Here is a 144,179-nt window from a genome sequence, read left to right on the forward strand (position 1 = left end):
CCCTCAGTCTTGGCCGAATAAATGCCAACACCGACCGGTTGAATCCTCGGTCCGGCCCAGAATCAGCTCGGCCTCGGACTTCGGCAAAAGCTCCATCAGCCTTGGATATTCGCCAACTTGCCCGACCAAGTTTGTGGCGTCTCCGATATTCGCCGACTCACCCCAACCGAGCTCGAGGTGCCTACTTCAATAGTGCGCCCCGACCCTCGAGTTCGGGGCACTCCACCAAGCACACTTCAGGACACAGGGAGCTGAACTACCCTCAACGCCCGTCTAGCTGACCTCACCAAACGCATGACGCGACCTCTCAACGGGCTCGGCCTCACCAACAACCACGCCCACGTCCTTCTACGTGATCGTACATTACAACACCACCGGCCATGCTTCGACAGCTGGCCCTCGACAGTCAAAAGACTGCACCATGACTACTCTAGGCATACTATGCTGTGGCTGTCAACATCCTACTATTTTCGAGAACGGACAGTACTATACGCCACCAACTAGCCTTAGCTGCGCGCCATTCGGCTCAGAGCCACGCCCCCTCTCATGATGAGGGCGAACAGTGCCTCTACCACCTGGGCCTCTCTACCGGGACTATAGATAGCCTAGTCAGGTAACTTCTAAGGAACTTTTTTGGCTAGACCAAATTTACCACATTCTAACTTGATCATCGGAGGGCCCTCACCGGAAACACCGGTGAGGCTTTCTGCAAGTCCGTTGCCGCCGTTGCGTAGGAGGTGGCCCTCGTCTTCTTCTTCTAACCATCGGCGGCTCCCTCGACTCCTCCGGTGTGGTCACCCTCGGGCCAAATTTGAACCACAACATCATTGTTGCATGCTATTTTATAAATCATCCAGCACTGAATGTTTCTCCCTTTATATTTAGCCTATCACATATCACCATAGCTGATTTAGCTAAAAAAAGTTATATAATTGCTGCTTTTCAAAAAGACTGACTACAATGTATATGACTACAGCTAAGATTTTAGATATTATATAAGTTTTGCAATAATTTTAGTGGTGCTAATATATCTTTTTCATAAAATTATTTAAGATTTATTTGACATATTATGCTATTGATATAGGTAAGCTCAAGTCATGCAATGACTAACAAATCTTATTATTAAGGAACCGTTTCGTTCCGTGATAAATTTGGTTCTCAAAAATCTATTTTTGAAAATCTAAATTGTTTATCTTCTTAATTATATTTTATATACAAACTTACTATATGTAAAAGATATGGTGCAATCTCACAAAAAAAATTAAAAGTTAGATTTCTAATTTCTTGTAAAAGATTTTTCTTAGACTTTGATTTTCTTGTTACATTATTTCTCTTAAATGTACTTCTCAAATGATATTACAAATTACTAAATTTTTAAAAATACCTTTTTTCTTGAAATGTTGTATGAGGACTTTTTTTTTAGCAACAATAAATACACGTTTAGACAACTTCTCAAAATCCGCTAATGTCTAGATTCTTTTCAAAGAAGTTTAGCATGGTTTGAATCTCTTAAGGAGAAATTAAAAAATTAAGAAGCAGCTATAGTTAGTGCTAATCAGCCAAATATTCAAGATATTACCAAAACATATTGGAGAAAATACCAAAGCATATTCTTAGAATCTATTATCATATATCTTTTATTAAGGGATTACCGAAGCATATTCTTGAGATATTCGTGGAATCTCCAAGATCATGTAGAATTCCTAGAGCATATTCTTAGGATCTATTGTTTTACATTTTCATCCTTATATCTATTACCATTGTTAGCAATTGTATAGAAGCACAATAAAAGAATATCTAAACCTCCTCTCCAAAGTAGGTTGCGTGGGAATTTCTTCACAAACTCTCTTTTTTTTTTTTTCTGCTTGGTATCAAAGTCTCTCTTGCAATTTCTCAAGCACCTCTTTGCAATTTCTATCCTTTTATTTCTTTCATTCTTATCGAAACTAGCATTTTAAATGGCATCATCTTCAAGTCTTCACATCTTTATGCCAAAGACTCTTCTCTTAGTTGCCGTCCAACTTAAATGCATCCAACCTCTCTTCACCGCCAACCAATTGTGCGATCTCGTTGATGGATCGATTCTTCCTCCATCACTAATGATTATTGTCACATCAGACGATGGTAAAACTGAGAAAACTATATCAAATCCTACATAAAATTGATTTTTACTTTGTTCGAAAATGTGTGGCTTATCATCAACTTTATGTTCGATTCATCTCTTTCTCCAATCAACTAGCTGATAATTTTACAAACGGGCTCTTCTAATGCTTCCAACTACATACTCCAAGCTTTCGGTGTTACCCACTCTAGTTTGCTAAAAGGTGTTGACCGTACAAATTTTTAAGAAATCTCCAAGATCATGCAGCCAAATATTCAAGAGATTAGTCAGATCATCAAAGCATATTCAAGGAATTACCAAAGTATATTCCTGAAATCTATTATCGTATAACTTCCATTAGGAGATTATCAAAATATATTCTTGGGATATTCATGGAAAATTAGGTAGGATTCCTAGAGTATTTTCTTGAAATCTATTGTTATACATTTCTATCTTTGTTTCTATTACCATTGCAAGCAAATGCATAGAAACACTATAAAAGAATACACAAACTTTTTTCCTCATTAAAATAGGTTGAGAGAGAGAATTTCTTCACAACTCCAGTTTTATTTTCTATAGTTAGGAATTGAAAAGTTGAGAAGTATAACCATTTTATATTGTACCAGGATCAAAAATCTTAGACTACCACAAAGGTGACTCTTTGATCTCTACATGACTCTTAATTAGTTTACTTAAGTTCTAAGTACATAGAAAATTAATTAGTGACTATGAACACTTAACCCAAAATACATTGGAAACTAAACCATCATCTTCTAGGTTCTTCCACTTGATTCTTTAGCTTCCAGATACATGGGAGACTAATCCATAATTCTTCAGCTTCCCGAAAATTACAAATTATTTTTTCAACAGTGTGCAAATGTGCTCATACTTCTGCATTCGTATGCAGCTCTACTAATGTGCCTGAAGTATAAATGTAGTTCCAATTCAAATGGAATAGATTAAAAATTATGTGACAGCATGGATCGGGATTATAAATCCTCCTGTTTTCATCTATTGAACAGTATTTTAAGTGCTTGGAAAGTCTGCTTAAAATTGTCGAGTAGCAAATATTTCTCTAACAAGATATGATTATGAGTTATTAAATAATAAGATGAAAATAATTCACTATTTTAGAGACAATACTCCATAAGGCACCCAGCAAATCCTTAATTTGGATTATGGGATCTGATTCTTTCGTCAAGCCATGCTTTCTTCCATCTCTACCTAGAGTTGAGGACCATGCCTTCTTCCTATCAGGGCTCTTTCTAAGTTTAGGGCCGTTTCTTGATTGCATGAAATTAGACAATAGGACCAACTAGCTAAGTCTCCCACCTTGCTTATGACTTTTAAAGTTGTATCAATTGTCTTCTTTTTACCTTTTCTTTTCGAGGGTGGGGGGCAGGGTTGATGATAAACTGCAAAACACACACTACAAAAAATACACTTTCGGCAACCACTTTCGGCGACTAAATGAATAGTGGTCGCTGCAAATAAAGCTATTTGCGACCAACATCCTTGTTAGTTACTGAATGATTGTCCTACACCGACTAAATGCATATTTGGTCGCGGAAAATCAAAACCAAGTTGGCGGGGTGGAGGTAAAACGTTTGATGACTAAAGTTTGGTCGCTGAAAATAAGGCTATCTGTGACCAACATTCTTGTTAGTTACAGAATAATTATCCTACACCGACTAAATACATATTTAGTCATGGAAAAGCAAAACCAAATTGGCGCTTCGCGCAGGCTGGAGATAAAATTTTTGGCGACTATATTTTGGTCCCTAAAGATTCCCCTCCAGCAACTAAAAAAAATTTAGTCGCAAAAAGTATGCATGTAGGGGACGTGAGAAACCAAACAAACCCTAATTCCCTATTCCTCTATTCTGCTTTTACTCTTTTTTTTGGGTAAATTCTGCTTTAACTTTGCCTTCACCCGTCGCCTTCACCCATCGCGTTCGCCCGTTCTCCCATCGCCTCTCCATTCGCCCGTTCGCCCGTCGCCTCTTCGTTCGCCCGTTCGCCCGTTCGCCCGGCGTCGGCGTTTCAAGGTATGTGTACTCCTCCATTATTTGATTTAGCAGAGGCCGGGAGGGAGAGGGAGAGGAAGAGGAAGAGGTGGGGGTCCTCCGTTGTTTGATTTAGCAGAGGCCGGAAGGGAGAGGGAGAGGGAGAGGGAGAGGGAGAGGTGGGGGTCGTTGGGGGGCTTCTCGTCCTTCGCCGCCGCCGCAGCCGCCGCAGCCACCATAGCCACCGCGGAGGGCTTCTCCTCCTTCGCCGCCACCGCAGCCACCGCAGGGCTTCTCCTCCTTCGCTGCCACCGCAGCCACCGCAGGGCTTCTCATCCTTCGCCGCCGCCGCCGCCGCCGCCGCCGCCGGGCTTCACCAGGTCCATTCCGGTCAGGCCGGCAGGGAGAGAGAGCGAGGAGGCGAAGGGGATTTGGGGCGAGGGCCTTTTCTTGGGCCGGCAGGAAAAGAGAGCAAGGAGGGATTTGGGGACAATAGTTTTGTTTTGGTGGAGAGAAAGAGAGGGGAGGGATTTGGTTGGCTTTCATCCCTTCACTTTTTTGGTTTTGGTCTTGGTTTTCCTTCCCTCACATTACTCCTGATCCAGCTGGGCCATCGGGAAGAAAGACAGGGGGATTGGAGATGGACTTCTTAGAGGGTGGAGATTCTTTTAATTGTTTGGGTTGAATGGTTGCCGTGCTATGATGTAGCTTGGGTATCGAAGGAGAGATGGGAGATGGAAGATGGTGGGATAGGATTTCTTTTAAATTAATTATTTTTCCATGCTTCTATTCAAGGATTATATTAAACTGAAGGGGCTTCTTGTCTATCTTTGTTAGATTCATGCATCTTTGTTGAAATAGTATACTTGACAGCTATCTATTTTCATATCATTTTTTTAACTATTTTATACTTATTAAAATTTATTATTATTATTATAATAAAAAAAAAGAAAAGGCCTCATTCACTGAATTTGTCTTAGGCCCCCAAATGTATTGGGCCGCCCTTGGTTTTCTGCTGCAAGTTTTTTTTTACAGGGTACAAAAATAAATCTATAAACTAATCAATCTAACTTGATGAAGTACTTTGTAGGTCAGTCAAAATGGACAAGAGTTGGATGACAATAAAAAATAGAATGAAGAGTAAAGAATATAGAGAAGGGGTGAAGTCCTTTATTGAATTTGTGGTGGCAAATTTAGGCTCAGCAAATGATATTTGGGGTCCTTGTGTCGAGTGCATGAATGATAAAAAATAAAGCATTCAAGTTGTCAAGATTCATTTGATGTTGAAAGGAATCTCGCCTTCTTACAAGACTTGGGTGCAACATGGAGAATCTGTTCACGTGCATCAATCTTGTATTTCAAATGATGCTAACTGTGACAATGGTGGAGATGTTGAGGATAGAATGGCTGGGGATGGCACCGATGATAGGGACGAATTGTCTAATATGCTGGAAGCTGTTTACATGGGTGCTTTCATGAATGATGTGTAAGAGGTTTTGAATTTGAAATTTAAAACGGTTGTGAACCGTTTCTCCCCATTTAAACTCATTTAAAGCCATCCTAAATGCAATACAAACGTTGGGCTCCAACGTTGATCCAGATGGGAGAGAGAGGAGAGCTCTCTCACACTCATTAATTCCTTCTCTTCACATCCGTTAGAGGGCTTTTTTCCTTCTACGGTTTTCCTTGCTTTTTCGGATTTTTTTTTTTTGGCTTTCAAGTGGAGAGGGGAGAAGACAAGAGGGGTTATCTTGTGGTTGGCCTCCTCTTCGCCGATCACTCTTTATCTTTTGGCTTTGAATCAGTTTTGTACGAGCATACAGAAAAATCCCTGCGGAGTTCAAGAGATTTTGTAGTACTGTGCACGTCTATAAAATCAACGGTCCGTTGTATCTTGGGAAGGGATCGCTAGAATCCGGTGCATATAAGGAGGCGAATCTCTTTCAAAGACAGTGACTACACGCCTCGGACCGATCTACAGGTATTATCTATTTTATTTTGGATCTAAAGAAAACGACATCAAAGAGGTACGCATTGGAATCAGTTGTTTCAGTGATATTAAATTATTTAAGTTTTATTTGAGTTCTTTGAGTTGATTATTACAACATTTTTGAAAGAGATTTGTTTCCGAAACACAAAGATGGACAAAGTTAAGAACTCATTAAACGATATCCTGAAACCCGAGTCATTCGATGGAAAGAATTTTGTTAGATGGCAAACAAAGATGGAGTCTTGGTTGGACACATTAGATTTATTTTATGTGGTTTCAAACAATCCTTCAACTAAGGACCCAATGGATCATGAACCCGGCAGATCAGCTGCTAAATACAAATTTGATAAAGATGATCGTTTGTGTAAGAGTTTGATACTTAGTTCACTAAATGATAACTTGTACGACATCTACTCTAGAGCTGAGGGTACAGCTAAAACATTGTGGGATGAACTTGAGTCAAAATATGGTAAAGAAACTGAATCAGAAGAAAAGTTCATCATAGGAGAATATTTTTCTTACAAAATGGTAGATCACAAATCAGTAATTGATCAAGCACATGAAGTCCAGAATATAGTGGCGAAGATCATCGCAATGGGAATTTCTATAGATGAGAGAATTCAGGCGGCAGCCCTTATAGAAAAGCTTCCATCTTCCTGGACAAATTTTAAAGTCTCTTTGAAGCATAAGAGACACACCCTCTCTTTGGATCAAGTACTAGTGTCCCTTCAAATAGAAGAAAAACACAGGAATAACCATAAACAGGACTTGGGTATTGACTCAGAAGTTAATGCAAAAGCAAACTTAGTAGAAACGAAGAAAACTAACTTCTGGAGAAATAAACCCAAGAAACACTTTGAGAAGCCAAAACCAAAGATTCAAAAGGAACAGAGCAAGAGAACATGTTATGTCTGTGGAAAACCAGGACACTTTGCCAAACAGTGTAGACATAGAAAGGACAAGGTCAAGGGGCAAGGTGACAAAGTGACTCCTCAGGCAAACATGATAACCAGTTCTGGCTCTGCTGGAACCGAGGACAGGAGGTTAAAGGGAGAACTGTGACCATGGGCAACTCCAGTGTTGCACAAGTGATTGGAGAAGGAGAAGTAAAATTGAAATTCACATCTGAAAAATTATTACTCTCCACAACGTGCAACATGTGCCAGATGTTCGCAAGAATCTTGTTAGTGGTTTTCTTTTGAGTTAATTAGGATTTAAATTAGTGTTTGAATCAAATAAGGTTGTAATTACCAAAGGTGGGACATTTGTAGGGAGGGGTTATGTTGCTGATGGGTTATTTAAATTGAGTGTATTACCATGCAACAATATGAATAAAAATGTTTCTTCTTCACTTGTTATGCATATTGACTCTTTAGAGATGTGGCATAGTAGACTTGGACACGTGAATAACAATACTCTCAAAAGAATGATGAATTTAGATTTAATTCCTAAATATAATTTAGAGAAGAACAAAAAATGTGAAATTTGTGTTCAAGCTAAACAACCTAGGAAACCATTTAAATCAACAAGTAGAAGTTCTAACCTACTGGATTTAATACATAGTGACATTTGCGAAATGAGCGGTATTTTGACGAGAGGAGGAAAAAGATACTTTATTACCTTTATAGATGACATGTCAAAATACTGCTATGTATATTTAATAAAAACTAAGGATGAAGCCTTAGAAAAATTTAAAATTTATAAATCAGAGGTTGAAAATCAAACTCAGAAAACAATAAAAAAGACTCAGGTCAGATAGAGGAGGAGAATATAGTTCAATAGAATTTGGAAAATTCTGTGAGGAACATGGGATTATACATGAGACTACTGCCCCTTATTCTCCTCAGTCAAATGGAGTTGCTGAAAGAAAAAATAGAACTTTTCTTGACATGATTAACTCAATGCTTACTAGTTCTGGTCTTTCCAACAATTTGTGGGGTGAAGCTCTAATTTCAGCATGTAAAATACTTAATCGTATACCATTTAAAGATAACCAGAAAACACCATATGAGTTATGGTGGGGTAGAAAACCTAGTCTAAAATATTTTAAAGTTTGGGGTTGCCTTGCAAAAGTTAAAATTAACTCTAGCAAGATGACTAAACTGTCTCCTAAGACTTTCGATGCAGCTTTCATAGGATACGCGGAAAATAGTAACGCATACCGATTCTTAGTAGTACGATCAGATGTACCTGACATTACACCGAACACTATTAAAGAATCGAATGATGCAGTATTTTTTGAGAATGTGTTTCCTATGAAAGAAAAGAGAAAGTTAGAAATAGGAGAATCCTCTAAATCACAAAATGATAACACTGAAATAGAACCCCAAGTTGAACTTAGAAGGAGCAAGAGACCTAGAATAGAGAAAAACCTAGGAGATGACTTCTACACATTCCTTGTTGAAGATGAACCTTTGACTTATGCTGAAGCAATGAAATCTAGTGATGCACCTCTATGGGAGGAAGCCATTAAAAGTGAGATGGAATCAATCCTTTCACACAATACATGGGTGTTAACCGACTTACCTCCAGGGTCTAGACCACTAGGATGCAAATGGGTCTTTAAAAGGAAACAAAATCCTGATGGATCCATTGAAAAATACAAAGCTAGATTAGTTGCTAAAGGTTTTAGTCAAAGAGAAGGAATGGACTATTTTGACACTTATTCTCCAGTCACTAGGATAACTACAATTCGAGTGCTTATAGCATTGGCAGCATCATATAAACTTGAAATCCATCAGATGGATGTAAAAACTGCCTTTCTTAATGGCGAGTTAGATGAAGAAATTTATATGGAGTAGCCAGAAGGTTTTGTAGTTTCTGGTCAAGAGAATAAAGTGTGTAAGCTAGTCAAATCCTTATATGGATTAAAACAAGCTCCTAGACAATGGCATGAAAAGTTTGACCAAGTCATTTTATCATATGGCTTTAATATTTGTGACTTCGATAAATGTGTATATTGGAAAATATTTGATAGGTCTATTATTATCCTATATTTATACGTAGATGACATTTTAATTTTTGGTAGTGAACATGTCACAATTTTTGAAGTAAAGAAATACTTAAGTGATAATTTTGACATGAAAGATCTAGGGTTAGCTAAAGTAATCTTAGGAATCAAAATTAGAAGGACACAAAATGAGATTGTTCTAAGTCAATCTCACTATGTTGAAAAAGTGTTAAAAAAAATTTGGGTACGAAAATTACAAGCCAGTTAGCACCCCATATGATCCTAGCATAAAATTAAAGAAAAATAGTGGGGATAGTGTTTCCTAATTAAGGTATTCTCAATTAATTGGAAGTCTTATGTATTTATCTAACTGTACAAGACCAGATATCTCCTATGCTGTAGGAAGACTAAGTAGATACACTAGTAATCCCGATAAAACACATTGGAATGCAATAGAAAGGCTTCTTAAATATTTGAAGGGTACCATTAACTACGGGATATACTATTCTGGTTTTCCTACTGTACTAGAAGGGTATAGTGATGCTAACTGGATTTCTGATTCCGAAGACACAAAGGCCACTAGTGGATTTGTCTTTACACTAGGTGGTGGTGCAGTCGCTTGGAAATCTTCCAAGCAGACCTTGATTACTAGATCCACCATGGAGGCTGAGATGGTTGCCTTAGAGTTAGCTGGTGGAGAAGCAGATTGGCTTAGGGGTCTGTTATCAGATATCCCCATGATGGATAAGCCTATTCCTGCTATTCTAATTAACTGTGATAATCAGGCGACTATAGCAAAAGTGAAAAGTAAAAATCACAACTCGAAGTCGTCTAGGCATATTGAGCTTCGATATAAAATTTTAAGGAAGCTCACCTCTACTGGAGTTATAACTTTAAGTTATATTAAATCAGTGGAGAACTTGGCAGATCATCTGACCAAGGGCTTGTCGAGAGGACAAGTTCAATATGCTTCGAGGGGGATGGGTTTAAAGCCTATTTTTGAGTCACCGTCAGCGGCAACCCAACCTATCTGACTGGAGATCCCAAGATGTAGGTTCAATGGGACAAACAAGCTAACTAAGTGGTTGGTAGGAGCACCAGATTTAAAGTGAACTCAGTTCACTACCCATCTCTATGGAGCAGGTGCTCAACTGCACTAGACAGGAGGATGGCGTAATGCCTTAATGATATCAAGGCTATTATAGCAAGGTATAGAGTTGCAGTATACCCTTGGAGATATCACCGATGTGAGTGTGACTGTGGGGCCGCAGTCAAATAGAGAATTAAGGCTTGTTCTCTAAGAGACACTCTCAAAACAAGATACCTGCGCACGGCCGTAATGCGCTACCCCGATGGAACTCATATGCAGGGTCAACTCTTAGTTGTTCAGTATTTTAAAATCTATATATAAAGTCCAAGTTCAAGACTTTGTTCACTTCGGACCGGTGTGGATGGCAAAATACCAACTAGATGAAGGTTCAAGTCCGAAAGACACCTTTCATCGAAAGCTAAGTGTACTGAATGCTCGTACTTTGAATTTTTCAAAATTTTGACATTTTCAAAATTATCTCAATTTTTTTTTTTTCCAAAATTTCAAAATGGTGGGGAATGTAAGAGGTTTTGAATTTGAAATTTAAAACGGTTGTGAACCGTTTCTCCCCATTTAAACTCATTTAAAGCCATCCTAAATGCAATACAAACGTTGGGCTCCAACGTTGATCCAGATGGGAGAGAGAGGAGAGCTCTCTCACACTCATTAATTCCTTCTCTTCACATCCGTTAGAGGGCTTTTTTCCTTCTACGGTTTTCCTTGCTTTTTCGGATTTTTTTTTTTTTTGGCTTTCAAGTGGTGAGGGGAGAAGACAAGAGGGGTTATCTTGTGGTTGGCCTCCTCTTCGCCGATCACTCTTTATCTTTTGGCTTTGAATCAGTTTTGTACGAGCATACAGAAAAATTCCTGCGGAGTTCAAGAGATTTTGTAGTACTGTGCACGTCTACAAAATCAACGGTCCGTTGTATCTTGGGAAGGGATCGCCAGAATCCGGTGCATATAAGGAGGCGAATCTCTTTCAAAGACAGTGACTACACGCCTCGGACCGATCTACAGGTATTATCTATTTTATTTTGGATCTAAAGAAAACGACATCAAAGAGGTACGCATTGGAATCAGTTGTTTCAGTGATATTAAATTATTTAAGTTTTATTTGAGTTCTTTGAGTTGATTACTACAACATGATGATATTAATGAATTGCCTAATAACTTGGGGAGGGAGGATGCACAGAATTTTGATAAGTTGTTCGATGATGCTCAACGACCCGTTTATCCTGGTTGCAAAACTTTTACAGTATTATCATTCATTATTAAGATGCTTCATATTAAGGTGTACAACTAGTGGAGCAATTCCTCTTTTGACATGAACATGAAGGTATACAAGGAAATTCTACCGGAGTGTGATAAGTCTGTTCCACGGACCCTTTATGAAGTCAAAAATTTTTTACGAGATTTGGGTTTGGGATATGTGCTAATTCATGCATGCAAATATGATTGTGCTCTTTTTTAGAAGGAGAATGCGAACCTGTAGAAATGCCCTACATGTGATGAGCCTAGATATAAGCTGAATGATGGTAACGGTAAAAAGATCCCTCATAAAATTTTGCGGTACTTTCCCCTGATACCGAGATTGAAGCGCTTATTTTTGTCCCTAAAAATAGCTGTAGATATGAGATGGCACAAGGAGAAGCGAGTGGATGACGAAACATCAAGACATCCAACTGATGGGGAGGAATGGAAGAACTCTGATCGGCAACATCCTGAGTTTTCCAAGGATCCGCGGAATGTAAGGTTAGGGCTAGCCACCGATGGTCTCAATCCTTTTGAAAATATGAGCACATCGTACAGTATGTGGCCCGTTATCGTGATGCCTTATAATCCTCCACCTTGGAAGTGTATGAAAGAGCAATTTTGTATGCTGTCATTGCTTATTCCCGGAAAAACGGCTCCCAGTAAAGAAATAGATGTTTACTTGAGGCCATTAATTGATGAGTTGAAAGAGCTTTGGAAGGATGGCGTGCAAACTTATGATGCCTCTAGTGGAAGTACATTTAGAATGCGTGCTGCTCTCATGTGGACCATTAATGACTTTTCTGCATATGGTAACATGTCTGGATGGCCAACAAAAGGTTATTTGGCTTGTCCTATTTGTAACGAAGATGCTTCATCAGAACGTTTGAGGAGTAAGATTGGCTATATGGGTGCGAGGCGTTTCTTGCCTGAGAACCACATATGGCGAAAGAGCAAGCTCTTTAATGGTAAAAGTGAGGACAGGTCAAGGCTACGAGAGTTCACGGGAGAAGAGATCTTGGAGCAAATTAATTCAGGGACATACAAGCCGTTGGGCAAGCATCCAAGCATTAATAAGAAAAGAAAAAGGGGCAAAGATGATGACACGATTTGGGCCAAGAAAAGTATTTTGTTTGATCTCCCTTATTGGAAAACACTCAAGCTGCGTCACAACTTGGATGTCATGCACATAGAAAAGAACATTGCAGAAAATATTGTTGGGACATTACTGGGCGTAGATGGGAAATGCAAGGATACAGAAAAAGCACGCATGGATTTGGCAGATATGGGTATACGGAAGGAGTTACATCTAAAAAAGCAGGCGAACGGATCTTATGAGAAGCCTCCAGCATTGTACACATTGTCCCCGCAAGAGAAACAAGGGTTTTGTGATTTTTTAAAATCAATTAAGTTTCCAGATGGCTATGCGGCAAACATCTCTAGCTGTGTAAGTACTCAAGGTGGTAAATTATCGGGTCTAAAAAGTCATGACTATCATATTCTTTTGCAACGCCTTCTTCCAATTGGAATGCGTGGGTTCCTCAACAAAGAACTTAATACTGCATTATTTCAATTAGGCAATTTCTTTGAGCAATTGTGCTCCAAGGCATTACAAATAGCTGATTTGAAAAAATTAGAGGACCAAATTGTTCTTATTCTTTGCAAGCTTGAGAAGATTTTCTCTCCTGCCTTCTTTGATGTCATGGTTCATCTAGCTATTCACTTGCCTCGCGAGGCTATTCTTGGAGGGCCAATGCAATATCGATGGATGTAACCAATTGAAAGGTAATTGTTTGCAACCGTATAGTAGGAATAGTAATCATGTATATTATTGTACAAGTAAGAATTTTTCTATTAGCATTGAGCTATAATTTATCGTAGGTTACTCGGAGTTCTAAAAGGATTTGTTGCCAACCGAGCTCACCCAGAAGGTTCTATCGCTGAGGCTTATATTTCTAAAGAGAGTACAACATTTTGCTCAATGTACCTCGATGGAATCGAAATAGTGTTTAACAGAGAAGAAAGGAATGATGACGGTGGTGATCATGGCATGGGGTTTGCAGGCTTCACTCAAAGTGCCCGACCATTTGGGTTAATCCGAAGGGGACCTGATGTGCCGATCAATGAACTCGAGATGGCTGAATGGTTTGTCTTATACAATAGTTTAGAAGTGGATCAATATCGAGAGTATGTTTTTTTAACTTGCTTATTAAGGTTCAGCTATTATATATTTAGTTGTTTTAGACTTATATGTTACTTATACGTTACGGAATGTCGAATAGGGAACACAAGAACTACATACAAGGTGAGAGTGAAGTTGACATCACAAACAGGCAACGTAAAGAATTTTCCAAGTGGTTCAAAGATCGCGTAAGCAAAATTAATTAACATGTAGGCACCTTGAGTTATCCTTGTATTTGAAAGTGAAGTAACATATTATGTCACTTTTTTGTTATAGATGACTCAACTTTGAAACCAGCGATCACCGGAAGCTACTGATGAATTATGGTCATTGGCCAACGGTCCTCGTCCGATAGTCAACATATATTCAGGGTGCTTTTGTAATGGTGTCCGATTCCATACCATCGAACGTGACAACCGCCGTAAAAGCCAGAATAGTGGGTTAGTTGTTGAAGGGGACCACGAAGGGAAACCGATTGACTTCTATGGTTACTTGTGCAAAGTTTGGGAATTAACATTTATGTTCGGACAACGAGTCGTCTTGTTCCAATGCGAATAGTTCAACACTGGAAGTAAAAAAACTTTCTGCATTGATGCGCATTGCACTAGCATTGATACAAGAAGTCGGTGGTACAAAGATGATTCTTTTGTACTACCGAGTCAAGTGCAGCAAGTATTCTATATTAATGACACTGCAGAGAGACGAGGCAATTGGAAAGTTGTCCAAAGATTCAAGCATCGAGGTATATGGGATGTGCCACAGATGAGTGATTTAGAACCCAATGATGTTGAAGAAACCATTGTTCTCAATCATGCGTTCCAACAAGATGAAACCAATGACGTTGAACCAATTTCCATTGAAGAGCCAACCACAATGGATTTGCGCAGATATGATATTGATGCTGAAATTATTCAAGAGGAGGTCATTTTGCAGTGCCGTGGGCGAGATCAAGCCGGGGGGAGTGTCGATGAAGTAATGGAGGAGCCTAGTGATGAAGAAGAAGACATTGATAGTGACAGTGATACATATATAGATTTAGAGCCATGATATATTTCTCTAATGATCTATCTATAGAAAAGTTGAACATTTTTATCTTACATGCTTCTATTTTTTATGTTAATGAAAATGATCCATTTTTATCTTACATGCTTCTATTTTTTATGGAGAGTGTGATTTACTTTTTACTTCATTTTTCTTTATGGCTGAATGTAATGTATTTGTCTCGTTTTTATTGTGAAAGATGCACAAAGTAGATACAAAATTTGTGAAGCCTGGGTGCTTGTCCCAGAAGCTGACGGGATACGAAAGGCAAAGACAAAAAAGGATTGAAATAAACTCAATGAGATTAGAGGCTCTTGGCATACCGGGCATGTCCAAGGCATTGTTTGGTTCAAATCAGAATGGTAATGAAGGACCGAACAAGATTAGCAATGGCGATGATGATGAAGAGTATCTGCCATCTGATAATGAAGGACTGAATTCTTCTAGAGATGTTGAACTTGTGCCCGTGATGGCTGCCCAACCTACTCTGCTCCCCACCTTTTCTACCCAACAAACCCATGAGCTTTCAAGTCCACCTATTATTGCCAACAGCGTGGGTGAGAAAACTCATCTTTCTGAATCTTGTTATTGCTAAGATATTCTTGGTAAAATGATGGCATTTCAGTGGTTTTGTGTTTTTTTTTTTTGCGTTCTCTTTCTTTATCACTAGCAGGTTTGTCTTATGGCCTAAAGTATTTAAGTATTTTAGCAGGTTTATCATCAAAGCGCGTGCGGGGTAAGACAGTTGGGAAAAAAATTGATAAGCTCATTGCCCAGAATGGCGGAGAAAAGCTCTCTGTTCCAGTACTTGATGAGTGGAATGCTTTATGTGGTATTAATGCCCCAAAGGTAGCCAATCTGTTTGGGGTGTATATTAGGAGAATGTATCCAATTAAGGGCATACCGACATGGCGGCATATAGACGAGGCTACTCAATCTGCTATCATATAATCTGTCCTTGTAATTATTTATTGCACAATATTTTTTTAGGTACTTGTAATAGTTGCATTGATCATACTACATAATGATTTTACTTATGTTTTTAGGACAAGTTCAAAATCTCGGATGATTATCATGGCAATCTAGTAGCTCAGCAAGCTGTCCACAGAAAATGCTACAATATTCACAGAAATTGGAGGCACAATATGAAATTGCATTACAAGCATCTTAAGAACGTTTTACATGTGAACCCTTATAGTCATCCATACGAACATGTGACTCATGAGGATTGGCGCCACTTAATTGACGATGTGTGGAAAAGCAAAGAACACAAGGTAACTTACATATTTAGTGCTTCAGAGTTTATAAGTAAAATATTTGATCATAATGTTTTCTTTAGATTTTTAATTTGTATTTTTTTGAAGGTGAGATCAAAAGCTGGCAAAAAGAATAGGAAAAAGCTTGAGTACAATCATTGTTCAGGATCTCGGTCATTTGTTGCAACAATGACTATACAGGTAATATGTTTTTGAGTATGTACTGGTTATATTTTTAGTGAACTGCCTGTGAAACAGTCTATGGGATAGTTTTGGCTATTGTAAAATAGACAATTTGCTGCAAGTAGATTTTTTATTCTAGTTTATTGCAAATATATTTTTGGAATCCTTTTATGCAAGTAGATCTGTCAGTTATTTTAGTTTTCTTATTATGTGGTGGCTATATGCTAATCTAAATTATACTTTGCAGTCGGAGTTTAATGGTTCTGAAAATCTTGAATTTTCAGAATTCTATAAGAAAACGCATACGAAGAAGAACAAAGAGTGGATTAATCCTTTTGCAAGGTTATATACATTTAATTCTGTTGTTACCTTTGCATTGACAGTCAAAGATGTTAAGCTTGCGAGAAGAATCTTCCCAATCCGGTGTGCAATTAACATCAGAGGAGATGTCTAGGCAGGCACTTGGAAAAAGGAAGAGATACATTCTTGGATTTGGGGATGGGCCGAAGCCCTCTTCATCTTCTTCCACACCTAGTCGTGTGTCACAAGACCATGTTGGGGAGTTGCAGAAACTTAAAGCTGAGATGGAGGAGATGAAGATGGAGCGTGAGATAGAGCGTGAGGAGCTGCGGAGGCAATTGGAGCAGGAGAGGAGAGAGCGAGAGGAGGAAAAGAAAGAGCGAGAGGAAAAACAGAAGCAAATTGCACATCTTACAAGTTTGATGACAGAGTTCTTAAAGGGAAAGACTCAAATACACAAGTCATCTATCCATCATGATGGGGCCATGTGTTCAACTGGTGGTACAAATACTCGTTGGTATGTATTCTCATTTATATTACGTAAGTTATTTAGAGATTTGAACCAAATTAAACAAAATGTCATTATGAACTTATACTTGAATTTTAGTTTATTATTGATGGGGACATCAGAGCCCTTCATCCAGATGATCCTGAGCCCCCGGATTGAGCCAGACTCGTTTATTTGCATATTTATTTTATTATTTTATTTTTGGGCTTATTTGCATTCTAGGGTTTATTTGTGGTTTATTTTATTTCTGGGCTTATTTGCATTTTAGGGCTTATTTGTGTTATTTGTGGGTTCATTAGGATTTATTTCTATGTAAGGGGGGTTTATGCAAATTGTGTATTTGGGCCCTATATATAGGGAACTATTTTCATGATTAGGGTTTAATGAATGATTAAGAATTTCTTTTTCCCCAGATCTTATTCTTCCTCCTCCTCCCCTTCTCTTCTTCCTGTGTCTCTAGAACCTCTTCTTCCTTCTTCCTCTCTTGTTCTTCCTTCTCCTCCTCTTTTTCCGCATTTGTGCGGCATCAACTTGGTATCAGAGCAAGGCTGGTTTTGCCCCTGCTGCCAAAGCCCCGATCCCTCCCGGCTACTTCTTCCCAACCGAGAGGAAAAAAAAAAAGAATCTCTCTCCCTCTCGGTTCAAACCAGAGGAAAAAGGAAACCCCTTTCCACCGCCCTAGTCATCCACTCCACCAAAATCCCACCTGAGACATCATCTGTCTCTTCCCCTCGGTGCTCACCAGAAGAACACACACACACTTAAAAAAAAAAAAAAGGAAGGAAAAGAGAGAAGGTCCCTCCCTCCCTCTCGGTTCTCATCAGAGAAAAAAAAAAAAAAACAAAAAAAAAACAAAGAGGGGAAGACCCCTGTTCGTCGGCCCCGTCCCGCCGGCCGCCAAGCCCGCGGCCACCACTCCCACGCTCCACCGCCGCTGCATCACGCCACCACCAGGCCGAGCGCCGCCCCCTCCGAAGTGTCGCCGCGCGCCCCGAGCACTCCGCCACCATCGGGCACCCTGTTGCCGCCCGCGGAAGCCTGAGACCGACCACCTGCGTCGTGTCCGCAGAGGGGACCGCCGCCGTGGAGTCCCACGGTTGGTCGCCGTCGGTCGCCGCAAGCCCGCAGCCGCTGCCGCGATCTCCGCCCCGCCTCGCAGCCACCGCCACGAAATCCGGCGCATCCCTAACGAATCCGTCGGAGATTGAAGACGGCCAGCGTAGCGGGTAAGATTCAAACCCGATAACCCGAAACCCGGGTCCAAAAAGGCCCGCACGTGACCGCATGTGCGTACAAAAAAAAAAAAAAAAAAAAAACCTGCTTACCTCTGCTCCTGACGAAGGGGAAACCCTAGGGGTTTCCGCCGCCATCGCCACCGACGCCGTCTTCGCCGAGCCGCCGTTCGTCCACGGTGCCTCCCCACCGTCTGAGTGCAACCGCCGTTGCCCGTCGCCGCCTCGTCGCCGAGCGCCGCCGCCGAGCGCCCCTCCGGCTCCGCCACCTCGTCCGAGCACCCCGAGCCGTCGCCGCTCGACCTCCGGTGACCGAGCTGTCGTCGTCTCCGCCGTCCGAGTTCCACCGCCTGAGTGCCTCCCCGCCGTCGAGCCCTCGCCTCTCGCCGCCCGAGCCCTTCTTCTTCACCCCAACATCCTAGATCCTGATCTTATGATCTGGAACACCGCCTGAGTGCCTCCCGCCGCCCGAGCCCTCGTCCGAGCCTCCTCCGAGCGCCGTCTCCTCCGAGCGGGTCACCTGCAGCGTCCCTTCGCCGAGCTCCATCCGGCCTTCTCTTCTCACCCGAGACTAGGAGACATCCTAGCGGTGCCATCACGCCACACCCGAGCTCCACCAGCCTGACCTTAGCCCGAGGTCAGCAGGCCGCAAGCCCAGCTCCCCCACCCGGCCCGCGCGCCAACCTTCCTTGAGCGCGGCCCAGGTCCAGGCAGTTTCAGAACGGGCTTGGTCCAGGCCCGTGTGCCGTTTGCTGAAGCGCGGCCCAAGGCCCTTGGCTGCAGGCCCTGTTTCAGGCCCGATCCAGAGTGTTCTTCAGCCCATTTCGACAGCCCAGGAATCTTTGTGCTGTAGATCCAGGTCTACAACTCCAGCTAGCTCTGCCCAGCGCCAACTTTGTGTTCGAGACTTCACAACGGACGCTTCCGGTTGACTGCATCCGCCACAGGTGATAGGTTTCTACTTTTTCTGGCTTGTTCATTTAATTATGTTCTAGTTCTCTTGCATGATAGCCACATTTTGAAAACTTATATTGCTGTTATAATTCAGAACATTGAACCTCTCACTTCCGAACCCGTCCTATTACCCTTTAAATCTTGACATTAAATTAGCACACCCTAGTAACAGGACGTTTCTCAATATTATTCGATCATATTGATTTAGGATCAGAACAACTGTACTACTTGATTGCAATCTAATTTCTTAAATTGAATAATCTTAATCCTTAATTCTGAATAACCGAAGTAAAAATCAGCAACATTTAAATTTAAGCTATTATTGTGAAGACTTGCTGATTTCTGAAATCATAATAGATTGCATTAGTAGGTTGTCCTGCATCAAATTTGGTCCTACATCATAGTTATTAGGGTTTCATTAGTGACACTGCATTTCACATCATCACCTAGTGTCATCATTGCATGCCAACCTGTAGTGATATGGAGTACTATCTCAATCAACCTAAAACCCCTGTAGCTACCATGAATTCTGACATTTTGAGGTCTATCCTAGAACAGATCGTTGCCATACGGGCTGGATACAAGGAATTCAGACAAGAGATCCGTGAGCTCGTGCAAAATTCTAGGACCCCTAAATCTCCAACCCCTGTTACAGCCCAACCTAAAATCGGTTTGGTCGCACCACCTGTAGTCCTTCCCCACTCTCCTAGGCACCAAACCCAATACTTTAGGTGTCAACAATTCGGCCACATAGCGCCCCAATGTTCCACTAAGACCTACCCGATTACTGAACCAAAAGTTAGGAACCAAGAGGCCGAATATGTCGAAGAAGTCTATGAACCAAATATAGAAGACTATGAAGAAGACCTTGAAGACGAACCTACAGAATTAGACTTTGTCCAAAATGATTCCCAAAGGGAGACTAGTGATCTAAGTACAACCAAGCCACTTCACATTACGACTGTGGAAGAGGTAGTGACAGATATTGAGAGCCAATCATCTGAATTGGCACTTGTAGCTAAAGTTACCCATGCGGAGTCCAACCTTGAACATTCCCCGGTAGTAGTTTCCCTTCTAGAGGAGTTTCCTGATGCACTCCCTGATGATCTTCCGGATGCACTTTCTCCAATGCATGATATCCAACGCGCAATCGATCTAGTTTCCGGAGCATCTCTGCCCAACCTTCTACATCATAGGCTCAGACCGAATGCATATGCTAGGACCTGGAATTTAATGTTACCGACAGTTGAGTTTGCATGTAATAGTTCGGTTAACAAGTCCATAGGTATGAGTCCATTCGAAGTAGTGCATGATTACAAACTTAGGCAACCCATAGACCTATTTTTCATGTCTCATCAGTATAGAGTCTTTGAGTCTGCACAATCAATTGTATCACATCCACATTCATTGCATCGAGAAATCAGCAACTGTAGTCACTTTAATAATTTAAAATATAAATTCCTTGCTGATTTACACGGACGTTATAAAGAGTTAAGTGAAAAAGATTACGTCATGATAAGAATTAGGCTTGAACGATTTTCTTCAGATACGTTTAAGAAATTGCAAACTTGTAGTGCAGAACCGTTCAAAATCTTAAAGAAAATCAGTTCGAATGCATATGTTGTGGATCTTCCTGATGACTATGGGATTAGTGCAACATTTAATATTGAAGATTTAGTCCCATACAACAAGATAATATTCCTGCCTTCTGACCCCTTTATTGATATACCTGCCTATGTTGGATACCCTGCCCTATTACCTGCTGTTGAGCCACCACCTCCCAAATTTCATGCACGTAGAGAACAAATAGAACATATATTGGATGAGCAGGTTATTTCAAGCAGGAACGGTGGTTACCAACGTTACCTTGTTCGGTGGAAAGGTCGACCAAAGTCTGATGTGACGTAGATTTCCAAAGCACAGTTGCAGCGCATTGACCCCGATCTTCTGGAGCAGTACGACAGCCGGCCAGACCTGTACTCGACGGGGTCGAGTTTTTCTCACCCGGGAGGAGTTGATGGGGACATCAGAGCCCTTCATCCAGATGATCCTGAGCCCCCGGATTGAGCCAGACTCGTTTATTTGCATATTTATTTTATTATTTTATTTTTGGGCTTATTTGCATTCTAGGGTTTATTTGTGGTTTATTTTATTTCTGGGCTTATTTGCATTTTAGGGCTTATTTGTGTTATTTGTGGGTTCATTAGGATTTATTTCTGTGTAAGGGGGGTTTATGCAAATTGTGTATTTGGGCCCTATATATAGGGAACTATTTTCATGATTAGGGTTTAATGAATGATTAAGAATTTCTTTTCCCCCAGATCTTATTCTTCCTCCTCCTCCTCCCCTTCTCTTCTTCCTGTGTCTCTAGAACCTCTTCTTCCTTCTTCCTCTCTTGTTCTTCCTTCTCCTCCTCTTTTTCCGCATTTGTGCGGCATCAATTATTATTCATATGTGGTTATTGATTGTGTATTCTTTTTTGCTTTCTCAGATACATGGTGGAGTTATGAGCATGTGAAATCTAGTTTCTGGTACATGGATAGCTTTTGTTCAGATGTCATGATGGAGTTGTCTACAAGCAGAATCCAGTTTTTGGTATAATAATATTTTTGTCTACATGATGGTTGTTTGGATGAATAGCAACATCAGATATTTTGGAATTTTTAATTTACATTTTGATGTGTTTGGTGATGATTATCACCTTAACATATGGTATGGATGAAACATTTTGATGTATGGTTAATTGGTATGCTTGACTTTAGACTTATAGATGATGATATTTATAATGAATGATTATGGATTCTCCAACATTGTGTATACTTCTATTTGGATGAGCAAATGTATTGTGCAATATGGATATTGGATAGGCTGTGTTGTTTGTACAGGATTTGGAACGAGCCCAAAAATAAATATTAAGCTTATAATTTGAATTGTTAATTAAATATAGGTTAATACTTTCTGCCACCAAAAAATGTTTGTTACCAATGCATTCCAATACATTCTGCGACCAAACTATTGGTGGGGGAAGATAGACATTCAGTGACCATTTTTTTGGTAGCGGAAGACAAACCTTCCACGACCAACTATTTGGTCGGCATTGAAACTAGCGACAACAGATTTGGTCGCTGATAATTTTCTTTGGCAACCAAACGTTGGTCGTTGTTGGTGTACCTTAGGTGACCACACAATATTGATCACCAAAGCCTTTCAGTGACTAGGGTTCGGCGACGAAGGGTATGCTAGTCGCGAAAAGGTTTCAGCGACCAAATATGGTTATTCGGCGACTAGAATTTTAGTCGCTGAAAGTGTATTTTCTTGTAGTAGTCCATGCCTCCATGTGCCAACCCATGGAGAAATGGAGAATCATCCATATAAATTTAACACCATACACACGAACAAAAAAGGAGAGAACGTGATATCTTTAACCTCAAGAAGCAATCCTTGAACATGCAGCCAGCTACTCTTAAAGCCCCTCACGAGATTCCAGTTGACCACTGAAAAGCTCTTTCTTGGAGGGGGATACCATGATCTCCACCCACAATCACTAGGGAAAGAGGAAACCAAATAGTAGATCTAGATAAAGAAGGGAAGGAAGACAATAAGGGGACGTTTGGTAAGCCCAACAGGATCACTACGGTGGTCTAAGATCTCCGGTGATCCGAATGCTGGAGTGATTTGATCTCCAGTAATCTAAGATCAATGTGTTTGGTAGGCCATGGTCTAGTGATTAAAAATTTCCGGATATCTATGAGTAACTTGTTTGGTATGGTACGGAAATCCAAGATCACTGACCATATAATATTTTATTAATCATATAAATTATATTTATTACTCCTATAAATTATTAATCTTATAAAAATATGTTATTTTTTATTTTAGAATTAATATTTTTATTTTATACTTATAATAGATTTTTTAATACTAATAATTATTTTGATTAGGAAAATAAGGTAAATAAGAGTAATATATTAAATATTTCATTATATAAATATAAAATATAATAATATAGTTCTACTATAACGTAAACTTACCCTTCAATAATAATAGGATAATAATATGATTAGTAATATATTATTAATATAATATATAATATCAACATAATATTATATATATATATAACATTGACATAATATATTGATGGTATATTGATATATCAATTTTTTTGCTAAATTGAGGGGTATTTTTTTTCTTTAACTTTCAACTTAGTATCACTGCTCTAGGGTGATCTTGGATTTCCAACCTCAATGATAGATATCCCATCACCGAGTTGGGCTGTGATTTGAGGAGTGAAGATGATTTAGGATCACCGCCATGTAGGATCACCGTGGTACAACCAAACGCGGTGATTTTATCATCTCCACCCATATCATTCTTGATCCTGGGATGATCACCCCATACCAAACGCCCCCTAATGCCTTACCTTACGTATGTAGATAGCTGATTTCAAAACGTTGAGTCTTGAGCTCTAGATGAAATGAAGTTAATTAATAGTAAATTGTACAATAGCCTAGAGTGACTATGGCTATCTGAACTGAAGGAGTTCCTGAACACTCGCGATACCACTATAACTCTTTTCAGTCGATTTTTGGCAACTCCACCAAAGCTGCACTTTGCTTGCTGAATCCTCAATCTTGTCACTGGGAAGTAAAGCCATTTGCATTCTTTGCAAGCACCACTTCTGACAAACATAGGAAGTTCGACCGCCGGGAATCGCCTTTAGAGGTTAAATCAGCCATCTTAAAATATCTAAATGCCAAGCAATCCAAATGGCTACCAATCTTAAAATAAGCCATCTTAATAAAATTTCTAAATGCCTGGCAATCTTAAAATCAGCTATGACATTTCTTTCCTGCTGGCAAATCCAAAACAAAGTAGCATCAGCAGTATTTATTTGGCACTGCTTGACAGAATACACTACAGAAAAACCAACCTATCCCGGCGCTTTTTGCGACCTTTAACGATGCTTATAAGCGTCGGCTAAAGTCCCACCGACACCACGCGAAGCGTCGTCAAAGCATCGGCGATACCGGAATAGCAAAACTTTTTACCGACGCAAGACGAAAGCGTCGGCGAAAATTGGGATTTGCCGACGCTTATAAAGCATTGGCGATAACCCAACGGACAAATTCCTCACGGCTGTCCTCATGATTTTTCCCGACGCTTTAAAGCATCGACAATTGCTGACGCTAAAAAGCGTCAGGAAATCCCGATTTCGCCGACGCTAATGTAAGCATTTAAAGCGTCGGTATAGGCATGCCAGAGCTGTGCCACGACGTCTTTTACCGATGCTTAAAAGCGTCAGGAATTGTATTTTTTTAAAAAATAAAAATACGAATAAGCGTCGTCTTAATTAGCCCAAGTCTACGACGACGCTAATAAGCGTTGAATATTGCCAACGCTTTTAAAATGCGTCAGCTATTTCTGACGCTATACGGAAAATTGCTGGCGCTTGTAAAAAGCGTCGACAAAAAAGCGTCGCTAAAACCCTTTTTTCCTGTAGTGATACTTTGGCGCTTCTTTACGTAAGAAAACATGTTGTTTATTGGTTTCGCAATGCCTCTTGCCATATAAATTCAAGAATTTAGAGGTTACGAACTATAAGAACTTCTGCCTTGCCTATTATCATCAGGTCCTTGGATCTCAAGTCTTGGCATTCAGAATATCGTTTAGAATTTAGGTACATGCCATATCAACCTTTGCAGTAAATGTCATAATTGTTCACAAAGAAAAATATAAAACTCATTTATAAAGCAAAGATGAGAAGCAGCATTGACACACCATGCTTGATGCCAGAAAGCAATAACCTAGATTACTCATCTGATCAGTTGAACACACTCTACAATCAGCTACACATTGTTCTTCTCATAGAGATGAGTTCTGAAGGGGGCGCAATTTGAGTATAACCGAGGTTTGTAATTTCATCAAACACTCCCCGCTTCTGATTGTGATCCAACTTGGGCAATCTCAATGACACGATCAATGAGCGGGGTGCCCCTTCTCCTGAGATTCCACGGCCGGTGATGGATGAGGCCGTCGATGGAAGGGACGGGATGCTGCGGTGGGCCGGTGTCGGCGGAGGAAGCCATGGATGTTTCAATAATAATTCTATTCTAGCTACGTGACAACCATTTCCAAAACTGTTATCAACCAAGCCAACTCTAGATCTAGGGATGCATGTTGGGCCAGGCCAGTCCAGATCTCCAATTATGGGTTTGGGTTGAGCTTATGCATAAATTTTGTGGATAATCAATGTACATACTATATTGTAGGCCCGGCCCGTCCCGGCCCAGCATGAAGTTTATATAGTGTGTACCATGCCCTTGCTGGCACCAGGTGCATAATATACAGCACCAAATTTTAACATATAATCTAAAGAAGGGTTAGTCATAATTCTAGGAATTATTCTTTCATGCTAGCACTTAAAGTAAATCAATCGTCTGATCTTTTTATATTATTATTTAATTTTGAAAGAACAAATGTTCGACAAAAGAGAGTTCCATTCTGATTCATTATCCAAATTCCAAAATTCCAATGCTTCTCAACTCCTAAATGGAGGCATAAGTTCCTTTGCAGCACTTTCAGCTATGCTTGAGTGCTTCACTTAATCACAAAAGATAAAAAAAAGGGTTAAGTGAGGAGCGAAAAAATTGTTAGATGGATCATATCCATCGTGGATCTAGAATGAGGGGAAACCGATGATTTCATCCTAGATCTATGGTAAATCTGGTCCACCAAATAATTTTTCTTCGAGCGAGGCTCTTAGATTATGTAGTAGAGATTAGGAGAGTGTTATGTTGGGAATATGATCAATAGAGTGGAGATATTTGTGGAAGTATAGAGTTTGCAATGTTGTTGTGCACTTGTATGGAACAAGTGATGGATGACAAGGCCACCAAGAGTCTAGGAGAAGAAGGGAAAGATGATTGGAAGCAAGTGACTCTGAAAGGAGTTCAAGCTTACCCATTAAAACTTTTGATGATTTATGCTAACAGAATGAAAAGTTGCAGAACCATTTTGAAAAGATACTGAGAGGCTTTTGCATCAAGGTAGTGGGTTTATCACCAAAAGCTGACTCCACTAACACTTTTTGGCCTAAAGGACATGCTCCTTTCTTAATAGGGATACCAATGACTTAGTCCATCTAAATGTAGCACTCTGGTGGCTGGTTTTGTGATAGCTATGAGTCCGCTTCACCCTCTCTTCGTCATCTCTTTTTGTTTTTAATTTTCTTGAATATAGTCATGCTAGAACGGTATGATCTCTTTATTCTCCATTCTGTTGAATGAAACAGTACTGATACTTGTGTTGAAGAGACCTGCAACTCACTTTCCCAAGGTGTGGAAAGGGCCCCATGTCATGACAACCCATAGACTTTGGTACATGAAATCTTCCATGGGGTGGTGTGGTAACTGTGGAAATAAAGGGGCAGGGCCTTTGAGACATTGTTTCTTCTTTTACTAACATTCAAGGAGGGTGATGCATGCTTAGGAAACTAAGGAAAAAGAACTGAGTGGCCTTGGGTCTGACATTTTCCACATGGTTTGGCAAATGGCCAGGGACCTGCCTCTTCCTTTTCCACCAAGCATGTTTAATGCTGGAATTGAATTTGGATGCCTGGTTGGGTCTCTTTCTTTCTTTAGAGGGTATCTGATTCCAAAGCTGTCAAAAGACTAGTGGTTGCTAGCCCATGATTAAGATAAAACTGGGTCAATGGGGCCATGACCTTTAGCTCTAGTTTCAAGGAAACCCAACACTATGACAATGGTTTTTGGATAAGCCCTGGCCCATTAGCCTTTGGATTAGGGGACCCTCAGCTAATTGGCTGCATCAGAGAACCACTTTGATATAACATATTACAACCTAACGCTATGTGTGGGGTACAAGTGGTTCAATTTTCCAAAGTTTCCGTAGTGGCCTTCTTGACTCACTGCCGTATATTAGTTCGGGTAGGGACGTTCCAACTTCAAAGTACCACTTCAATATAACATGAAGGTCCTTTATATCAAATATTTGGCCCTTTTGATGGCTCTTGTACTTTAAGGTTCTTTTTAGCCTTTTTTTTTTCCAGTGATGAACATTAGTTCAAGTATTCTTTTAAATTAATATATCAAAGTATGTTCAGTTTACGTTGGTTGATAAAGATTTTTGAAGTTAGATTAATATTCTAGCATGTGACTATCTAAAGAGGAAGAATTGTTTGATAAATGGACTTGATCTTGTCGCTTGATGAGATGTAACATGAGAGGTGAACATGCTTAATTGGTTCAAGGGGGAAAGTTAATTAAGCATAGTTCTCTATTGGTTAGTCACATCAATTCATTAAATATTTTTTTTAATAGTCACGACCATCTTTATTGAGGGATATTTGGAGACTCAAATGGAGTATCGCTTCATGGGCAGTTAAATGTGTTTTTAGAGAGGCTAATGGAATGGCTGATTGGATACCTTCCTTCTCTATATTACTTGGTTACCTCCGAAAATATTTTGATGGCTAATGCAACTGATTGTAGGGGCTCTGTAAAGTCGCCAGGTTAATAACAACAACAAAAAAAAGAAAAAAACCCTAACCATCATTCCTCTAATCGAACTACCATCTCCCTTCACTTTCTTTTGAGGAAAACAATATATCTTCACTTAATTACATGCAAAGTTTACCCATCAAATATACATTTGGAAAATTATAAATTTATATAGTTGATTTACTACCTCACAAATTTCTTTGTTTGGGAAGGTATTCTTCTTCGCTTTTGCTAAACAAACAATAAAGGGTAAAATAAAGGCATCTATTCTTAGGACTTGGAATTATAGAAACTCTAATTATATATAATCAAGCAAGATTCTAATGGATGCTTCTAACCATCCTTAGATTTGACTATACTTAAGCTTCAATATTTTTTTTGAGGGAAATTAAGCATTAATAATTATATGTGAACCACCACTTACGCAGCTGAAAGCTCTAACAAACCATGACCAGTTCCCAGGTTTTGTTTGCATGTACTTTATGATTAAATGAATCATTTTGAGTCATTGTCTTGCATTTAGGATCACACTCAGAGAGAGAAATTCAAGACTTAATGTGATGCAACCATGCCTATAATTCCATTTAAGTCAGTCTCATCTAAAGAGGCCAAAGAGGGTTTTGAATGAAAGCAGCTCAGAAACATTATCTTTTATTGTCCACATACATATAGTTTCTGAAGATATTCAAATCATCTTCTTCTTTACTTGAATCTTATCTCTATTTTCATCAACAACTTGAGAATCGCTTTGTGCAAAGGATAATGACTGATCCATAGATGTGGATGGCGAGAAAAATAATTGCAGGCTAAAGTCAAAGATCTAGATATTTTTCTTATGCCGGTGGAAGGTCAGTTCTGTCAAGGTCCTTACGATTAGAAAACAGTAATGGATAATGGAATCAACCTTTGGAGAAAAACTTGCTTCTCTCCATATACCCAGGAAACTTTTGTCTGTTCTTCTGGTATATCCATCACAATAACAAACAAATGATATGGCTTACAATTGCTTTATTGTGTAGCTCGAACATCTTTTTCATGGACGCCAATCAACAAAACTGCATACAAATCACATAGGACACGTCTCATTCATTGATGCAATAACCTATACAAGTAATGAAGACATGAATGGGGTTGCAACTTGCTTTCCCATTCTTTAATTTTATAATAAACTGTAACATGTTGCCACAAAATCTCAGACCGAAGTAGGAGCACAGCTCGGCTAACCCTGAGGTCGGCAGAAACCGAGCTGCACGGGGCATCCATGGTGCAGGGGAGTGGATCTCCTTCATAAATGGCCTGCAAGAAGTCTCTTGCTGGAGAGTTTCCAAGAGGAGATCCTCCGATGCCTAAGTCAGAATGAAGAGGCAACGGTATAGAAGTAAGATATTTCAACAGAGTAGTGTTCTCTTGGTGAACATAACATACCTGAGGTCTTTCGGACCGCTCCTTTATATAAGGCAGTTCATTTTTTCGTTACTTGAATTAATACGACATGCGTTAATGGCTAGCCGTACGTTTATGACGTGGGTATCATTCTATATGGAAGGCGTATGACACTGATTGCATGCCGACTGTAGCACTGCCGAATCCACCAGTGGCCCGGGCTATCAATTCTTGTCAGCATGTGCCGGTTGGCTCCTCGGCTGACCGGCTCCTCGGTTGGGGCCGAAGTCACTCACCTTGGTTTATACCGAGGTTAAGGAGGTCGGTCTGATCCGAGGTCGAGATATCTAATATTTTCTTCATCATAATTTATTCTGTTTTTAGATTATAACATAATCTATATTGTCTCCACCATCAAAATTTCAAACTGCTCAGATTTAGACAATATCCAAGTGTTTGCCTCGTTCGCTTCTATTAAAAGTAAGTATAACTATTTTAAATCTTCAAAGCCATTAAAACACCAGCATCAACAAATTCAGAGGAAGAGTTGATCAAACCCCAGTATTATATTCCCTTTGGATTCAAGGCTCCATTTAGTTAGAACCTGCAGCAGAAGCAAGTGGTAAAAGCAATCATATGAAGTCAATAGTCCAAGTAAAAAAATAAAGGCGAGTAGTAATGAAAGAATCGAGATGGGAAATCTCCGAAGGGCTATGCCTAGGCCTTGAATTAATGCACCCAATAATTCAACAAGACAAGGCTACAAGATCGCAGTGATGACAACTTGGATTGGTTTTGGATCTTGTGTAGGTCTTGGATTTTGGAATTACCAATGCATCTCTCACGCCTCTGAATCAATGCTTTCCTTAGATTCTTATCAGTCTGGTCTTCGTAGGTAAATGCCATCAACATAGAGACAACCCATCAAAGGCTATACACAAGCTCTATTCCATATATCTCTCACAATATTTTATAATTAGATTGGATGTCATGGGATGTCGTGGCATCCAAAAATAGATGTTGGGGGCCATAACACATATAATTTAATTAGGATTCATACCCTTCCCTTAAATCCGGACCAACTTGGGATTCACGAGATTAATGAGAGGTTATTATAAAACTGAGGAAGCGTACCTGCAAGAACGGGCAGTCGCCTGAACAATCGCTGGTTGGTCCATTTGGTTACTGAATTGCAGCCTTGCAAGCCACATATTAAAATTGGTCATGTGACTGCATCAATAGATAAAATTCTAGAGTCCTATTTGATCAAGACAAATCTTCTCACTTACCAAATGCCTATCTTGCATGAATAAGTGTGTAGTTTAGGAGGATAACCATGGGAGAGAAATAAAAATGAAAATGCTTTGGGGTAGCAACTCAATACTCCACTATAATATATGTAGCATGGGTGATTTTTTGTATGTAGCATTACTCAAATGAATGACACATAAGAGGTAAAAAAATATTTATATAATTCTAGGAAATCTACAACCTTAAAAATATAAATAAATATAAAAATTTTCAAATTTTCTTATCGCAATATAGGAAAGCAACAACATAGAAATAGCAACCGTAAGAACTCTGAACAAAATCAACCAAGTGATATCAGTGATGACAACCCTATGGTCCTTCCATGTATCCTTGTGATGTCAGGAAAATATGTGAAGATTTTAAAACAGTTAATGAACTATTAAAGATTTCTGCAATACCATACGACATGTCATTAGAATCTGATGGATGAAAAATAATATCATTAAGTAGAAATATTTTAATATAAGGAAAACTATGCGACGGTAGTTTTTGCCATCATCTTGAGCACTAACTTATGTTTCTGAAATACATGCAATGTATTACTTAGAGAGGATTTCTAAAATTTAGGTTTTCGTAATCATAGTACCTTAATTTCAGATTCAGAAATTATGATTTTACCATCACTGTATCTGCAAGGATTTTTGTGCACCTGTGTGTGATAGAGAATACATAATCTTTATATGAATAGTGTTTTGGTTGTATATCGAATTTTACACAGGCGCACAAGCACGCATGTACACACGTATATACATATAGTATATATTGAGAACGAGAATGAGAGGAAACTCAACGGAGCTTTGGTGAGGGCAATATTCAAAGCCAAGTCAATGGTATCAATAATCAGTGACTTTATCAATTAAGTCAATATGTATTGGATTCAATATATCATTGCTCACTTAACAGCTTTCTGCAGTTTAATACAGCAAGAGAGATATTTAGGCCTGGCTACACAAATATAGCCACTGACTTTGGTGTAATTGCGAGTAGCAAGGGAAAGAGAGAACATGAAAAATGATAAAATCTTATAACCCCAATTTTTGTCCAATGTAATAAGAGATCTTAGTAAGAAGAATGGAAGATATACATAAATGGATGTATTTATATATATTTAGTTGGTAGCATGGCCTCGCGTCCTAATTAAATCTGATAGCAAGAATATTTTTACTTAAAACTAATGCACCTATTTTAGAAGCCTCCCAAAAATTGGAACCTTCACCAACTTGCTCAACACTTCCTTGCTCCAAATGCTATTGAGGTATCCACTTCTTTGCTTGCACACCTGCACAAGCTCTTAATTCCTATTGCTGCAGCCAAGCCCTAAACTATGCTTTGATGTGTAGGATCAGGATAATATCTTGCATGGTTCGGAAGGACCCAACTAGAAATATATGGACTTAATTGAGACATAAAAGTGAGATCTAATAATTTTGCAATAAATTATACCTATTGTGTGAGGACTCGTACGTGCGTGTGTTTAATCTCACATCGGTTATTCGCTGGATAGATCTTGGATACTTATACAGGATTAAAAAATCCAAATAATACATTCCGGCTAGTCATTTTGGGTAAGGTCTTGGGTTGTTACAAATGGTATTAGAGCGGATCGACCCATAACTTATGTGAATTAGGGGACACTGCAGCACGGATCTATTAGAGCCGACAACGGATCAATCGTAGTATTTGTGATTAGATTTAAATGGATTTGAACCCTTAGCCTGACAAGGACGTCAAATCTTGAATGGGGAGAGTATGTGAGGACTCGTGCGAATGTGTGTTTAGTTCCACATTGGTTATTCGCTGGGTAGATCTTGGGTACTTATATAGGATCAAGAAACCCAAATAATACCTTTCGATTAGCTATTTTAGGTGAGATCCTGGGTTGTTACATATTGGAAGTTCATCAAAGTAGCGGTTGTCGCATCAATTAGATTTTGATTCCCCTGAATGACTATTGCACATCTTGATTATATTGTTTAGTCAACTATGAGACTGTGCACCTTTCTTAAAAAGCTATAGGATGATGTAATTTGCTACCATTGTGTAACATGTTGAAGCATCCAAGCACCCATAAAGTATGGAACCAAAAAAAGCCATCTTCAATCATATTAGATCAATGTCACATCTTGAATTAAATGATGAAAGCAGCTTTTCATGTAGAAAGGAGTAATAGTTATGAACTCCAACAGTAACTCAAGTATGGGTATTGGCATATTGTCGCATTGGTGGACTTATGCTCCAACTTATCTATAGGAGAAAAAAAGCTTCATCCCTTCCAAAATTTAAGAAAAATCCTAAAAAAAATTATAAAAAAAATCAAGCATACCATGGCATCAATTTCAAACTAACTGGATTCTTTTTAACAGTTTATTCCCTATTAAAAAATTAGTTTTCCATATTATGAAATTCTTAATAGTTTCCTTTCTAAGCTATTTTCTCTCCATGTTTGAAACTATTATGATTTAAATTTTTGTTTTTCTCCTTATTAGTCTTTGTGTCCCACCGTTCCATTGCAGGAGAAAATGGTTCCTAAATTAATGAACGAGCTCGTTGGGTGCCCAAGCCACATGCATGGGATGGAAATCCGACCTCCATTGGTGTCTATCTCAACTCTTAACCTTCAATTTTAGGCTTACTACTCCTTTAATTCCTGAGGGTTGTTGACATTGGATCATAATTCATGCACCTAAAAATAAAGTCTCATAGTATGGGATTTTCCAGCTTTGCTTGATCCCCATGTAATTTTTACCATAACTTGTCTTCCTTTCATGATTGCTCTAAGTCTGCTAACTTTCAAACTCCCTATGAATATAATTGGTTATATATGGAAAGATAAAAGAGAGATTTGGATGGCTGTGAGGGCTTCTTTCAAAAAGATAAGGGAGATGAGAAAATCAGGGATCTTCAACAATGCCATGTAGTGAAGCTTGGTAGGCCGTCGCCATGAAAATCCTCGACTGGAAGTGCATCCAATTCCTCAAGATCAACAGATATTGATTTTATTACTATTAGAGGCCTTTTTTTGGAAGAAACTTTTCTTTCATTTTAGTTTCTATTCTCAAGATTCTCCTCAAAGTTCAATTGTGAGGAGAGAGAGATGTTGACATGGAGAAAGAAATGAAGGGAGAGCATCGAATTGGAGTTTGTGATTTGGAGGATCCTTGTTTTTGATAGCTAGTGATTGGAGAGATTTGGATTATCTGTTGGTACATGTTCCTTAAGTCTTTATAATTTTTAGGGTAAATTAAGCTTTTGGTCCCCCAAATTTAGATCGAAAATATATCCCTAAATTTCAAAAAGCTCAAATTTTATCCCTATTTTTTTCAACTATTTTAATACGGTTCTTCTCTCACTAGACGTCCCCATTGAAATTTTCTAGTGATTACGTAGCCAATTATATAGCTAAAACCATTTAGATAAGTGGTTACATAGATGATTGGTGATGATATGATATAATAGATAAAAAAATTTATTTTAATGACGCGTCATATAGGTGATGATGTAGTATATAGGTGATAATGTAGCACATAGGTGATAATGTGACACGTGTTTGTGAAATTTTCTGCCTAAAAGTATCCAATTATCAAACACCACATCATCTCCCATATACTATAAATTATGTTTTTGGTCCTCTGAGTTTCATAGATATTCTTACATGGGTGATGACGTAACACTCGGCGACTAGATACTTTTGGATAGAAAATTTCATAATATATACCATATCATCACCTATATGTCATGTCATCACTTATATGCCACATCATCAAAATAAAAATTTTCATTGTTTCTGCTGCATCATCACCTATTAATCACATATCTAAGCAATTTCCGCTATATAATCGACCATGTAATTATCAGTTAATGCCAACAAAGATTTTTGAAGAGAGAAAGTGGCTAAAATCAGAGGAAAGAACCATATTAAAATAGTTAAGAAAAAATAGAAACCAAATTTAGGCTTTTTGCAATTTAAAAATTTATAAAAAAATGGACCTAAATGTTGGAGGACCAAAAGTATAATTAGCCCTAATTTTTATTTTCTTCTCTTGCTTATTAATGAGACTGTATTGTTTCTAATATAAACCGATTATAATTTTTTTCTCACAAATCCTAAAAATTAGTTTGTATATCACATATTTCATAAAGTATACTATTTTTATATGATATTTAAATCATATTTTATTTTTAATCTTTTATATTATATATTTTTCCTCTTCTGTACCACAGGGGTATTTTGCTTGTATTCCATCAGTCAAATTGGAGCAAATATAAGATTTTATGAGCCTTGCTGGCACTCTTTTTTTACCTTTTTGAGTAAATTAATCATGAGGCCAAAATTTATCTATTAAATCGGGTTAACCCTCTTCTAGTTAGTTCAATGGGATGCTCAAAATATAACCTATCCCATGCATGCATCCACTACCTTAAGTACAATAGCAACAATTGAAGCAGCAGTAACAACAACAACAACAAAACAACAATAGCTATGCTCCTAAAAAGAAGGCAAACTATATTAAAGCACATTTTGAGCAAACAATGGGTACTCCTAAACTTCATCTTATTAAAGAAACATGAACTAAAGAAACATATTTGTGAGATCCTTTAAAAAAAAAAAAAACTTATCCTGGAACACACAAGAATCAAGCCTAGACATTAGCAGCCAGTCCCAAAACAAAACTAGACCCCTTCAAAATATTAGGTTTTGCAGGATCTAATAGAATGGGTAGACAAGAACTTGGGCTAGTCTTTTCTCCTTGTTGGCATCTGTTGGTGAATTAGATACCAGCAAACAGTGCCAGGTAGCAATTAGCTCCATAGCCCCTCAAAACAGCATTCTTCTTCTACAACCAAGTAAATCCAACTACATATGGACACCATATTGTTGTCCTTCATAGTGTTGCAAGCATGCCCAAGAACATGCTTGGACAATAAAAAGAAACATCCCCTTAATCTCTCCATTAAGCAATCAACTGTTCTTGTAAGTATGATACCAAAAAGAAACATGTTGCATGAAACCACGTATTAACACCCGATCGTTATCTCTCGATGAATCGTAACCAATTGTTGCCTTTCGAGTGCTGTACATCTACAGAACATCCCCATGGAGGTGTACATCCACTCTTTCGCATGATTTTGGTGATGTTAGATGGTTAATCTGGACTCAAAGCATCATCTTTGCCATTGGGTGTTTCTGTAAAAATTTTTAGTTTTCATGTCCATGCATTAGCATAAAGCACTAGAACACATCCCTAATATCCAAAAGGGAGATCAACATATGACTTCTTAGGTTCGAGTATAATTCGCCGTCACAACGATATCATGCTAATTTCCATCAAAAAAAATAATAATAATATCATGCTAATCTGAGTCTTCTGAAGAAAAAAAAAAAGATTAAATTCTCGAGCTAGGGTTAGCTAAGAACATTTTTTTTTTCTAAACATGTTGAAGCAATGAAGTTCAAGCATGAGTTACAGTACCGAGGTCTTCTCAATTTCATCACCAGCCATTCATATCAAATCCGATGGCTGCGATGGCCCAACAAGATCCGAAATTCCAGTGAGCCTAAGCATACTTATTACACTTAAAACCCACACTAATCTCTCCCAAGGAGCAGCTGGGGCCTTCCAAAGTAGCCCCTTCTCTCTCTCTCTCTCTCTCTCTCTCTCTCTCTCTCTCTCTAACCGCTGGAGCGAGAGAGCTACGCCCGAATCCACTCCCGTAGCCCTTCTCTATATTTTGGGGTGGCGGGGAGCAGCCTCCCGGATCCCTCCTCATCGTTTTTCCTCGATCCGGCGGTTAAGTTTCCCGGGGATTTAGACGGGGGTTAACCGCGGAAATGCGTTCTCCTTGCCTCGAATCGAAACGAACACACTTAAACCTCTCTGTTTAGATTCCAAGAACTCAGCACCAACGTACTCTAATGGGGGACTCCGATTGCTCCGTTTCGCTCTCCAACCTCATCTGCCAGGAGGATGGAACAAGTCTTCTCCTTGGCGATGATGGTGAAGAGGCAAGGAGCGATGTGGTAACGGTTTATAATGACGGCTGTATTCTCTCGGAAACGGAGGAGGATGACTACATCGAGATGCTGGTCTCCGAAGAAAGTGGCTGCTTTCATAGCAGAACCCATGATGAATCCTGTGAAGATTGGCTGAAATGCGCTCGCTCTGATGCCATCCGATGGATTCTTAAAGTTGGTATCTATCTGTTCGAATTTATTCACCCCTTCTATCCAGAATCTCTTATCTTCTAATTGCATCTGTTTCTTGCTGTCTTGGGCTTTGTAGCAGACTACGGTTTACTTTGGCTTCTGCTCGAAGACAGCCTACATGGCTGTGACTTATCTCGATCGGTTTCTTATCCGCCGAACGATTGATGATGTAATGATTTGTCTCAGTTTCTGATTCTTTGTGTTGCTTTGTGCGCTTTTAGTTCTGTTTAGTGAATGGTTTTGGTGGATTGATCAGAAGCGGAAGACTTGGGCAGTTCAATTACTGTCGGTGGCTTGTTTGTCCCTGGCGGCGAAGATGGAGGAATGCAAGGTGCCGGCGTTGTCGGAGTTCCGATTGGAAGAATATGATTTTAATAGCAATGCGATACAGAGGATGGAGTTTCTTGTTTTGAATACTTTGGAATGGAGGTTGAGTTCAGCGACTCCATTTGCATATTTAGGTTATTTCGCGTCCAAGTTACAAGAACAAAAATCGAATAATTTCATGGCAAAAGCCACTGGATTTGTTTTTGCAGCCACCAGAGGTTGGTCACCATCGATTTATTAAATTCAAACTCTGGGGGCTGCTCTGTTCTATTTTAGTTTATAGGTCAAAGACTAATATACTCTCTCTCTTGTCTCTCTTTTATTTTCAATGGACACAGTGATAAATTTAGTGGATTATCGCCCATCAGTCATAGCAGCAGCAGCAGTTCTAGCCGCATTTGATGAAAGATTAACCCAAAAGTTGGTGGAGTTTGAGATGAGAACAATCTCTCTATGTGGATCATTGCAAACCGTAAGTTTTGATATTTGCTTGAAATTTATGTTGATTTAATGTCTCCATGGGGACAGGAGAAAAAGGAAGTGATGAGTAAATGCATTATTATTATCCTCTGCAGGAGCATGTGTTATCCTGCTATAGACTGATGATTCAGGAGTCCCACAAGGAGGCGCTGAAACCATCAAGGAATTTATTTTCCTCGGATCTATCGGCAGCCAATTGTGTGGGCACCAACAGCTCCTCTGTTGATGCAAATGACACCACCTCTTTCACAGCGAGAAGCAGCAAGAGGAGAAGGTTAGAATCGCCGCATGCAGAGTAGAAATCAGAGACCCAGGCACTGGTTTTTAGTTTGACAGTCAATGGGGCATGATTTGATTCTCTAGTTAAGGCAGATTTGTAGTTTTGGATGATTGACTTAGCTCGAAGAAGGTTTGGCTTTGAGGTTCTGAGAACGTCTTTCCCACACAAGTTGGTGTAAAAAGAAGGGAAAGACAAGAAAAAGAAAGGCAAAAGTAACTGCTCGAAGTGAAAAAAAAAAAAAAAAGTCTGACTGAAGTTTAAAAAAAGCTAGGAGGAGATCAACCCCAACAGGCTACAGAGGAGTGGTTTTTGGTTCATAGTGTTGCAAGTAATCCTTTTGGTTTATAGCCCTTGTTATTCATTCATGAATACTTAAACAGTATTCATTGGAATTCCTTCTTTGTATTTGTTTCTCCCTAATGTGTGATGTGGTGAGACCCATGAGGCCAGTGGAGAGAGTCTTGTAAACTGTAGTCTACAATGAGAGAGAGCTGGTATGATCAGATGCACTTGGGATGCATGCTGGCCAGCTGGAAGTTTGTAAAAAGGTGGGTGAAACCGTGATTGGATTTGGTTGTGTCTTGGGAATGAGATGGTACTGTCTCTATTGTTTTGCTTTGTGTTGTGCCATTAATCAGAACCTAGCTTTGCTTGTGGTATCCAAGTAACTGTTCAGGAATGTGGATTGAAGTATTTGTCTCTTTTATGATTCATGGCATCCCTCATGATGTTTCAGCAAAAGATAATCTGTATCGAGATCAAATTTCTCCTTTTTTTTTTTAAACTCCCACACAAAGAGTAAAAGAACGATGGTGAAAGCCATACAAAGTTTCTGACAAAAAACGAAAGCAAAACATACAAAGCCTTACTGAAAAAAGAAAGCCATGCAAAAAGGACTCAACTTTATAGCATTACGAGATATAGATGCCTCTCTCCATGGCTAAAAAATAGTCCACTAGTACCACCCTTCAAAACATTGAACATATTATCCATATGATGATTGATTACTATTGGTTACTAGTTTACATCTTTTTTTATAAATAGTCCATCTAGGGTTTGGTCCGCTATCCTAGGGTGGCAATGCTTAACCCATCTAACTTGATTCAACTTACTGTAAGTCAGATTAGATTATCTATTCAATAAAGTGATCGAATCTGGATTTGAATTTTTGATTTGTTTAATAAACAAGTTAGGTCTAGATTGATAAATTTTTGACTTATCCTCTGCCTGATCCAACCCGATTGCCAACCCTAACTTAACCATCTCAGCCTTACCTTAGGTTTCATCGTACGAAAGCACTGGATGATGGGTGATGAAAAAAGCCGAAGGACGACTTCCGAGAATCTCCCACCTGCTGCCTAGTTTCTTTTTTATCTGAGGTTTATTGACCAGTACAGCATGTGGGTGTGCTGTTTTTTTTTTTTTACTTACTTCAATAAGGACACTGAATCTCTGTGAGTCTTCCATGCCTCAAAGTTCGTGTGGGTCCTTGTCCCTCACCACTGTCTGATCTTTGATCAGATAGCTGGGAATGAGATGGACTTGTTTAATCCCTATGGGATCCCTTTTTTCCATGCAGTCAAAAGCAAAACTCAAGACGTAAAATGGTTGGATTCAATGGAGTACCACCCTGGTAGTGAGTGGTACCTCTCTTGCTGGTTGGCTGGCTCTGGCACAGCAGCAGGGAAAAGAGATAATAAAAACAAGAAGAAGAAGAAGAAGAAGAAGAAGAAGAAGGAGAAGAAGAGGTGCCTAGCCTGTGGCAGCTGGAATTTATGCATGAAGCGTGCGGCTCTAAACAAAAGTCTACTTCAAATGCTGGCCTGCCCATCACTGCAGACCAAGGACAGTAAATAAACAACCGAATCTAACAAGGCTCAAAAGGAAAAAGTGTTACAATGCCTCACTTTTAGGGCTGTGGTGAATGATGAACTGTTGTTATATAATGATAATAATAATTCAGCAAAGCTGGAGATGTTATTGCATCATTGCTAAGATTGTTTGTGATGGTTGCTTGCTAATATATATAGGGGTTCTGAGTGCTATTCAAATAGTTAGCAATCTGGTGTTTCATGAGCGTGTCAAATATAATGAGATTGATCATCATTTCACTCAGCATCATTACATTGCTCGGGTGCTCTCTATGCCATCTATCTCTTCTATACACCAGTGTTCTGACGACTTCATCAATTGCACACCAAGCAAAGATTGTCTTTCCTCCCTAGCAAACTCTCGAATGATCCATGATGAGTTTGAGGGAGGTATTAGAACATGCATGCATGGCTTCAGTATTTGTTTGGTGGTATGTCACCATGGTGGTGGCTATAAATCTTGTGTATGTAGATCATAAGTTATAGCTTGAAATGAATTGCACTGTTAATCTTAAACTTATGGCTCATGTTCTCTAACCTAACATAGTATCAGGGTCAAAGGTCATGAATTCAATTCTATCCAAAGGTCTCGATTTGTTCCCGGTTGAGTCATTCTTAACCCGTTCATATCTTTAGTCATTTTTTTACTCATTGTTAACCTCTTTCCTGATAGCTAAAGCTAGCACGTCATGGTGCCAGTTACTGATACTCCTCTGGAACAGTAGCAGAAAGAGAAGAAGAGGAGGAAAAGAATTTCATTTCATTTCAGTCATCCCAGAATGGAATACAGGGGAGATGCTTATATAGACTGAAAGATGAATCTTCCGGAAGAAAGATCTGTTACAGTTTGTTAAGGGAAACTGATTCAGTTGTTGAATTCCCATGTGAGGAAGATGCTAGAAGGTGTGATGCTTGCTGTGCAGCAGAGGTTGATTTGGATGAGTGCATCTATGAGGCTGGTGACAAACCGGAGGGTTGTAACATCCCCCTGCAAGCTGAAGATTGGTTGGCCAATTTCAGCTTGGAGCAGAGTGCACGATGACGTTGGACAGATAATGACTTTGTAAAGATATCTGCCGGTTGATCATCGGAAGCAATGTGTGACATTCGAAGCTCGCCGGAGTGCACTTTTTCCCGAACGAAGTGATAATCCACTTCGATATGTTTAGTTCTGGCATGAAATATAGGATTTGAGGCAAGGGCGAGAGCAGATATATGGTCACAGTGTATTGGTGTTGGTAGGGATGAAGAGATCTGAAATTCAGAAAGCAAGCGGCGAAGCCAAATGACTTCGGAGGCAGTCACGGCCAGTGCTCTATACTCTGCCTCTGTGGACGATCGAGCTACTGTTGGTTGCTTCTTGGCGAGCCAGGAGATGAGATTAGGGCCTAGATAAACACAGTAGCCAGTGGTCGACTGTCGATCCGTTGAATCTCCTGCCCGGTCAGAGTCAGAGAATGCAGCAAGCTGAAGAGACCCTGGTTGAAAAAACAGAGTTTGTGCTGTTGTTCCCTTGATGTATCGAAGAACTCTCTTAAGTAGTTGAAAGTGAACCTCAAGTGGATTGTGCATAAACTGACACAGGTAATTGACTGCAAAAGATAGATCTGGCCGTGTAACAGTTAGATATTGTAGTGACCCTGCGAGGCTTCTGTAAAGTTCTGGATTAGAGAATGGAGCTGAGTCGAGTGAGGTGACTAAGCTTTTCAGGGGAAGAGGTGAAGCAACTGGTTTGCAATCCGCCATCCCTGCCTTGTTGAGAATTTCGAGAGCATAGGAATGCTGACTGAGAGTGATGCTAGATGCTGTAATGGAGGCCTAGATTCCGAGAAAATGAGACAGCATACCTAGATCTTTCATCTGAAATCTACCTTGCAATTGGAAGAACAACTGTGACATAGCTTCAGGGCAGTTCCCAGTGAGTAGAATATCATCTACATAGATTAAAATGTAGATGGAGATGTTATTCCTATGGAACAGAAATAATGATGGGTCGGCCACACTTGCAGTGAAGCCCTGTTGAAGTAGGAAGCCAGTGAAGGTGGCAAACCATTGCCTAGGTGCTTGCTTAAGACCATAGATTGCTTTGTGAAGTTTGCAGACATAATCGGGATGAAGGGAATCAATAAATCCCTAAGGTTGTTCCATGTAAACAGATTCTTGTAAATCCCCATGTAGAAAGGCATTGGACACATCCAGTTGCCTTATTTTCCACTGCTTTGTGATGGCTATGGCAAGTAGCAGCCTGATCGTTTGAAACTTAGCAACAGGACTGAATGTCTCTGTGTAATCAACTCCAAATTGTTGCTTGAAGCCCTGAGCCATAAGACGTGCTTTATACCTAGCCAGTGATCCATCTGAGTTTCGTTTAAGTATGTATGTCCAGCGACATCCCAGAACTTGTTGGGAAGAAGGTCGTGGAACAAGCTCCCATGTGTGCTGATGGAGCAGTGCATCAAACTCAACAGACATGGCTTTTCTCCACTCTATATTAGTGACAGCTTTGGTGTAACAAGTGGGTTCAGATGAGTCGGACGATGTACTCAGAAGGGAGAAGATTCGTTTTGGCTTTAAGGAGCCGGTTTGCTGTCTGGTAACCATTGGGTGATGGATGGCTGGCAGTGTAGTGGGAGGAGGAGAGGAGGACGGTGGAGAGGGTAGTAATGGGGGAGAATTGACAGGAGATGGATTGACTGGAGTGGCCGATTGTGTGGAATGAGAGAAGGTAAGAGTAGGAGACAAAGATGAAGGAACTAAGCAGGAAATGGGTAGCAGTGGAGGCTGAGTTGAGGTGATAGATTTGGCTAAGAAAAAAGGAAAACAGCTCTCATCAAAGCATACATGTCTAGAGATGATAATGTTGCCAGTTGTTGGGTTGTAACACCGGTACGCTTTATGTTGAGAGGAGTAGCCCACAAAGACGCAAGGAGCTGACCGAGGGGAGAGTTTGCTGGAAGCTTGAGGGCGGAGCCAGGAAAAACAGTGGCAACCAAAAATTTTAAGGGAGTTGTAGTCTGGGGAACGATGGTAAAGAGCTTCAAAAGGTGATATATGTCCAAGAGATGGTGTAGGTAGCCTGTTTATAAGAAAGGTTGCAGTGAGTAAGGCATCTACCCAAAATTTATCAAGTAGAGATGAGTGAAGGAGAAGACATCGAAGAGTTTTAAGAAGATGTCTATGTTTTCTTTCAGCTAACCTGTTCTGTTCAGGAGTATAAGGAGTTGAAAATTGATGAACGATCCCAAGTGAAGAAAAAAGGGATCTGAATTTGCTGTTTGCAAACTCACCTCCTCCATCAGACCTAAACAGTTTAATTGAATGAGGGAGTTGTTTTTCTACAAGAGTCTTGAATGTAAGAAAGGTATTATATACATCTGATTTAAAAGCAATAGGATAAACCCAGGAGAAGCATGTGAAATCATCCACAAACAGAACATAAAAACGAAAACCATTATCATTGCTGAGAGGAGATGGGCCTCAGACGTCAACATGAACAAGTTCCAGTGGATGGTTTGTGGATACAGAGTGGGAACTGAAAGGAAGACGGTGACTCTTAGCTCTGCAGCATGATTCGCAAAGACTGGAAGAGGTGGAAGGCTTGGAAAGTGGAAGACGTCTTGACAAATGAGTGAGCATTGCATCAACTGGGTGTCCCAAGCGATGATGCCATAGAGTGCGAGAGGTAGTAGTTGATGCTAAGTAGGCTTGAGGGGAAGAACACAGCTGAACGAATGTGAAAGGGATTTTGTATAGTCCCTCAGAGCATCATCCTTAAAAGAGAATCTGATTGGTTGTCTTGTCCTTGATAACACAACCATGGGAGTCAAATGTAAGAATACAGTTGTTATCAGAGGCTAACTTATGAACAGAGAGCAGGTTATGAGAGATGTGGGGAGTATGTAGCAATGTGGAAAGATGAAATATGTGAGAGGGAGAGTGAAGAGTACCAGAACCTGTATGACTGATAGAGGTGGAGGAGCCATCGCCCAGAGTGACAGATTCTGAACCGGAGTATGCATGGAGTCGAGTGATGAACCAGGGAGGAGTCCGGTGTCATATGTATGGAGGCGCCACTGTCCATGATCCATTCACCCGGGGACGATCTGGAGGATGATTGAGCTAAATTGGCCCGAGGACGAGAATTTGGCTGTGGAAGACTCTGATAGCTGGTATCCAGTCGAAACCAGCATCAAACTGCAGAATGTCCCCTCTTATGGCAGATCTGACATTCAACAGGAGTTCTGTATCTTTAGCCTGTCCAGAATTGACCCATCCTCCTTGTCGAGCTCGACCGCGTCCCCGATTTGCATAAGAGAACCGTCCACTACCTCATCCTCTGATAGCCATTAAGGCGAAGGAGGAATCAACTGCAGAGGTTTGTTTTTCCTTTGTGTTCATGATGATTTCTTCACTGCACAGGAGAGCATATAGCTCATCCAGTGAAATGGACGAGGACCGGACTCGAATTGCAGTGGCAAATGAGTCGTAAGAGGGAGGTAAACCATTGAGGATGTGAAGAATGATATCTTCTACCTCAGGATTGGATCCAGCCGTTGCCAGTGCATCAACTCTAGAGCGAACTTCATTCAAGAATTGTTGCATTGACAAGTTGTTTTTTCTGATGTTGTGAAGTTCGTTTTTCCATTGAATTATATGAGTTCTGGTAGCTGAATTCAACCTGTTGTCTAGAGTGGACCATATTTGATGACAGTGATCAAGGTTGATCACAAAAGGCAGTAATGGCGAGGAAATGGTAGAATTTAGTGCAGAAGATAGGAATTGGTCTGTAAACGACCAAACATCATATTCCGCCGAGTTGGAAGGAGACGGAATTGATGTTCCAAGCAAAAACCCAAGAAATCCACTTGCCTTGAAGATTCGAATGATCTGGGAACGCTATGTGAGGTAGTTGTCAGCTGCTAGCTGGATTGGAACCAGTGATTGAATCCTGGTAATGAGAAACCTAAGATTTGGAGAGATGGCTGGGTTGGAAAAGCTTTGGGCTGCTTCGTCGGATCTATTTATGGATCCTGGAGACGCCATTTCGTCATCAAGAAGGGTGGGAAGAACTACTTCAAGCTCAATTGATTCTGAGGTCATGAACTCTCTGCAAGGAAGAATGGAAGGAACTTGACCGTCACAGGTTCAGGGACCTGCTCTGATACCATGATAGAATAAGGAAACTGAGAAGTTCACAGCTGAAACATTAGTGAACAGTAACTAGCACGACATGGTGCCAGTTACTGATACTCCTCTGGAACAGTAGCAGAAAGAGAAGAGGAGGAAAAGAATTTCATTTCATTTCAGTCATCCCAGAATGGAATACAGGGGAGATGCTTATATAGACTGAAAGATGAATCTTCCGGAAGGAAGATCTGTTACAGTTTGTTAAGGGAAACTGATTCAGTTGTTGAATTCCCATGTGAGGAAGATGCTAGAAGGTGTGATGCTTGCTGTGCAGCAGAGGTTGATTTGGATGAGTGCATCTGTGAGGCTGGTGACAAACCGGAGGGTTGTAACAGTTCTAAGGCAAAGGTTGGCTTTCTCTTCCACAACAGTATAACATCAAAGCACAATTTTTAAAATAGTTTAAAAAATATTATAAACACATCATTTTAATTTTTCGCGATTTGCACTTATGTCTCAAAAATTTTATTTTTTAAAAAATAGACCGTAAAAGTTACGAATTAGTTGCAATGCAGGGTTGAGAAAATGTATTTTGGCGAGAACTGAAGAAGATCATATGGCGAGAAAATGTTCCTTTTTCTCGTGAAGCCCTCCAAAGTGTATCAGCAACAGCTTTAACACCTGGGTTCTCAAGGATTAGCTTGGATGGTGCAGTAGTATCATAGATGGTTGTCTTTAAACTGGGTGAGATAAAAGAAGTGCTCTTGCACATTGAAAGGGGGAAAATGTCAGGAAAAAAATACATGCAGCAGGCAATTTCAATTTCCATGTCTAACTCGGCCCTGCAACAAAATCTCAACTTCACCTTACCGGATCCAAGATTGCGAAGCCTAATCTCAACTATTTGAGCTCTGATTTTTATTGGTTCCTTTTTAACCAAACATTTATATCAAACATTACATCTGGCATCGCCATTTCCTATGATCGGAATCAGTCCTGGTGCTTCTTGTCTCTGACATTTCATACCATGGTGCCTGACAAGCACTCAGTTTTCATATTATAATGAATCATACAATGAACCAGTTTGATTTGCTTCAATTTGCAATTTGCTTCTGAACTAACAAATTAGTCAACTTCCTGCGCTTCTCTTTCTACTCCAGTATACTCAATTCTCATCTTTTTGTAACGCCACAACAAATCTGCCTTGACATGAAGCACAAACTAAGTCAATGTGTGCCAAAGACATGGCACCACCAAATAAAACATGGTGAATGCCGAATCATGCAAATCAGAATTATCTCTTATTGGTTCATCTCTCAGCTATGACCCTGAAGCGTGAGGACATATGTAAGCATAGAAGTTGAAGTGGTGTGAGGTCAAGCAAATTGTTATACAAAGAGAACAGGGGAATGGAAGTGAGAAAGCACGATAATGAACAGGAGGTCAATTAACAGGATTCTGTCTTTGGTTTCTTTCCAAGCACATACACAATCAGAGAGCAAATCAAGAAAATGCACCAAGAAAAAACAAGGCCTTTTACAAGTTTGAAATTCATCACTTAACAATAGAAAAGAATGTATCTTTTATGGAAATTTGAGCCTTCTTTTTTGAATGGCTGCTCAAAAACCTAGGATTGTTAGCTCTCTAGGCCTAAGTCCAGTACAAAATGAATTCCGATGACATGGTATTTCATAAGAAATCGTTAAGACAAGCTCCAAAATATGAGCAGATTATTTTCTTTGTTTTCATGGCCTTTCTACATGGCTTGCTTCATAATCATCTCTACTACCCCAGTCATGGAAAAGGCCATAGAGCTAGTTATCTGAAAAGGCCTTGAAAGCATGAAAACACTTCGCAGGCACCAGTTTTTTGTCATTGTCGATCTTTCACTTGGATCCCACAGGAATCGTTTTGATGGCAGCAGCAATAGGCATGCCAAGAAAACCGATGAACACAGTAAAAAGCCACTGCTTGAATGTAAGTGGAGTTGTGCTGGCAAAATCCCCAAGGAATTGAACGATAACAAATTGGAAGATAATGGTGCTAGTAATGACAGCCAAAAACACATAGTTCTCCAAGATGCCATGAAACACATCTATTTTCTCCATCTCTCTAGAGCTAATCTCATTGAAAACCTGCACAAGAAGCTCTAGAAATCAGTGTAGTTTAAGTGTCTTTGTTTAATCCATCAAGAACCACTTGCCAGCCATTACTAGCTAAATGCATGTACTGATATAATAATATGAATATATTCTTTAAGTTAATGGCAAACATATAAGATGATGCACATAGTATCTTCCAGTCAGGTCAACAACTCAGCTATTCTCATGTCCATCCAGACCGTGTTTAAGTTTCCAGTAATGTAATTATGATGAGGTATATTATTTAGGGCAAAAGCTAAAGGAATAGTTTATCAAATAGACTTTAAGATTCATTATCTAGTCTAAGGTGAATACCGTATTAAATGTGTTTATTTGGTCCATCCAAACCGTGTTCAAGTTTCAAGTGATGTAATTATGATGAGGTATATTTTTTAGGGTAATAGCAAAAAAGAATAGTTTATCAAATAGACTTTAAGATTCATAATCTAGTCTAAGGTGAATAATGTATCAATTTGTGTTTATTTGGTTTAAACACTGTTACATGGAACTTTGATAAGAGAAAATAAATTCTATGTTGGATTTCATGAGCAAGGTTCTAAGCATATGGATCATATCTTTTGCTCACTATTCAACATAATTTGGAGAAACTGATAGACCTAAAACCAAAAAGATGAGAAAAGTTCCAAAGAAAAACCGCAGATGTCATGATTTACCTGACAAAAGACAAAGGAATTGAAAATAAGCGTATTAAGAATAAGATCAGAATCAGGGCCCTCAAGTTGAAATAGCCCTTTTCCTTCTGTCTGGAGATACCATATTACGATAAATTGATAGAAGGCTTGTCCCAGGATATTTCTCCACATTATGTTGCTGATAAAATTTCCATTCCTTCCTACAGGAGCTCTTTTCATCAAGCCCTCATTAGGTGGCTCAGTTGCTAATGCAAGAGCTCCAAGTGTATCCATAATCATGTTGACCCAAAGCAGTTGAACGGCGGTTAAAGGAGCATTTCCTATAACGAGATATAGCAAGATCAAAAATAACTATGAGGATTAATTCAAAGCATGTGAATACTCAATAACTTTTTAACAGAGGTATTATCTACCTGTTAGGCAGGCTGAGGAGAAATTAACAACGAGAGCGACCACATTAACAGTCAACTGGAACTGCACAAACTTTTGAATATTTATGTACACAGAACGTCCCCATCTTGCCACAGTTACAATGGTTGAAAAGTTGTCATCAAGAATAATGACATCAGCACTCTCTTTTGCCACCTGCATATGAGAATACGGTTGAAAACATGTGGATGACAAGGCTCAGTAGAATCCTCCTAAACAAGTGCACTAAAAGATGCGAGAATTTACTGCATAAATGAGAATTTTGCTTCATTAGTAGCAAAGCTAATTACTGAAAAAGTTGAACCACTGGAAAGCAAATTTTATACATGAAGGGACAATATTCAATATTCATGAGGAACATTTTCAAAGCATCAGCAGTATCATGCCCCTAGTTCAAGCCATGGTTTGAAAATGGCGAGTGCTAAAATAATTGAAAGGCATGTAAGGATGCAAAAGTGAGTTCCTAGCATGTAATAGATAATTTACAAGGTATATGTGATTCAAAGAAGACAATTATGTAAATAATAGCCGAATAACTGGCGCATTTTCACTCTTCTGGCTGTAACAGATAAAGAAGCTTCCATGCGGGATATATAACAGCAAAACCAAAAAGGGAGGAAAAATACCTCAGTTCCTGCAATACCCATAGCAAGTCCAATATCTGCCTCGTGAAGTGCTGGAGCATCATTTGTGCCATCACCAGTCACAGCAACAACTTCATTAAGTATGGTGCGCAGGTGTTTTACCAAGGTATGTTTGTCTAATGGTGAAGATCTAGCCATTACCTGGTAAATTAAAATATTAGAAAGTCGATGAGGACTAATTAACTAACAAAAAATATAGTATATAGATTATTATGCAAATAAAAGAAACTGAAACCTGAAGTTTTGGAATCAAATCATTCATTTCCTCTGGAGTCTTATTTCTGAACTCTGGACCTTCAATAGCTATTCCGTCAGCAGTAAGAATACCACATTCCCGAGCAATCGCCTTTGCTGTGTTTATGTTATCTCCGGTAACCATTCTCACAGTTATTCCAGCAGACCTGCAGATTGCAACTGACTCCTTCACGCCTGGACGGACAGGATCTTTAATACCCACAATTCCAATACAAGTATAACCTTTAACTGGAATTTGATCCTCAGCTGAAAAATTATTTGCAATTTCTGTACAGGCAAGGCACAATGTACGAAGAGCTTCACTGGCAAAACTTTCGATTATATTATTGAGATGACGGACTGCTGCTTCATCAAGGGGAACAGCATTACCTGCAGGATCTAAAACTTTATCACAAGCAGCCAATATAATTTCTGAAGCACCTTTAGAATGGGCACGGAGTTCTCCTCTAGGAAGTTGGATAACCACCCCCATTCTCTTCTTTGTGGAATTGAAAGGTTCCACTTTTACCAGTTTAGTTTCTTGGCGCACTGCCTGAAAATCTCCTCCAAGTGATAAGGCAAACTCCAACAAAGCAGTCTCAGTTGGTGTTCCAAGAATTTCGAGCTTCCCATCTTGGTTGATCACAACTTCTCCACCGGTGTTATTGAAAATAGACTGCAGAAGAATTTTCACTACAACATCTGGAAGTTGGGAGCCCATACTGCTCACCATCTCAGGATTTCTTACTTCTTTAATATCTCCACAAATACAAGCCTTCACAACAGTCATGTGATTGGTTGTCAGTGTACCTGTCTTATCACTGCAGATGGATGTTGCTGAGCCCATAGTTTCACAAGCAGCAAGATGCCGCACCAGTGCTTTATCATTCATCATCTTCTTCATGGCAAAAGCAAGGCTCAAGGTCACAGCTAAGGGCAGCCCTTCAGGAACTGCGACAACAACTATCGTCACAGCAATGGCAAAAAAGTCCAACAACTCCAATGCATCATCTCCTGACCAGCTCAAGTATGAACCATCTAGAATTTTGTGGCTAATTAGGCCCTTTGCAAGCACTGCAAATGTCACAACTGCAAAGAAAAGACCAATTTTCCCAATGATAGTTGCCACTCCATTCAGTTTGACCTGCAATGGAGTTTCATCATCTCCTCCTTCACTAAGCGTGGCCATCAGCTTACCCCATTGGGTTCTCATACCAACAGTTGTTACCAACATTATACATGATCCATCTTGGACCTTAGTTCCAGACAAAAGAAAAGGATTTTCTTTATTTACAACGACAGGTTCGCTCTCTCCTGTTAAACTGGATTCATCAATCAATACAGAGAATCCAGAGACAAACAAACCATCAGCAGGGACTTGATCTCCAATTGATAAATGCACAATGTCACCTGGAAGAAGATCGTATATCGACATCTTCTGTCTGAATCCATCCCGTGTAACTTGTATGGATATCTTCTTCTTCTCCTTATCCAAATCCTTGAACTGTAAAGATTGCCGGTAATCACTTGTTGCAGTGACAAAGACAACTAGAAGAATGCTTGCAGCAATACCAAGGCCATCATGGGCACCTTTTGGCCATCCTTCTGTGGAAATGCCAACAATTAGAGATACAAAGGCACAGACAGCAAGAATAATAAGAGTCATGTCCTGAAGTGCTTCCCATACAAATACCCAAAAACTTCGAACTGGGATTTCAGTAAATTTATTTATTCCATAAATCTCTTGCCTGCATTTCAGCCTATCCTCAGAAGCAACAAGTCCATTAGTTGTTGATGTACAAAGCTTATTTGCAATACCATCTATACCACCATGCACTTTTAATTTCTTCACATCATGGCCTTCAACAATTGAACCCAATTCATCAGCACAAATTTGAAAGCCTGCTGCCTTGACTTCTTCAGGTACAGTGTACTCACTATGTAATGTGATACCTAAACACATTTGCCGATGTCAAACTTACAGAGACTTCTATATGAAGCTAAGAAAATATGACACAGTCAGCTTGAAGACTAGAACTTGAGAGAAATTGCAATTTACCATGTATAAACTGAAGTGCCGCTTTTGAAACCAAAACAGCGACCCGCAACTTCTCCTGAACAACACCATATTTCTATGTCAGTATATGCCAAAGGTAAGAACTACCACTAATTCATACAATAACAAGTGTGCTAGGCTGCTAGTGATCTACTCGGAAAGTAGCATCATAGTAGTTACTCGAGATAGATCCCTTGTGGATACTGACAGTGAATGGTGCAGGAGTAAAGCATATCCTGTGCTAATTAGGGCTAATGACGCTGCAATTTTTGAATAAAGATGGATGATGGGAATTAGGGTTTGAGTTTTATTGATTTTTTACATCTGAAGTTGAAGTCAGGTCCTTTGAGTGCTGGGAGAAACAAATTAAATATATTTGGCTTCATATCAAGACTTCAAAGGGTTGAAAATATGGTAAATGTTAACCAAAAATAATGGTTTAATGTGATTGAGAGTTTAACCAGAAAATTTTAATGGTTTAAAGGGATTGAGAGTTTAACCAGAAAATTTGAGGTATCAAAAAATATAACCAAGGTAAAAGATCATGAGAAGTAAAACTAAAGTATTTGTGAATCATTTTAGTTTCACACAACTTATATAAAACTCTAAAACTAATCCTAGAATCAACCATAATAGAAGAGGCATTTTGGTAACCAAAATTCATAGAATACAGATGAGATGCTCTGATTGCTTGCTAAACCTTTATTGCAACGATATAACTTCTTTTATCAGCAGGGGTATGCATGCTGACCTTTTTTCCATTCGCAGTATCAAATGAATGCATAAAAGGAATGTTGGAATCCTTTCTGGTTCAGCTTTCACATTGGGAGGTTCATTAGCCTTCAAACACTTGAGAGTAGCATGACAACTCAACATTCCAAATTATATCGTACCTTTTGAGTTCATGATCATACTCATACTCCCATGACATAAAGATGGTAAATTTGTTGCTTTTGTGTGAATTACATGATATATGAAGAAACTAGGTGACAATATCCTCCTCACATCACGATAATGATGTAAAAGGTCCTAAGTTCAGCAAGCAATTTTGACTTGAACATGTACAACAACTTGATCTGCAAGTGCTTGCAAGCTTCTTCTCCTCGTTCTGAATAATTCATCCCATCTAAGTAGTTAAGCTCTCATGTTGCTAATTTCTTGTTCAAGTTAATAAACACTTCAACATATGTTTATCTCCAAGTTTATTATTGAAGTTCTTATCACTTCCTGTGGCCATGACCAAAGCCCAAACCTAAGCTTTTAAATCAAAACTAAAGCAGGAATAGAACTTACATGTGCAATTAAAGTATAAAATGTTTAATTATTTGGCTAAGATGAAGGCCAAGGGATGGTTCTACAGATTCTATAATTTGGATGCTAAAAATTTGTGAATTTCTGATTTCCGGATAAGTACAGTAATAATGAGCATGAAAGCTGTTGTCAGAAATTTGGAAATATAGCGTAAAACATAATGGCATAGTTAGAAACAAAGTATGTTGTACCGGTACCTGTAGGTGTACCGGTCGCCTACCGGACCGGTACAGTACCAATTTGGACTGGTTTATACCGGTACCGAATTGGCTAACAGCAAACAGCACGCACGGCACGCTGTGGCCACTCTTGCCACTCGGTGGCATTTAATGCCACTGTGGCATTGTGGCAAATGCTGCAAAGTGGCATTAAAGCCACTCTATGGGATTAAATGCCACTCTTTGGCGAACCGGATGCCACAGAGTAGCATTAAATGCGATTCTGTGGCGCACTGTGAAATGCCACTCTGTAGCATCCAGTTCGCAGGCTGAACCGGACGGAACCGATCCACGCTCTTGTACCGGCCGGCTCAGGCCAATACGGGCTCTGTACCACTCGATTTTGGCCTCATTGAGGCCGAAACCATTTTTCACTACGGAACCGGACCGGTCCGATATGGGCTGAACCAGCTGATACAGGCCGGTTCAGCATACCATGGTTAGAAAGATGTGCTACATCATAATGAAGAGTTACAAGCACCATAGATAAATTGCCTGTCTCAATTTGAAGAGAGGCATTCCGTACCTCTTGCTATTTGATTAACAGGTTTTGATCAAATTCTCTAGACACATTCCAAAAGGATGAGTTTTAAGTTGTATGAGAAAGTACCATCATGCATTTATCTAGGGTATGTTGATGAGAAATCTATACGTACTACTGAAAATAAGAACTTTGCTAAGATAATTTTCTTTCTTGATGAGCAAAATGTGAAAAACTCAAAGAAGTCTAACGAAAACCACATGATGAACTATCAAGTGCAGTTAAGGATCTTCACAAGTTGTGCAGAAAAATGATTGGCAAGGAGTGCAGGAAGAAGGAATGAAGCACATGATGTAGGTGAACCAACATTGAGAATACGTAGCTTGAGGAACTATTTGTTGGAGAAAACTCACTTATAGATCAGTCAAGGATATCTTAGAGACAATTTAAGCTTTTTGTAGCTACTTTCCTATTAAATAACCAGCTCACAGATGCATCTGAACTAGAAAGCCCCAAGTAAGCCAGGCTGATGAACAAAAAAAATATACCAAAAAAAAAACACATGAAAGAAGGAGATAGAGACTAACATGGAAATCACAAAACATAACCTGGTTAAATAGTCGGATGGTAAGAAAGTTCTTACTAGAAGGTAACTTAAATTGTTGAATGAACAAAAGAGCTTGCTACGAAGTAATAGAATATGACTTTCTGACCTATAATGAGAGTGCCAACTTGTTGAGTACTATCAAGCTTGACCAAAGCATGTATGGCAAAATTGAACAACTGTGGGAAGTTTGGAGGAAAATATATAATGAATCGTCCAAAAAATTTCAAATCAAAGGCGCCCTAATTATCTGAAAGTCAGAACCAAGTGAATATAGTATTCATGGTATGGTAGATTCTATACAAACCTACAGCAAACACTGAGAAATGGTCCAATAGTTTTGACTTCATGCTGTTGGTAAAGAGAAATTTGTTAGTCGTTATAATACATTAGTTATAAAGAGAAATATGTTGGTCATTATAATACATCTGTTAAATTTCCCAACGGATTTCCTTGGTCACTTGTTTATAAGACACTTAGAGTTCGAATTGTTCAATATGAACAATGCAAAATCCATCAGATGTCATCTTATTTATCATTGCAAGTCCCTTTTTCTTTTCCTTTATGAGGTGTAGAAACCCAACCACTCTAAGAACAATACAACTCACTGCATCAGCCTGTAACATGGGAACCAGCTCAGGATGTCAGGATGTAAGCCCTTGAACCACTGGAAACTGAATACCAAGTCGGTGTCAAATAAACTAATTCAAGTAAAGGAAAAGGTGTTCCCCGAAATCATAAGCCGCTGTGGTTACAAGACTGGAAATGGCACACGTTTCAGTTTTATTAGTAGATTTTTCACCAATTTGGTAAGGAACATTTGACAACGACGAGATTTTTTTGATATCTAACAGATCCTTTTAGGTGTCCAAATCAAACTGGTAATACACATACAGATATGGCTGAAGATGTTAAGTGGGAAACATTTACTTTGGTTTTTCATCTTTTTCTGCAGGATAGATCTGTCTTGGGAGTGCAATTGCAAACTGTCAAGCATGTTTTTAAGCTTGCAAGAAGAATTTGTGGAGGAGATCTTTAACTTGGTTTGCTATGAGGATAATATTTCATCATGATAATCAAAGCATTCACTTGTGCAAGAGTTTACATTTTCACCTGTTGATTGCAACACCTTAATATAGAAAGTAACATACAGACCCAGGGGGAGAGGCATAAATGGGAATGCAGGGCCTTAGAATTGTTCAGTACAATAGGATGAGAGAGAGAAAAGAAAACTAGGGAAGAGATAGAATGCAAGGTAAAATGAGTTAGGAAAAAGACAGCAAGGCAACATTTGGTCGAAGGGATAACTTTCGGAGGGCTATTCCTTCTAATGTTAAAGGGATAGGCTATTCCTTGGAATAGCAATTCCTTGCTTTTGGCTGAAGAGATAATTCGTAAGTAAGTGCATCAGTTTTCACAATGATATGTATTTTATAAAAGGACAAAATCGCTCCATCTCATACGACTCCCAACCTTCCAAAATGAGAGACTACTTCAATCTGCCAATTTGTTCTCATTGTCTTGATGCATTCATGGAACAATGTAACCATAAATGGGATCGAGTTCCAAACCAGTATCTAAGATTGAACTATTAATTCTCCCAACAATATCTAGCAAATGAAGTACTAAACATTTCATGGCAAATTCACCAACCTAACCAACCAAAACCAGACAAATTCAGCACAGGGCACGGGCAGGATTCGAACCTTGTTGGTTTTCTTCATGGCGGCCGCCTCGTAGCGCTTCGAGAGGTTGGCGGTGAAGCGGAACCGGCGCTTCGGGTTCTTGACAACGCCGCAGAGCTTCCGCCATCGCTCGAGGGTCTCGGCCGACGAGTTCTTGGACTTCACCCCACCAAAGTTCTGGTTCAGATAGCTCTCCATTTCTGCTCTCCCTTCCCAAAATCCAATCTTTCTTGCCCCCCTCTACCTCCGGGGCCTTGTTAGGCTCTTGTAGACGGCTTGGAAGAGCTCTCTCTCTTTTCAAGAGGGTTCCAAGAAAGATAGGCAAAGCGCGTGGAATGGCAGCAAAATGGCTTCTTGGCAGAAACTTCCATGCGGATGCTTCAATTTGCTGTCGCTCAAGGAGTTGATGGGAAGCGGAAAATGAGAAGCCTCACGGCATGTGGTTGGAAAGAGGAGAGAAAAGGAGGAAACTTTGGAACGGCGAGAGCCGAGGAGAGAGAGGAAGGAGGAAGGAGGAATGGGATCCGAAATAAGTTGAGAGGAAGGATTGGTGGCAAAGTTTCCTTGGGTTTTGGGAACAGACCGGAAAATTTGGGGTTCAAAACTGACCGTTAGGAGGAAGAAGGTAAAAAAAAAAAAAAAAGCAAGAAAAAGGACATGCATTATTTTTAGCTTCCAGCGATAGTGTCTGCAAACTTTCTCGGTCTTTGCAAATCGTCCTTTAATTGCCGTGAGAGCGTGTGGCTTTTTTCCCGCATGCTTCCATTGCCCCTTCTTAGTGAGTCCTTTTTACACCATGACCATGTCGTGTAGGCCTTCCCGTCATCCCATGGAAGTAGTGGGATTGGTTTCCTTTTATTTTTTTTGTACGAGTTGTAAGTGAATCGAAAGTAACAGGCAATTATACTATTGTATATTGTGTTGCCGTCGGATCAAGGCCGGAATACAGTTAGGATAACTTTGAGATCGGTAGGAATCGAAATGAACCGGCTGACTGAGATGTGGATAGCTGATCTTCTTCGAGAATGGTTTACAAAAAATCTATTTGCCGGAGAGTTTCCGACGGAGAACCCTCTGATACGTAAGTTAGGATAGAAAAAAAGCAATATGAAAAGAAAAGATTTCAGCATAGTTGAATGATATTGCATACCTGAGATCCTTCGGGTTGTCCCTTTATATGTAGAATAGCCAATAGTACGAATACGGTGTAGGCATCATTCTATGTGGGCAGCATGCGGCATTTACTGTGCATCGAATGCAGAGCTGCCATAATTGTAAGTGGCTGAAACTGTTAGTTCCTATCGGCTCTTGCTGATTGGCTCCTCAGCTGATCGGCTCCTCAGCTAATTGGCTCCTCAGTTGGGGCCAACATTGTTTACCTCGATTTATACTGAGGTCAAGAATGTCGGTTTGGTTAGAGATTGAGGTGCCCAATATTTTCACCATCATTTTGGACTCATGGGAGCAAGATATTTTATATTGGTTTAGCCAAAGACGCTAGTTCACAATGCCTTTTATATCAACCAAACCTCTCTCATTGAAAAACTAGGAATTTTGAATGCGATTCTTGAATGGTATATCTCTAAAATACTGGATCTAAATACCTATAGCATATATGAGTCCCACCTTTCTCTTTAAAAAAAAAAAAAATAGAAACAAAAAAAGTCTATCATATCCCTATAGCATATATGAGTCCCACCTTTCTCTTTTTCGATATTAATAGGCTAAACATGACAACACTCCTAAATCTCCATAATCTGGATAAAGGCAGGAATCGATCCTAAACACTACATTTGTACATTCGTTAAGATACTTACAAGACTCCTAAATCTCCATAATCTGGGTAAAGGCAGGAAATGATCGTAAACACTACATATGTACAATAGTTAAGATACTTGCAAGCAGGTTAGCTTGCACCTTCAAATCAAGTATATTGTTGTTTGCCAACCAAAATCGTCTGCGTTATTGATAACTGGATTATGAACAGATTAGAATAGAATTAGGACTAATTAATGCTAGTCATATATGTACAAGTAGGGCTTTATATAGGCGGTGAGATCGCTAACAGTTGTAGCTGAAACAATTTTAGTTTTTATTCAGATTGAGTGCACAGCAAATCAGCAATTATAAATGCTTCCAAACGAAAGTTTAAATTCTAGGATTTAATTTAACAGTTCATATTTCTACATAATAATAGCCTGCTTTAAAGTGGTTAAAATAACAGTTCAAGCAAAGGTATAGCCAACATTCATAAAGGAGACAACATCCTCAACAAAGACTCTGTGAGAGATTCAGTTATGAAAGTATAACCTATTACAGTTACATGTTGCTACCTCTTTATTCTTCGTTACAACTCTATTTCTTTCCACTTTCTGGCTTATCTGAGGATTTTTGAAGTATAAGATATTTTCTTATCATAAATTAAAGTATGGTAACAAATCCAATAGCAAGAGCACTTTGCCAGCCGTTGTCACGCATTTAAACTTCCACATTAAAGTATAAAAGTCGTTTACTAAATTTGCCAGTGTTTGGATGATCTTTTCTAGTGTTGCTTTAAAATATAAATTAAAAAAAAAAATTAGTGGTTAAGCTTCCCTTATTGATGCTATAAAGTAGTGTCAAAAGATCACCAAACTTGATGTAGATCATTTTGGCTATACTATAGGTTGGGTTGAACAGGATTCAAAAGCAAAATCCGCTATATCAAAAAGACGAACCACAAGCCAAATTTCTAAAGGCCATAACTTGATCATACAATATCCGATTAAGATGATCTTTTGTTTTGAAATCGGATAACTTTTTGAAACCTATGACATAGTGTTATCCTTAAAAAGAGTTGTGCCTACAATGATCAAGCTTAAATTCCATTATTTGGATCCTAAAATGGGTCAACCAAACCGAAAGTTTGCTTTTTGGGAAAAACTTTAACCGGATTTAACTCTCAATCCTAAAAGAATTTGGCAAAATGACAGAAAAAAAAGTTCATGTAAGAATCGGGATCTATCTCCTATAGAATTTTAATTTTTTTCCAATTTATTTTTACTATGTATGTCCATTTAGGAAAGTGAGTTTATTTTTCTAAACTTCTTTTAAGAGATTCGAGTTAAGCAGGTTGAGAAAAAATTTTCTTCCTCCCAATGGGATAAAAAATTTAGCTATCTCTTTATGACTAAAAAAATATTAATTGATAATCAAATATAAAATTATTGGTAAGTTTTAAATAAAAGTAAATAATACCAACCTAAACATACATTTTCATCCAAAAGCTTTTTAATATAATTTAAGATAATAAACATTCTTAAGCTAACAAACTCTACTTTTAGATAATACATACTGCTATGTTTGAAAATTTTAATGAAGAACCAAACAAAAAATATTTATATATAATTGAGGCTACTTGAATGAACAAATAGGAATAAATAGCCGTTGGGGTTCCAGGTTTAATTGTTGCTCCAAGCACAGTCTATTGAAGTATTAATTGGGTCGGGTTTGGATTCGAGCAACAAATATATACACTGGATTCTGGTCGGGTGGGAATCGAGCCTAGGTATCCATTGAGCATCAAACAATGTAGATAGAGACTTAATCAATTCATGTTTTTTTTTTTTTCAATGAAACATCCAATACATGGTAGGAAGATGAAATTATGAACAACTCCACCCTGTGCAACCTTCGTCCAACCCTTAGAAACCAATATATTATCAGAAATACGTGGCGTTCTCCCTCCCTCTCCTCCCTAACGGATCATTGTATGGGAAAATAGGGAGGGAGGAGTGTGGGACCCAGAGGACGAGGTATCTGCGTCCAGATGTGTCTCGGTCACAACAATTATCCTGGAGCACCAAAGAGCCAATGGTATCTAATGTGCATGCAAGTTGGCACTTGAAGCTTATCATGAAGGAGATGGGAGAAAATAGAAGAAGGACCACCACGCATTTACTAGAAAGGCTTTCTGTAGTTCCTGGGATTCTCTTTCTTTTGAGATAGTATTACTTATGGATTAATTGAAGTTTTTTTTTTTTTTTTTTGGTCTTAGGCGATTCAGCTCTCATCTCATCCTAAAGAAAAAATCACATTCTTTCATAGCACATAAAAAAGAAAAAGAAAAGAAGAGAAAAAAACATTTTAGGAAGGTGGAAGAAGAAGAAGAGGATACCTTTCTCTTGGTTTGCTGCACTAGAGGAGAAGTCCATGGTTTTCGATTGTTGTGAAGCGGAAACCTACAGTATGCAACACCAAAAGAAAAGATGCATTAGATTTCTTGAAGGTTGACACATGGAAGAAGATTTGGGGAAGAAGAAGAAGAAAACACCTTCCTCTTGATAATTTGTTGTCGAGGAGAAGCTGGAACTCTCTTCTGCTATTCTTTATTTGTTGCTGTGTGAGACTTAAATCAGCTGGAGGGGAAAGAAATTTTTTTTAAAAAAAAAAGTACAGTAAAAAGAAAATAAAAAAGGATAAGAAGGGTCCACTTTTTCACCCAAAAATCTTTTTTGCTTGCCGTGGATGAGAAACTCAGAGCTTTTCCTCCCCTCTTGTGATGTGGTGGAGAAACTTAACATCCATAATTTCTCTCGGTTTATTGTATTGGAGGAGAAACAGAATGCTTTATTGTAACTTCGACTGCCATGGAGGAGAAACCGCATCTTTCCTTTTCTTGTTGTTTCTTGTGGAAGAGAAACCCGTCTCTACCTCCTCTCCGTTTTCTATGAAGGAATAGTTTAAACGTCACCGAACAATACATGCTATTTTCCTTCTATAAGATTTAGAAGTGTTAGGAAAGATAAATTGAGGAGAGAACATGGTCAGGATATGTTGATTTAATGGAGAGCACACACGGTCATGAGATGAAGACCACCATCCTATGGATGGGGAAGATCCTGCATGTAGGTGAAGTTGTCAAGATGGTTGCGGAGATTATTTTTTTTGGTGAAATTGATTTATTATATCAATCCAAAAAATACATTTATGAGCATGAGAAAATAAAATATATAAAAATTAAGAAAGGATATATATCCTAAACATTCAAAATGTGGATTCCATATAATTAACAGCATATATGATGTCATCCAGTAGCATTGATAGCTTCTCTACAAACAAATTTTATAATAAAAGAATGAAGAGCTACTACTATTCTCCAACAATCTTGATGCAAAAGATGGTTAATGATGCCTGAAGTAGTCTAACCAGAAAGCTACCTAATAACTATCAAGAAGTCTCATTCTAGTATAATGTGTGAAGCTTTTAATATTTTTGTGGCGTATGCCATAACTTTAGTACGAGAATTTTTTGTTTCATAATACAGCACTACAACCACAATCTCTTTATTTTGATTTATATTTGTATTTTTGTTTTTATTGAAGCTATTGCCAAGTTATAAGCTAGGTTTATTATAAAAGTCGTTGGAAGGATGGAAACCACCAGCCAGTTATTGGTAGGAGTGGACAATTCCCCTTAAATGATGATGGATAGATGTTGAAGGAAGGAATCCAGTGGTTGTCTTAAACTTTTTTTATCTTTTTTTTTTGGATAGATTAAGAAATGGCCATATTAGATCAAAGAGACAAAATATGGAATTACTTCACATATAGAGTTGCACCCATTATATATGGAAGATAGGTTAAATTTGGCGTGAGATGCATGTGAAAAGAAACATGGATGATTGTAATATCTCTATTTGATTAAAGAGAATTTTTCATTTATACTTTTGTTTAATTAATAAAGAGAGAAGAGAGAGAGTTTACTAAGATCACATAAAATGTTAATCTATGGAAAATTCTATACCTTGGAGATTTCACTACCTCGATCATCTTATTTAAGATTATGCCATTTTTTCTCATGGAATATTGATCTAGTTTGTTTCTAAGAAAAATATGTGACAGAACTGAATGTTCACAATTGATGTTGTCATAAAAAATCTGCTGCATAAAGCAATACAAATTGGCATGCCTAGAGTTGGATAGCTGATCATATGTATATCCCAAGATGAAAATTTTTATGATCAAAGCATGTGGCAAATTACTATTGGTTGTGCAACTTGGACCCCCGGCCAATACTTGTAGATGGTTGTTTCAAATAGAAATTGAATCTTACTGATGTAATTGTTTGGTCTATCAAAATATATCAAGCACAAAATGAATATTTTGAAAAATATTATTTTTGCAAATATATTTAGGTTGATATGGGATTAGACTCAGACGTTGAGATTAGTGCAAGCAGTATTACCTATTTCATTAATTTGTTTGTATTCTATCAACTTTAGGCAGATGCACATCCTTCGAGCTTTCCCAATTGCCTACTTTGGGCAGATGAATGGTCATACCCATCCATTTAGCAGCAAAAGGTTCTAATTCGAGTCTTTAATAATATATTTTCAATGATTTAGGTATAAATAATTATAATATTATAAATGCCCCTTCTTTTATCTCAAAATTAAACACCGGCACAGCACACTTAGAAAGACCAAAAAAGAAAATATTTATTTTATTTATTTTTGAAAATGTTGACTTAGCTAGCTATTTTAATTTTTTAGAAATGCCACTAGGCTTCCCATCGAGGTTGTAATGTTAAACCGAGAATAAAATGCCAACTTTCAGCTTGTTGGTTGCTTTTAAACTTTAAACCATGGTTAAAATCATTCCTGGAACAATATTGAGGGAGACTGCCGGAAATGTAGAAAGATACCTTGGTGACATTGGTTAACATGATTGCCTTGTTTGTAAAGTAACAATGTTTCTCCTCTTTTCTAGGTATACAATAGAATTGATTAAAATTTTGAATTGTGGATATCTTTTCATATTATGTTTCACAAAACCCACTAACAATCACTATGGACCATGCATAGAACTCATGATCATATTTTTATCATTACTTCTTTACATATAATTAAACTTTATCTGAATGATGCAAGGATGGAAAATCTAAGGATGAGTCTCAGTGTAATGGTAAAGTTGCTCCAGATAGTGTAATAGTAAGGTTGCTCTATTGTGATCTGGAGGTTATAATTTCGAGATATGAAAACACATCTAACTCTTTTCAAGCCTTGCCAGGGCAAAAACAATGTGTAATGAAAAATTCTCTCTTCCCCTAATGCTGGCCCACAACTTAGACTATTAGCCACCTTAACACCAATTGTTTGCACCATTTGACAGGAGGCAATTTTCATGTGCATGAAACGAGTGCCGAATAGCACATTTCCATTAGGGACATAGGTATAAACTTATACTAGCTAGAAAATAAAGCATGTTGCCTAATTTTAGAAAGTCTGATCCCTTGATAGAATCTTGAACTTTTAATTAAATTTTAATACTTCATTAATACAACTATCTTTATAGTTTAGGAACGCCTTGGTGGCATCGACTGATTAGATCCACTTGTGTTTGACTGTATGTATCTCTTATGAAACTGCAAGCAATGCAAATAGGATCCTTTTTGTCTCTCAAGCTTTTTTATTATTATTATTTTTAGAAGAACAGGGAGGGGCTTCTTCTCGTCTACATATTTTGCACTGCAGAGATTGGTACACCATTTGGCTGGTCGCCACGTTGCCGATGTTAGAGATGGACAATTGTCACCCATGTTTGTACCATACCAAACAAGGCAAGTTGAGATATTTGCTAAGCCATCCATCTCTATAAGTCACCTATCCAAACATGCACATGACCATGGTGCAAGACACCTAGTGCATAAGACTCCTTTATAGTGCAAAACTAGAAAAGACTTCAAACAAATAAAAGTTAATGATGGCATATGATGACATGACTAGATCTGTTTATGCACCGAGCCAAGTTGGGCTCAGATCGGGCTTTACCTAATGATCAATACAATTATTTAGGCCTGGCCCATCTTTCCCTTCAAGCCTACCTTGCAAGCCCAAGCCCTCAAGCCCTTACTCAGGCTCGAAGCTTTGGGCTAAATCTGAGACTTTATCTCTTTTTAAAAAAATTCCCAAAATGCTTTAAAATATTTTTAAAAATATTAAATATAAAATATATATCATATTTATTATCTCATTTAGTTGACATATCAATAATAATTATCAATTAAGTGTAAAAATCTATAAAATATAAATAAACAACATAAGAAAAATAATCTTGAAGTCTGAGCTTCGCCCATTTATTAAACAGGCATATTTTCTAGGCGAAGCCGGGGCCAGCCCATTAGGCATAAAATTTTTGCCCAATCCTGCCCAAAAGGCTTGGGCGTGAGCGGCCGGGCAGGCCACTAGCCCGTGAACAAGTCTTGATGGGATAAAAATTAACTTGTTCGCATACAAGAATGCTCGCATTCACTTATCATCTATTCCATGCACACTAGCATACACCTAAGCGGCAAAAGTTGTGAATGTAGGGCCAAAACTGCTAGTCCCTTGAAAATCCAAATGCTGTGAGGCATGCTCCTACAGCTATTGGGTGGTCCCCCAAACAACTGACCCCATTGAAGGGCACTATGTGGGACTATTTATTCACACCAAGGTATTGCTTCACGCAATCTTAGCCAACCTAAATGTTGAAATATTTGAAGAAGAAAAGAGAAAAAAATAGTGATTTTATTTTCCTGTTTCATCGCATTCGATATATCTCAAAACTTATATATACTCGTATATATGATCATGCTAACAAAGAAAAATATTATGGGTGATACAGGTTGTTATGTGATCTCTAAAATCACTCTAATAAAATCATGCTAACAAAAATATATATATATATATATATGTTAATATAGGACCACGCTAATAAAAAAAAATTATGGGCGTTGCAGGTTATTACGTGATCTCTAAAATTATGTTAATATCCTCCCTCAAACTTAAGATGGTTCTGTAGGTGCCAACTTGAGTTTGGAAACTAGATTATGAATGTACCTATAAACTGTAGATCAAAAGCTGAAGTAGCAGCTCAAAAACTGACATGATAGACTAGAAGCTGACATAGCAACTCAGAGGCTGACGTGGTGATAGATCAAGAGCTGATGTGGCAACATAGAGCATGATATGACATAACATAAGCTATTATAGTAGCTTAGAAGCCAATGAGTAGATAGGAGTTGACATAACAACTTGGAGGCTAATATGATAGACTGATGTGTCAAATTAATGTGCCGATACAGAATTTGATATGGAAAAATGGAAGCTAGCATAGCATCTTAGAAATTAATACGACAAATTAGAAAATTAATATGGCAAACAGATGTGTTTGGCAATACTGATATAGCAAACTGACACAACAGACTAATGCGTCCATTGATATGACTGACTAACATAATAAACTAGTGTATCTGTCCATGTGTCTGATTGACATGACAGATTGATGTGTTTGCTGATGTGGCTGATTGATTTGTCTGATAATGTGGAAATGAGAAGACACATAGAAGATGGTAGTTGCAATGAGAACAGAGCTTCGAGAGAAAACAACCGAAAGTCGACGATCCTTGTAGATGGAGGCATCATGAAAGAGGAGTAAGAAACCTCGAATTCGACGATGAAAGAATCGGAGGTAACAAATAAAATTGAAGATAGAGAGAAAGGGCCTGAGTGATTGAGAGAAGAGACGACCGAAGATCTAAAGTTGGGGAGAAAAGTGGTGGAAAAGAGTTATGGATCTATAGAAAATAAAAAATCTCCGGATATTAATCTACCAAAAATAGAAAATATACTGATCTACCAAGAAATATGAGATCTTCGAATGATGATTCACTAGAAAATAGAGGATCTGTAGGAAAATAGAGGATATGCGGATCCACTGAAAAATAGAAAATCTTCGGATGTTGATTCACTCAGAAACAGATATTGATAGATTGGCAATGGGGGATCTTCAAAGCTTCTAGATATGGCAATGACGGCTACAAAAAAGGCGGAAGAGATGGTGACAACAAATTAGATGATCGGTGGTTTTGATACGATGTTGAAATCTTGGCAGAAGAAAAGAAAAACAAGAGAGAAAAAAAAGAGAAAAGTGATTTTATTTCTTTATTCCATCACATTTTGTACATCTCAAAGGTTATATATACTCGTATATATAAGAAAAATAATATAGGCTGATATGTGATCACGCTAACAAAGAAAAATATTATGGGCGATACAGGTTGTTATGTGATCCCTAAAATTATTTTGACAAAATCATGCTAAGAATAGAAGATAATATAGGTTGACACAGGATTACGCTAATAAAAAAAATGCTATGTTGGAGTATTTATTCTCATATGAAGGTATTACTTTAGGCAATCTTAGCCAACCCAAACTTAATGATGAAGTGACCAACCCACTAGGAAAGCTTTCCATGGGACTAGAGACGGTATTGGAAAACATGTTGTGCATGAGCACAGAGATGGAACCCCATCTATCTGCAAATGGAATTTCCAAGGCCTTGTTCTTTAAGGAATTAATGTTGGGATCTCGTCAAGTTGTGGCCCACATTGACAAATGGCGTCAATATGGCCCATGAATCAAGGTATGATTTATAATTCATTAAGTTAATCATTCCATCAATTAAAAGATGCAAGGCGCCAAAAAAAAAACCACTCAATTTTTCTCAAGCATTTTCCAACATAAGTCAGCTTCTGCTTCTTGATTAGCAAGGAACAACCATTAAGCAAGAGGATTTAATCTATCGAATTGTGTGTAGCCCCATATGCTTCTCATCTCTAAGGACTTTTTATATCTTTCAAGCCATAATCTCCAAATAACTTTTATTAAGGTGAATAACTATAAGACACACATAGAAACCTCTAGAGTTCTTTGTCCTCCTTGGTGCAACCAGGAACCCCATGAGTTTATGGAGACGATTCTTCTGTATTTCTCTTCCACTTCTGTTGCTAAATATTCTGTATATTTTATTCTTCGATCGATAAAACTGGAGGAAGTGTCTCATTAATTTCCTCTATTGTTCTTTGACAAAAAAAGACTAGAAATCTAATTGAGGAATTAAGTAGGGTGATGTTGATGATGAAAAAGGAGGTCATTCACTAGCTGGCCACTCACTAATAAATGTAAGGGTTCTCTTCTTTCCACTAGTCCTTTACCTGTGACTCTATTCCAACATAAGAGACACTCGAATCTCTAGATGCTTAAACTAGTTTTAAAGTAGAAAAAGGATAGAGAGTGGCCCATGTGGAAGATAAGGCAGATGAGTCATCCAACCATTCAAAACCAATACCTTACATAAAGGGCTCTCTCTTTCAACCAGTAAGGTCTTTGTCTGGCTAAATGGAAGGGCGAGGGGTGGGACCCAGAGGGCAAGGTTATCAGCATGAGGCACCCATCCACTTCGAGAGGCTTGGCCGGCATTATCTTGAAGAGCACCAAAGAGCCAATGGGATCTGAAGTCGAAGTTTCTACTTGGTGGACAATCTTGCATTGGATTCGTCTCAGAAGTCTACTGATAAAGAGAACAAGGAAGCGCATCAAAACTCATATATTAGGTAGAGGGAAGATCTATGCAAAAACCGGCATCTAAAATCTGATGCATGGAATTGATAGAATGGTGCTGGCGATCCACACATAATGCTCTTTAACTTCCAAGTTGCACCAAGAGGTCGGTCGGTATGCAAGGCAGCATTGTGATCAGGATGTGATGGCTTGTTTGAGAGAAAATTATATCACATAAGTCACTTTAAATAAGAAATTAATTATATCCTACACGGCTTGCACCATGCACCACATCAATCACCTTGTCTCTTTTTCGTGATCCTTTTCATCATGCGCTCATTTCAATGATTGGCTCATAAAAAGAAGACGAGCTGATTAGCATGGTGCATAGCCATGCTGGTTACGCAGTGTAGGGTGTAATTTACACCTTAAATGCATGCTCGAAGCTTGATGTATGTTTGCCAAAGTATTCATAACATCGACCTTTTAGACATGACCTAACGCGGCTTGTATTAGCAAAAATTTGATTGATTCTTCCATTTTGGTGGAGATAACTACCCTTATCCTCACTTTGGACACTATCGTGCTGCCATGCATATGGAGGGTGAGGTGTGACTTCACCCCACCACTAAGGGCACAATTGCACCAAATATGTACCTTTTTCATAAACTATATATCTAAAAGCTGTACGTGATTAAAAGGTCATGACATGCAATGCGGCCTTATTGCTATGGAGATAGGCATGGTTTATGGAAAGATCATGCCTTTGTCTTCTCAAAAAAGAAAAGAAAGTGCCCTAGACATCCACTCTAGGTGTGACCACCTATGGTCAATGACATTACTCCCCATATGAATTCCCTAGTCTCTGGTGAACGGGATGCCTTTTTGGAGCTCTTTTCTGGATGTCTCAAGCATTGCTCCATTGATAGATTAAAGTGCCTTTATTCACCACATAAAACAGTACCTAGGTCTATACCTATCCTACAACCTCCATCCGAAACACTAGATGATTGATGGCACTAAAAGGCTTGCACAGCCATGTGTCATTATAAACAATTAAGCACTTGTATTCACTTGTTTTTTTTTTTGAGTCATTTTTTGGATCATTAGCAATTTTTTTATCACTTGCAAAGTACAATATTATTCTAGATTTTCAAAAAGATGCAAGTCAATTAGGAAACACAATCTAGTGACCAGACTGCATAGAACTAGAACTATATATAGAATAGTATCAATCAGAATAAATTTGGTTACAGATGAAGATAGCAAAGCCCTTGCCTGTGCCTCAATTACTTCAGCTAAACATGCATTAGATTTAATGTTAGCCTGGCTTTTTGGCAGAATATTAATGTTAATTAGTTCGGCTTGCAGCTCAGCTGCAGTAACTGAACTTGCACATTCTGCTACTTAAATTATCATCTAATAGTTAGAAAAATTAACTCTAATATGGTAGATTTTCCATGGAGAAAAGTAGCCCAGCTGATAAATGCGAGTCTCTCTCTATATAGTATGAGAGTGGTACTGTGGTACTGTTTAAAGTTTCTCCTGGCTAGAAAGCGAAGGCCCACCTTCCACTATGCTCACTTTTTTTGGTAGTACATATCATGTGCTAATTTGTCTAGAGGGCCGTCAACCTTGCGTTAACATGAAGCTGAGTCTGACCTTGTACTGTTGCACTGCGAGCAGTTTGCAGATAAGGAATAGAATGGACAAGGTGATCTTGATAAGGAGAAATAATGGTGGTCCTTCAGGAATCAAGTCTATATATACCACCAACAAAGAAGAAGAGGGAAAGAAAGTGGAAAGAAAAAAAGTGAACATGTGAGGACAGGAGTGAAAGGGTCAATCCCCATCAATGGTCATGGTAAGAGAAGGAAGTGGTGAAGAAAATAACTGGAAGAATGGAGTGAAGTGGTGTGCTTTTCTGGTGGGAATTTAGGTGGATGCGGCTACAAGACGGAGAGGGACCAAAAGCAGTGGGCACTATGAGGGAGGGGGCATGTGATCAGACTCTTGTGAACGTCATCCATTTCCTGCCGTCAGTACTCTTATGTTGGTTTCCTATTGACCATTTATTTCACTTTTCATGCATCCTGGGTCCTATGATCATCTATTAATTCACTTTACATGTAGTAAGTGCCATGGTTCCCATGACTAGATTGTTAGGAAGCATCGCTTGGTTAAAGATGAACTAACTGTGCCCTTATCTGAGGATATGTATAAACTTTAGTAAAAGCTAAGCTTAAGTTTGTAAGCCTAATGTATTCATAACGATGCACCTATCTAATTGTAGTATGCTCATCTATAATTAATGAGAAGTTCATTAAAGATCTCATGATTCTTTTGATAGGTGCGTTTAGTTTATATATCAAAAAAAAAAAATCTATGGCAAAATTGTGGTAAATGTTGGACTGTAGTTCTTGTTTTGAGCATAAAGTGCTACTAAAAATTTTTACATACAGTGTATTTAGCTTTTATTGCGATTCTGATCAGGAATCTCATTTTATCAGGATAAGTGGAAATAAAGAAACAAAAATTTTATATGTGATTGGACTTTACCTAACTTCTATAGGGCTGGGTTACTGGTGGGGCCAGAGAAGAGCAAATGCCTCTCCTTCTTCTTACAATTGCAAAAACCTAATGCTGCCACTCATTTGGTTCGTGGTGGAGAGAAGGATATGGCTATTTTTTGAAGGAAAATTTAGTCTCTCTGAATTGTTCAGCATTGGCGAGTATATTTTGATTCTTATTGAGTCATCATATGCATAACCATGATTGATCCTAACAATGGTTATAGTTGAAGCTATTTCATCTAACAAGATTAAAACTCTCCTACTAGAACTCTATAAACGTGCATTGTCAGAATTCTATCTTGATCTTTGATCATATCTCGCATTTAGAGTACCCCTTTTTACTCTCTCCCTCCAAATACATCTTATCCATTGGGTATCACAACCAAGGGTCTTAAACATGAACTTTCATTTAGAGATTAGTGTTGTTTTGGTACTGGTTTCATGATTGAGGACATTCAAAAATAAGTTGCTTATTTCAAGAACAATTCTTTGTCACACTAGATCGGTGCCTATGGCAATGTTGACTATAGGAATGCAACTTGTGAAACAATGTCTATTGGCTTATCTCTGGTTTGCTAGAGGCGACTCTATCATAGTCATTTCTTAGATTAATGGCATGAGAGCTCTATATATATATATTGGTAGAATTAAAATTGTGGTATTCTAAATAGCAACTTTTTAACCGTCTCCAATCCTTACAAAAGGTGATCAAATAGATAGCCATGTAGAATGATGGGTTGTTTTACTAATTGAAGCATTATTTGGAAATGTAACTTTCCATCTAGTCCAAGAGCCAAACACTACTTGTAGTCTGTATGGCCATTTTGAAAAGGGTTCACACTCCTCTTATACCTTATCACTTACAACCCCCAAATGGCATATATATCAAGATAGCGACTTTTTAAGCGTCTCTTATCCTTAGAGAAGGTGATCAAATAGATAACCATGCAGAATGATGGTTTGTTTTACTAATCGAAGCATTATTTGGACATGTAACTTTCCATCTAGTCCAAGAGCCAAACACTACTTGTAGTCTGCATGGCCATTTTTAAAAAGGTTCACCCTCCTCTACCTTACCACCTACAACCCCCACATGGCCACATCCTCAAAGAGTGGGGAAAAAAATAAAATGAAGAAGACAAAAAGGGAAGAAGGATGTGAGGGGTAAAATAGCAGGCTTTTATCATCCTTTCATATTTATAGCATTTTAAATTTAATTGTTGATACAATGAAATCTTTTTTCCCCCTATGCAGTAAAGTTAGTTTTTGCATATAGTTATATTAGTTTATATTTTCTTTATAAATAAACTATTTCTATATATGTTTATATACGAATCGATGATTAAATAGAAAATGATAATAAAAATTTAAAAATAGCATAAAATTTTCATTCAACAAAAATTTGGACAAAAAATGGTAGTCAATTGGAACCTCAATTTTTTTTAAAAAAGAAATCCAAAAGGTATAGTTATATTTTTATAATATAAAAGCTAAATTTCTGATCCAACATGATCACAATTACGAAGATGTCTCGTCCAATCAAGAGATTTTGTCTATATATTCTATATCCTCTCTAATTTTTTTTTGCTCTCCTTCACCTCTTGGTCCTATGTAGTTAACCGTCACCTCTCATTTAAATCTTTCATGAAATTGCGGCCAAGCACCTCCAACGGCCACATTTTCATTTGGCCATGCAACTTCCTTGCAATCCACGTGAGACGGTCTTCTTATATGCCAACTTTAATTAGTATCTTCAAACCTTAAAAATGATACTAAAAATTTTCAATATAATGTTATTGAGTCCACTTGAAAATTAAGCTAGCAAAGCAGCTTGGCTCTCCAAATTTTCGAGCCAATGTAAACCTTGATTCACCATGTATAGATAATTATTATTATTATTATTTTGATAAATTATATTTTATTATATCAATTTAGAGTAAATATATTCATAAAAATTAGAAAATAAAATATAAAAAAATTTAAATAAAAATATCTATCACAACAATGCACAATATCAATCATGTTATCTCATATGAACGTAAACATGTTTTTATTCATAAGAATGTTGGTTTTAGGCGCCAACTTTTCTAAAAGAAAATAAAAGTAATTTAAGTGCCAATTATGCCAATACGGCCAGTTTCATTTAGAAAAGTATTACTTTCTTTTCACTTTTTTCTACGACAAAAATGAGTGGTTGCAATTTATGGAACAGAAGTATAAATGGAGCTACCCACATAATTCTGTTCCCAGGATTTCTGGCCGTCGATGGTTGTCCTCCAATGAGGCGAAGGTCACGCTACTCGTGAGCCATTGGAAAAAGAGGGAACTTTCGGTCAATCATGGTGAGCAAAAGGAAGCTTTGTCTTTGCAGGTTGCCAGGTACGGTGATGCCGGGTTTCGGACTGAGGTGGCCTTTTGAGGGGCAAACTGATTGATTGCACGGGACAGTTGATTTGATAGGCCAATCGGCTGCTGACTCATACTCTCCAATTTTGTGGAGTGTCACCAGCCGTTTGGTTACTATATTAAGCTTCATCCTATAAACTTAAAAATGAAAAATGAGATTATAAAGTAAGTGCATGGATACAAAAGTTTCGAAGTATAGAGATTTTTTTTCCCTAAAAATATAAAAAATAGTCTTGTTTAAATAAGAGGCTACATTAACAAGCCTCAGCCCAAATACAGCTGCTCAAGTGGAGATAGCGTATAGTATCGTCGGACACATAGAAGACTATCCAATTTACGGTACTCTTGATCTTACTGTCAACTTGGTTGTTTTTGAAGGAGGTGAATGAGGGAATAAGTTTCAAGATATTTAATTATAATTGATGAGCATCCTTCTTTTGATCCGTTCGGTTGGTTATCTAAGTATTATTTTTGAATCTCCTTCCAATACTATTTTATCTACTCTAAGGATAAAAGTAGCATGGATTAGATCTTCCCATACAACTTTCAATTTAATCGAAGAAATCGCGGTACTGTAAAGATGAATCCTGCTTGCGGCCATAAAAAATGAGTAAAAGTTTTATGTAACAAAATCAATACCGTCATTCGGTGCTCTTTTCTCCCCACTATCATCAAGTTCATCTTAAGAAGGCTAGAGGATGAGAACTTTCAAGGAAGCTGTATCACTTGAGAAGGTGAAAAAAACTAGAAAAATAAAGTTCCATGTTTTCCTAGCTATGGAGCTCCTTCCTCGAGCACGCTAGCGAGCATGAATTCAAAAGCAGGAGATATAGTTTATTTCATAGGTTTCTACCTATTGCAAGCATGGCCTCTTCTGCTTGAAAAATATGATTGGCGCATGTTGTAGCCCTATATATAGATATGTATATTCTAATTTTAAACTTATTTCTTATATTTTTTATATATAAAATATAATTTTTATGTTTAAACTTAGCCTAGTCTATTTAATCTAGTCTATTAAACTTCAATTCTATATAAAATAAAATTTTATGTTTAGATATAGCTCAGTCGATTTAGTTCAATCCATTAAACATCAACTCGATAAACCGAATCGAAGCGAATCAAAAATTTTAGATTGATTTCAAATGATTTTTATAAAGTATCAGTTCAATTTCGATTTTGATATCAAACAATCGGTTTAAATTGCTTTAATTTCAAATATATATCTCCAAATCAATCCGACGCAGCCGACACACATCAGTACTCCCCACACTGTTATTCTTGTTGGCAAATGATAATTGTACCTTGGAGTTTCATGCTAGGCTGGTGAAGGCATGGATTTTCTTACAATGGGGCCATATTGCTATTTAATAAAGAATTATTTTGCAAATGATGATCAGATTCGTTAGCTCCCTACCATCAAACCTAGTTTATTAGGAGCTTTTATATGTTCTTGACACAACATCAATAAAAAAATGCAAATTATGGAGGTCTTTGTCGTCGAGTTATGACTTATGACTCTTCAACCAATTAAAGAGACGAAGTTCCATGAGGGAAGACCAGAATTGCCCAAGTTTTTATTATCTCTGGTGATGGATTATGAGGGGAACAAGTCCTAGATGGATATATTTTTAACCCAAAACAAATAGCAAGTAGTTCGTACCATTTTTTTCTCTAGAATTTCGTGCCAGTGTTCTCGCACCCATGTGAAAGTGAGGGAGGGACGGGACAGTTTCTCAGAGCCTTGTACCCCCTGGTAGGTCATTTATACCTTTATCTCTGCCCCATCTCTAAAGATATGGAAAAAAAAAAAAAAAACTTTGAAGGCATTTTTAAAATAAATTATAAAAAGCTCCTTAGGGTTACGTTTACTATATTTACATTTATCTATAATAAAAAATTAAAATTATCTTTAGATAGACAGGACTTAGAGGAGAATACACATTTTTTTAAAAAAAATTTGGATGGCTATCATGTCATTTAAAATTATTTTAATTATTTTTTAATTTTTTTATTATGATTTTTAGATTTTATTTAAAATTAACGATTTGATTAATATTTTGTTAAATTACGATATAGAATATTAGATAAAATAAATCTTAAAAAGGTAAGGAACGATTTTTCAAACTATATAGTATAAATATAATTTATATATAATCTGGGAAAAAAATTTAGAATTTATTTTTTAAATTTTTAAATGAGAGAATTAAAATTTTTGATGTTACTGTTTTAGACTATGTAAAAGACTTCAACCTATAAATTATATAATTAGTGTACATAATTTATTTTTGTCATAGCTAGCCTCTTTTGCTTTTTTTTATAATAGAAGAAGGAGATGAATCAGAGAAATAATGGACAAAGTTATAGAAATCAGACAACTGGAATGGCTGGCAGAGCTCGATCAATACCACCACTTCCACCATGGTTATTATCAATACTTAACTATTATATCTCTAGGAATCGTGCAATAATCTATGATGTCTCGATTTCTGAAGTAGAGATGAGGATTGTATAAAAGAGTATCGCCTATGCAAAAAATATAATAAGAGCTGACAGTATCAAACTTGAGGGGGGATTCAGCGACGATGACTGGCTGGATTCAGAATCTGATGGAAGCATGGGAAGCATCTGCTATTGTAGAATATCTGCAAGATAGTGATGGATCGTGTCGATTTTCTGATCAACCATGTGTATCGGGTAGCGAACAAAGCGGCTGATTGGCTTATCTTCTACGTGGCACAATATCCGGATGGTTGTTTGTGAGATAGATTTGAGGGTCCTCCTTTTTCTTTTTATCTTATTGTATTCTCTAACTTAGTTAAATATATGGTTGCATGATATATTCTATTATAAAAAATAAAAACCCGGTACCTCTGCTCTCAGAGAATAACGAAATAACGGGAAAAACCGGACATGAAAGTGGGTGGAAAGGAGCAGGTGGGGCGAGGTGCACTACTTTAATTTTATCTAGATCTAATTAGGGACATCTGAGGATCCACAGGGTCATGGCCTGTTCTCACATGGACCGTACTCTAATCGATGTGCATTATAGGCATAAATTCGAATATAAGGATCACTGGATTAATGATAATAGCTTTCCATACGTATAAAGAACAATTCTGCTCAAGTTAGGTGATGTCCGAACTCAACTTTGCTAAGAAGCTACTTGTGATATGGATGATGGGAGGCCTTTTTTTTTTTTTGGTTTGCTGTGTTGCATTGTTATCTAGAGGTAACTCTTTTCCCTTCCAGAAAAGAAGGAACCCTTCTCCAATGGTGGAGAAAAAAATTAGAAAGTTATATATGCTTTCCACATGGAATTTCTCTAACTCCATATCATTTATATATATCTGAGTGCGCGCACGCGTGTTTGTGTGCGTGTGTTTTTGAAAATCAATATAATTTTTAACCGCCATCAATAACTCACTCTCTATTTCTAATCTATGATTAGAAATTAATAAGATGCATGAGATTTTTGACGGTACTCCTAGTCAATGGTGTAACCAATAAGAAGCAAATATTGCTTCTCAAAGTACACAATTTATATGATTGTCGGTCGGATAAAAGAAAAATCACTCATGTGCCTTTATGTGCTAACACTACTTCTAATCAGAAAGATGTATATATGAAAGCAGCATCATGTTAGTACCATCCTATGCTGGAACTATATCTCTTGTGCTTGATAAGATTTTGAGGAATATATATATATATATATATATATATGACATGTCTTTATGTAAGAAGTCAATCATCAACTAAATCTTCTTCACAAAGGAAACTAACCCAAAAAAGAAAAAAAAGAAAAAGAAAAAGTGGACCCTTTGGTGTAGAGGCCAGAGGAATAGAAGGGAAGGACAGATAAGAAAGATACTGTGGTTTAGATAATTAGCCATAAAAAGCTGGGAGAACAGGAATAAAAGGGTGGGGGAGCAGCAGCAGCCCTCTATCCCACCCCCCAAAATCCCTCTTCCTCCCCCCAGTATATATGCCCCCTCCCTCCTGATGCCTATCTAAGCACCAACCAATCTAGACCAAAAAATTTGAGACGATAGAGATCAATCAGTAGGAAGGGAGTCATATAGAGGGAGATGGGAGGCAGCAGCAACTGGAGCGGCGGCGGCGGACCCGCCGGCAGCAAGCTGCTGGAGATCCTGAACGTGAGGGTGGTCGGAAACCCCGACCGACCGGCGCTGGTGCTGTCCCACGGCTTCGGCACCGACCAGTCGGCGTGGAACCGCGTCGTCCCTTACTTCCAGCGCGACTACCGCATCGTCCTCTACGATCTCGTCTGCGCCGGCAGTGTCAACCCCGACCACTTCGACTTCCGCCGCTACACCACCCTCGATGCCTACGTCGATGACCTCCTCGCCATCCTCGACGCCCTCCGCATCGACCGCTGCTTCTTCGTCGGCCATTCCGTCTCCGCCATGATCGGCATCCTCGCCGCCATCCGCCGCTCCGACGCCTTCCTCAAGCTTATCCTCATCGGCGCCTCTCCCAGGTACGGTATATCATATCTACTAGTTATCTAGGCTACCAGTTTAATTGATCTGGTTTTTTTTTTTTAGCTCGAAAAGAAAGCAAGCTCATCGATTCTATTAATGTTGATGAAGGTTTTTGAATGATAAGGACTATCACGGAGGATTCGATAAGGGGGAGATAGAGAGGGTGTTCGAGGCGATGGAGTCGAACTACGAGGCCTGGGTGAGGGGGTTTGCGCCGCTGGCGGTGGGAGCGGACGTGCCGGCGGCGGTGAGGGAGTTCAGCCGGACGCTGTTCAACATGCGGCCGGACATCTCCTTGTTCGTGTCGAGGACGGTGTTCAACAGCGACCTGCGGGGGGTGCTGGGTCTGGTGCGGGTGCCCTGCGTCGTCGTCCAGACGGCCAAGGACGTGTCGGTGCCGCTTTCCGTCGCCGCCTACCTCAAGGCCCACCTCGGCGGCCGGACCACCGTCGAGATCCTCAACACCGAAGGCCACCTTCCCCACCTCAGCGCCCCCGCCGCCTTCATCACCGCCCTCCGCCGCTCGCTCTCCCGGTGACCGGCGGCGGTGGTCGTGCAGTCTGGGGCCCGCCCCCCCCACCCCCCCCCCCCACCGCGGAGGCCACCATTTAATTGATGAAGTGCCGGACTTTTTGGCTGATGACACGTGGAGAATAAGGTGCGGTGCTTGCCGGTTGTGCCTGATAATTTGAGAGAGGACCCCACGTGGAGGTCACGTCATCTCCTTTGTTTTTTTTTCTTCTTTATTTTGTTTGTGCTTATCTTTTTCTCAATGAATAAGGTGGAAGAAACGGTTGGGATTTCCTTATCCTTTACCTTTGAACCTACCTTGGTACAGGAACTTCTTCCGTTCGCAGGAAGAAGAATAGGAAGAGTACAATTAATAGAAAAATAAAAAAATATTTTATATCTAATTAATTTTTTAAAAAATAATATTTTTATAGAAATATTTTTTATATTTTATAGAAAATAAAAATTTTTGTGGAATATAGAAAAATTCAATTGTATTGATTGTAAATTGTGATAATTTTTTTTCCAAAATTCTTGAATAGAATAAGATTTTTTATATTAAAAATATAATAGATATTTCACTTTTTTTAAAAAAAATATATGCTCGACTAAATATAAGCTATTTTAGAATGTTATCACCAACTAAATATTAACTTCTTAGAAAAAAATAATATTGAGTGGAAATTTTTTCCAAGTCCGATCAGAAATATCAAGCAGAAATAGATGTATGAATTTGCCTAGTGATTTGATGACCAGGGTGGCCATAAACTTCAGTTTTCCTTGGGGGGCCACCATTGGTGCAAACCTTATCCCTTTGTGGGGTTCATTGATAGCTTTTACTTTAGGAAGGTGGATGGCTATGAGGGGCAAATTTGGTGGTACCACTGCTTAGGTAGTTTTCTCCCCTTCCTTTGGACTACCTAGGTTTAGTTTAGAATCAGGGCATTCAATAGTCAAGAGGGTGGAGGTTGTAATCTATGGGATTTATGTCAACCTAGATTAGATGCAAATGTCCATCTTTAACCAAGACAACTCATCTTTTAATGGTGGAAGTGAGTCACTTGCGCCGATTTTAGTATAATCTTCTATAGTTCTATCACTGATTCATCTTGACTATAGTTTTATGTGGATGATAGTGCTATGCATCTGCTTGAATTAGAGTTGCTCCCTGCTCTTTTCTTTCAAGCTTTGTCATGATTTCTTAGGTAATGGCTTTGAAAGTAGTGGTCCATGATTCTTGTAGATGAAATTTTTGGACCTACCTTTGGTTTTTGAAATTCCAAACTATCTTCTTTCTTGGCCATGTAATGCCTTCAAAGAGAGCCCAAGGAGAGAAAATTGATATCCTTGCTCTGGTGAGACCATTTGCCCACAAATCTTCTTGTATAGAGTTAGATATGTGTCAGATATTGAGACTTTGAGTAGATACTTGCCTCTAAGCACTAGGGTGACAGCTGATATATCTGACCAACGTGTGATTCTCTAGGATTTGGCATAATGTATTTTTGGACATTGATACAAACCACGTTGCAAGACAATGTTAGAGGGACGGTCAATGTTTAGCCAATACAAGGGATAACTGTTAACTCGGGGCCGGCCCAACCCTTAGGCAAGGCTTTAGCCCCAAAAAGGCCCACTGCAGGAAAGGTCTCAAAGACAAAAAAGAAAGAAAAAAAGATCCTCCTGTGAGTTTGCTTTAGGCCGGCCCACTGCAAGAAAGGCCTCAAATACGAATGGCCTTAGGCCCCCAAATATATTGGGCCACTTCTACGTCAAATTATAGGAGAGATGGCAAGACTCTTGACAACAATTCAACTATTCATCAACATATATATTAAAGTATTAGAATTGTTCTTCGACACAATTGATTACATATTGATCTATCTACAAAGAAGGCACAAGTTGTCAGAAGCCATTCAGGCTATTGCACTGGATAAATCTTAGGTAGTCGTACAGGTTTAAGGAATCCGAATAACATTTTCTAACTAGTTTTTTTAGGTGAAGTTTTGAATTATTACAAATGATATTAGAGCAGATCTGACTAATAGTCCATGTGGACTAAAAAAACACAGCAGCACGTGCCTAGATAGATTAATCACAGACCGAACGTGATCTTTATAATTGAATTTGTGGTATTTGATTTTGGATTTAAATGAATTTGGACTCTTAGCTCAGCAAGGATATTTGGGCTTCAATAAGGATCCATGCGGGCATGAGTTTAGCTATGCACTGCATAGATCTTTGCTACTTATACAAGTTTACTATAAAAATTTTGCATGAGTTCTTGGGTTGTTATACAAGTTTCCCATAAAAAAATTGATTTCCAACCAACCAAATTTGCCATCTTACCCTGGGTACAAGGCATCGAATCCATGTATTCCTGGTGCTCTCAAAATTCTCTAGAAAGCATCCACCAATGTTACACGCTGCAGTATCTGAACCCCCTATGCCTCTTTAAAAAAACTCCCAGCAAGCTCGGCTATATGAGTCGTATCCTTATCCATATTGGAGCATCTGGCATATGAACCATCTACAGACTACAATTATACCTCCACTCTGAAAGAGTGAAGTTGAAGGCAGTTTTCCCCAAGTAGCTTTCCACATAAACTCTTGGGCTCATATTCACTTTCCAGATCATCTAAAATCTTGTGCTTCAATCTCTCATCAATCTGTTCCAGCAGTATAAATTGGTAAGCTTCCTTTCCCACCACCCTGGTAACTGGTAAGATTTTGTTTGCCCCATCCTATTGTATCAGATGCAGAGAATCAATTTTCGGGCTCACTTTGCTATATTTCTTATACTTTTGATTCCTAATCCACCTTCCTTCTTCTGCTTAGAACAGTGTCCCTGATAACTAGGCAATGGAAGCCAGCAATAGGTTCTTTCCCTTTTTAAAGGAATGCTTGTCTCATTTGATCAACGCTCTTACAAACCCATGTTGGAAGCTTGAAAATAGACATGTAATAGGATGGAAGGCTAGGTAAAACCGAATTGATCAAAGCGATTCTACCACCAATAGAAAGAAGATTCCTTCCCAAGATGCTAATCTTGAAGCAAATTTTTCAAGAAGAGACAATCATAGATGTTAGGAGTTTTCCACCACTAAGTGGGAGGCTGAGGTAACTGAAAGGCAAGTGACTCTATCTAAAGTTTATTAGGGTGGCCATACAATTTGTTTCCTCCTCTTCCATGTTGATGCAAATAACTGAGCTTTTGCCAAAATTAATCTTTAATCCAGATGCACTTTCAAAAGCTAGAAAATTTGCTTGGATAGCCAAAGTACAATTCCTTTGTCTTTCACAAAATAAAAGTGTGCCATCCACAAAATGGAGGCTTCATGAACATGAAAAGCTTTGATTGTTGCGAATGCCTTCGACGAGTCCAATGTCTCTGGCTTGCTTAGGAAAATATCTATCACAAGAATGAAAAGAGATGGCGAAAAGGAGTCCCTTTTTCTTAATCCTCACCTACATTTGATCTGATTACCTCGGGAGCTATTAATACAAATTGCAACTAAGGAAGAAGAGAGGAGATTAGAAATCCATAAGAACAATTTTGAAGGAAAAACATCTAGCCTTCATCATATCAAGAACAAAATCCCAACTGATGCTATCAAAAGCTTTCTCAAAGTCCAATTTGCATAGAACTCCTTTGCTCCTTGATCTTTTGCAGTAGGCAAGAGTCTCATGGGCATAAGAAAGTTTTCAACTATAGGTATGCCTCTTATAAATGCTAACTGAGACTCATTCACCAAAATAGGCACATACTTGGCGGGACATGCAGCCAAAAAAAATTGATGATGATTTTATAGAGGCTATTAAGCAGGCTTATAGGATGGAGATCTCGAATTGTGGGGCCTTCATTATTTGGTATGAGAGTCACATAGGCAAAGTTGAATGTAGATAAATCCAATTTGCCTTCATGGAAATTATCAAGTAACACTTGCAAGTCATCACAAACAAGATTCCAGCATCTCTAAAAAATATAAGTGAGAAACTATCAGGATCCAAGCAGAGATTTCTAATACACCGCATTCCTACGAAATCTTTTTGGCTTCTCTTGCTCTTCTTCCTTCTCAATAAATTGAACCCTTCTTTATGCTGACTCTTTAGTTGATTTATCTTCTATGGATAAGTTTCTCTTTAGATAAAATCATGCAGGCAGTCTTTCTCTTACTTAAAAAGTTTACTTGATATGTGACATATAGCTTTATCCTTATATTTTTACTAATTATACAAAAAGATCATGCCATTAATGAATAATTTTGAGCATATAGAGTGGATTTGGGATTTTTTAAATAATACGACTCACTTGAAATGCTAACCTAATTTATGCCTGAGCTAGTTTAACAGTGACTAAATCCTCGCTAAATCGAAACCCAAGCTAATTCTTAGATATATAAGTTCTAGATTAAAATTTAGAACTGATTAAAATTTAGAGTTGACTGCCTAAAAAGATGTTGATTTAAGATCAATAATTACCCAAACTTTAGCCAATATGATAGAACCCTTGACATAAACCTGATTTTGATGAAATTACCATAGCAACCATAAATTTTAATTAGACAAAATGCCAACTTTACCATTTGTGGTTCCTGAAAAATTTTGCAGCAGGTGTGATGCTAAGAAACTATGACATATAAATGTGGAACTTGTCCTTGTAGTAAAGATTAGGGATATTTGTAACTTTTCTTGTCATAACATAGGGATGGGTATCAATTGGGTTTATTTGGGGTTTGATTAGGTCATGTTGGATGGGTCAAAAACTCCTTCAAATTGAACCCACCAACAAAGTCAACACTTTATTATCAATTACATATCTTACCATACAAAATGAAAATGATCAAAAATAGGAGATATAGAGTTGCATATCCAAATAAAGTGAGAGTAGGAAAAAAATTTAAGTGGATTAGTATATATGATAAATCCTAATAAAAGTGGATTAATTTCCCAACTTTTGAATTCCCATAGTAACCTTAATTATATTTTTTTTAGAAATTCAAAAAACAATAAATTGTAAAAAAAGATCCTAAAATTTCTGGAATTTTAGAAGTCCATGAGAGAAACTTGACACGTATAATAATGGTCCTGCATCTTCCAAAAATAAAAATTTGTAACATTTATTAATCATAGAAAACTTAAACTTATTTAGATTAAAAGCAAAACATATCAAGTAAATCCTAAATAATTTTACAAAAAAGGTATGCTAGAACATGATCCATGCTAAAATTATTTAAAAAATATATTATTTATCCATATTTTTCTAGTATTCATATGTATTTCATGTGTATTATAACTAGTCTTAAAATGTTTTCTTTTCTTGATTCATCATCACTTACCTAAAGATTTAGTAATAAATTTTAGGGATTTATCACTCCATCCCTATTCCTATCACCTTATTGGGCTCCGAGGCCCACTACGTGGGAATGTGGACCCATCTAGGTGGGTTGGCGGGTACCAGTCAAAAAAAAAAAAATCCAAATTTACAAGTCCACACGAGCGTCGGTTAACACACGTGTGACTGAGCAAGGGAAGCAATAGAGGAGAGATGAAGGCGTGAAGCGACGGAGCCCTAGCTTCTGTTGTTTAGCTACTGGGGAGTAGAGCCGGAAGAGGAGCGCGTCGGAGGCGGTCATGTCGTCTCGACGGGAGGGCCGCGATTCCCACGCCAAACGCCCCCATTCCCGGTCCGAACGAGAATCCAGGTGCCGCCACCCCCCCAACTCCTCTCTCTCTCTCTCTCTCATTTTTTTTTTGTTCCTCTTTCGAATCGGTAGGGCAAGGAAGAAAGAGAGCCTTTGGAGGCACTGAAATTTAATCAACCCATCTCGTTTTCGACCACCAAATCCGATCCCTTGCGGTGTTAATTGGTTGTTCCTGTATTAATAGGGCGCGTAAACCGATAGATTTAAGCGGTTCCTGAAATGTGTCGTGAAGTCGAATTCATCTCCGTGTTTGCTTGATCCTTTCTTTACCTTTGTCTTTGTGAAGAGAGATTCTTTTGTTGGTTTTGGCGCAACAGAAGCCAATTCACGTTTAGATTTCGGCCTTGTGGTTTAATATTTCAACTAGGTTGATCAGCTTTTCAAGTTTTTGGCTAGGATCAGCTAACTGTGCCATCCTTCTTTTTCTCCTGAGATTCTCTAGATTTTTTGATACATGATTGTATCCATGGGTTCATGATGCTTTAGAAATTGAAAGAGAGAATTATTACTCACTTGAATTCTAAATAATAATGTGGTGATGATTAACTTTATCTTGTGAGAAAATATTGATTTCGCTGATATTTAGAAATGGTTCAGATTTTGAACGGCATAATTGTGAAATTGGGTGTCAAAAAGTTTTCACCTTGTCATAGAGTTATTTGATTCATGTTGTTCAGACCACATTATTTTCATCTGCTTACGTGATTGGTCAGTTTATTTTGATGGACTATTGCAGTTGCAACAAAAAAAAGAAAAAAAAAAGTCAAGGCAAACCAGAATTGGCTCTGAAACCGAAATTTTATCTTGGGTTCAAGGGGAAAGACATTGTCCATGTTGTTCCAAAAAGACAAATATGATCACGTCGATGAGAATGCTGGAAAAAATAATATCTAATAGAAAATGAGCTAGTATAAGATAATAGCTTGGTTTCATGAATTTTTGTTGGGTGAATTTGATGGTTCCCTTATAATCCTCCTCTTTGTTACTTTATGCTTTTAGTGCATCATTTGAGGTCACAAACTTAAAGCTTTGGACGATTGAAGCACTTTGATATATCAATACATTGACATCCACATGCTGCTTGATCTAATGATTAATAACTATTGTTATGTCTAGTAGTTGCTAAGACTATCAGCAATAAGGACCCTCGAGCAACGATGCCTTCTATCTATTGATTTGTGGGTTGTGAATGCGATCTGAGCGAAATGCATATCTGACACGATGAATTATTTTCATTTTTCAAAGATAGACCCATGACTAATGCGTGCTTGGACACTCTGAACAATGAAAGAGTATTTTTTTTTCTCTGTTGTTATTAGTGATGTATGCGTGTTTCAATCCATGCAATATTTTGAGGTTAGGGTTTAAGGTTACATAGAATTATAAAGTTGAGAATGCACTTGAAATAGTTGAAAAAGACCAGTAGAGGACAATTTTCTAAACTTTTTGGATTTCCATATTTTGCTACTTCCCAAAGACAAAACGTGGTGGAAACTCATTCTTTTGATGTGCTAACTGTTTGTTAAACATCTAGAAATTTCTTCTTGAAGGCAAAACTCACTGGAAACTCAGTCGGTGCTTGTTTATTTCATCAGTCAATCAATATTGAAAAGCTGATTTCTTTCCTTGGGACTTTAGAATTTTGAATACATGGTTAGCACACAAGTTTCAGTCATATCAGAAGTTTTGCTTTAGTGCAAGCTGAAAAATATATACTAATCTTTCTTGTGGTAAAATGCATCAATAGATCAGAGGAGTTCTTATTTTGCATGGAAAGATTTTAAAGGGATAGGGGATGATATAGGCTTCTTTATGACCACCGTACGGGTGAGTTTGTTTTTAAAGTAATTGAGTTTCCTTGGAGTTGTTGCTTGTCTTTGTATCTAGGGAAGCTACATCTACACATATATGGTGATTGCCCGCTGTTCCCAAGAATGTATGGTGATTCTACAAATGCTTCTAATTTTATTGTTTATGATAATATCTTCTGCTGGATTAATGGCACTATATCTCCTATTGTTTTCTTTCTTTTCTTCTTATTTATAGTGATCTGTTATTTTTTGCAACCATTTTTATGGAGGATCCCCATTGTGAGCCCACTGGTTTAGCTAGTTGTTGATTAAATACGGAATCTTGCTAGGAGCAATAACAAGCTCTTCACAGAAGCTAAATAATTTTTTGAAAGAAAAACTTTTATAAAAGAGTTCGTAAACAAATTATCTCTTATAAGCTTAAGATTTTTCTTCAAATATTCATTCTTATAGAGAACAACTCACTCAATAGGTTTATTTGTTCGCTATAGGTTTTTCTTGGAGCACATCATGACCATCTCAACTATTGAGATTTTAATAGTCTTTTGGCTTTCATCATTGCAAGCAATGTCTGTTGTGCCGATATCAGGCCCCGTACCGGTTGTCTGACGGCACAGGTCAATACGGCCCAGTACCGACACAGTAGAGGCGGGAGAGAGGGAGAATGAGAGAGAAAGAGAGAGAGGGAGAGGGAGGGAGAGGGAGAGGAAGAGAGAGGCCGGCTGGCGATCCGCGTCTCCCTGGCCTCCGCCTCCTTCGCGCGGAGGCTCCCCGGTCTCGGCCGGCCTCTCTTCCTTCCTCTCCCTCTCCCTCTCCCTCCCTCCCCCACTCTCTCTCTCTTTTCTTTTTTTTCCTTCTCCTTCTCTCCATTCGGCGACGGCGTCTTGGTTTTGTTGCCGAAACCGTCCCGTTACCGCTCGGGACGCCCGGAACCGGATGGTTCGGGATAGTTCCGCCGATCATGATTGCAAGTTTCCTTTTTATGAACATATTTCACTATCAGTACTTGTATATTTGATAGAGATATGCATATTGCCAATGAAGATCAAAACTTCTTCGATACAAATAACTATAACACAATGATTTCGCTTTCTAGAGAGTGTGCGCTAGGTTTATCAACCGGCCAAGCTAAGCTTGGTTTGACACTGCTTGTCTCCAGCTTAGAATCACAAGGATGCTTGGCTCTAGATCAACTTGATTTTTCTGGTTTCCATCTTTCTTAGCTCAAGGCAGGGCTTATTTAAATCTTTGGTCTTTTCTAGGCTCAAGCTGGGTATGACTGCAGCTCGTAAGATATTTAGACATGCTTAAGCCAATTCTATTTTAGAGAAATAGTAACACTGATGACCAAACATCATCAATGATAATTAAAGTAATCAATAAAATTAGGCACGTGCAACATGCATGATTCTTCAGCTAAGAATATTCGCAGCTATGTGTGGCTACATCACAATCATCACCAGAGTTGAAGGTTTTTATGTCATAATATTAAAGGTATAGCTGAATGCATCTGAAAACAAATTTCAAGTTCTAAATTATACAAGTAAAGGTGCTCTCTAGTCACTGTTACTATGTTAGCAACATGTTTATGTGCACACGTTGTATGTTAGTCTACCCTAGCATCTTGACATAATTTAAACTTTGTCCATGAGGACCCTCAAAGTGCTATAAATTTTATTGTTGGTTTGTAGGTTGTGATGCAATCTGAGCCAAACACATATATGACATCATGTATGCTTATTCAGATTTCCAAGATAGACACATGACAAAAGCATTCTTGTTTAATGCTGTATGCTCTTATGGATCGATGTGTTATTTCAAGGCTAGGTTTAAATTTGCATTGAATTATAAACTGGAGGATGAGCTTGAAACAGTATACAAGACTGGTGCAGGACAGTTTTCGGCACCTTTGGATTTCTTTAGGAGTTATATTTTGGGTAACCTCCATCCACAAATTTATCTTGATTTGCTTCATATACAGGACCATCTGTTGCCAAGAAGATAAGGTGATTTTAAATATGATTTTAATTCTATTAATTATGATAATATCTTCTACTGGATTAGTGGCACTGATTTTTCCTATTCTTTTCTTCCTATTTGTAATGATCAGTTATTTTTGGCAACCTTTTTCATGTAGGACCTGCTGACCTAGCTAGCTGTTGATCAAATATTGAATCTTGCTAGGAGCAATAACGAGCTCTCTAAAGAAGCTGAATAATTTTTTGAATGAACATATTTCATAAAAGAGTCTGTAAAAGAAATTATCTCTTATAAGATTAAGATTTTTCTTCAAAATATTTGTTCTTATAGAGAAAAGCTCGCTTGATAGCTTTATTTATTCACTAGGGGTTTTTCTTGGAGCACACTGCAACCATCTTGACTATTGAGATTTTCAGTTTTGGTTTGCATCATTCAAAGTTTCCTTTTGGTGAACTTATTTCACTAACAGTACTTGAACATTCTATAGAGATAAGTCCTTTCATTTTTTTCATCCAGAAGTGCAAATTGCCAGCGAAGATTTAAAATTCTTTGACATTTGCTAGAGATAATTGCCAACATGATGTTTTTCTTTCTAAAAAGTATGAGTTAGGTGCGTGGCTCTAGATTAACTTGAGCTAGTCTCTTTTCTAGTTTGTTAGGTTACAGCATGGCTTATTTGGATGTTCATTCTTTTCTAGGATCAAGCTGGGTATTGTGCAGCTCATAAGATATTTATAAATGCTGAAGCCAATTCCGTTTTAGATAAATTGTAACACTCTTGACCAAGCATCATTAGGAAAAATTAAAGTAATTAATAAATTACACATGTGCAGTGCACATAATTGTTCAGCTAAGAATATCCGTTGCTATTTGTGGCTTCACTACAGCATATGAAGTTTCATGTCACAATATTGAGGTATAGCTGTATGCATCTTGAAAAATCCAAGTTCTAAATCATACAAATACAGGTGCTTTTTAGTAACCGTTATTTATTGGTGATTATGTGTATATTATTGCTTATTAGTCTATCCTGGCATCTTATTATAAAGTAAACTTAGTCCAGCCTAGCTTAGCTTAGGTTCTATTGCATTTAAGTCACCAGAAGTTGGTGCAAGTTTGGGTGTGGGGAAGCAGCAAGGTTTAAAAGTTAGGGGGTGGAAGTGTCTAGGAAGCATCCGTGCAAATTTATATGTTTAAAAATTATTATATATAACTTATTACAATTTTAGCTTTTTCCCTATGTTTAGAATGGCCAGCTTGTAAAAATTTGTCGTTTAATAACCATTAAAATACGAAGGTAAATTTGCAAAAAGGCATTTTTTTAATAAATAAAAGAAATCCTATTAATCAAATCAGCTATGTATATTTTATTCTTGATATTTTGTCTGCTGCTGCAGTCAAATAAAAAAAAGGCTGTGCATATTTCTATAACATAACATCAATCCTTTTTTCTTCCCTAGTGCACCTAATCTCATTAAATAAATCAGCATGCTACCATCACCATCAAACCTTCTCTCATTGCATCATTTCCTTTTTCCAAAGAAAGAAGAAATATCCATGCTTGCCGACCTAACCCCACTCGCCAATCTTGGAGAAAACATGGCTTGTGGGGTTGACCCCTCCCCTTCCCACTCTCTTCCCTTTCCCTCCCTCCCTCCCTCCCTCTCTCTCTCTCTCTCTCTAAAACCTAATAGCTTCAAGCCTCCGAAAGTGTCCCACTTTAGGATCCCATTGCAGCAGCCATGGTCGACATCATTGAAACCCCTATCCACATCGCTTACTGATACTGATCTTTGTAGCAGTTTTATCCTAGAATATTACAGTACTGGTGCAATCAGTAAGTATCGAGATTATCTGAATCAATAAAAATGAAAAACAATTGGTAAGCCATCGGTACAAACTTTTAGTACTGTCTAGTACGGTTGATATGCAGTGGCCAATCAGTTTTGGCATCCCCGAGTGTGATATCTTTTTTCCATTTAAATTGTATGGTACCAATGGTATCATCCCATCCCAATCGTATTTCATTCCTTGTCGCCGGCCTCTGCTATCTGTCCACCCATGTTATCCTTTTGCATATCTTAGATGAATATATCCCTTACGCTATTGCTTTAATTGCCTGTTGATCAAATCCCCAGTCTCTCTCACCCACCTTGCTAAGTGGACATGATTTGGGTAGTTCTTCAGACTAGCAATGTGGGATGGTCAGATTTGCATGTCCTAGCTAAATATGATTCGGAAGTGTGGAATTGCAGTTTGGAGTTGGGTGCAATAGGGTTATTAGGTGGCTGTGTCTTCTACGGCCTAACAGACTCATGCATGTCTCATAAGCCTGATATGTTTGCTTAAGTTTTAATTGTTGTTGGAGATATTGCATTTGTGATGCTATCATCAGCTTAAATGTTCGAAAGTCTATCTATATAGGTGTAGTAACTAGTAATGTTGTTGTCCCAATATTCATCTCTGGCACTGTGATTTGAGAAGACTTGATCGTATCAGAACCTAACTGTTTGGATGTGATAATTAGATGTCCATACATGGATTTTCTATGGAACTGTATAACATGCCCCTCCATATTCTAATTTTCATATGGTGTGACCTGATTGATTGAAAGGTGCAGTGGAATTTTTCAGACGAATTGATGCTGGATCTGATCCACAATAGAAGAATGGTTGAGAGAGAAGAATGTTGAAGAAAGAATAAAGAACAAAGATTTAATGCCCTGGGGATATGGTTTAGTGAGTGATGGGGAAATCACTCTAGAGAGATGGTTTTAGATACACTAAGACACAAGATATTATTTAATATGTTCAATTTATTTATTTATTATTATTATTTTTGCATATAACCTCTCCCTTTGTAGATTAATTGTATGTAAAGACTCTTTTACATAATTTTGCATATCAAGACCTTCCTTATCCCAGATTTTGCACAATAAGACGTCGCTTTAACTTTCCATAATCTGTAATGGTATATTTACTGCAAGCCTGTTGGAGCTTCTAACTATTCTGCCATGCTATTTGTCAACACTGGTCTTCAAATTGAAATCTAGCATTGGTGATAATGAGATGCTCGAATCCAACAATGCTAATGTCAGAAATCATGACTAGTTACTAGCTATAAGCTCCAAAGGGATGAGAAAAGAGTGGCATGGGAAGAAACACAATAAATATTGTATTATAGCCGATGGAAAGTGAATGTGGGGTCCTACTTAGGAATTTCTGGTATGAACGATATGTTGAAAAGAGGGGTCTTTATTTGCAATTTATCTATAAAGAGAGGGGGGGGGGGGGGGGGCTTATATGCAAAACAAATCTTTAAGTTTGCATTTTGGTGGCTAAAATCTAATCACCTACATAACATGCCTAAAACATGCCTGATGTTACTCAATCACATATGAGGTTTGCACTGTATGTCATCGGCATTTGAAGACATTGAGAGCAACCCTAAAAATGATTTATAAACAACTTTGTTATTCAATTTCCCTAGGTGCTTCAATTTAGACCTTGAGAAACCTTTTTAGACTCTTTTAGGAAATTTTGGAATTAGACCAAATAATAGTATAGTCCAGAAATGTGACAGAATAAGTAAAAATTCCTAAACGATTCCCAATGACAGATCTTGCAGGTATTGCAAATTTATTCATAATCAGTGTAAAGGGAGAGATACCTAAGTTTTCATAGTTGTCTATATGGGTCAGCTTGTCATATGCAGTAGTGATAGATATCTCCGATGGTATTGATGCTCTTGTGAATGCTGATTTTTTTGCTTAATAATTTTTTGTAGCCATAAATTGGTTTTCTATATTTGAAATTTTCCTGTACTTCGATATGTTAAGGTTCTTGACTTTTATAACCTCGTGTTTGGTTTCTGTATGTGCGTGAATGTGCATACATATTTTGTTATATAGATATATAAATTTCATACCACTCTCCCTCAGGTTGATCTGACTGATTTTTGTGATATATTTTTCAAATTTTATTGCTTTATGGCCATGTAATTTCATTTGTTTTAAGGGGTCATATATTTCATTCTTTTAATTCTGCAGCTTAGTTATGTTTTATGTTATTAAATGATAGAAGATACCTCATTATGGGCAATGTATGCCTACAGTACAATATTCTCATTATAATAATTATGTTGCAACTTGTGACCATTGACACAGCGGACTTCATGGATAAACTTTTTGAATATGAAAGTGTTTGTAAATCAAAAAAAAAATCATGATAGTGATATTCTTGCATATGTATGCATGCAGGCAGGCAGGCATGCATGTACAGTTCACCTTCCTTGCAATATTCTGTTTTGAAATGTTCTTAAGGGGAATGGTATTTTTACTCTTTTTTACTTCTTTTCTCTGTTTATTTTTCATCTGTATTTCTGGTAATCATGCTTGGTTCTTCTTTTCCGTCTTCATTTTTCACTTGTGGTCATTCCTGATGGTCATGCTACTGATTATTAAATAGATCCTGACTTTTGTTTTTCTTTCTCACTTGTCAGTATGCCTATTCTTTAGAGTCTAATCTGCGGTGTGCTGGTTTTAACCATTAAGTGCCGCATTGGATGCTGTGACATGTTTTTTATTGACAGCAGGACACCTTAGTATGACTTGTTTTTGATCTTAATCCCCACTTGACCATTTTTCTCAACTTTGGCACTAGAAAACATGATTGTTGTATCAAACTTCATTTTATCGTGTGCCAGTTATGCACAAGGAAGCAGATTTTCTAACTGTCAGACATTCCTTTTTCACATTGTGGTTGTCATGATTACAAAAAATTGGAATTATAGTATCATACATTGAGTTACTCGAACATGTTCTTATTTGTAGGTAAAAGTGTTGTAGCTTGCCTTAATTTACCTTTTTTTTTCTTTCACTGGTCTGAGGTATCATACTAAATTACTAATCATTAATTTTGTTTTATCCATTCTTTGTATCTGAACTTCTACTCTGTTAGCCTTACTACTGAATATGTTGTTAATTTTTTATTTAAAGATTTTGTTATTCTTTGATTTATGTTAAAGTTTAAATGATCAGAATGCTGCATGGATTAAAATCTTGATACTGTGTAGAGTCTGGATTCTGAGCTGTGCTAGGATTTGATTTGGGCTTCGAAAGATATTGTGTTTAAGCTTAAAAGCACTTTTCGTTCCTAAAATTTTAGGAGTATGCGGGGCCTACTTTATGCTCCCTGTCAAGTTAGAATTAGTTTAAAATCTTGTAAAACTAATGGGCCACAAGAATGGCAATTAGTAGTTTGTAGATTGTAAAATAAAATTCCTTCCCTTTTTAGTAACCCTTAGAGCTTATCTATTTTCTGCTCTTGCCATCTTTTTGCCAGCAGTACAATTTTCAGATCCAACACTTTGGTTTGAAAGTATGCCATATGCATTAATTTGTCTTTAATTGTTATATGGTATGTAGTCCAAAGAAAACAAGAAGAGATGGAAAACCAGCAACAGAGAGAACGAACCGTGATTTGTACGCTGACGGCACAGCTGATCAGGATCAAAAGCAACGTAGGCGTCTGCAAGATGTTTTGCCACTTGAGGCCCCTCCAGCAATTGAAACCAAGTTGCAGCCTGATAATGTAAAAAAAGGTTCAGACAGAAAGTTTGATGAAATCTCTGATGGAACGAAACACTCTTCTGACCCAGCTGAAGTGCCACGTTCTCGATCATATTTTCAGGTGGACATCCATTTCATAACTTATGAAACTGTTTCTTTTTTTAAAAGAAACTGTATCCTCCCCACTATCAATTGCTTCAGCATGTTTCCCAACTAATGCAATTTGGTGTTTCTTGAGTATGAATAATCTAATCTTTGAGTGCTTTTCTATAGTTTAAGCCAAGTGAGGGCAGCTTGAAGTGAGGGTTGTTCAATTCTCAAGTGTGGCTTGTTTCTTAAAGGCTGAGGTTGGTTGTGGAGTAGGCTAGCCTAGAGTAAATGAGTTTACTTACAGCCTATTTCACTCTGGAATGACCAATATTTTGAACCTAGTGACCTAGACCAAACTATTATGGTCGCTTGGTCTTGGTTCCTGGCTCAACCTCAAGTGAACCGAGGTCATACCAGCCCCCATATATAATCTAACTAGTTATTCTCCTTATGAAACTCCTCACTAACCCATCCACCTCCTCCTAGCAATTAAGGGCAGCAATTTATGACCCAAGATGTCAACCTGACTTGTAAACTTCCTGCTTTAAGCAATTTCGGATTTGATATAAATAAGTTTGGATCTTAAATAAGTCAACACGTCTAGACCCATTTATTAAGTGGGTCAGGTTCAGGTTTAGACCTTTGATCTGTTTAATCTATTTTGATTCGTTTAATGATTGGGTTGGATCATAACCTGACCCATTTAACCCGTTTAAGGATTGATTAACCTGCTTTTGTCCTATTTAACCCAACCTGCTTAACTTGTTTAATCTGTTAAAAGCCTACTTAACCTGTTTAATCCGTTTAACCTAACTTGATCTATTTAATAAACGGGTTATGTGAGTCGAGTCAGGTTACATGTTTAATAAACAGGTCGGATTCAGATTTGAATTTTTTAACTTATTTAATAAACAGGTCGGGTTCGGGTTGACAAATTGTTTACCCAATTTAGCTCCCTTCTCTAGATGCTCTTCCTCTCGTTCTCTTTTTTGACTGCGCCACCTCCATTTCCTCTATTTTGGCTTTGCCATCTTTATTCTTTATAGATATGTTAGTGCTTCCCTCATTCCAATTGAATTGGATCACATCGCCTTAGATTTTGTCGTGACACCTCTATTGGCCAAGGGAATAGGTTAAAGATCGAGAAAGAAAGGAGTGAGAAGGGAAGAAGTCCGATCATGTTCCCTTTTTTTTGTTTTGGACAGGTTGAGATGTTTTTACTCGGATGTTTCAAACAATTCAACTGTCTGATTCACAAAGTCAAACGGGCTTTGTTAGGTGTGATGGATGGCCCGGTCAACCCATTTAGGTCTTAGAACATTTGAATAAACTACATTTTGTATCGTGGAGTAGATCACTCCAATTCAAGTGGAAAAATAGCTCTACTTTTTAAAATACCTATTTTGCTCTTAGAATAAATAGCCTGCTTTTCTAGTATTTGGCAAGTTAGAGTAAAGGGGCCTTATTCCACCAGCTAAATGCATCCTCGAGATTCAATTCTAATGTTCCAACATAATTTTCTGTGCCAGTGTAATCTTTTTAGATCGCACAAATTATAGAGTTTGAAACTTGAATTTCGTTTGAAGACATACAAGATCGTGAGAAAGTGAAAAGTAAACCATAACTAAAATTTTAAAAAAAGCAGTCTTGATTGATTGATATATCCAAGGCCATCAATCAAATATGCCTGCAAATATCACCACTTTGCAAAGTTGTAGTGTATCACGTAACATTTTACTAACTACCCACAACATTTTTCTCTTAGTAATAAGTAGGTTCTTCTTGATTTCTGATTAATTTAACAATAAGAAAAATGGAGTTATTTAACAATATTTTGAATGATTAAAAGGAAAGAATGCATTGCATATAATCCTAATCAGTTTGGACCTAGCAAAAGTGATTGACACACGCAAACTGCACATGTTGACTCTTTCAATATAATTAAACATTAAGATGCATTCAAGGTTTGCTGTACCGGTTGATACCGTACTGTATCAGACGTACCGTACTGACACTCGGTGCGCCTCACCGCCTCGTACTGTATCACATATCAATATTGTAGTAGAATACTATCGGTACGGGGTCCGGTACATATTATAATTGTTGAACAGTCGTGGTATCTCATATGAGTGTGAACTACAATATTTTTTTTGTCAATTTTCACCTCAATATATGTTAGCTTTACTTATTAAAGAATTTATTTTAACACTATTCTTGGTAATTGGGCCACTATGTAACTGCACTTAGACTTATCGGTTGTATTTGGAAATTGCTTGAGTGGCTAGAAATTTGGTGTGCCATCGTTAACCATCTTAAATATGCCACTCATTTGTTCATAGATAGTTGAGGTTGCATGCTTCATGGGGAATGCCATTGTTAACCATCTTAAATATGTTACCCCTCATTTGTTTTTAGATGGTTGAGGTTGCATGCTTCATGGCGGTTCACTTTGTGCTATGTTGTCATTTATTTGGGACTAGTTTGGTTCGCAGAAAAAGAAGTGGGGAAAGTGTGGTCAACGGAAAAATGAAGAAAGACCTCTTGTTTGGTTGGAATTTTCAAAGGAGAGAGATGAGTAAGTAGCATTCCCATGGAAATAAGATTTTCATGTTTCATAGAAAAGAAAAACCCATGGAGACATGGGAAAGCTACCTTCCCATTGGTTGGGAATTGGTATCGTTTTTTTTCCAAAATTACCGTTAAGCCATCAAAATCCATGGATAAAGTCTTTCCCTTTATTAAGGGTATAATAAGTATTTCACACAACTTTTTCAGAAAAGTATATGCTCAACCAAATATAAGCCACTCTGGAATGCGCCACTTTTCCATGGTCAATCAAACATGGCAAAACTATTTTCCCAACATCATATTCCTAGGAAAAATATTTGAGAAAAAATTCTTCCTACGGATCAAACCAGTCCTTGAAGTATCAGTTTGTTCTCTTAGAATTACATTATTTTTCGTCATTGAAAGTGGGATGTGACCCATTGTTGACTCATTGTGCAGGTTACTTAACGTCACCAAGTGTTTATTCTTCATACTTTGCAACTATGCTTCTTTGGTCCACAATTTTTGACCATTTTTTTATGATCAGTGGGCATATGTTGCAACATGATGATATTAATAGTTGGCTCCCCATCATATGTATATTTTATTGATGGAAAAAACTTTAAATTCAACTATACTTATTGTCAACAGGGAACCATTTTCACAATAGCTTTCAGTTTTTTATTCTCTATCTGATCCAAGATTGTAGGACATGAATAGTTGAGGTGAGAATTAAAAGGCCCACATAACATTTTTAAATATGTTAACTATGCATTGTAGCTGTAAAAAGCACATTAGATTCTGAAAAAAATAAGTGCATATGGTGGAAAAAATCAAGAAAGGAACTTGATGAGTAAGATGCTGTAGTAGAGTTAGATCACATTGGTACATCCAAGTGTTATTTGGATAATCTGTCCATGAATAAAATACACCTTTCTGAATCTTATGGAATGGACATTCAGACTATTAGAAACTGTTGATGCTAAAAAAAAGAAATCTTATTCATAAACTAATAGAAAGTGCAAAAATGAAAAAAGTGAACTTCTTAAGCATGCTAAAAACATCAATATGGTAGATAAGAATACAATGAATTAAGATGTTAGTTTCTTTTCTTTCAATTTAAGGCCTATATCTTTTCATCAGATTTTTTGGATTTTGTTTATCTTGTATTGAATAAAAATGACTTTTGAAACCCTAATTTCGTGCTTCTGTTGAGTCTTATTTTTTGAAACCTGATAGAATTTGGTTAATTCCCGTCTCCATACAATATATAACATAACATCAATATATACAGTTTCTTCAGATTCAAACACAATTTTAAGCCATCATGTCAGAACCTACATATACGCTCTGCAATATGCAACCCATGTACAAACTCATTCAGAGAATAAAAAAGCACATATTAAATAGCACATGAAGCATGCATATGGCGAAACCCATCTAGACAGCTAATGCAGAGTGATACTCGAATTACTTTCTCCTGAGATCTTGATATTAATTTTTGGTCTAGTCTCTTAGATCTATCTTTCCTGAGATTTTAGACAGAAGTCAACAAAGAAAAATGCCTACATCACTTAAGAGGCAAATTCTCAGTCGGCAGGTTTGACCTTAAAGAAAGATACGGGAGGGGAAAAAGGGTTTAGAGAGAAAGAAGATTGAATTTGCTTTTCAAGAAATGCTAAGTTACACCACTTTATCTCCAATTTTAGAGCTCAAATTTGACATAATATTAAAATACTGTGATTAGATAGTTCCAAATAGAAGTAGGATGCCTCAGGGGGCCATGGTTCACCAGTTTGATTTTTCTTTTTTGCCCTCCTTTTATCTTTTACCTTTTCCATGCCTCTTCGGATATGCTCCTTGCATTCCTTCTTTCCTTCCCTCTGTTTCCTCCCCTTCTTGTATGTTCTTTGTATCTGAATCCCTCATCTGCAAACCTCCTTGGCTGCAGTATGACGGGCATGTGGCTTCTAATGCTGAAAAGTGAGACAGACAACAGGCAGGCTTCATATACCATCTGGCCTTATATAGCTAATGCGTATAGGCTCTATCCCTTAATCTAAAACATGGATTGAACCTAGTAAAAGCAATTGCTGTGAGATGGTAAATCTCAGTTGCAATCACTGGATGAAAACAGCTTAAATCTTCCGGTTAAGTCCATCAAACATAAACTAAATCATGGAAGAACATTCTTAGCTCTCAAAAACACCTCTAATAGCGGGTTCAATTTCAAATAAAGGAACATACCAAACCTAGGTTTGAACTTGAGTGCCCATTATCAAACTTCTATTATCCCAATTATGGAAGGTGATACTACCCTGACCCGCTCGGTTGGGTTGTACTGAATCATACTGGAGGTGGACCGGCATGGTTCCATCTCTTGGTTCAAGAAGTCCAGCAAGGAAGGGGTAGAGGGAGAAGGAGAGGAAGAGAGAGAGAAAGAGAGAGAGGAGGGAGGAAGAGAGAGAGGAAGGGGGAAGGGGGGGAGGCCAAGAGAGGGAGAGAGGGCTTTCAAGCTTCTTGCAGGCTTCATTTAAAAAGAAATTCAAAAAGAGGGGGTAGAGCCCATGTTTCGTTTCAAAATAGGGGCTCCGCTCCTGTTTTCGTATAGCTGGAGGAGATGGGGGCTCAAGAATCCTCTCTCTCTCTCTCTCTCTCTCTCTCGTTTCTTCTTCCTTCTCCCTCCCCCCTCCCTCTCCCTCTCCTTCTCCCTCTCTCCCTCCCTTCCTTCTTCCCTCTCCCTCCTTTCCCTCTCTCTCTTCTTCTTTCCTTCTTCCTCTCCCCCTCGTCGGCTCAGGCTGTCGGTACAGGCTTTGAATGGAACGGCACGATACCATACCGCCGGGTAACTGGTATGGGTTCCACTATCGGTACAATGTACCTTGGTCCCAAGTGCATTATCTTTAGTTTGGACTACATCATCAACACGAGAACATGTTGTAGGCTCGCTATAACCATGGTCTACAAACTTGGTTTTCGGTTATGGTAAAATGTATTGGAAAGATCTTCCTCATCAAATCCAGTGTGTTTTCATGAGCATGAGTCAATGCACACTAAATAACATTTGAGGCTGTAAATGAAGAAGCTCTAACAAAAATGCAGAAGATTAGCATCCTGCAAACAATGCTCTTGGCAATCAACATTGTTTCCACTATTGCTGCCTTCATTACTAGTCAATTTCATCCCAGTGTCCAAGCAAACTAATAATTTATGTTCTCTGCAACATTGTCTGCCAATTCTCTTTTTGACCAAGCAATGGTGTCTTTACCTTTACATTCTAAATGATTGCTTTCTTTTCTTATCACTCTTATCTCCTGAGTATCAGCTTTCACTAGTTTTATGGTGATAAGGAAGTTCCATATCTTTTGGTGCACACCTTCATTGCGGATTCTTGAAGTTTCCAATAGAGTCCTTTCTTGCAAACTCCAAATTTATTTAAGAGGGAAAAGTAGGGGGTCTTTAAACGATTCAAGATTTATCCATTTCATTTAACAAACATGCTCTTACCTTTTGAAGTTATTCAATAATCAGGAATGCTCCAAAATATCCTCTGACAGTAAGAAACTTTCGTATTTATGTTCTCTTGTAAGAGAATGGAGAGCGCCGCCATAGTGAGTCATTATCATTTTACAACTTGATGATGGTATGAAGGTTCTGTCATGTACTTAGTTTTGCTAGTTAATGATTATATTCTCATGGAAAATCTAGGTTTTAATAACAGTAATTCATGTTTATAATTTGTGATTTCAAGGAATTACTCATTGTGGGGAGGGGGAATCAATAATCTTGTTTGCCTACATCAATAGAAGAGAATATACAATATGGAGACTGTAATTTTCTTACAGCAAAGGACTAATACAAATAGCGAGGCGTTTTGAGAATACATTGATTGTTAGCCACCATTTAGAATTGAACCCTCGAGAACCCTCATTTGAACATAAGTATCCTCGAGATCCACTATAGAGGAATCATAAAAATTGCCACCAAATCCCCTAGATATGGATGACCTGACCAAGGTACGCCATCTCGGTACCAAGCTCAGTACCGGTACCATCTTGTGATTGTGTCGGTACACTCGGTACCGAGGCCTGTCCGGTGTACTGAGTATCGGTGTGCCTTCCATACTGTGTATCGATACCGAACCGGTATGGTACGATACGCCTTGTACTGTCCGGTTTGGCATGATATGGCGTACCATGGATCTGACTCTGATACTTCATTTCATGTTTTTTGGTTGTCATGTATAAAGTTCTTGGCTCTTAGTAGATGACTTTTATAATATTCATCTTGTTTATATGCATTGTTGTTATGTGCTAATATTTTGTTGCAGAATAAATAATCTGGGTGCTGGGCTAACTAATACCATTATTTTGTTACTATTGTCATTTGTTACCTGCAAACCATATTTTTCTCCTGATGTAGTGGGGATTCTTGTTTGCACCCATGCTTTCAAGTGCCTCATTGTATATAACAATTTTAGGCTACCTATGCAGCATGATGAACGTGGCAGTGCTGGGCAAGGTGGTCGAAGTTACCGCAAATCAAATGGTGATTAACCATTGTATTGAACAGTGTTTTTGTTTGAATTCCTTATTTCTTTATGCTCATGTATCTCTTTCTTAATTTGTTTAGTGATGTGTATGATTTTTCACAGATCATGGATGGCGGAGTGATCCGAAGGAGCAATCTGGTGACAGGGTTAAAGACAAGGCCGAACCATATGATTTGCAGAAAAAAGATGAGAGGACCCGAGCACGTGCAATTGAAAATAATGAATGGAAACATGATGGATTCTTTGAACTGGAGGCTGAGAAACCACCTGCTCGGAAAAGACCGGCATTCAGGGAACAGAAGATGCCGGCGGAATCAGAATCTGCAGCAGCTGAAGCAGCGCTAGAATCAAGGTTACCTCGTCGTGATCAACCTGTTTCAGGTTCTTCAAGGAGGGAAGAAAGGGGTGGTAATTATTCTCGTGGACTGGATAAGCCTGAAAGACCATTCAACAGAGATGATGAGAGAAATGATAGGAGGGGAGATGTGCATAGAGCTGGCTATCAATCTAGGGATAGGTTTGGTGGCAGGGGCATGAGGGGGAGGGAAAGGTTTAGTGGAAGGTATGGCGAGGGAAGCACCTACCGCCAAGGTGGTTTTCAAGTAGAAAAATGGAAGCATGATTTGTTTGACGAAGCAAATAGGAGCCCAACTCCAAAGAACGAGGAAGAGCAGATTGCGAAGGTTGAAGCACTGTTAGCATTGTAGTGCTTGTTTGTGTTAGGTTGATGGATTGATGGTGTGCCTAATGTTCCTTGTAGAAGTTGACAAGCTAAACTGGGTGCCTGGCCTACTCGATGTTGCCTGTTCATTCTCTCAAGTAATGTGATAATGATCTTAAGTTTAATGCTTCTAGCCTCTCCAAAAGAAAAATCATCTTCATTTTTCTTGAAACAGTTTCTAAAGAGGCCACTTCTGTTACTAGAAGAGTTGATTGTTTTGAACTGTTGATGTTTTGTTGATTTTGCTTATCATGTGATTCTTGGCTCCAAATTTTTCTTCTTTCTACTTTTGCCATTTCCTTTGATTTGATGAACACCCTAATGTTGCAGAAGGCATTGACCTATGTGAAACACTGTTGGGTAGTTATTAATCCCTTGTAGTTGTCTTAAATTTGTGATTCTTTCACAAATTTCAAAAGGCAAGCGTTTTTGTGAAGCTTATGGAAGGCAGGGCATTGTTGCCATTCTTCAGCCAATTAGCCATTCAGAGATTGGGCTGGTGATGGAAGCTTGCTGCCTGGTATCTGCGCCGCTTGCTGCCCTTCTCGTGGTACTGCCTACTGAATGCTGTTTTGAAGTTTTGTTGGAACAACTAATGGTGCTCTCGTGGAAAATTCTTTGGGTCCCCTGTATTGCACCTATTGCCAGAAGTCACACCAATCCTCACTTCTGATATGGCAGGAGAAACTCTTTGTTGACTAAGGATTTCCCCTAGCATCAATCATGGAATTCTTGTCATAAATATACCACTTAAATCTCCTTCCTTTTCCGTCCTTGGACTCAGGAGTAACCATTGTGTTTCCCAGCATCCAGAACTTCTTGTATGACTAAACTGTGTGCAGCTTCCAAAGCTTTTATGCCGTATGATTGGTCTTCTTAGGCATCAATTCCTTTTGAGTTCTTGTTCTTGTGTGACAGTTTCAGAGCGTTTGCCTTCAAATGGGGTTCTAATCCTCTACATATTTATATTGGGTCAAAATTTCGACTTAAACCTTCTTTTATATATATATATATATTTTTTTTTTTTGTGTGTGTGTGTGGGGGGGGGGGGGGGGGGGGAGATCCACTGTGAGCATCAATCTTTGGACAGAAAAGGCAAGGAAATTCTTTGGCCTGGTGTGATTACACAAACAAATTTTACACACAATGGTGCTTCCCATGAATTACTCCCTATCTTCAAAAAGTTGATGTATTTTGATTATCTTTAATATAATGGCCTTGCATGCCCAATCAAGGAGTTGTTATACAAGGTCCGGCTTTAAAAGCTGGTCATAACCAGAAAAGGGCCTTTTCTTCAAATTAGACTTTAAAATCACATCCTAAAACTAATTTTTAAAGCCAACTAGCCTCTGCAAGGAAATATAATGGAATAGGGCCAATATGCCAACTCCATTCCAAAGATCAGTTTGATGAAATGGGCCTCAATGTATTACTTCCGAAGCGGGTTCATTTTGGAGATCAAAAAGAAAAAGAAATTCTACATATGTGCCATTATTTTAAAGTTTTTTAATGTCATTTCAGTGGATATTTTTTTTAATTTTTTATCAAGCTTTATATGCTGAATTCTCATCCGATATCTAAAAGAAGTTTACCCACCACTCTACTTTATCAACGTTCTCCACACATGCCGGCAAGGGTATTTTATGCAAATTGAAAAATTTACCCCTTAAGCGGGTTTATTGGATTAAAGGAAGAGGTTGCCGAGGGACACGAAGAGAGAGAGCACTAGCAATGGAGGCATTGGAGATGGAGTCCAGATTTGGGGCAGGGGACTGGGGTGGGTGAAGTTGGCGACATGGTCAGAGGCAAGATGGCAAGCCATGTCTCCCAGAAGGAACACCGGCACTATATTTTTCATGAAGCTAATGGGGTTACAGACTGAGTGGTTGCTTATATAGCCAATCACTCGGGTAGTATCCTGTGAGCTGAAGATGGAAAGTTGCCTCTGGCACTTCGAGGTATTTTATTTTTTGATTTTATTGGGTGCATCCATACTCGTCAGGTATGATTCATCCATCATAGTAAAAAAAAAAAAAAAAAAAGTGAGGAGCATTTGCATTGTCATAGTGCTTGTATATCGTGGAATGATTTGCTAGGTCTAAAATTTTTTCTATGAGTCTGAGTTGATTCGATAAAGCCGGCTCATGAGTTGAGTTTGGGCTCGAAATCATGGTCCTAATATGAAATCTGGTCGGGCCTAGGTCGAGCGTGCGCAGGCCCGACCCTCCCGTGTGCTTTCGTTACTTGTTCCAGCCTCGAGAAAGAGAGAGAGCGCGCTCTCCGCAGCAAAGAAAGCAAGTCTCCTCCCTCCGGCCAATGGCGTTCAGCTCCGTTTTCGACTACGGAGCTCTCCGAACCGAGTTCGAGAATGCCGGCATCAGAGCTCACTTCATCCCCGTCATATGGAAGTAATCCCCTTTCCCTTCTCTCTCTATGAAATCCTAGCTACTTCGAGTCCCTAATCTAGGGTTTCTTCTTCTAATGGCGTCCCAGGTACGTCCTCCAGAATCCTAGTTGCGAGCTGGACGAGGTACCCTCCCTTCCTTCTTCGGCCTACCCTCTCCTCCGCTCCAAGTTCCGGGCCATGACGTCGGCCATCTCCTCCACCGTGGACTCCACGGATCGGGTCACCACCAAGCTCCTCATCAACCTCCAGGTGCTCCCGATATTTCTCATCCACCAAAATCTCTCTCTAATCTTTCTTTCTTGCTGTTCTTTCCTATGTTTTGCTTTCCCTGTTGGTGAATAATGGTGTTTTACGATGTTTTACTCCTCACCGGATGAATGGTTTGAGTTCCCTTGGATATCTCAAATGGAATCTTCTCTCTACCTCTTTTTTCTGGATTTTTTTTTTTTTGAAGATTGGTTTATTTGATTAGTGGTATCGAACATGAGTTTACATTTTAATTGAAATCTTGAAATATTTAGGGTTTCAGTTCGCTTCATTTCGTCTTAGTCAGGTTTATTGGTTTCTTGAGTAGTTGGATGGATTGCTCGTCTTTCTCTGAGCAGTGTAAGAAATGTCGAATGGAGAATGGCATTACACTAGAGATTTTTGAGGTGTTGTAAGAGGTTATGTTGGAGCTGAGCAATTTCTTTGGAGGATTGTTTCTCTGTGGAGACAGATTTTAGCAAACATAGACTCGTGTTAGAGTTAGATTTTTAATTTTCATGCTCTTATGACATGTCAATTTGTTTAGATTTTAATTAAGGTAAGCTACCTCTGGAAGAACCATTGTTGGTGCTCATTGCCTAAAATATGAACCAATTGATGTTTTGAATTCCGAGTCTGTGAGATGACAAAATCTTCTTATTTGTAGGATGAAATTGTCTTTCTGAATTTTTATTTTGTAGGCTTCATGGCAGTAAAGAGTTGTAAACATTAGGCACTTGCACTAAGAAGACCATGGAGATAGGCTTTCTGTATTTTGAACTTTAATTGTGATCCGTTATGTGTTGCTTTAAAAAGTGTATATCATTGACAATATGATATAATGTGGAAATTATGGTGAAATATTTTAGTTGTCTCTCCTGGTTGTGCTAATGCAGATGAGAATGTTCCCTGCTTTCTTCGTATAACAATCTATGTAACAATTTACCTTGTTGTCATTTGTATAATTGACAAACTTTAACTTCAGCAAAAAAAAAGGATTTCTCTTAGTTAGGTGGTATATCATGATTATTGTTACACTTATAACACCATCTGTGGCTAGGCGGTGGTCTGCTTTGGCTTGTTGAGTGTGAGAGAAGGATGCATCTGTAGGAAAGTACAAATTGGGGTATTTGTTTTTGTAGTTTATTGTTCTCCACCACATTTATTGCAAGATATTATTGACTTTATAACTAATGCATAACCATTGGTCATTTCAAGCTACTCAATGGATACCTGAAAATCTTTAGTAAACCAAACCAGCCCATTCCAGTGGCTGAAGGTTATTCAGATTTTTTTGGATTTCCATGGTCCAGGATGTGACATAGTCCTGTTGGAGTTCTGATAAATTTTGGACTTCAATCTGATTCTTGAATCCTTCTTATCAATCCTTTAAGGACATCGTAGATCAGTCGTATATGCATCTGGCATGTTTGAGCTTGGTTCCTTAGTTAGAACTTTTCCTTTATTTTCTTTATTCTGCTGTGAAAGCAAAAGGAAGAGAAAAAAAAAATCAAAACTTACAATTTTCTGTTACCAGAATGGCACTTCTGTCGAAGCTGTAATTATGAGGTATGATACGCGATTGGGGAAATATGATGGGAAACCTCGACCTGGAGGTCCAAGATCAACCTTGTGTGTGTCATCTCAGGTAGGCTTTTGTTAATGAAATGCTTCTTTTGATTTTATTAACACTATTATCAGGTTAACTAGACAAAGTTTTCTGCTTCAACTTATGATTTATGAGATTAGTTATCTTTTCCCTCCAGATCATTAACTTTCTGCTTTTGCTATTTTTTTAAGGTGGGTTGCAAGATGGGTTGTAAATTCTGTGCCACTGGGACTATGGGTTTTAAAAATAATCTGTCATCTGGAGAGATTGTGGAGCAATTGGTCCATGCACATCGCTTCTCACACATACGAAATGTTGTTTTCATGGTATGGTATATGTAACATTTGTTGGTCTTGTTACTTGTTCCTGCTGTGACTCATGTTGAAAGTGTCAATGTAACAGGGATAATTTCTGATTGACTTCCTTTGGAAAAAATTAGTATGCAAAGGGTTTAATGAAACAAGGGGTGCGTTGTTATGGCATACTTTTTCTGAAGTAATTTTCATGTGGATACTGTGTTTTTTCTGTTCATCTTGGTTCTGTCTTGCATTTACACTTAAACATTTTGTTTTTTCAATCATAAATATTATTTATATTAAAGAAGATTCTGTATAACTTTTATTTTGCTCCTGAATGGTGTAAAATATTGATCTTAAGGGCTTTTTGTGGCTGAGATGCATTAGCTTGTATTTTTTCTTTCTTCTGTAGCTTTAAATTTTCTTTCAACATGCTGTTAGCTGCATAAGCTTCTGTTCTGCTATTCTAAAATCCCTACTCTAGCACATGTGACAAATAAACACAAAGTTGTATTTGCATATTGAAAGTGCTTCCTGGGTTTATATTATATCATGCTTTATAACCTTGGTACAGCTATGATGGATATGCAGGGAATGGGCGAGCCATTAAACAACTATGCTACTGTTGTGGAAGCTATCCAGATCATGACAGGATTTCCATTTCAGCTGTCACCTAAAAGAATTACAGTTTCAACTGTACGTTCTATGAACTGATTCACTTTTGGAATGTTAGACTTATAGTTATGCAAAAGCATTTGTTATTATATGTATCTGGTGTTTGGATTTGTTTCTTCAAAATCTTCTTTAGGGTTTTAGATGGATTGATCAAATAAAAAAAATCTAGATACTCCCTATCCCTGCACATGATTTCATCAGAACTGATGATTATCATACTGTTGTGAAGTATTTGTTAGAAAAGTTTCCTCCTATTGAAGAGTCAATGAAATATGGGAAAGTTGGATTAGTTTGATAATTAAGGATCAATTGTTTAATACAAATGGTGAAGTCAATTTCCACTGCAATTGTCCTTGATCTGATCATCTTTCGCCAAAAGCTTTAAGAAAAGAACAAAAAATCTTTCACAAGAAAATGTTACTTCATTATTAATAGCAAATTATCTGATCAATCTCTGTACTCATCCATCCTCCTTCTATGTCATTTTGTAGATATCCTCCTCAGCTTCTCATTTGCAAGTTGTATAATCTACTTTATTATTTTTTACAGCCTTAGCTTTGTAATAGCCTTAGACGTTCTTTTTTTTACATTATTAATATTATATGTTCTTTTGCCATTCTTTCAAATGGCCTTAACACAATCAGAGAATATGTATATTTTTGTACCAGTTGCTAGTAGAATAAGTATCACTGAAAGGAGGCCTAGGTGAGATTTGGAGAATGAGAAGTTTGCAATTGTTTTTCAAATGTTAGTCTTGTTGGTTTTGCCGTAGCCAAAGTTTTGAGCACTGAATGGAACATAAAATGAAAACAAAGCGAGGCACAAATTTTTCTTTGTTTGTGTTTCAAAATTATGCTTGATGACAATTTCTAGGGGATTTATTTCTACTCCGAAGAGGCATATAATTGGAAGCTTCTTTTAGATCGGGTATGGAATGAGTTTTCTCTGAAACATAGAACTATTTACAGTTTTTTCGCATGTCGTTAAAATCTTAAGATTCACAATCTAGATCAAAATGTCCCTAAACAATTCGGATTCCATCCTTGGATCAGTATCAGTGTATTTAGATTCATATTTGTGAGACATCATCATTAAAGACATGAAAGTGCTAGTATAAGGTTTACTAGACTGGTCAATACATTAGTATACAATGTCTGGAGGCATAAATTGGATGTTATATTGAACTCTATAATTATTAAAGATAACCACCGTTGCTTGTGTTCTTCATGACATTTTCAAGAAACCAGGTTAGACACAGGTGTTTAACTGTTTTTTCCCATTATTACGTGGACATTGGGTTTGCACTATAAATGTGTAAGAAGTGTGCTTTTGATCTCCTATGGATGATTCTTTATTTAGTAGTAGTTAAATGCTGTATAAGTTGATATCTTTATATGCGCAGAACTCTAGCATGAATTTTTATTTTAGATGTTCTCTAGGTTGGGATCATTCATTCCATCAACAAGCTCCATGATGACTTGCCCAAGGTAAACCTGGCTGTATCACTGCATGCGCCAGATCAAGACATCCGTTGTCGAATAATGCCTGCAGCACGGGCTTTTCCCCTAGGAAAGCTTATGGATGCATTACAGACATATCAAAAGAACAGGTGAGAAATAGGAAAGTTGTGGTTATATCCCCTGTCTATGGACTTTTTGTTTTGTACATATCTATAGACATTGTTTAATGGTGAAATCTTATGCATGATCCTTGTGCAGTCAACAGAAAATCTTTATTGAGTACATCATGCTGGATGGGGTTAATGATCAGGAGCAGCACGCACATCAGCTTGGTAATCTACTAGAAATGCTTAAAGTGGTGAGCCTTTTCTTCCCCCCTTTTTATCTCTGTTTTTTTTTCTTTTTAATTTCAAGCACTGCATTTTTTTCTATATGAAAGCTTGACACAACGATTTGCTGAAATTGATCAAATCTTCTGGTGATAAATGAGTTAGCAAATTCAATTTTATGCTTTTGAGTAGTATATGTTGTTAACACTTGAGGTAGACTTTATTTGGGTGTTGATTATATTTGCATGGTTGCTTGTGCAATGAGCCATCTGTTTTTGAATTTAGGATTTGCACTGGGAGGGTGTTATGTTATTGTGCAGTTTACATGCATGCTTGTGCAATTGGCTCATTTTCTTCGGTTTGGTTTGTTGGATTTACTGGTGTGATTATGCCTATTTCCCTGCATGCATGTATTAATAGATCTACTGAATGATGGTTCAGTGCTTATGTTTCTGTGGGATGGCTTTTGGTTGGATGCTTTGAATATATGCTCCGTTTATGTACTGTCAGCTAGATATTTTGCATATTTGCTGTCATATTGATTGAAATGATCGCTATAGATGGGAGCATAGACTTAAAAAAGGATTACCTTCTGGTCTCTGTATTTGTATGTATAGACTTCCTGTTTTGTTCTTCTGTACATACATTCCAGCTGGTCTGATTTTGAAAAGAAATCTTAGCAAACATTTTATTGACTTAGACTACTAGCTGTTTTATGTTGACTTCACTGTCTAGTGGCTATAACATGGTGATGACAATCTTTATGGTGGATCAGATTTTTGTTAGAATTGCAATTCTTCTAGTTTTCGGCACCTATTTGAGCTTAAGTTATGCACATTGTCAGATAATGACGAACCTGTACATTAGAACTATAATGATTCATCTTAATTAGTTGTTGTCTTCATTTGATTTTTGATCTGATGCTGGAGAATTCTTAGTATATCTTCAATTATCACCTCCACATTTGTTAATGCAATTGTTTCTTGATGGAAACAGGTTGTAAACTTAATACCTTTCAATCCAATTGGTACTAAAAGTTGTTTCAGGACCAGCACTGAACAGAATGTGAGGAAGTTCCAGAAAGTCCTAAGAGACATCTATAATATCCGGACAACAGTTCGTCAGGAAATGGGTCAAGATATAAGTGGGGCTTGTGGCCAGCTGGTGGTGAACCTTTCAGAACAGAGGTCGGTTGGTAGCGCAAGTCTTTTAACTGATATTGAGGATTTTCATATCTAGTGTTGCTATTTGCTGTTGTCCAAGTTTATTTCAGCAGGGCTCTTCCTTTTCGTAAGTAGCTGTGACTCACCTTTTTTTTTTTGGGGGTTGGTGTTCTCTATAACCGTGCCTATGCAAATTTGGCATGCTTCATACCAGTTTCGTTTCTTCATTCATAACTGAAAGAATACAAAAGAAACAAAACTTTTTGGAGTCCATGCTGATCTCTTCTGTAAGAATGTAGATGCAAATTTTGTCTGTTTGTTTAGATGAATCCAAAGACTGTAATTGCTATGATGAGACCTTCGTGCAATCATAATACTTCATTGAAGATTTCGATGAGTTAATCTTCTGGCCAAAATTTTTGTTAACAATGGGTGTGGGCACTAATGTTGTGCTAAAAAGGTAAAGAGAGAGAGGACATTTTGCTTAGTTATTTGTACTCTTATCTTGACATGTGTCACTTACTCTTTTGCATTTATCTGACAGGTAGCTCCTACTCTATTTACAAGTTAGAGCACTTCAGTTTTACCATTGGAGCTTCCATGTAGTTTTAGGTATGATCATGGGATTTACATAAGATAAAAGAAAGTTCTCTTCTTCCTATAATTTCCCAAAAAAAAAGCCATCTCCGGGCATGACGCTGCTGCCAGCTCTTTTGCATTTATCTGACTGGTAACTCCTACTCCATATACATGTTAGAGCACTTCAGTTTTACCACTGGAGCTTCCATATAGTTTTAGGTATGATCATGGGATGTTACATAGGATAAAAATGTTCTTTTCTTCCTAGAATTTTCCAAAAGAAGCATTCCAGTGCATGATGGTGCGAATAGATTGTTTCCGTGTTTCGAACCTGTGACACAGGTTACAATGGAGCAATTTTATTGTTGTGCCAACGTCGGCCCTCGCCTCCTTGAATTTCACTATGGATTATATTTCTTTCAATTGAATTTCTTGGAACAAACTTGCATGATGTTAGAATGCATTACTGCTGAAGGGGGAAAAAATCTATCATACCAGGTTAATTGCTGCACCTGCACCATGCTTCGACTGGTGGTGGAACCTTAGTTGATATTAATGATTTCATCATCTTGAAAGAATCTACTACTTCAGGAAATTTAACTAATAAGCCTCCTAATTTGCAATGCTCTCTGCATTTTTCTTAGAGCAGGTTAGGTTGACTCAGAACATGTATTGGTATACAACAAGTTTTAAGTCTTTATATTGTATGACAAGTCAATAGGAGAATTTTGCAGCATTGCGTTCTTATGTGAATAAGTGGGAGTATTTTTGAAGGTGGTGTTGCATAAAGCCATGTGAATTTCTGTTCATCTCTCATCAGAAGGTTTTGTTTTCGTTCTTGTTTGTCTCCTCTTGTATCAATTTTATTTCTAAACAAAATACGGGTTTGCTCGAAAGATTCTCTCATCAGAAGGTAGGTATATATTTTAACAGCGTGTTTTATAATCAGACGAATGTGGTATGGTGCAGTCTGGTGTTTGGCAGAGTATCCATGGTGCAGGTTTTCTAGTGCTTACCCTAAAGGCACATAAGCTTTTTGGTAGCTGTAAGGAATTCGAACAGCTGGTAAAGAACACGGAATGTTTCCTTTTCTATGAAAATATATGCTTTGCAGGTATATTGGCTGCATTTGGCACAATAATTGTTAAATTATCAGGATCTTGATCAATGGGATCCTATGTGGAAAATTCCTGTGTTGATGATTAATTGCCTGGATCAACAGAAAACTGTTTGCTTCTGTTCTGAGTATCCTCGTGGATTGGCCTCAATGACTTTGATCATGCTTTTCATATTTTCGTTATAGTTTGTTGAAGTGACACTCCATGTTATTCGTGTCAAGTGGTTTTAGCAACTAAGATAACTGCAGTTCATTACAATGTTCTTGTATTGGCATCATCATTTTCTAGGAAAAAAAAGTCTACCTTTTTTGTGTGTGTGTGTGTGTTTGTGCATGGTAGTTTATGATCAAGTGCGTTGATTTCCTTATAGAAAGATCATATAATGAGACTTCAATCTTCTAGGGGGGAAAGTGAGAGAAGATTGATGACCAATGTGGAGGTTATCTTCATGCGTTGTGAGCCTCACTTGTTCCACTCTTACATGGGCTTTGTTCATCCATTATGGAGGGTCCGCATACGAAGGGAGAAGGGTGACAGGAAAGGTTTAACCCTATGAAGATGAGACCACATCAACATGCTTGTAAATTTTGCACCACTCTGGAAGCAGTAGCCTACGACGTTATTCTCCTGGTTCTTACAAGAATTCAGGTGGCAATCAGCTGGTCACTGTGTTCTTTTCTACCCTTTTTTTGACTTGATGCCTATTCATTTTGAATGAGGCTACAACATAGCCAGTAGCAAAGGGCCATATGGCTTGGTAATGTTCTTCTCAGTTTTTGCACCCCACCTAACAACTGATCAGTCCATCCTCCCAAGTTGCAGCTAGTTGAGAGGTTATTTAGTAGCTGTGAGTTTCACAAAACTAATGTCTCAGGTTTTTTATTAGCAAGCATATGGTGTTCTCATAAAACTAACCATGGTTTCATGGTAAAGGGATCAAATAATATATCTTCGGGTAGCACTGCTAGAAAATAAAAAGTGGTTACACTCCGCTGCTTGAAAATATGTACATGTTTTTAAGGGAATTGAGATTATGTTTCTAGGATCCTCCTTTCCAACCAATTAAGTTATAACATAATAGAAAAACTAATTGATTTTTTTTTTTTTTTGTTGTTTCGTTTTGGATAAAGTGCTACATGCCCGACTTCCATGGAAAGAATTTTTACCCTATGAATTTTCTCATTAAGTATTTGGCTAGAGACATGCTGCCACCCCTCCTAGCTGTAATAGAAATGCCTTGCATGGATCATCTCGTGACGTCCATAATACCAGCGCTAGACCTACTTATACACATTCACAATTATTTCAGAGTGTGCACACCCTTCCCCACGTAATATGTGTACCTAGTGTGAATTAAGTGTGACATCCTACTTTGAGAGGAATGTGTGTATAGCTCAGACATGCGGATGGCTATTCGCTAGTGTAGACGGCAACACCATGTTTTTTTTTTTTTTTTAAGAAATAAATAACACCATGTGAAGTCTAGCCTTCTAGGAAAGAAAATAATATATTGCCACTGAGGTGGTAGCTCAGTGGAACTGGGCCTTACTTTCAATCATGTGGTTTCGAGTTCGAAACGCACGGACGTTGATTAAATTAAGAAGACCGGATACTTTCTGCTCGGACATGTGGATTGGGAGGGCTTATTGGTCCGCTGATAGCCTTGGTGGTGCTGAGGTGACGTACTCACATGTGAATGTTGATCCCAGTGGGGAGAGCCCACGGGTCGGGGATGGCACGCGGAAACTTGCAACTCGCATTGAACATTTTCTGATAGAATGGGGGCCCAGTGGGGGCTGTTATGCGGATGGGTTCATCCCTCCATCCCTCCTATTTTTTACCAAAAAAAAAGAAAAAAAAAAGAAAAGAAAGTAATATATTGAAGAAGACAGGCACCTAATCAAAATGTGGTACCACGATCGAAAGTGGAAAGATGTCCTCAGTATGCCCACCCCGGAGAAAGAAGAGAGACAGAGAAGTCTCCGGTTGAGTGAACTGGTCAACTAAAAGCTAAAGCTTTCCTTTTTCAATTGTTTCTAAAAGGAAGCACACATGTTTGCTTTTTATCCGTATGCATTTATGATGAAGGTAAGCCGCACCAAGCTGGAGTAGTTCTATTTCTGCCGGTTGCCTTTAAGATTAAGAATTTTTTTTGCCTCTGTTCTCTATACAAAGTACAATGATAACAAACACATTATATGCAATTCTTTAACCATTATGGCCTCTAATTTATGCATCAAGGAGACATAGCTTTTATAGTGCTGGCATACTGAACTGCACGAAAAAAAAAAATAAATTAAAAATTCATCTTGTTGATCATAATCTATATATTTAATATATATATAATTGAAGAGCAATAAATAATAATGTTAGATTATTGAAAAAAATAATTTTATATTATTTTAACTGTACATTCATTTTTGCACTCACTTGATGTGTAGACTAGAGGCTTTCCAAGCATGTCATTTTTGCTCTTTATGCATTTTCAGTAGTATAAATCATAATCAACAGTATGGATTCTCACATTTAGATCCGATCAATCTAAGAGGAGTAAATAATCTCTTTGCTCGAGTGGAGAGTAGTCCATCTCAAAATATAATCTACTTATGCTTAGAATATGATGCTTGTTTCAGCAAATCTATAGGCTAGACAATAATCAATTTGTCCATCTAAGGGAAGTTAAGTGCTTTGTGTTTCCTAATTCTAATGGTTTTGATGATGTTGTAGGTGATTGCAATATGATGGCACATGATCGATGCAGGGGCTAATAGAGCTGACATGGGCTGAGCCTATTTCTTCTAAAGGACATATAAAAAGCATAGTCCCAAGATTTATAGCCCTTGTGTGCTTATTAAAATGATAGATCCAAAAAAAAAAAAATCATGTTGTTAACTCAATTCTCCACATCATCTTAGCATACTTTACCTATCATGCTGTAGTCAAAGTACCAATCGAAAGACATTCCAATTATCTTTCACTTTCTAGCACCATTTTTTCCCAGACCCATATTCCCTTAAAATAAAAAAACAAAACAATCATATATTGACTAAATACAGTTGCCTTTTTTTTTTTCTAAATGGAAAAACGCACGGCAATCAACACGGCAATAAAGGGACGAGCAGATACATATCTCCTACTACAAAAGTGACCCTCTCAGATAATAATCTGCATCCATATTGGAAGCCACAACTTTTGTGTGAATAGTTTCAAATTTTATAACTCGGAGATGTGATTCCTTTCTTCGCGTTTTTCACGAAAAGTGTTTTCCTGCATTAATCAATCCCAAGTTGGAGCTTCAATCAAGCAGTCAAGCCAAAAGAGGCCAAACTGCCAAACTGCCTCCCCTACCATTGGTTGCTATATGGGGGTTACATCATCTTATTATTTTATAGCTTTTGGAAGAGTTAGTGGGCGGCTCCATCTCAATAATGTCACAGGTTTCGCCTAACACATACAAAGCTGAAAGAAAAGTCTAAGAAGACACGATCTTCACATTTTTGAAGTGCTCATGATTGTAGCCGTTTGAGCACCAACTTCATTCTACTTTTCATCTAATTCTTGGCAACCTACCATATCATCTATATGACAGCAAGTGAGGTGCTCAAGTTGGTTCTGAAGGCAAATTCTAAGTTTATCCCTGGATTCCAATTTCCATGTACAAGTTTATTCCATATAAGGATTATGAGAGGTTGGAAAGGAAGGCAAGCCAAGAAACCAGTTGATTTCAGCTTCATTTGTAAGATGACCATTTCTTTTTCAGTGAATTGAGTGAAAAATTTCTACCCTCTCTTCTTGAATGAGAAGATGGGTTAGCAGGGATAGCCCCTAGTGCTCGAGTAGGATGAGGCAATCTAGTTGGATAAGCGGCTGATCAACTGACTCTTATACATGTTTGCATGCCATTTGGATATTCAGTGAAGGATTGGCATCTCTTCCTTTGTGTTGGCTTGAGATTTGGATAATTCCATCTTGATAAAATGATGTTCCTCCATCATCCTGTCCGTTCGAGGTGCAAATTATTCAAGAGGAGATTTTTTGCTTTTTCTTCCATCTCCTTAGATGGGTTCGAGGATGCTTTTAATCCAATCAAAGCACTTAAATTTAAGTGTTTCAGATAGCAATTAAACTTCAAATTCTATAAATATCAATGTCGCTGAATTCATGCCTAGACTAAAATATATGATAACCATATAATCATCAGAATAGATTTTGATACAAGGAATCTTTTAGGATAAAGTTTCAAATGGTTTGGACATCAGAGATGTTGTTGGATTTTTCCTTTTTTTTCCCCACAAAACCAGAAGGGGAGGATGGAGCCTAACAAGATGATGGATGTTAATTAAGGTGGTTAGTCATGAATTCAAATTCCATTTAAGCCATGTTTTCTTCAAAACTAGCTTGAATGCCTACACATGACACCATCCAAATAATTTTCTGTTTCTTTTATTTAATATGCCATGTTAAAAATTGTAATTACTCTTGCGATTCATGGAAATACCAAGGAGCAATATCAAAGAATCATGGATGAACTTAAATTGAAGGCTAAGCATGAATGTGAGGAGTGTTGAATTAAATCAAATAATTTAAAATTTGAAAACCAAAATTGGTTAACGGCTAAGTGGCAAGCATCCGTGCACAAGCAAGGGAGCAAACATGGAAGAATTTCTAATGAAAGCAAACCATGACAAGTGTCATGTATCCAGCGCAGGAGCAAACATGGAAAGGCCCCTCGAAGAAGGAAGGAAGCATGAACGGCCAAGATGCAATAAGCCGAAGAATCAAAGGAGCACAAGAAGACACGTCATCAATCCGCGGGAGGGGAATCTTCTTCTTTTGACGTGCCTGAGCCTATATAAAGGGCTCTAGGGATCATTTCAAAGTACAATCAAAATTTTCTCTTCTCCCTATTCCAAGAGTCTAGATAAAAAAAAGGCTCTAAGGATTATTGGGGAGAAAAGAAATAAAGAAAATTTTTCTTCTCCTCATAATTTTTCTAAGTTTCTTTTGAGCTATCTGCAAGCGTGAACGTGCTCTTCTTTCTTCCCTGGAGGCGCACTGACGGGAAAGACGTGGTTCTGTATTGGGTCGTCGTATCTCTAGGAGATCTGTGCCAGCAGACCCGTGCGTGGGGGGCATAAACTTTCCTGGGACAGCGCATCAGCGTGCTTCGATCCACAGGCCATCTTCTCTCTCTTTCTTCATTTTATTATTATATTGTCAAGTTAGTTATTTGCTAGTTTATTCTTCTTATTTATTGTTTTTGAATATTAGAAATATTTAATTATATTTGTGCATCTAGGCTAACAAGGAGGAACTTAATTCATAGGTCTCCAAGAAGCTCAAATATTTACAGTGATATATCATTGGTAGCAGCCATCTTAAAAGTTCACCAATACTTCAGATATAATTTCGGTACGAAACTACTTCTATCAAATCCAATGTTGAGTAAGACTTCTAATGTATCCTGAATCACATTAATCAAAGATCAGACAAGAAAAATTTATAGGTGAAAAATCGAATACACCTGACGGAAATACGATTATCACCAGAACAGTTTAGATGACAAAAACTTGCTGTCATTTGGGTTAGAGTTTGGATGATTCTTTTGGTCTTTTAGTACAAGGTTTGTGCAGGTTAAGGGCGGGTACCATTGAAATTTCAAAAAAGGTGGCAGACGCAATTCTTTCTTTAATCCATTTTAACCATTTGACTAAGATGTTCGAGTAGTTTTACATTGATTTTATCCAAATTTATTCCTCCATTTTTGCTTTAAATTTCTCTCCTATGCGAATGCTTTAAAACAAATTATGCAATGGCTAATATAGCCTACCCCACTTTGTAATAAACTAAAAATAATGTAACAACCCAAGATCTTACCTAAAAAGATTAGCCGGAAGGTATTTCTTGGCCCAGTATAAATATCCTGATCTTTCCAATGCATAGCTGATGGAGTAAATACACACGTGATGGTCCTTATATATTTATTTAATTTTAAGCCTAAACATCCTGGCTAAGGGTCTAAATTAATTCAAATTAAATTATAATTATCACAAATCCGATCATAATTACTACGACCAGCTTGTGGTCAATTAATCTAAAATGGACTCATGTTATGGTATTTCCTAATTCATATAGACCATAGGCCGAGAGCTCTGGCACCATTAGTAAAGATTTAGAATTTCACCCAAAAAATTAGTGGAAGTGCTACTTGAGTTTCTTGGTCCTGAAATAAACATATGCATGGTCCTAAAAAGGAAAACTAAGATTAGCTATAGCATTTTCCATAGAAAGAGCATTGCCAATATATTGTAAGAAAGTATTAAAGTAAACTAAATTATTATTATAATCTTATATATAATGAAATGGCTATTTGGAGCCGTGGTCTATTGGAACTCAAGAATGAATCGAAAAGATCCGATTCTATAATCCACGGCTTTCGGGTATTGTCAATACATGGACGGTGGGCCCTCACTGAATCACAAGTTATAAAAGGCATCCTTTAATTTAAAACCAGACATCTCGATTTTAATAGTAAGAATAGCTTAACTCGCATCAAAAAATACTGCTTCGTAAGACATTTAATAGTAAGACATTTAATGTTCCGATTGATGCTATGCTGATCTAAACTATTGGTTAATAGTATTGTTAACCTGACTGCACCATGTTAAAATTTTTGGTGAATGTTACCTAACATATCCAAATTTAAAACATGATCGTCTATAAAACATTACTCCCTCTTTTTTTTTTCAGAAAGCAAGGGGGGATTGGAAGGAACATATTTATGTGTTCGTTTAAAAAGATTTTATAGTCATAGTGCTAAGTAAGAAGTTGCAACATCATTTCAAGTTTGTCCCATTTTAATTACTTACAAAAGTGCCTCTCATTTAATCTATTTAACATGCTATCCCATGGATAGAGGAAGTAAGATATTGTGGGTAGGTAAAGAAGGGCAAATCGCAAGGTTATCAAAGAATTTATGAACAAGTTTACTATGTTGGATGTCCATTACTTGTTCTACTTATATTAGAATTTTTTTCTGAGTTTATCTTTGTTTCTTATTCCTACACTAGTTAGAATATTTTGTTTTTTAGTGCTAGTCCACTTTAAGTTAGATTAAGTCTCAAGATTAATATAATTGAGTGTTTTTTAGTTGGAGTATGATATTAATATTTTTATCTTTAGTGGGAGAGAGGGGATGGTTATATATATAGGAGAAGAGATAGGGCTAAACACGGATCGGATATGGATCGAAAACAGATCGGATATTGATATATTTATATTTGTATCCATATTTTTCAATTAATATGGATATGGATACGGATATTAAATAGATATCAAAATTAATATCTATATTTATTCTAAATAGATACAGATATGAATCGGATATTAAGTATATCTATATTTATTATAAACGAACACAGATACGAATCAGATATTAAACATATCCATATTTTTTTATTCGAATACGGATATAGATCAAATATTTTTTTGGATATTAATCAAATTTGAGCAAAATTGAAGAATGGAAACAAACAATAAAGATATGATCATAAAAGAATAAATTAATTTAAAAATATAATTTTAACAAGTATTATCAATAATAAAAACTAACATTTTTATAAAGAATATACTATTCAAGGATGCTTGTCATCGAAGTAGAGGAGATCAACGGCACCTCCAAGGTATCTCATGGCTATTGCCAATTGTAATTGCCGGGTCGAAACTAAAAAATGGACAGACCTTCAAAACCTTAGTTGGTTGAAGACGATGAAGAGAAAAAAGGGATGAAACAGATGGATGAGAAGTTGGTACTTTTCAGGCATGTGGGGTGATTTGAAGGATCTTATTCGAATCAGGTATTCCATATTTGGGTTATTATTTTAAGTGACGGTCATCCGATATCTGGATTTTTTTTAGTTAAGGTTTGGTTAATTTCTTATTTGGTTCTCTGATTTAACTTAACTTAATCTTCTTCTTTTCACTTATCCATATTATACGGATATCCGAATCTAGATCTAAACAAAAAAAAAAATCAAGTATATTTGCATCTTTATCCATATCCGAAAGATTTTTGAACTAACTATTCGAAGAATTTCAGAAATTCAAGATGCCGCAACTTCATCATCCCCTGAGTCACAGGCAGTCCCACGACAGGACCTGATTTGTATCCAGATCTGATCGGATTAAAACAATAATAGCTGAATTCGATCTGAATTAGATATGGAAATGGATACGGTCAGATATAATCCGACCCATTTTCATCCCTAGAAGGAGAGTTATGTGAAATAATACGGAGAGAATTCTTTTTGTGTGTGGAGCCCCTTTTATGAGACCTCTTTCTAATAGGGAGCCAAACTATCAAATATCATGAAGGCTTCATTTTTTCGGCCTATATTTTCTTTTGAACAGATTTATTTTTTCTTCCAAATTTTTTCTTTCACTATTATTTTCTTCTCATAATTCTTTGTAAATATTTTTTTGTGTTTGGTATTTATTTTAGATCTTGGGTTGGTACTGTCAATCTACTTTGGGTAGCATACCATTCCACATGGTATCAAAGCCATAGATTTTGAGATTGGTGATTTATGTGTTTATCATTCTATATTGTATCAGAGTCATAGGCTTTAAGGTTGGAAAGTAACCAGACGGTATGCATCTTCGATTAGATTTTTCAGAGCTCAATTTTTGAAACGGCAAGTTGATTATTGATGGTTACTATGTTCGTAGACCAGCCTGGTTAAAAAAACTTCCAATCATTCTCTCTACAGTGGTGCAAGCATATGAACTCTTATTTTAGTGATTCAAGAGGTGATCATTATGGCTGATGCTACTACTATCTATCTCAATGGGTTCAACATGTCTAACCTTACCAATATCAATATGATTGTTTTCGCTACAATCACTTTTTGCAATAAGTTAAGAAATATACGTTTTTCCAATTTGGAAATCTATTGTTAAGCTTTATTTGATAGAACAAGATTTGTTGATCATTTTGAATGAGTCAGAGAGAGTGCTAATAGATACTCTCAACAATGAGGTTGCGAGAATAAAGTGGAATTTAAAACTAGAAAGGTGATGTAAATTATTCAAGATTTAGTCGATACAGAAAATTATCTCTATATTCAGAATGTAAAGGAGCCGAAAAAATGTTGGATATTTTTGCGGTCGTCCACTCAAATTTTAGCAAGATCAGACATCACAAACAAAAGTTGCTTGAAGAGTGGATGTTCATCGGGATAAGCTGGATGCTAGGAATTTCAATATAGTGACAATGGAGTCAGTGCTAAGGAGAAAAATTGGAGGACATCGGCAATTTCAATATATGTATCAAAGAGTATGAGCTAACAAAAAATTATTGTTTGAGCCACTAAAAAAGTTCCGCTATTCAATTGTTTGTTCGACAAGTTGTTATGTATTGTTGTTACTGTAGCAATGATGGTAATAGCTACTATGGCGTTTCATAATATCAACAAGTTCAACACTATTGGCATGGACTTCACAATGGTGAGGAGTGTTGGAAGTCTATTGCTTGTCCTACTTATATTAAGATTCTATTCTTAGTTTATCTTTGTAAACTATTCCAATACCAATTAGAATAGTTTGTCTTTTAATGTTAGTCCACTTTAAGTTAGGTTGAGTCTTAGGCTTAATATATTTGAATTTATTTTTTAATTAGCGCATGATATTAATATTTTGATCTTTTAGTGGGAGAGAGTGTGTGGTTTTATAAATAAGGGGAGAAAGTTAAATTAAAAAATTGGAGAGAAATCATTTTGCATGTGGAACCGCTTTTACTAAGCCTTTTTGTGAGATGGAACTGAACTCATTGTTTCAGCCTTTATTTTCTTAAATAGATTTATTTTCTATCCCAAATTTAACTTTTCACTATTCTTTTCTTCTTGTAATTCTCTATAAATATTTTTTGTGTTTGGTGTTTGTTCTAGATCTGATCCAGCATGGTTCATTTACTCGCGTGTTATTCTACATACTCCACCCAAGGATTTAAATAGGTTGGAGATATAGACAATTCAACTTTACACAAAATTATTTTGATTTTAACTATTTTTCTATTTATTTTTTTTATTAGGAAAAGGGGATAACTGGGCTGGTCTCTTGCGTGTCTCTCGTGATATCATCTATAATTCTTGATACGGTTAATCTACTCCAATCCTGTGACTCTTGAAAAATAAATGACCCAAGTCAAGCTCAAAAAGAAGCACTTGACCTAGTAAACCAGCCATTGAGCTGTTTGGTTTGTTTCTGTGCAAGTATGTGTACCTATGAAGTAGTCCAATTATTGTTCCAAATTTCCAATTAGTACACTAGACCAATGATGTGAAAGGTACCAATTTGACTCAAAACCGAAGTATGAAAGGACTACATTCCTAGATTCATTGTAAGGAGAAAAGTACAAGATACTTAATCATAGGAGTAAGGTGAAATTATGTAGGTGTATAGGAAAACTATTAAGATATGGGAATAGATACTATGATGAGGTCATATGAACGTGTGTACATAAGCTAAATATTCAAGTGGAGAGAAAGGGTCCCGATTAGAGGGTCAATGAGGGAAATTGGGTAAGTGACCAAATACATAGCAAGACATGGAGCCGAACCACATAAATATATGGAGAAAGACTTCTTTACCTTTTGTCATTACATGCTTGGCTTCACCTCTCTTACGTTGTTAATGCTAGTATCACTACTCTTATTAAAGGAGGTGGTGAGTTGAGTGCCGATTGATGGGGACATCAGAGCCCTTCATCCAGATGATCCTGAGCCTCCGGATTGAGCCAGACGCATTTATTTGCATATTTATTTTATTTTATTTCTGGATTTATTTGCATTTAGGGATTTATTTGTGGTTTATTTTATTTCTGGGTTTATTTGCATTTTAGGGCTTATTTATGGTTTATTTGTGTTATTTGTGGGCTTATTAGGATTTATTGTTGTGTAAGGGGGTTTATGCAAATTGTGTATTTGGGCCCTATATAAAAGGGACTATTCTCATGATGAGGGTTTAATGAAGAATTAAAGATTTCTTTCCCCCACGTTTCCTCTTCTTCTCTTCTCCTCCCTTCTCCTTCTTCTCTTCTTCTTCCTCCTTCTCTTCCCCTCTTCTCCTTCTTCCATTTAAAATTTGGTCCGGCATCAACTTGGTATCAGAGCCTTGGCTTTGCCACTGCTGCCAAAGCCACGATCCAGCGTTGTCTTTTTTTTTTTTTCTCCCTCTTTCTCGGTGTTCACCAGGCCCTCCCTCCCCTCTGCCGGTTTTCACTAGAAAAAAAAAAAAAAAAGAATCTCTCTCTTTCTCTCTCGGTTCAAACCAGAGGAGAAAGGAAAACCCCCTTTCCACCGTCAAGCCGCACCACCTCCATCCTCCGCCTGCGCCACCGCCAGACCTCACCCGAGCTCCAGACGTCACCCGAGCTCTTGTGCAACCTGCTCGTGCCGCCGCTCTCTTCCACGACCACCTTCGCCGACGTCCCAGTCGACGCCGCCGCCGCCCGCCGCGCTCCGCCTCATCTTCTGCACCACCGCCGCCATCTGTCGCCAAAAGTCCGCAGCCGCCACCAGCCGGAGCTCGTGACCGGTTGCCGTCCGCGCCTGTGACCGCCTGCCCGAGGTCGGCCGCCCCCGTCGCCGCAGAGCCGCGGCCGAGATCTCCGCTCCGCCCGCAAGCGCCGCCGCGAAGAGCGGCACGCCCTCCTGAATCCGTCGGGAGGTTGAAGAAGACCGGCGTTAACGGGTAAGGGCCAAACCCATTAGCCTGTTACCCGCTAGCCCGAGTCCGGCCCCAACAAATCAAAAAAAAAAAAAATCGCACGTGACCTGCACGTGTTCACCTCACGGTTATCGGAGCGGGTTGCAACCGAAAACCCGTACCCGTTAATCCGAACCCGTTAAGGTTCAAAAAAAAAAAAAAAAAAAACTGCTTACCTTTGTTCCTGCCGAAAGGAAACTCTGGGGGTTTCCACCCGCACCGCCTCTCCCGTCGCCGCCGAGGCCTCCGCCGCGGCTTCCTCGCCACCGCCTATGCCGCCGCCACCCCGCCATCTCAACTGCCGATCCGCGCCGTCTACGCACGACTCGCCGCGCCGTCACCGAAGCCGAGCTCCGCCTCCTCTTTCAAGTCGCCGCCGCTGCTGCCGCTCTATTTCTTTTTGCGCCACCTCCGCCGGGCTCCGTCTCCACCGAGCCTCGTCCGCCGCCGTCGCCGAGGCCGTCTCCTTCTCGCCTGCGCCGTTGTACCCACCGCCGTGCACCACCTCCTCGGCCGCCTCCTTCTCGCGGTCGACCGCAGACGACCATCGCCGAGTCGCCACCGCCGTTGCCGAGCCGTGTCACCTCCGTCCGGACGCCGCCTACGCCGAGCGCTCCTCTGACGCATCCACCTGAGCCGTTGCCGCCCGAAGAACCTCCTGCACTGTTTCTAGCCGTCACGCCTCCGCAGCATCTTCCCGATTTCGGCCACCATCTCCGCCGTCACCTCCCTCATCTCCTCTCCCTCTCTCACTTTCCCCAAATTTCCTCCTCTCCAAAGCTCCGCCATCTTCCCCGGCCCTTCCACGCTGCCGACCACCCCTTTGTGTTCCTCCCATCCAACCCCCCCCCATCTCCCGTTTAGACTACACCCGAGCCCAACACTAGAGCCCCTCTTTTCCCCCACTCCACTCCAGCTACCCCATATTCACAGGTCCACCCGCTTAGCCATTCATCAGGCCCAACAAACCCGAAGCCCAACCCCACAGTAACACCCCTCCTCACGGGCTTAATTCCTTAGGGTCGCGCCAACCTCGCTGCCTGTTCCCCTTTTCATTACACGGGCCTAACTGCAGCCACAGGCCCGCAGACCTTTCAGGCTCACACTGTACAACTACTACAGGCCCACAGCAGCATCCTCTTAGTGTCCATTTCAACTCAACAGCTCGGATTCAGTAATCAGCCCCCACTGAGTGTCGGCACTGTGTCATCATCTCCACTGCTTGGGAAGCCACGAGCAAACAATTTTGGTCGACTACTTCACGACAGGTGATAGGTTTCTACTTTTCTTGGGCTTGTTTATCTAATTATGTTCTAGTTCTCTTGCATGACAGTCCTATTTTGAAAACTTACTTTCCTGTCAAACTGCAAAACCTAGAACATCTACTTTCAAACCCATCCTATTCGCTTTTTAAAATCTAGATATTAAATTAGCACACCCTAGCAACTGGACATTTCTCAACATTCTTTGATCAGATTGATTTAGGATCAGAACAACTGTACTATTTGATTGCAATCTAATTTCTTAAATTGAATAATCTTAATCCTTAATTCTGAATAACCGAAGTAAAAATCAGCAACATTTAAACTTTAAGTTATTGTTGTGACAACTTGCTGATCTCTGAAATCATAATAGATTGCATTAGTAGGTTGTCGTGCATCAAATTTGATCTTGCATTTTATTAGGGTTTCATTAGTGACACTGTATTTCACATCATCACCCAGTGTCATCATTGCATGCCAACCTGTAGTGATATGGAGTACTATCTCAATCAACCTAAAACCCCTGTAGCTACCATGAATTCCGACATTTTAAGGTCTCTCCTAGAACAGATCGTTGCCATGCGGGCTGGATACAAGGAATTCAAACAAGAGATCCGTGAGCTCGTGCAAAATTCTAGGACCCCTAAATCGCCAACCTCTGTTACAAATCAACCTAAAATCGGTTTGGTCGCACCACCTGTAGTCCTTCCCCACTCTCCTAGGCACCAAACCCAATACTCTAGGTGTCAACAATTCGGCCACATAGCGCCCCAATGTTCCTCTAAGACCTACCCGATTACTGAACCAGATGTTAGGAACCAAGAGGCCGAATATGTCGAAGAAGTCTATGAACCAAATATAGAAGACTATGAAGAAGACTTTGAAGACGAACCTACAGAATTAGACTTTGTCCAAAATGATTCCCAAAGGGAGACTATTGATCTAAGTACAACCAAGCCACTTCACATCACTACTGTGGAAGAGGTAGTGACAGATATTGAGAGCCAGACACCTGAATTGGCACTTGTAGCTAAAGATACCCGTGTGGAGTCCAATCTTGAACATTCCCCTATAGTAGTTTCCCTTCTAGAGGAGTTTAATAATGTAGTCCCTGATGATCTTCCAGATGCACTTTCTCCGATGTGTGATATCCAACACGCAATTGATCTAGTTCCCGGAGTATTTCTGCCCAACCTTCCACATCATAGGCTCAACCCAAAGGCATATGCTAGGACTTGGGATTTAATATTACCGACAGTTGAGTTTGCATATAATAGTTCAGTTCATAAGTCCATAGGCATGAATCCATTCGAAGTGGTGCTTGATTACAAACCTAGGCAACCCATAGACCTGTTTTTCATGTCTCATCAGTATAGAGTCGTTGAGTCTGCACAATCAATTGCATCACATCCACATTCATTGCATCAAGAAATCAGCAATTGTAGTCACTTTAATAACTTAAAATATAAATTTCTTGCTGATTTACACGGACGTTATACAGAGTTAAGTGAAAAAGATTACGTCATGATAAGAATTAGGCTTGAACGTTTTTCTTCGGAAACATTTAAGAAATTGCAAATTTGTAGTGCAGAACCGTTCAAAATCTTAAAGAAAACCAGTTCGAATGCATATGTTGTAGATCTTTCTGATGACTATGGGATTAGTGCGACATTTAATATTGAAGATTTAGTCCCATACAAAAATTTAATATTCATGCCTTCTGACCCCTTTATTGATTTACCTACTCATGTTGGACACCCTGACCTCTTACCTGCTGTTGAGCCACCACCTTCTAAATCTCATGCACGTAGAGAACAAATAGAACATATATTGGATGAGCAGGTTATTTCAACCAGGAATGGTAGTTACCAATGTTACCTTGTTCGGTGGAAAGGTCGACCAAAGTCTGATGTGACGTGGATTTTCAGAGCACAGTTGCAGCGCCTTGACCCCGATCTTATGGAGCAGTACGACAGCCGGCCAGACTTGTACTCGACGGGGTCGAGTTTTTCTCACCCGGGAGGAGTTGATGGGGACATCAGAGCCCTTCATCCAGATGATCCTGAGCCTCCGGATTGAGCCAGACGCATTTATTTGCATATTTATTTTATTTTATTTCTGGGTTTATTTGCATTTAGGGATTTATTTGTGGTTTATTTTATTTCTGGGTTTATTTGCATTTTAGGGCTTATTTGTGGTTTATTTGTGTTATTTGTGGGCTTATTAGGATTTATTGTTGTGTAAGGGGGTTTATGCAAATTGTGTATTTGGGCCCTATATAAAAGGGACTATTCTCATGATGAGGGTTTAATGAAGAATTAAAGATTTCTTTCCCCCACGTTTCCTCTTCTTCTCTTCTCCTCCCTTCTCCTTCTTCTCTTCTTCTTCCTCCTTCTCTTCCCCTCTTCTCCTTCTTCCATTTAAAATTTGGTCCGGCATCACCGATTCTTTTTTAAGAGTAAGGGGAGCATGCATTCAATCCTATCTTTTTAATCTTATAATAAGAACTATCTTCTTTTTCGAAATGGCATATAGGGTTAAAAATTTTGTCTTGGTTGTCACTGTGTCGTCAACAACATTTAGCGGTTAATGTGTATGTAAATTATTATCTCGAACAACCTGATGAAGGCAGTCCCTCTAGTATTAAACTATTTTTTTCTTGAATTAGAAAATCTGAGGACCATTATTTTTGCTCCTCTTGAAAATGTCAATTGTAATGTTAGTCATGCCAAAGGGACCTATCTTATGCTTTTTTGAATGATGGAGAAGTAGATTTTGTTCTAGTAACACACCCCCCCCCCCTCCTTTTTTTTGATAACAAATGGTCAACCTGATGTAATTCTTGATGACCATATTTGCTGATATTTGAAGTTAATATTGATTACCATCTCACCATATTAATATTTTTGGAGTTTTGCTTAGCACAAGTTTTAGATATTAAAATGGGCTATGTTTTTTTTGATGAATGACAAATATAATTGATGTATTATGTAGACAGAAAAATGAACATTTTCGTCATGCTAGTAGGTTAAAATATATAATAAAGAATTTAAATTGAAAATCCACCTAATTAATCATGAGCTATACGTGTTAAACTATATAGATTAAAAATCAATAGATTTTAATACTTGCATCACAGCAAAACAAGATCTCATATCATTTTAATAATGGGTTAGATACTATCAAAACACATTATTTTTTATTTCTAAATATTTTCAATAGTATAGAACATGTTTAATAGTATAGATATTTGATTTGGATGCCTCATGATTCATTTTGGAGCCATGAAGAGTAGTTATCCTCTCTTCTTGATAAAAGCATGTGAGAAGATTAATAGTTAGGCCAACATTTAGCAATAAAATCTCATAAAAAATACTATGAAGATGTAAAAAAGTTGAGAAATATTTATTTTATATATTATTAAGAGGATAGTTTTAGATAAGCTCTAGAACTAGAACTAATATAAGCTGATCATCTCTTTGTCGGTTGACCTCAAACAATCTAGCTCAGCTCAAGATATGTTATTTATGAGCAGCTCAACTTATTTCCCATCCGTTCTTTGCTGCTCTTTGGTGTAATATGATATTCTCTTTAATTGCGTAATCTTGAATAAAATTGGAAGCATGTGTATATAAATATATGTATATATGTATGTATGTATGTATGTATGTATCTGATCTGAACAGGCAAAGAGCATGAAGCCAAAGGGACGGCCATATCTACATCAACTAGAGAAGACAAAGAATGGCTCTGAGACGACATAGTTGACACGCACTCATTAAATTAATAACCATGAAATAAATAGACCTTCACTTTCATACTGAAAAGGCCAGAGGGACGAGACTTCAGCATTTTTCTTGCAAGAAGAAGATATTTGCCTCCCAGTATCAATATTCCAAAACAGAGGACAAGAGAACGAAGACCCTGCGAAATGTCCGCATGCACTTTGTCAGGTCCCTTCTACTTTTCCACAGCTGAAACCCGCGGCAGGTAGTAGACGCCTTGCTTTCTTTTCTACCGTTGAAAGATAAGCTGATAAAGAAGGCCCCGGTCACGAGCCAAGTTTTCCAGAAAAGTAGAAGACCGGGACCCACCACTCGGCATTGGATTTGGTTAAGTAGACCATGGATTGAATGCTTCCATCAGTGTAAAATATCAGCCACAACGTCTCGTTCCATGGATTCTGATGCAACAACTACTGAAGACTGAGATGGATGGGTGAACAGATTTGTGGGTCTCACAAGAATCTATAATTAAAGAGATGACTACTCCATTGTTCCTACTTCCTACTCTACAACGCTTGCCCCCAATTGGCTGAGGCTTTCTTGTGTGGTCAGGAATAGGAAATTTGGGTCAGCACATAATAACTTGATTTAATTTTGTGGGGATTGATGTTTTGGCACATACAAGTGAATAGGAGACCGAAGATTACCACATGGGTAGTAGCGTGGTTCCAGAAATTGATTGCAGTTTAAGAAGCAACATGGGGCAACTTTTTGAGATTGGTTCAAGGCAGAGGCATCTCCAACAGTTCGACAAGCATCTAGTCTCTGTACTAAGAACTTCCATGGAGTGTACTTGTATTCATCGATCAAATTAGCTTCACTTATCTATGAGTTGTTACTCTCATCCTACTAGAAATTGTGATGCCCTCTTACTAAAGCAAGACTAAACCTTGTCTCATGGTAGATCGAAACCACCGATCACCTGCTCGATCTAGCATGCTGATGATCCAGTGGACCAATGTTTACTTTCTCAAGAGACAATAGATAAGTCCCATTCTTACTATCAATCACTAAGAAATGAATAGTATAGTAACATAGAAATGCGACAAAAAAAATGCATCAGGATTATCCATTCCTGATAATTTAGGCACATAAATCAGGGTTGAGAACGAATAATAATGGTAAAGCAGATTCACTAATGGACAATCTGAGTATAGTTGTTCCCTCATACAAAACATTAGATCTACATAAACATCATGGGACCCCCCTCAAGCCATGGGATCAACCCAAGCATAAGACCAGAGTGTTGACTCAGTCATACCTCTCTGTTTATGGATGGTGGTTCCAAGGTTTGAGAGATGTTATCTCTTAAGATTTCCACCTCAAATACAAGTGGAGTGAAAATCCTGATTCGAGTCTTGGAGTAGCTCAGATACTCGTACATGCATGAGACTTCCTCCTGAAAGGAAACCGCATCAAAGAATTGAGATGCAGGCCTTTATGAGCCGAAGCATATATAGCTGCCATCTGAAATTTAGACGTCTAAACTATTCCCCTTTTTTTTATTTATTTACTTAAAATAGAAGTATCATACATATACGAATACGATCAAAAAAATTAAAAGGTAAAATATTTCCGAGCGCACTTCTTTCTACCGTACAACACCTTCCATTGAATACTCACCAAGTATCCACCAACCACAGAATCAAATATTTGATAGCAAACGCACCATCAGTATCCATGGCGGTTGCTCCTCCCTCGCCAGGCCAACTGTGTCCCACCATGCCCCAGTATCAACCAAAGAGTAGAAAGGATAAATCCCATGCCCCAGTGATGAGATAAAAAACAAACAACCTTTTTTTTTTTCCCTTTCTTACTCTTCATTTTCTTCTTCTTCTTCTTCTTTTTTGTTTTTGTTTTTTTTTTGTTGGTACAACGGTGGCGCCGTGGCGGACTGGCGGGCGAGTATAGCCAATCGAGTCAGAAAGGTACGACCACCTTGGTAATGGGAAATCCTGTGCTACTAGTAAAAGTGGCATAAATGTCTCTAGAATCTTATCAACCTTATAAATTCCTTCAAACGTGGCTTCTCCTCCACTTCCCCCCACTCATCCCATCCGATAATAAAAAGGAATTCAAAGCTTAGAGTCCCAGAGTAATGGGCAAGGCTACGGCTCTGGCCCTCGTCATTTATAGCAATTTAAAAGCCCCCGCATAACGCCTCTCATGCGGACACGTTCCCCACCCACCTCGCACACCATATACATCGACCCAATTTTTTCTTTTTATTTAAAATTTCAGCTAGTAGTAATCACAAACTAACAAAATATCTCAAACAGTATCACAAATTCACAATGTTTTCAACCCTCACTTGAGAATCCTCCTCCTCTTTTTTGTTCAGAATTACACAAAAAAAAAAGTAAGAAAGAAAAAGTCCTTTCAGCGCTCTGGAAATGTACACTCACTCTCTCGGTCGCACATTTACATTAAAGTACCCAGCCACGTGGCACCACCGAGCCGCCGGGGAGCTCATCCCCTCCACTGCCGCCCTTCCCCGCCCTCCGCCGCCCTCGGCCGCCGTAACATCTCGATCAACGCCTCCACCTATAACAATTTCCATCCCAATAAAATCAATCAATGAATCGATTAATTAAAGCGCATGAAAAATAAAAAACGAACAAAGAAAGCGAGAAAGTATTAAATTGGCTAACGGAGACGTTACCTGCTCGGGCTGGGTGGTGCCGGACTGGGAGAGTGCGACGAGCGGCGGGATGGCGCCTTCCCGGGAGACCATCGTCCGGTAGGTGACGCTCTCCTCGCAGATCTGGAGGAGCGTCGACGTTGCCTTCTCTTTCTGTCGCCGGCTGCCGAGCTCCACCATCTCGACGAGCACCGGAATCGCCGCTTCCTCCACCGCCGCCGCCCGCCCCTCCGCCACCTCCACCACGGAGTTCAGCACGTACGCCGCCTTGTCCACCATCCCGGACCCCGGGTCCGCCATCAGCTCCAGCAGAGGTCGCACGATCCCCTCCTTGACGGCCCGGAGCTTGTTCTCCCGGGCGGAGCACAACAAGAAGAGCGCCGTGGAGGCGTCCTTCTTCCCCCTCAGGCCGCCGGTCTCGAGGAGGTCGACGAGGTGGGGGATTGCGCCGGCGCGGCCGATGGCGATCTTGTGCTCCTCGACCTTGGAGAGGCGGATGAGAGCGCAGGCGGCGTTCTCGCGAGCCGCGGGGGTACCGGTCTTGAGGGCGAGGATGAGGGGGCGTATGGCGCCGGCGGCGGCGATGGGATCCTTGTTCTCGTCGCAGAGGGAGAGGTTGAGGATGGCGGTGACGCCGTGCTCCTGGAGCTGGGGGTCATGGTGGGAGAGGAGGGCGACGAGGGGGCGGATGGCGCCGGCACGGGCCATCTTAAGGCGGTTCTCCGATTTGTGTTTAGCGAGGAGGCGGAGGACCATGGCGGCGTGTCGCTGGGATTCGATGGGGACGGAGGGGGATTCGAGGTCTGAGATGAGGCCGTGGACGACATCGTCGGAGTATTCGACGTCGCAGGAGATGAGTAGGCGGTGGTGGGCGGCGACGCTGTTGGCGGCGGGGATTAACTCGCCGGAACGGTCGCTGTTGCATTCGCTGAAGGCGCCGGAGGGGTCGACGCCGTCGCTGAAGGAGCGACCCATGTACCTATAATTCGCGAGGCTCTCCGTGTCGATACAGCTCGATCGAGAGAGAAGAGCAGGGGATGCCACGCGTTGGAGAAGGGGAGAGGAGATATATAACTATATAAAGAAATAAGAGAGGAGGGATGCATGGAACGGGGTGGGGGGAGAGGTGACACGTGCGAGGGGGCCGATCCGTTCGGAATCTCAGTGGCGGGCGCACGTGGGGAGGAGGGAACGCGTGGGACTTTTTCCTTTGGCGAGAAGGATTAAAGGGTGGGAGTGGGGCCGGCAAGGGCAACCGCGTCTGCAAGCAAACCATCAACCGTGGCAAGATGACCTCTCCCTTTCGTTCTCACTCTTCCACACAGAATCTCTGAGACTACCACCTTCATGGTCTTAGAAGATAATAAATGAAGATCTGTGACGATGAGAGCTCGGATTGACTGTGACCGAACCCAAGCTTAAATAAGAGAAAAATTTCTGATAGAAATAAAGGAAGAAGAAAGAATAGCAAAAACATAAAATCTTCCCTAGTTCAAATGAGTTCCCTCCTCCTCCCTCTTGAGAAATTTTGGACCTAATCTTTTTTGCTGGAGCCTGGAATCTCCTGAAATTGTATTCCAACAAGCTTGAAGTCGTGCCGCAACATACGGTTGATGTGGCATAACAATTTTGGGGATATGCTGTAACAACCTAGCACATGATAGAATTGTACATGCTTTTCAGATGAAATAATTGAGGTGCTTTTTTTCACAGGGATGGTTTTGCTCGGCTTCGATCAGTAGCCAAAGTCGCTAAGGTAGGCTGAGAGGTGTTGGCCTTAGAGTTTGGCCACTTCTGGTCTGCTTAGCTCAGCTTTCGGGTTTACTCGACGAGGCCCAACCAGAACATGTTGAAAAATTTTCAGGTGCATCGAGATTGCCGCATGAGTTATAAAGTAGACAAATATTTGCGCACCATACCATCCCAGATATTTGCTACCACAATAAGTTCATTAAACTAAATTTTCCACAATGTTTGCTTCATTGCAAGGCAAAAGACCAAGCTAATTATCTTCTAAAGATGCTTATTCATTGTTGTTTGTTCATATTTATTGAAAATTTTATCTTTTTGCTAAAACAGAAAGTTACAATTTTCTAAATTATAATGATAGTCTTTTCATTTCTCAAAAGAAAAAACTTTTTAACAAATCAAACAACGAGAAAATGGTTGACATTCTATTTTTCGAGGTAAGCTAGTTGGATTGGAGCATTTTATTCCATGATCTTAGGAATGTCTTACTCCTTCCAAAGTACTTTATAGACCAATAATACTTTCAAGACTGAATTCAATAGAAGCCCATAATTTCATTAGAAACAAGCACAAAAAATATATGAAATATCGTAATTTTATGATCCATGAACATTTATTATACTTTATCCTTCAGAAAGAACCGCGTATAATTGCTATAGCTCAGGAATTTTATATTCCCTCCATGCAAATCATAAAATTAAATGGTTGAAACTAGCCTCTTTGTCAGTCATCTGTATCAATTGATATCCCCCAAATCCACACACTGTTTGATGTGGTAGCTAGTAGGAGCTGTTGTGGTTGAAATTTGGCCTGAGGGTGTCCAAGCCGGAGGAAGCCGAGAAGATGCCGGCCGGGATGGAGAAAAATAGAGCCACCTCCTGCGCTCCGGAGTACTTGCACAAAGCCTTGGCCGGAAATTCCGGCGAAGGTCCTCCGATGGTTAAGTTAGCAGAGTTTCTGAAAAGGTACTCCCTCTTTTTTGAATTGCTTTGTATTGCTATTAATAGCTTTCTATTGCTTGTAATGGCTTACCGAGGGCCTTTGCCTACCTTCTTTTTATAGGGTGAGGGTCTCGACCGTTACTTGAAGTCTAGGGCCGAACTATGACCAGCTGGCCATTAGCTGGAGGCGGTGTGAATCCCAGAGATCAATCCCGCTGGCGGAGGATTTAGAAAATATCTTTTTAAATTATTTTGAGGATCCGCAGAATCTTTGACGGAATCAAGGTTGATAGGGCTGAGGTCGGCTCGGCCTTCGTCGGGGTTCGAGGTCAGCCTGACCTCTGGCCGAGGTCGGCTCAGCCTTCGACAGGGTCCGAGGTCGGCCTGGCTCTTAGCGGGACCGAGGTCTAGCCTGCTTAGCTCTGATATCTGTAAAGCCGGAATTAGGTGGCTCCACACTAGAGTAGGACTATGCATTTTGCCTCCCATCAGATGCTATGATTAGTTGGACTACCCCGATTTTCACAAGAATTAGTGAGTTGAGCAAAGCCTTCGACAACCAAATTTTGTTCATTCTTCCTATGTATTTTTCAATAGAAACATCCCTGAACTTTGTAGAATTTCTATTTTTGGATTAAGTAATTTTAGTTTGTTTTTTATTGCTAATATTAATGTGATTTATGTATCTAGTTTAATGCCCAAACTAGGGGTTAGGGTATTTTATATATATATTTGATATATTATAATAAGACTTGGCTAAGTATTGCATATTAATAAAATCTTTTTGAAGCCCAACTTTTTTATTGAGCAAAAATTCTTTAATCTAATTTCTCTTCAATTGAGCGTTTGACTCTAAGAACTACGGTTCCCTTCACTTGCATTACCCTCCAACTGCACACTATCGAAGAGAAAAAGAAGAATATGCATTTTTTATAAATTATTTTTTTCACATTTCTCCTTAATGAATCATTTCTTTATTTTTTTCTTTTCTTTTTACTTTTTTATATTTGAAATGTAGGATGGGAGAAAGCTGGGTCTAAGTTGAGTGAGGGTGACATCCAAATCCGGATCACTTTATCAACACCTAATAACTTTACCAACTAAACCAATTGGCAACCTCAATTTATTTTGACAAAAATAGGCCTATTGGTCAGTTGAAATTTATAAGTTCTAAACCCACGTTGAATCAGATCTCGCTGTAGTTTTTAGCAATCAGGGAACTCTTTGAGGTGAAGTAATAATACTTTTTTTTCTCTTTTTTTTTTATATTTTTCATTTTAGATTTATAGCAACAGAGAGATCGATTACATATAAGAAGGCGTGAGGCAATGAGAGAAAGATAAACATGGGGCATCAAATAGTGATGGACAAGGGATCCAAATGGTTAATTACTTAGGCTGGTGTCAAGTGATGGAGTGGGCATCAAATAGTTTTGGGCAAGGGATCGATCTAAATGGTTACTTAAGAGGTGGTAGGTGTCAAGTGAGGGAGTGCAAACGCCTTAAATAATAAATTAGTGGAATTAAGTCCAAATTAGATGGATAGTACTGCAGTAGAAATCTCTAAACTATAATGATCGGAAATCCTTTCCATTTAAGTATTTAAAATTTGATTATTTTTTCAAGAACTGCAATACTTAATATTGGTTTTTCTATAATTATTATTGATACTATTTGACCGCACAAATGTTGAACGTCTAACTTTATATCAGGACTTGTTGAACTTAAGAAAGTTTTGTTCTTTCGCACAAATAAAATCCCATTCCTTTCATTGAGAGATATTATCACATAAAGTGAAGATAGACAACAATCTATGCAATTTGAAACACCCCGGTTGCCTAATATGAGGTTAAATAGTCTTCTAGGAGGTGGCAATAATTAATTTGTGTGGTAATAAAATCCTGGTTATGATAATTATATTAATTTTAAAATATTACAATTTGATAAATCTTTTTTACAAATCCACTTTGATATCTAAATAATTCATATATCCTAGAATGAAGTGCTATAGTTTGGAGGGTTGTATAAAACATCTTATGTGTTTCTCTTTGTATAAAACATCTCGATGTGAAGAGAATTTTGAAATCACTGGCTTAAACTTTGTCATCTTCCTGAAGGAGGATGCCAAATTGATTTTTGTCCCTTATCCACATGTCCACTTCAACTATTTCTCCACTAAATTTTCTCAAAAAAAATATTTCGAGAGAAACTTTTTTCAAAAACTATTTCTCTGCTAAATAGGTCTTAGATTAGTCAAGCCCTAAAGAATTAATTACCTTATAAAACATCTTATGTGTTTCTCTTTGACAACCACTCACAATAAAAAGGTAAAAAGAGAAGACTTGAGGTCCACTGCAACTTATTGAAAAGTGAAGATAAGATCTTTTATTTTACAAGTGGTAGAATGAGTCATTCTTCCTCCTATTACAAATAAAAAGTAAAAACAGGCAACGTTTTTCTTGAGAAGGGGAGTAAAAAAATATGGAATTTTTATAAAGGTAAAAGAGTATCGAGAAACCCTGGATACTTTTTAACCCTGACTTGACCCCAGGATCGATCTTTGATGGAGTCGTTTGCCGCGTCGTCAACCCGGCTGAACCTCACTCTCGGGTTAGATTTGGATTTGGAATTTGTCAGCTTCTTTTTATCGCAGGAAGTGTTAATTAATTGATGCTGGTGTAATGGTGTCGGACCTTGCAAAGCTAATTAGGATACTTTATTGACTATGAGCAGAAGTGTACGTGTACATCTTTTTTGGAGCAATGCTACGTGACATTGGTATGATTTAATAAAAAATGTTCCACAGACAAATGGCTGAGTTTTTGCTAGAATCGCAGCATTGCAAGTGGGTCAGATCAGGTTGGTTTGGGTCTGGCTTTTATAAATTTTATATTAGTTAGAGTGGAATGTAAAGATTTGGAGTTTAGACTAAGTTGCATTGGCTTCTTATAGATAGATTTATCTAATTATTCCTAGTATATTGATGGTAGGACTTCGAGCTTAAGGGGACCAAAAAATGACGTGCTACAATCCATGCATAAGCTAATAAAAAGGTGTCGACATCTATATATGTTCCTAAGGGAAAACTTCATTAGCCTCAATTTTCCTAGGATAATGAAAGAAAAGTATTAGAGGACCTTAAAATTCAAACAAAAGCAAGTCATGGTTAGAGAATAACCTCCCAAAAAGCAAAAACTGAGCAATTGCTTAGCTTTTTCTTAACCTATGAAGAAAAAATTCGTGATTTTCATATTATGTAAACCTTCAGACCTTCGTCCACACATAAAATGAATGGCCACTGGTAAACATCGCATATCAGCATGCATTTACATTGGATTTTCTTGGTAGGGATTTGCATACTTAGTAGTGTTTGACTAGTAGTCTTGTTATAAGATGCTTCGAAACTATATGATCGTGTAACACACACTCACACACACAAACTATATATGTACATACGTACGTACATATGTATAAAAGATCTTTTATCGGATAGAATTTAAGTTAGAAAAGCTTTTATATTCTGATGGATACTTGCAATTATCTTCATTTTGGGTTATGCCAGTCTATTGTGAATCTACCGAAGCATGAAGCTCTTCCACAAATTGGATGATGCTCAAACCACAATTATCACGTTCTTGCAAATAGTCAGTGCATACTGCATATAGAACTGCTTTTAGCAAAGTTTTGAATTGGGTGCTACTTGGAAAGTACTTTTTCCAAAACATAACATGATTGAGTTTATAAAAGTCAAAAGGATCATTGACGTTTGCATATTAACATATCCTAAGAGTCATATAAAACTCATATAGCAGGTGACACAGGATTTTCCTTTGCAATCCGAGAAATTCATTAAATATGAAGTCCAACATATACATTGTAATGAAACAAATAAAGTTGTCGATTGGCTGGTAAATAAGGAGGAAGAAAGAGTGTAGACTAGAGAGGGCCAGTCTATCAATCATAGCCATCAATGTATCGCAGGATAATCTTGATTGAGTAGATCCTGCACAATATATGGACAGCATATTGTGTGAGGCCTACTCAATCATGGTAGACTACACCATGACCAGAAGGTTGTGATTGGGTTGGCTCTCTTGACTCGAGGATAGAAGCTAGATCATGGTTGATCTCACCTACATGTCTAATTAATTACATGAGTTTTTTGTTTTGTTTTTATTTTTTTATTTTTTTGAAAGAAGTAATTAACTACAGCAACACTTGAAATTTCTTCAAGACCTTTTGAAACAAATTTTTTTTGGAAAATATTTTATAATTGCAACACACTCAAGTTTAGAATCTTTTAATAAATTTGCCGAACTACCAAGAGTCCGCATGAAGACATGCCAAGCCACCATCTGCGATAGTTGAAACCATCTCAATGAATGATTCAACTAGAAATACTGGCCTATCAAACTCCATCCCCAAGTTGGATCATCAAGTACTGAAACACTGGATCAAGCCACCAACTAAGCTTTTATTTCAGTTGCTTTTGTTATTAATATATATGCTTGCCTCGCAAAATAAGTATGTGCACCCCAAACGTCCTCAGAAAGGCCATGCAAGACTTTGACGTGTGGGTTCTCCGCCCGTCGACCTCTCAGCATCAGTGTCACGGGGTCTCCCTCTGAGTCCTCCTCTTCACGGCTTTCAGGACGCCATTGCTTACTTGCGCAGCAAGATGCCAAGATCTAACGCAAGACATTATTTCTCACAAAAGTCAGTGCTTCAATTCACACCACATTTTCCACTAGAAAGCTCCCTTTGAGAAGACTACTCTTTTCCCAGCCACGTCCTACTCCTGCCCCTGGAATAGAGCCAACCTCGTGGTATAACTACGTCAAGGATGACATCCAGACCCTGCAAGCCACTGGAGACCATTCTCCCAGAATGGAGCTTCTCTTCTAGTCCACAAGTGAAGTGAGTAGCTGTTGGGACCATTTGAACCGATCCAAGATGCTTTTAACTTGCTAACGTCCGAACGCTCCTGCATGCATCTTGACGGGCACTGGATTGCTGCTCGTCCGTTGATGGTCATCTTTTGGAAACTTGTTCTAGTTTTGCGTTGGTGGCTTCTGACGCCACTCGATGCAAGTTGCTGTTATTCCATGGCCGTATGAAATCAGAGCTGACCGTGCTGCCACTACAGAAACATTTGGCATTGCTGAGACATTTCAATGTATTTGGCGACACAGAGAAGCGTTGTCTGATAGATACCGAACGCTTTCTAAAATGTCGCAAAAGCATCGGCAGTGCAGTCATGAAAAAACAATTTTACTACATTTTTGGTTTGCATCATGCGTTAAGAAGAATGAGGCATTTAGGCGTCGCTAATTGACGACGCTTTAGCAAGGATTGGCAATAAAGTGGATGGATCTAATAAATGATGCTTATTTACATTGCTAATTAATGATGCAAATTAGCATCGTTAATTATCAACTGATGACACTTATTTGCATCATCTGTGTATCTTTTAACGTTGTTTTATAGTGTTATTAACTTTAAATATATGCATTAAGTAATATGAGGTCAAATATAATAAAATATTTAAATCATAATAGGAATAAAAATATAATATTTTAATTAAATTATTCTGGATCTAGCTGCAAGTCATCCATACTAACCTTCTTGCTTGAAAAATTAGTAGGAGCTCGTGCTGAGACTAGGGCTCATGTTGTTGGGTCCTAGGACTGCAAGGATTAATCAAAAGCCTGAGAATGTTGAAACTCCACATCTCTAAATCATTTCTCTCGGCGCATGATATTATCTAGGATGCATAAATAAAAATTAATATTAGCTAAATAAAAATCAATACTAAATAAAATGCTAACAAGATTTGATATCTATTAAACAAACATGATAAAAGAAAATAATATTTCATACAAGGTATACATCATAAATATTTCTTACTAATAAGAATCAAGAATTATTACTCTCTCCTTCAGCATCCATCCTAACCAAACTTATTATAGCATTTAGTCATTAGTTAGCACAATATTATAAGGCATACACTGAGTATAAATCTCATCATCCTTTTGTTCCAACTCTTTCTCCATATCATATAAGTCTTTAGGTTTAGTCTTAATGATAATAGCACATTCCTTATCTTTTGAGTCTTGCACAAAAAAACACTTGTTGAGCTTGAGATGAAAAAATGAATGAGTTATCCTTCAATAACACACCAGTATATACCAACCTTAGAAGATTCACAAGTGTGAACTCATTTATGTCTTGCTTCAAACATCTAGATAAGTTTATATCAACTCAATCACATCAAAATAATACTACCTTAAACTTTTCATAATAATCCAACTCATAAATATCTATAAGGGTACCATAATAAGTTTTTCCATCCGCTTCTACCATAACTCTACTATTTTAGGCTTTTCTAAATTTCTCACGTTATTTAGTATAAAATTTAATGCCATTGATGATGAAACCATTATCTGTTGACAATATCGTTCGGACCTCGAGTAATGACTATTAATTCATCGAAACAATTTCTCTCCATCATCATTGGTACCTAAAAATATGATACAAGTAATGATTAATTATTCAATGTTAATGTCCACCAAAATTCAAAAAAAAATCCTAATGTATTATACGTCTAACTTGTTTGAAAAGCCATTTAGAAAATAACTCAAACAACCATTGTTGCTCAATCTTTGGGTTAGGATGAATTTTATGGTTGACTCATCACTGAGCAACTAAAAATTCTCTGCAAAATTATTAAATCTTTAGTTAAGAATATTATATATGATATGACATTAAATTAAATTATCTTATAACACTACAAGAAAATACATATTCAGCGACTAAGATTCTAGTCGCCGAATAACCATATTTGGTCGCCGAAACCTTTTCGCGACTAGCATACCCTTCGTCGCCGAACCCTAGTCACTGAAAGGTTTTGGCGACCAATATTGTGTGGTCACCTAAGGTACACCAACAACGACCAACATTTGGTTGCCGAAGAAAATTATCAGCGACCAAATCTGTTGTCGCTAATTTCAACACCGACCAAATAGTTGGTCGTGGAAGGTTTGTCTTCCGCTACCAAAAAAATGGTCACTGAATGTCTATCTTCCCCCACCAATAGTTTGGTCGCAGAATGTATTTGAATGCATTGGCAACAAACATTTTTTAGTGGCAGAAAGTATTAACCTGTATTTAATTAACAATTCAAATTATAAGCTTAATATTTATTTTTGGGCTCGTTCCAAATTCTGTACAACCAACACAGCCTATCCAATATCCATATTGCACAATACATTTTCTCATCCAAATAGAAGTATACATAATGTTGGAGAATCCATAATCATTCATTATAAATATCATCATCTATAAGTCTAAAGTCAAGCATACCTATTAACCATACATCACAATGTTTCATCCATACCATATGTTAAGGTGATAATCATCACCAAACACATTAAAATATAAATTAAAAATTCCAAAAATATCTGATCTTGCTATTCATCCAAGTGCCTGCCTATACATCTCCTCTGATGTTAATTGCACACCGGATTGGGAAGATTCTTCTCGCAAGCTCAACATCTTTGACTGTCCATGCAAAGGTAACAACAGAATTAAATGTATATAACCTTACAAAAGCAGAAACTGATTTAAATAATTATTGAGATTTTAGATACCTACATGTTTCACGGCGCAAATAGGATCAATTCACTCTTTGTTCTTCTTGGTATGAGTTTTCTTATAGAATTCTGAAAATTCAAGATTTTCAGAACTATTAAACTCCAGCTGCAAAGTGTAATTTAGATTAGCATATAGCCACTACAAAATAAGAAAACTAGAATAACTATCAGATCTACTTGCATAAAAGAATTCCAAAAATATACTTGCAGCAAACTAGAATAAAAAATCTACTTACAGCAAATTGTCTATCTTACAATAGCCAAAACTATCCCATAGACTGTTTCACAGGCAGTTCACTAAAAATATAACCAGTACATACTCAAAAACATATTACCGGTATAATCATTGTTGTAACAAATGACCGAGATCCTGAACAATGATTGTACTCAAACCCAGCTGAGCCTTCTCCAAGTCTGATGGCTATAACCACAAAGACAAAATAAACAGAACAACATCATCTTTACATGAAAACCCAGTATAACTTATAGCAGATATAAACTACTCAATCAGGTGACAAAAATCCAACCTTTAAGTCTTTAATGAACCTATCAAAGTGCAACCTGACACCATGAAGGAGCTCGAGAACAAACTCATTGCTCTGGCAAGGAATCTTGGTCACTTCCTGAGACCCAAACTTGGGCTCTGCAACGCCGAGGCTGAACTTAGCCTTCTTCCCCTCTTTTGGTTTCAGAAGGTTGATTTCCAAGAAGTTCCTCAACGCATCGGTCATGAGCCCTAGAAGCCCGCAACAAAATCGAATAAATTTAACTTCGAACCCCAAATGGGCAGCAGATGGGGGGGAAGGTAGGGTTCGGAGCTCACCTTCGGAGATGGCGCTGCATTGGTTCAGGGCATCGAGGGCGGAGGAGAAAGGGTGGAAGGCGACGAGCTTGACCACCTTGCCAAAGCGCGTGAGGTCGAGGACCGAGTTCCGGATGGCCTCGGTGTTCTGGCCGATCTCGTCGAGGCCGTACGCGTGGAAGAGGGTGTAGCCGGAGGCGGATTCAAAGAGGAGGTAGAGCGCCATCGCCCGACGGAGCGAGGCTTTGACGAGGAGAAGGTTGGAATTCTAGGGTTTCTCCTCCCTCTCCCCTCTGGTTTTCAGCTAGGGTTTTGGAGGCGCGAGGAAGGAGAAGTGGAGGTAGGGTTTTGAGGAGAAAGGGGAAGGGAGCTAGGTTTTTACGGGCCTCAGTTCTCCTCCCAGTTTCCCGCCAGGAAACTTTAACTCGATCAAGAAGGGGGTTGGGGGGGAGGGCGGGGGTTGGGGGGGAGGGCAGGGTTTGGGGGGGGGGGGGGGGGGGGGGGCGCGGGTTGAGGGGCGGCTGCAGGGTTTGGGGGAGGGGGTGGGGGTGGGGGGGGGGGGGGGGGGGGGGGTGGGTGGTGGAGCGGCTCGTGAAACCGCTTCGTCGTGCAGGGGGTTTGGGATTTTTGTCGAAAATCGGAAAGGAAAGGCCAGCGGGCGTCCCACACAAGCACGTGGCGTCCACCAACACTAACCCTAGCACCCCACCCCACCCCACCCCTTCTTTTTTTTCTTCTTCTTTTTACCTATTTTTCTTTATGGCAGTTTGTCGTGTTCACATTTTTGCAAAGCAAAAAATGCATAGGCTTTTTCTAGACATAAGCATTCCATGGGCATTGATTCCGTTAAAATATAGGAATTATGATTAGAAACAATCTTGCTGTGTTTTGTGATTTGGGGGGCATGGTGTTTTGTGATTTTTGGGGGGGGGGGGGGGGGGTTGCAAATTATTCAAAAATAATATTTTTAATATTTTTAGAATTAGAAATTAAATTTGGTGACGGAAATTTCTGTCAATAATCCGTCACTACCAAAAATAATTTTTTAAAAATTTATAAACACTTGGATTACAATTTGTGTGACGGCTGAATTTGTCACTGTCTGGTTGCAATTTTGGTTACCAGTTTTGTGACAGATACCCCGTCACTACGATGCAGACTAAGTTTTAGGGTCCATCCTACCCGCACATTCTGTGACCGGTCTGTCATTAATCTGTCACTAAGTTCATACTACGATGACTAAATTCCTATCTGTCACTACTCCGTCACAAATAGTGACTGATAACGGGCCGTCACTAGTTTTCCGTCACTATATGCTTGTTTTCTGGTAGTGTGTTAAACGGCACCGTTTGAAAATAAACAGTTCTTTTTTTTGAACTTAGAAATTAGCATCTTACAGGGGCTAGTACAACATCGTTCGGTTTTACGGGAACCTTCCACTACCAAAAGTTTGGTCACTAAAAAACTCAAACTTTCTGCCCAATTTTTTCATTGGAAAAAGGCGCTATTCGTAAAAGTTTTCCTGGACTAATTTTTTTTTTAGTCGCTGGAGGTGAACCTTTAAGGACCAAAATTTAGTCGCCAAAAGTTTTACCTCCAGCCCGCGCGAAATATTGGACTCGTGCCAACTTGGTATTGCTTTTTCGCGACCAAATATGCATTTAGTCGGTGTATGACAATTATTCAGTAACTAACAAGAATGTTGGTCGCAGATAGCCTTATTTTCAGCGACCAAACTTTAGTCGCCAAACGTTTTACCTCCACCCCGCCAACTTGGTTTTGATTTTCCGCGACCAAATATGCATTTAGTCGGTGTAGGACAATCATTCAGTAACTAACAAGGATGTTGGTCGCAAATAGCTTATTTGCAGCGACCGCTATTCATTTAGTCGCCGAAAGTGGTCGCTGAAAGTGTATTTTCTTGTAGTGTAACCATACTTGCGGTACTAGGATATTATGTCACTCTGAAGTAAGGCATAACAATGTGCTTGTGCCAACAATTTTTGGTCAAGAACAACACTTTAGATCTTCCTTAAAACTATTCCAATCAGACGGCGAATTACTCTGATATCATAGTTTGATGCGGACTGTGCAGGGAAAAAAAACAGCAGTAAAGATTTTTTTTTAAGTTTTAGTTTTACTATAAGGTTCAACCTAAATACTAAGGTACTAATTAAATCTAAAATTATACTAATAACTCAGCTGTTCCCCAGCAACGGCGCCAAAAACTTGACGCGTTCGTAAAAATGCTTTCGCGAAACTAATCTCCCAAGTATAGGAGAATCATGCAAGTAGTAAATTATCAGAAGTTCGAGGTCGAATCCTCAAGGAACAAAATATATATGAGATTATTTAGTATAATTTCAGATTAATTAATTCAATAATTTGTGGATTAAGATGATGTTTTGCAAACAGAAAATAAATCAGTAAATAGAGAATCGAAGTTTGGATAGATTAAGATGGTGTAGGGATCCAGAATCTCCTTTGATAATATCAAATTCATGCGATAAATTCTATGATTCTTTTGTTTTTTTTAGAATTATAAACATATAAAATTTAATTATGGAGTATGTTCTTGATAATACGAATTCTCTTTCTAAGTATTCAACGTGCCTTATAACGTCAACGATGAATCAAATAATCGAGGAAGACATGTATCAATAAGCATAAATCATAAAAGAATTTTCAATATATAAGAATCATGGCATAATCAAAAAGATAAATCGTATAAAGCTAAGGAGTAGAATTTACATCATGAACTCGGTACATCAAAGGATCTTCCTTCACCCATCACCTAGGAAATCGGCATCTCATTAAAGACATTAGCCTCCCTCTTTTTTTTCTTTTATTTTTGGAAAACAGAGCATTGCTCTGTTTCTCCCTTTTCTTTTTTTGAATGGCAGAGCTCTATTTTTTTTTCGAATGAGAGATGAGCTCCCCTCAGCCGAGGGAGAGATCTCGCTATCTACCCCCGATGGATTTCCTGATCACACGGGATGCTCCTCTCGTGCTAGCTGCCGAGTATCCCGGACGCTGGGATGGAAGGATGGGAACGCATGAGAGCTGGACGTGGATGTTGATCGCGTGCGAAAGATTTGGACTGCTAGCGCTTGGGATGAGATGCGGAAGAGGCAGACGGCGGAGGAAGCTGGGACTCGTGAAGATCGCGATCACCTGGGGGATCTGATCATGGATCTTGAAGCATGGGATGCGGAAGGGAAGATAGGACTCGGATGGACACGTGTGACCTTTGCTGGGGGCTGAGACACAGATGCTTCGGGCGGACGCGTGTGACATGGGCTCGACTGAAGCACGGATGGCTGAATATGGAAGGAAAGTCGATCGCAGGATGAAGTCGGGACTCAGGGCTTGGGAAATCCACACGCGGATGGCTGGAGGTGCTCGCGAACGCTGTGGATCACTCGCAGGAGAAGAGGATGGGCTGCATGAGGGCTCCATTGGGATGAGATGCACGGGCTGCTGGCTGCTGGAAATTGGTTGCAGTGAATTGGATGGCTGAACTTAGCCTCCTTTCAGTGTGCAACTGGGGTTGACCCATGTGGTTGGCCGGTCACTTGCGGTGATGCATCTTTTTGGATCCAATGCGTATTTTAGCTTTGATTTACGATCACCTGCATCCCACAAAAATATAATATTAATGTAGCACTTTTATCATTATTTGTTAGCAATAATACTAAATTAAGTGATGTGTAGATCGCACTTTTGTTCTCTCATCAACAACACTTGAAATTTCTTCAAGACCTTTTGAAACAAATTTTTTTTGAAAAATATTTTATAATTGCAACACACTGAAGTTTAGAATCTTTTAATAAATTTGCCGAACTACCAAGAGTCCACATGAAGACATGCCAAGCCACCATCTGCTATAGTTGAAACCATCTCAATGAAACCATCTCAATGAATGATTCAACTAGAAATACTGGCCAATCAAACTCCATCCCGAAGTTGGATCATCAAGTACTGAAACACTGGATCAAGCCACCAACTAAGCTTTTATTTCAGTTGCTTTTGTTATTAATATATATGCTTGCCTTGCAAAATAAGTATGTGCACCCCAAACGTCCTCAGAAAGGCCATGCAAGACTTTGACGTGTGGGTTCTCCGCCCGTCGACCTCTCAGCATCAGTGTCACGGGGTCTCCCTCTGAGTCCTCCTCTTCACAGCTTCCAGTATGCCATTGCTTACTTACGCAGCAAGATCTAACGCAAAACATTTCTCACAAAAGTCAGTGCTTCAATTCACACCACAATTTCCACTAGAAAGCTCCCTGTGAGAAGGCTCTTTTCCCAGCCACGTCCTACTCCTGCCCCTGGAATAGAGCCAACCTCGTGGTATAACTACGTCAAGG

At 38.6% G+C, this 144,179-nt stretch overlaps 8 protein-coding genes and 1 pseudogene across 15 annotated transcripts; 6 read left to right on the forward strand and 3 right to left on the reverse strand.

Annotated features, from left to right (window-relative positions):
* Nucleotides 1-4,049: 4,049 nt before the first annotated feature.
* Nucleotides 4,050-21,861, forward strand: LOC149753114 (uncharacterized). Of its 3 annotated transcripts, XM_089924215.1 has the most exons (6): nt 4,050-4,149; nt 14,811-15,168; nt 15,321-15,885; nt 15,976-16,068; nt 16,434-16,867; nt 21,536-21,861. In XM_089924215.1, coding segments are annotated over exons 3-6 (657 nt in total). In that variant the 5' UTR covers nt 4,050-4,149; nt 14,811-15,168; nt 15,321-15,756; the 3' UTR covers nt 21,537-21,861. The 3 variants fall into 3 exon arrangements, 1 of the variants encoding a protein (XP_089780341.1); XR_016395888.1 differs by lacking the exons at nt 4,050-4,149; nt 14,811-15,168; nt 16,434-16,867; nt 21,536-21,861 and adding an exon at nt 16,335-16,370 and having other exon boundaries at nt 15,565-15,885; XR_016395887.1 differs by lacking the exons at nt 4,050-4,149; nt 14,811-15,168; nt 16,434-16,867; nt 21,536-21,861 and adding an exon at nt 16,335-16,370 and having other exon boundaries at nt 15,455-16,068.
* Nucleotides 9,404-10,081, forward strand: LOC149753115 (secreted RxLR effector protein 161 pseudogene; annotated as a pseudogene).
* Nucleotides 21,862-35,856: 13,995 nt separating the features above from the next.
* Nucleotides 35,857-38,167, forward strand: LOC103705298 (cyclin-D5-3). 2 transcript variants are annotated; one of them, XM_008788958.6, is made up of 5 exons: nt 35,857-36,444; nt 36,539-36,631; nt 36,719-37,007; nt 37,128-37,261; nt 37,365-38,167. In XM_008788958.6, exons 1-5 carry the CDS (start codon nt 36,172-36,174, stop codon nt 37,566-37,568), a joined length of 993 nt encoding a protein of 330 aa, XP_008787180.2. In that variant the 5' UTR covers nt 35,857-36,171; the 3' UTR covers nt 37,569-38,167. The 2 variants fall into 2 exon arrangements, with proteins under 2 accessions (XP_008787180.2, XP_008787181.2); XM_008788959.6 differs by having other exon boundaries at nt 35,864-36,444; nt 36,542-36,631.
* A 7,892-nt stretch (nt 38,168-46,059) lies between these two features.
* Nucleotides 46,060-59,873, reverse strand: LOC103705297 (calcium-transporting ATPase 10, plasma membrane-type). Of its 2 annotated transcripts, XM_026803960.4 has the most exons (9): nt 59,484-59,873; nt 59,316-59,400; nt 59,160-59,223; nt 50,708-50,762; nt 48,650-50,601; nt 48,397-48,555; nt 47,755-47,926; nt 47,363-47,661; nt 46,060-46,682 (listed from the first exon to the last, which is right to left on the reverse strand). In XM_026803960.4, the coding sequence occupies exons 1-9, from the start codon at nt 59,647-59,649 to the stop codon at nt 46,434-46,436; spliced, it is 3,201 nt and encodes a 1,066-aa protein (XP_026659761.3). In that variant the 5' UTR covers nt 59,650-59,873; the 3' UTR covers nt 46,060-46,433. The 2 variants fall into 2 exon arrangements, with proteins under 2 accessions (XP_026659761.3, XP_008787179.2); XM_008788957.6 differs by lacking the exons at nt 59,160-59,223; nt 59,316-59,400; nt 59,484-59,873 and adding an exon at nt 55,025-55,933.
* Nucleotides 59,874-75,112: 15,239 nt separating this feature from the next.
* Nucleotides 75,113-76,657, forward strand: LOC103705302 (alpha/beta-Hydrolases superfamily protein). Its single transcript, XM_008788963.5, has 2 exons — nt 75,113-75,845; nt 75,958-76,657. The coding sequence occupies exons 1-2, from the start codon at nt 75,433-75,435 to the stop codon at nt 76,385-76,387; spliced, it is 843 nt and encodes a 280-aa protein (XP_008787185.3). The 5' UTR covers nt 75,113-75,432; the 3' UTR covers nt 76,388-76,657.
* A 5,222-nt stretch (nt 76,658-81,879) lies between these two features.
* LOC103705303 (cyclin-like protein) lies at nt 81,880-99,605 on the forward strand. The gene is made up of 4 exons (XM_008788964.4): nt 81,880-82,064; nt 91,281-91,545; nt 98,555-98,609; nt 98,716-99,605. Exons 1-4 carry the CDS (start codon nt 81,994-81,996, stop codon nt 99,318-99,320), a joined length of 996 nt encoding a protein of 331 aa, XP_008787186.1. The 5' UTR covers nt 81,880-81,993; the 3' UTR covers nt 99,321-99,605.
* Nucleotides 99,606-101,547: 1,942 nt separating this feature from the next.
* On the forward strand, nt 101,548-108,629 carry LOC103705304 (Radical SAM superfamily protein). 3 transcript variants are annotated; one of them, XM_088701086.2, is made up of 9 exons: nt 101,548-101,742; nt 101,828-101,990; nt 103,525-103,635; nt 103,788-103,922; nt 104,484-104,588; nt 106,007-106,176; nt 106,286-106,385; nt 107,353-107,543; nt 108,441-108,629. In XM_088701086.2, the coding sequence occupies exons 1-9, from the start codon at nt 101,651-101,653 to the stop codon at nt 108,523-108,525; spliced, it is 1,152 nt and encodes a 383-aa protein (XP_088557212.2). In that variant the 5' UTR covers nt 101,548-101,650; the 3' UTR covers nt 108,526-108,629. The 3 variants fall into 3 exon arrangements, with proteins under 3 accessions (XP_088557212.2, XP_088557213.2, XP_008787188.4); XM_088701087.2 differs by lacking the exon at nt 108,441-108,629 and adding an exon at nt 108,064-108,203; XM_008788966.5 differs by lacking the exon at nt 108,441-108,629 and having other exon boundaries at nt 107,353-107,935.
* Nucleotides 108,630-128,232: 19,603 nt separating this feature from the next.
* Nucleotides 128,233-129,990, reverse strand: LOC103705306 (uncharacterized). The gene is made up of 2 exons (XM_008788968.6): nt 128,689-129,990; nt 128,233-128,570 (listed from the first exon to the last, which is right to left on the reverse strand). Exons 1-2 carry the CDS (start codon nt 129,640-129,642, stop codon nt 128,496-128,498), a joined length of 1,029 nt encoding a protein of 342 aa, XP_008787190.4. The 5' UTR covers nt 129,643-129,990; the 3' UTR covers nt 128,233-128,495.
* An 8,610-nt stretch (nt 129,991-138,600) lies between these two features.
* LOC120111072 (nucleolar protein 56-like) lies at nt 138,601-140,246 on the reverse strand. 2 transcript variants are annotated; one of them, XM_039127454.3, is made up of 5 exons: nt 139,832-140,246; nt 139,536-139,744; nt 139,344-139,429; nt 139,010-139,114; nt 138,601-138,916 (listed from the first exon to the last, which is right to left on the reverse strand). In XM_039127454.3, exons 1-3 carry the CDS (start codon nt 140,034-140,036, stop codon nt 139,352-139,354), a joined length of 492 nt encoding a protein of 163 aa, XP_038983382.1. In that variant the 5' UTR covers nt 140,037-140,246; the 3' UTR covers nt 138,601-138,916; nt 139,010-139,114; nt 139,344-139,351. The 2 variants fall into 2 exon arrangements, with proteins under 2 accessions (XP_038983382.1, XP_088572992.1); XM_088716866.2 differs by having other exon boundaries at nt 139,006-139,114.
* Between the last annotated feature and the right edge of the window lie 3,933 nt (nt 140,247-144,179).

The sequence above is a fragment of the Phoenix dactylifera genome, chromosome 7, assembly GCF_051530095.1.
Source record: "Phoenix dactylifera cultivar Ajwa chromosome 7, Ajwa_hap1_PhDact_Kaust_v1.1, whole genome shotgun sequence".
Lineage (NCBI taxonomy): Eukaryota > Viridiplantae > Streptophyta > Magnoliopsida > Arecales > Arecaceae > Phoenix > Phoenix dactylifera.

Bases quoted from the DNA above. Each gene is read 5' to 3' on its own strand.
- LOC103705302 (XM_008788963.5), top strand. From the start codon at position 75,433: ATGGGAGGCAGCAGCAACTGGAGCGGCGGCGGCGGACCCGCCGGCAGC. The intron at 75,846-75,957 runs GTACGGTATATC...ATGTTGATGAAG, and splicing joins CTCATCGGCGCCTCTCCCAG to GTTTTTGAATGATAAGGACT.
- LOC103705297 (XM_026803960.4), bottom strand. From the start codon at position 59,649: ATGCGGTTTCTCCTCCATGGCAGTCGAAGTTACAATAAAGCATTCTGT. The intron at 59,224-59,315 runs GTGTTTTCTTCT...TGCATACTGTAG, and splicing joins AACAAATTATCAAGAGGAAG to GTTTCCGCTTCACAACAATC. The intron at 47,927-48,396 runs GTATTTTTCCTC...TCTCATATGCAG, and splicing joins TGGGTATTGCAGGAACTGAG to GTGGCAAAAGAGAGTGCTGA.
- LOC103705303 (XM_008788964.4), top strand. From the start codon at position 81,994: ATGTCGTCTCGACGGGAGGGCCGCGATTCCCACGCCAAACGCCCCCAT. The intron at 82,065-91,280 runs GTGCCGCCACCC...TATGGTATGTAG, and splicing joins CGGTCCGAACGAGAATCCAG to TCCAAAGAAAACAAGAAGAG. The intron at 98,610-98,715 runs GTGATTAACCAT...GATTTTTCACAG, and splicing joins AAGTTACCGCAAATCAAATG to ATCATGGATGGCGGAGTGAT.
- LOC120111072 (XM_039127454.3), bottom strand. From the start codon at position 140,036: ATGGCGCTCTACCTCCTCTTTGAATCCGCCTCCGGCTACACCCTCTTC. The intron at 139,745-139,831 runs GTGAGCTCCGAA...GCGGGCTTCTAG, and splicing joins ATGCAGCGCCATCTCCGAAG to GGCTCATGACCGATGCGTTG. The intron at 139,430-139,535 runs GTTGGATTTTTG...TTGTGGTTATAG, and splicing joins GGTTCATTAAAGACTTAAAG to CCATCAGACTTGGAGAAGGC.
- LOC103705304 (XM_088701086.2), top strand. From the start codon at position 101,651: ATGGCGTTCAGCTCCGTTTTCGACTACGGAGCTCTCCGAACCGAGTTC. The intron at 101,743-101,827 runs GTAATCCCCTTT...ATGGCGTCCCAG, and splicing joins TTCATCCCCGTCATATGGAA to GTACGTCCTCCAGAATCCTA. The intron at 106,177-106,285 runs GTGAGAAATAGG...ATCCTTGTGCAG, and splicing joins CAGACATATCAAAAGAACAG to TCAACAGAAAATCTTTATTG.
- LOC149753114 (XM_089924215.1), top strand. From the start codon at position 15,757: ATGAAATTGCATTACAAGCATCTTAAGAACGTTTTACATGTGAACCCT. The intron at 15,886-15,975 runs GTAACTTACATA...ATTTTTTTGAAG, and splicing joins GGAAAAGCAAAGAACACAAG to GTGAGATCAAAAGCTGGCAA. The intron at 16,069-16,433 runs GTAATATGTTTT...TTGCATTGACAG, and splicing joins TTGCAACAATGACTATACAG to TCAAAGATGTTAAGCTTGCG.
- LOC103705298 (XM_008788958.6), top strand. From the start codon at position 36,172: ATGGGGGACTCCGATTGCTCCGTTTCGCTCTCCAACCTCATCTGCCAG. The intron at 36,632-36,718 runs GTAATGATTTGT...TGGATTGATCAG, and splicing joins TCCGCCGAACGATTGATGAT to AAGCGGAAGACTTGGGCAGT. The intron at 37,008-37,127 runs GTTGGTCACCAT...CAATGGACACAG, and splicing joins TGTTTTTGCAGCCACCAGAG to TGATAAATTTAGTGGATTAT.
- LOC103705306 (XM_008788968.6), bottom strand. From the start codon at position 129,642: ATGGGTCGCTCCTTCAGCGACGGCGTCGACCCCTCCGGCGCCTTCAGC. The intron at 128,571-128,688 runs GTAACGTCTCCG...AAATTGTTATAG, and splicing joins GCACCACCCAGCCCGAGCAG to GTGGAGGCGTTGATCGAGAT.